Here is a 121,896-nt window from a genome sequence, read left to right as displayed (position 1 = left end):
CTTTATTCTTATAATATGACTATTCTTAAATCTGTTTTTTTTTCTCAATATGGCCCTCACCATCCTTTTTACATCACAAGGTGGTAGTAAAAATTATTGACGTATACTTAAGTGCTTTAACTATATGGAAATAAAGCCATTTTTAATTTTGTTTAATCTTGTTTTGTTTGAGCTCCAATGTCTGATTTTTGTACACTGATTTTGTTAACAAAGACAAATAAAATAAAAGGATGCAAATGTATGTGAGCCTGATATCAGTACTATATCAAATAGTGGCTTTCATGCCCTATTACCTAGATTAATTTATTACAATATTCAATAGGACAAAAAAATCATGGACCTCCCACACAGTTTTTTTCCCAGTTTATTGTGATCCATAGGAACATGGTAATTTAATTAAGGCATAATGAGAGTTGAGCCAGATTACAAAATGCTACTCAGTCCTTAAGTATTATATGAATCAGTAAACATCAATTATACAAAAATAACAGCTGATTATGCAAATTATAAACATGTAACATATTTCACATATTTGGCATAATGAATAAATCATTGTACGATGGCTACATTACAAAAAAATGTACATATTGTTAATGTGTGACTCAAAGTGTATAAAACTCGTACTGGCAGTTTTAAGCTTAAGAAATCCTGTCCTTCATAAAACAGCAGCACTGCTCACACTGAGCATCTATTCTCAAAAAAAATGACATTGACACTTCAGTTTATACATTAGCTTTGCTTCTATTGATTATCTGAGTTTGCAGTCATTTGCTGATGGTGAGGCAGTGCTCATAATTTTCCTAGGAGCTTATTTCTAAGCTTCTGACAGTATAAAAATAGTTCCATTGTATTAACATAATCCTCTGATATAGATTTTTTTGTAAGTGTAAAGATTAAAAAGTCTGCCAAGAAATAACACAATGTGAAATTCAATCCCAAAACAATGTATCCAATGTGAAACATTATTTACAGATGCACCTGTACAACAAGCGGCTGCCCTAAAGAATGACTTGGTACAGCCAAAATAAATCCCTACATTCTCATTTTTCCTTCAGTACAAATACTAAATCAATACAATAGAGGGCTGGCTCCGTGCATGCTCTGTCTTTTACACCATACTGTGTTGTAAAGTGCCTTTGACACAAAGATCAGTCCGAGTCTCAGTGATGCTTGACTGAGCTGGCGTTATCAGAGTCCTCTAGTCATCTAGAGCTCCTCCTTATGTCCTTCATTATCCTAAACTTCAGCCTCTTCACCTTTCTCCCAGAGACAGTTCACACTGTCTTGGATGGATGCTATAAAACTGGTACTTTCGCTGTGAAGACAACAACAAAAACAAAACACTTAACATCTTTATAAAGTGCTTTATAGACTGTTACAGTAACAGTTATAGTAACGCTAATAACACAACTAAATATGGTCATATGCAACATTAATATAATGATGAACTCCCCTGATTCAGTCAGCATATTTTACAGTGGACACTCAAGATTAGTGTCACCAATTCAGTATCTGACTAAATGTGACACTGAATAATGGCCAGGAAAGTGTTTTTGCAGAATATTATGGTGCTACTGTGAAGTTGACCTTTGACCTTTTGGATGTAAAATTTCAATATTTTACCCTATCAGACATTTGTGTAAAAATGTTGTCATAATTAGCATATTAATTCTTGAGTTATGGCCAAAAACATATTTTCTGAGGTCATAGTGACTTTGACCTTTGAACTTTGACGAACAAATTCTTATCAGTTCAACAATTAGTCCAAGTGGATGTTTGGGCCAAATTCAAGGAAACTCCCTCAAGGTACTCTTGAGATATCCTGTAACGAGAACCAAATATATATATGTATATACAGTAAATCCCATTTATACCATCATGGTGCCTCATTCTCACTAGAGCACCAAATTTGCATAAATCTACAACACTAAATAGTTACCAACAAATACACAATTTACTCCTATTTTAGTAAAATTTGCAAAAGAACTACAGTGGATCCAGAAATTATATATGTACAGCTCTTTTTTTTTTTTTTTTAGAGGATTAACATCTTGAGTAGGTGTGAAGAGACTTAGGGTTGAGTCGCACAGGTTGAGTAGGAAAGCTGATAATATTGATATACACCACATTGTTGGTTTTGGTCTTTATATTGGATTTCTTGCAAATTAAGTTATTTATAGACTCGTGCTAGCTGTATACTTAAGAACACCCACCCAAATGTGCACACAAACACACAAATAGGATATTTCAAAATTAAAAAAAATATAGAAGGTACTGACAGTCAGAGGCCTGTTCACAGATGAAACCAATGCGGTCAGTGCAGTAGAAATCATTCCAGTTGGCATTATGGATGAGGCCAGCACAGTCCTCGCCATCTTCATGACCATGGGTCCAGTTATCAGGCTGGCCAGGCTTCCACTTCCTGATAGCAACGACATGAACAGTATATTTTAAAGTTTAAGCATCATACAAGGTGTTTGTTGTTTAAATTTACAGAATCATGTTGTTCTGAACAGAATGAAACAAAGGATTTTCAGAAATCACTTAAACTGCTTAAAGGTCCCATATAATGCTCATTTTCAGCTTTATACTTGTATTTTGGGTTTCTACTGAAACATGTTTACATTCTTTAATGTTCAAAAAAACACTTATTTTCCTCATACTATCGGCCCAAATATATCTCTACTCACTGTCTGTCTGAAACGCTTCATTTTAGCGCCTGTCTCTTTAGTCCCCCCCACACAAAGAGTCTTACACATCTGCACTCTCTGTGTCTCTGCACTGTCGTTACAGCCGGGGAGTGACAGTAATGGTCCTGTAGCGGCACTTTCGACCATTTATAGCATAATTGTGACATCACAACTTCATGGAAGTTCTGACGGCTTGTTTAAAGTTGCACTTTCTGAATATGGACAGTGTGTGTTTCTCTGTGGATTGAGCATTTTGATGCTTTTACAGTGATTATACAACACCTATACCTCCTCTGTAATAAAAAATACATTAAAATCTGACTTTTTCCAAGATGGGACCCTTAATAACAGATAAAAAAAAAAAAAAGTCAGTTTTTCTCACGTGAAAACAGGCAGGGTTCCATCCACCCATTTCCAGACATTTTCCTCCTCCCTGTCAGTTAGGCCCAGCCAGAAATATCCTTTTCCTGCAATTGCAGTTCTCACAAATTGCTATGGATAAAAGAACAAAAAAAATCAGATTTTAAGTCATTTTATAAAATAGTTTAATTCTTTAAAGTCAGTGAATTTATTTAAAGGGACAGCTTGGATTTTTAAAGTGGGGTTGTATGAGGTACTCATCCATAGTAACTGAGAACTGATCTCCTGCTGCCTCAACAAGTTATTTAGTTTGTGTTATTGTGTGACTTAAGTGAATCTGAACTAACCTTTTTAAAACCAAAGTTACACAATAACACAAACTGACTAACTGATCCAGACAGTGGTAGCCCACCAGCTCCTGTGTTCAGTGAGGTAAAATCACTGGTTTTCTCAATGGAGTCTGACTTTGAAGAGAGCGATCTGATGGTTTTATTTGATGGAAATCACTTTCTGAGATTACAGGTAAAGCAGTGAAAATATTTTAAATAAACCGTACACTTAAACTGATATTGTTTTTTGTTTTTCTGGTGGCTAAAATACATTTAGCTGCTGTCCCCTTCACAGCTGAACATTACTTAGCTTCCATGTCTGACATTACTGTACATAATATATTGTCTATGGAAAGGAACTCCGTACAACCTCACTTTAAAAACGCAACTGTCCCTTCAAGTAACTTGGAGGGTCTAATTTAATTTACCTGTTCCTCATTGTTGGTTATAATGAGCATTTGAGATGAAATGTTGGCACAAAACTGGGAGGCCTCGTCAAAGTTGAGCCTCTGAGAACCAGAGGAGAAGTAATAGCAGTTGTTTTCAAATTTTGTGAACTCAGGTGGGCAACCTGAAATGATCATAAACAGAATATTACAGTAAACAATGTAAGTAAAAGCACACTTAACCCTTTAAACCCTTTTTGTATAACACAGGGAAAAAAGCAATGTCCAACTTGGCAAGAAATGGCCAAAAATTTGTAAAAGTGGGTAAAATGTGATAAGAAAATAATTTTTAAAATTGTTTGAAAATGAGGGAGGGATTAATTTCAAAAAATATCAAAAAAAGACAGGAAAAAATGTCCCATGAAGTTTTATTTATTATAATTAATCGTAATGTAAAATTAGGTAATTTTCTTGTAGCCTGTTTTTGTTTTCACATTTTTTTGGCTAATCTTTTGGCCATGTCTTGTTAAGTTGCTTGTTGCCTTTTCCTGTGTTTTTAAAAGAAATCAAACCAATTTTCTCAGTTCTCAAAGAGTTAATGGGCCACAAATCTATTTCCGACTCTCATGTAATCATTTAACTTACCAGGTGCTGCAGTAGTGGCGACAGGGGACTGGATCTGCTGGGACACGGAGCCTTGTGGTTCCTCTGCTGGTTTGGGAGGTTGAGCTGGTTTGGGGGGTTGAGCTGGTTTGGGGGGCTGAGGTGGTTTAGGGGGTTGAGCTGGTTTGGGGGGCTGAGGTGGTTTAGGGGGTTGAGCTGGTTTGGGAGGTTGAGGTGGTCTGGGGGTTGCAGGGACCTTAGCGGGCTGAGGAGTGGGCTTAGGGGGCCTTGAAACTGGAGGTACGGGCGCAGGTATCCCTGGAAGCCCTGGAGGACCTGGAGGGCCGATGGGTCCAACAGGCCCGCGAGTCCCCTCGACCCCTGCAGGTCCTGCTGCTCCTCTGGGCCCCTGTGGCCCTTGTGGTCCTGGCAACCCTGACAGTCCATCTCTACCTGGAATCCCCAGAGCTCCAGGGTCACCTTTTTCACCAGGGGTTCCAGGTCGACCTCCAGACCCTCTTGACCCTTTAGCCCCTGGAAGACCTCGAGCCCCAGGTGCCCCCTTCGGGCCCGGAATACCTGGTATTCCAGGAGCACCTTTGTCCCCTTTAGGTCCCACCAAGCCCGGCATCCCTTTGTCTCCTTTGTCACCCTTTTGTCCTGCCGCACCCACCGGCCCCGTGGGACCCTTCTCACCTCTGGGGCCCCTTGGACCTGGTGGACCTGAGACACAATTAAAAGCAGATAAGAGCATCAAACATCATGTGCTGTTACTCATGAGGCCTTAAGAAAGAAAACATTTTTTTTCTTGTACTAACGGTTTAAAAAAATATATAAATATTATTTAAATACCATTTTGCCGATAATACAGTGTACTAGAGGGCGGACAGAGATATTCTCCTGGCTGTGGTCAAAGGTTACAAATCTCCCTTTTAATCTAAATCCTTTCATTGCTTTGGACCAACCAGATGACCTGAGATACTCTGAATATTACATTTTAAAAACACTTGTAAAACATTGTTATTAATAGAAATGGAAGGCAGAGAGATTATAAATGTCATTTTGGTACAGTTGGACATGTGTTGTGCATATGTTGACATAATTAAAGGTCCAGTATGTAGGATTTAGGGGGATATGTGGACAGAAATTTAATATAATGTAAAAGTATGTTTTCTTTAATGCATAATAACCTGAAAATAAAAATCATTGTGTTTTCCTCATAATGAGCCATTCATAGCTCCGTCTTTTGTGTTTTCACGTCGACCACCATCGTTAGCAGCCCATTTGTGATGACGGGTCAGAAAACCAGATTGTTTTTAACATGAAACAGCTTTTTTTCATTTGTTTTTTACCAATTTGGCTCTGTTTTGGAGAGGAGGAGGAGACCTCTGTGGAAGTTTGACTCCCATAAGAGCGTCTGGATTGCAGGTTACCAGAGCAAAAATGTGAGCACACAGTAGCAAGTGCTGGGCTGTTTGGTCCGTCTACGGCATGTCAAACAGTTTGAAGAAACACTGATTTGCAATGTGAAACTACTTTACTCAGTGTTTTTTACCAGTTTAAATTGTTTGTTTTGGAGAGGAGGACAGCACTGCTGACATTTCAGCTCCTGATAGAAACATCCAGGATCAGAAATAAGGTGAGCACATGTCAAACAGAGTAGGAGAGACTCTGATTTGTGATTTCTGTGGAACTCCTTTATACAGCATTTTTACTAGTTTAAATCCATTTGTCTTGGAAAGGAGGGGACCTCTGCAGATAATTTGACTCATGTTAAAAAAAAAACCCTGAATGTCTGGATTAGAAAAAAAGGTGAGCACACATTAGACGGTCCAACGTTGTCGGAGAAACACAGATTTGTAAAGTGAAACTACTTTATTCAGTGTTTTTACTGGTTTGTTTAACTCGGTCCATTTGTTTAGGAGAGGAAGAGACCTCTGAAGATAATTCGGCTCCCAGTAATAACCTTTTGAACATCTGGATTCTAAGTTATCAGAGAAAAAAAGTGAGCACACATTAGCATGTGCTGGGCTACTGACCCGTCTCCATAATGCCAAATGTCGTCGGAGAAACACTGATTTGCAATGTGAAAGTACTTAATTTAGTGTTTTTGAACTGGTTTTAATCACCTATTTGTTTAGGAACAGAAAAGACCTTTGTGGATCATTCTGTAAAAACCTCCTGAACAATGACACCAATATATGTCAAATAAATTCATCATTATTCTTACCCTGCATGATGGTGAAGTTGGTGATGAGCTGTGAGTGCTTGGAGTCCACCAGCTTCATCTCCTCCATCACCATGGAGAGGTTGTTGACCTCTCTGTCCAATCTGGCCGCCAGCTCGTCCTGCTGCGTGCGCAGCTCTTTGCTATCTGTGCTAGCCTCCGTCACACTGCTATTCAGCCCCACTAACAGGTCTGTGTGTCGCATCACTGTCTCAGCACAAAACCTCAGGCCGTTAAGATCGGAGCTGATGGCGCCTAGGAGCTGTGTGGTGAAGCTCACGTTTCCGTTCACACGGTCCATGTCGTTCTCTTGTTTGTCTAATCGTGCTTCCATCTCATCAAACTTAGATGAGGTGGCGTTATCGTGGTCTCTCTGGTGGTCCATCAGTTCATGCAGGTTCTGGCTGCGCTCCTCACTGAGAGCTGAGGTGTTCTGGATCTGGCTGGCTAGCGTGCTGAGCTGAGCCCCCAAATCATCCAGAGCTTCTCCATTGGAGCGAGCCAGGGCTGAATTATTGGCTGCCAAAACCTGGAGGTTCTGTACTTTTTCTTTTAGCCACTCTGTGTCAGAGCGGGTCTGCCTGGCTGTCTGCTGCAGACCCTGATAGTCATTCTTCAGTTTCTGCACCGCCTGGCCTGCGTCCTCCACCGTCTTCTGCAGCGTGCTGAGCAGATTCCGCTGTTGGGACTGCGTGATGTTTAGTGCGCTGATACTAACCTGAGTCTGGCTCTGCACTTTGACCTGGCCCTGTATCTCTGACTGGAGCCATGCAGTGTCTGTCTGGAGGTTGTCAATCATGCGGCTGTAGGAGGCCAAGGTCTGGTTGACCCCGCGCAGTGAGGCCTCGTTGCTCTGCAAAACACTCTGCAGGGAGACGTGGCCGTTCTGCATGTCATCTCCAGTGATCTGAAGCTCATCCAGCACATCCCTGTTTCTGGTCGCCCTGAGGGCAATATCAGTCAGCTGGTTCTGCAAAGCCTCCAGATCTGACTTGAATGTTTTGATGTCACTTGTGGTATTAACCGATTTCTCTCCTGCCTGATCATCTAAAGTGGTGAAACACAAATTTATCAGTTAATAGAAAATGTTTATGTTCTCAGCTGATGTAGGTAAAAACTGTATATATACTAAACAGCATATTTTTCAAAGGCTTAAGTTAAAGATCTTCGACTTCTTTCATGCACTCATTAGATATATTTCTGTTAGGAATGCATGGTACTGGATTTTCTGGCTGATAACTAATACCAATATTGACATATCTGCTTTTTCCCAACCTAATTTTAATGATCGTCTCTGCTGTGGAATTAACATCATATTATGCATACGCTTACTGTGATGGCCCACCAGCAGATGGAGACATAAAATACAATGCTTTACAATGTATGTGACATTCATTCATTGTGCAAAATAAGAAAAATACTTCAACTTATGACTGATGTTTTGTACATGTTCACTTTATCAATAAAGGAAAGAAATATTGGTTTGTGATATTATTGGCTGATTTCTGCTGAAATTTCATTTTAAAGCCAATATCTGCCAATACTGAGCCAATATTATTATTATTATTACTTTAACCTTGAACAATAGAAGCAAAACCATAAGCGTTGTGTTTAAACAGTTTCTATCTATCTATCTATCTATCTATCTATCTATCTATCTATCTATATCTTATCTTGTGCCAATGAGACTTACCTAGTTTCTTTAAGTCGGTCTCCACAGCATTGATCTTGCCTCCATAATTCTGCATGCCCTCTGTGACATTGTCCATTTTCTGGACCACTGACAATAGATGAAAGAGACAGTGTAAATAGATATGTACAGTAGATACACTTACAGGGAAAAAGCAAAAAAATTAAATAGACAATATTGTGATGCAATATTTTCTCTCACTGTTTGGCGAGAGGAAACTTTCACAGATACTGATGCAGGAATTGCATTCCCTGTGAAATATGACCTTCTATTGGCTATAAAGGATCTATGAGGTAGATAAGTATAAGAATGTTTACTTATGATCACTTACATTTTGCTGATACTACTTACACGCTTTCACTTTAGAAAGTTTTTAAATGCAATACTTTTACTGGAGAACGAGTAATTTTACGTGGCAATGCTTCTTTTGCTTAAGTAAAGAATCTGAATGTCTCTTCCACCACTCATAAATACCTATAAATCCTGTGAAACTTATGTGTAAACAGAGAATTTACTCAGACAAGCTGATAGTGAACAGCAGAGGGTGCTGCTGCATTCATTCCCCTCCACTGAATAACTGCAAACAGCAATTCTGAACACAGGATGTTGAACAGATTTAAGAGTTCCCGATTTTTTTTTGTAACCTGGCAACTCCACATCTGTTGATCGATACAAATCTCGATTTTTCAGAGCACATTCACAAATTCCACTTCAGTATAAACAATGTCAAACACATGATGAATACCACACTAGCACACTCTGGTCCCGCTCTCTCCCTCTCTCCTCCGCACATCTGCAACAAAGAGTCCATCTCCTCTCCTCTGCCGTTTGTTTTTCTGTCGGTACGTGGGCGTCTAAAAACTGCCCTGGAAAACATCCTTAGCTTTCCCCTGTTATCATTCCAGAAGTGACAAAAACACGAAACAATAACAGGCACTTGGGACAAAAACACACAGGACCAGTTTCAAAGAGCGGTTGGTCAACTGCTGAGAGTATGCAGCTTGAGTCTCACCTCGTTCTCTCTCCTCTAAAATGTCTTTATCTTGTTGAGTATTGAGAAAAGCTGTATCTGCCTTGTTTATTTCCAATATTCATTCTATATTGCTATATTACTGCAACACTTAACAGTGACAGCAATGCCTGCCACACTATCTTTCTCCCTGATGTCAGCATACCTTCTTATTCCTCTCTCTTAATCTTTCCATCCCCCGCAGTCCTGTATTGGAAAAGCATTATGAGTTATATAAGGTTGCTACATCGAGTAAGGCTCATTGGCTGCCTATTGTGAAATTATGAGCCATACTTAGTTATCCAACAAGAGGCCACACAGATTAATGCTGATCAATGCTGCAGGAGCACACACTTAGTGACAAAGCAGGTTGCACATACAGTACCTTAACATTTAACAAATTGCGTCATTTGGGGGTCCAAGATTAAGAATTAGTGCAGAAAACTGTTTATGTTGGCTGGTTAACAACAGTATGTGGTGTTTTAATGGTATAGAAAAGAGGAAAACAACACAGATCTTGGCCTTCTCTTGCTTCTTGCAAACTATGTTGGACACTTACACCCATTTGTTAGTCAACCTGCGGTTCATGAGACAACAAATTGCTACCAAGCCATAAAATCTCCTCTGGGCTGTTAAGCCAGGGTAGTCGCTGCGTGGTCATCTGGTAGACATTAAACCCAAACCACCAAAATCACATGGGCTCCATGCAAACCCAAAGCTGGAAACCCAAAACAATCCTGACAGCACTCACTGGTCACGTCTCAGATTTAGATCTTAACTTCTATTTCAAATAAAATAATTGAATAAAATCCATGTTTTAGCAGGTTAGGATGCCTGTGGAGGAGGTAGGACTTCAGTTCTTTTGCTCAGAGATGTTTTGACAGGTTTTCTATGATTGATTGGGGCCACAAATGTGTAAGGCTGAACAATACATAAAAGTGCACTCCATATCGAAGGCGTTTGAGATATCTGGTATTCCCTTCTGTTTCTATTTAACATTATCGCCCTGGTTCAAACAGGGAGAAACAGCTGAAATGGGCTGCAGTAAGGACAATGTTGCACAAACAACTATGTTTCTAATCTCAAACTCTGGCCAGTGTCCGAAAGATATCATTTCAGTGGAGGTTAAACAATGAAATCTGTCAAGGGAGTCTCTTCAAATGGTAAATCTTACTCTTACTGAACTCTGACTTGGTTGGACTTAGCTTTGCATTCGATTGCAATGACACAACATTTTGACTCTCATCAAACCTCAGAGAGAAAGACAAAGCCAGAGGGACTGCACATGGACATGAAGGACATGAAGGGATAATCTTCTAAAATATAAATTTTATTTATAAATTCATTTGGAGACTACAAATAAGAACATCAACAGTTGAACGGATTCTTTTCCCAGTTGACCCTTTGAAGTTGGTTGATTCGATTGATGCTAAACAACTTTTTTTACAATCAAAAAACACAAAATAACAAGCCTAAAAGTCTGCAACCATGCTAGCAACTCTTAAAGCTGAACTTAAGCAAGTTCTGCTTTGAGATCAATGCTAATGTCAGTATGTTAGCATGCTAAACATGCTTACAATGACAATGTTAACAGGATGACTTTAACAGAATATGTCTGCTATGGTCACAATCTCAGTTTAGCATGCTAGCTAACATGCAAACAAATGCTACTTTCTACTGCAAGCTTATGCCCTCCACCCAATTTACTGGACAGATTAAAGATTTTGACTTGATTAAGGCGCTATCAGCCCAGTTACCAAAAGAAAACGTTCACATTCACGTACGTTTCTGCAAACCACAAACATGTTACATTTGCATGTTTCGTGATGTCAAATATAAGTTGATCTTGCCATTGGGAGGTCGGGAGGTTGTGTGTCACTGAGGAGAGACGCCTGCTAAGCTGCAGACCACTGAAGACTAATGTTTAATACCAAATACAAACAAAACCACATTTTAGCGACCCTTTGAAGCATTTCTCAGTGACATTTGCCACCAAACATGGGCGAAACAAAATGTGATCTTTTCCAAACCATAACCAAGTGTCTAACCTCATGTTAACCAAAGCATTGTTGTGAAACATAAGTTTCAATGTATCTGCTACAAAAGAATGTACAATGTATCTGTGGTTTGTAGAAATGTTCATTGCAAATGTTTTTCCTGGCTATTGGGATGTTGCTATAAATATAATTATAAAAGATCAGGAAATCACCAACATCAGTAGGATATCCTCTGGAAACCAAAATAAGGCAATCTGTCCAATATTTGGCTAAAAACAACGGAAGATTTGTCTAAAATAAGATAACTAATAACTGATTGATGGCTTAAACCTAGACAATTTAAGATTTTCTGACTTTTCAGGAACCTTTGGATACTAGCAGTAGGCAGTGGTATAGTGGTACTGGATGAGGTGGTTATATTACTGGGCAGATAGGTTTTAAAGAAAGTGGATCTGTGAAAGTGAATCCAGAGGCTGTGGGCTTAAAAACCCAGTTTTTTTCTTTGCTGAATGTAAGACTAAATGTTCTAGGATTTGTGTCATGTGACCACAGCTTTAAAATCTGTACTATGAAGGTCAAGGACTGCAGCAGAAACATGAAAAACTCAACTACTGTGCAAAAGGCAATTTATTCGAGTGCAGTTTGACTTACCTTTGTACCCAAGGACAGCCACTGCTATAGTGAGCAGGGCACAGAGCACATAGAGCAGTGCGATAGCCGCCCTCAGTGCCCAGTCATTTTTACACTTGGTGCACTCTGTACCCTCCTGAATACCTGCAACACACAACAGACTTTGTGTCATGAATCAGGGCAGAGTATACAGTAAGTCTGCCTCATCTTAGTAACAGAGGTAGTACAAACAAACAGTAGTAACTCAAATATTGTGCAACTGGAGCGAGAAGTTAATAAAAATACACCAAAAGTTTTCATTCAAAATCTAAATCACATGGGGTATTTTTTCCATTTCATAACTAAGTTTAGTACTGCGTGTCTAAAGTGGGACACACTGTGCCTTTCTTCAGCCAAGTATCAATTGAAAACATTTGCTGTCATGCGTAAGACTCAGAACCAAACTTTAAAAACACTGCACATGTGTTCGCCATACGACAGAGAAACAAAACACTACCATTTCACTTTCTGTGTCATTCCTCGCTGCCATCCAACCTAAAGCCGCGGTGCAGTGAAATTTTTGGTCATTCATAGCACAGATGTTCACAAGTCTTAACACTATGTCCTGAAAACCACCAACACCACGTGATACAATGCTAAACATTATAATATAGGCAGGATGTTTACTTGACTTCATTAGAACTGACCATGAAGCCTCTAGCAAGAAGAGAGAGGGCAGCTGGTTTGTACTCACAACAGGCAATAAAGATCTTTCAGTAGATGGAAGTAACTTAAAATCTGATTTTCTGGGAAGAGAGAGCACTGGTAACACTATGAGAGAGGAAGGATATAAAATAAATAGCCTGAGCAAAGGCACAAAGGTTAAAAATATACTTTCATTGTCATGATATTAAACATCTCTTAATATTTAGGGTAATTAAAATGTGATGTATCAGTGCAACATGGTTATTACTTTCTCTCTGTCAATCATGACATTGTATCTTAAAATGGGGCAGCACTGCTAAAAATAGGATGTCAGACAATCGTAAATTTGGGAAATAATTAACAACTAAAGCAAGAACTTCAAATAAAAAGTTGGTCTTTCGCCCTGTTTACACCTGGCATTAGAATATGTTTACACATGCATCTTGAGTGACCGCTTGAGATCGGATGTCACTTTCCTGCTCTAAATTCAAATAAATATATGATTATTTCCATTTGCAAAGACAAAATACAATATTGTTTTTAACCAGCAGGGGGCAGCAACTAAAAAAAATCCTATGTCTAGTCTGCCAAAAATTAAAAGATAAGATAAAAGAAAGAGGGCACTTCCTGTGATGGAGAAGAAAATGTATATGTTTGCAGTTTGCTGAGGTTTCTTCCATTTTTCCCCCTGTACTTGGGTTTTCTTGGGGGAGTTTTTCCTTTGTCGATGTGAGGGTCTAAGGACAGGGATATTGTATTCTGAGGCAAATTGTGATTTGTGCTGATTTACTTTTAATAAATAAAACTGAACTGAATTAAACTGAACACAGGGCATGAACAGTGCTCTCCAGCTGAGTAGGCGGCCCTTCAGTGTGGCCCTTAGTGTACACACTTCTGACAGAATGTGGCCATATGCAACTTAGACAACATCTGAATGTGATCTGAGCGACGGGATCTGAGGATGCATTGAAGATGCATTGGGTGCATTTTTGTCCGTACTTGGAACTGACAACTTATGATCCACAAGACACATTTCAATACCTGGTGTAAACAGGGCGTTATTCTTCTCTTGGCTAATCTGGCAGTTTGATTACGAACTGTCTGATCATCTGACTGCTTGTGTTTCGTTGTGCTGTTTTTAGGGTGGAATTCAAGTTGGACTTCTGATCATTTCCATGATTTTACCATTTTGCATCACTTTCAAATTCAAAACATGTTCCTTGGAGTTCAGGTAGGTCGTTTGTTTCCGCAGGGGAAACTTAAAAAATTCTCCAACTTGTATCTTCATATAACTTCTCCCCCTAAGAGTTTCAGAGGCCTTTCTCTGTCCCTTTAAGTCATGTCACCCGTGATGGGAGCGAATGTGTAGCCACAAGAGACTCCATCCTTCCCAGTCAGGGGTGAGCCAGGACCACCAGAAGGGTACTGGGATTTGGCCTCTCGGCTTTGGACCCACACATCTGTGCAAACATCTCGTCTGACCACCTCAAAGGGGCCCAGCCGTGGACCCAGACATGGATATGCAGGCCACTGTTGTCCTTATGTGTGCTGAGAGCCTCATGTTGGGATCCAGCACAGAGAGCTTCATCAGAGAACCCCCCCCCCACTGGTCCTGACCACATGCTGCTTAAAGGACAACATCACACCATGTAAACAAGCAGCCGACCGTCTGCAGGTCCTGCGTCAAGGGCAAAGCGGGGGTGGTATTTCTGTGTTCATTGGCGTTCGAACATGGTGGCAGTATCATTCGACGCTTTCAGGGTCACTGAATTTCAAATACTTTCTCACAGGTTTAATCAAGATTTTTAAATTCTACATGCTTTAATAATTAACTTTTCTAACACTAATAACATACAAAAGCAAATTCTTCTTGGTACAATGCCCTAACAAGAAGAGCAAAACTATATTAGTTGAGTACTTTCTAAGACAGGGTTTAAAGGTTGCATCACATAAAGGAAGACCTAACAATCAATGTACTTAAAAACTGTTCTTAATGAGGGGGCAGCAATGGAAAGTGCTCGATCATCTTTGGATTCTGACTTCCAACATGGATCTTGAAGCTATTTGCAAATCATGAGGCATGTCTATGACGGTAAAATTAAAGTTCACACCATCACATACTTGGCTGTAGAACCTGGCTGCAAAAATGTACTAAACCAGACTGTCATGTTCTCACAAAAATGATGCTTCCACTGAACTAACATGGAAATTCACTCTGGGCAGAACAGCCAGTAGCTCCTTCCAGGGTCGCAACATTTTCCCACCACATGTCACTGCAGTGTTTTCTGTTCCTCTCTGAGGGCTATTGTATGAGCAACGATTCTGTCAGCAATGTGGCACACAGTAATGATGAAAAGCAAATCAAAGGTAGCTGCAGTATTGTGTTACATAGAATGCAGAAAGAAAATAAAACTTCTGGGTTTCTATGTCCACACTAGACGCGGACCAACTAGTTCTTTGTTGGTTTGCTTTGTCACAAAATGAAGATGTTAAATGTATTCTGCAATTGTGGGTAAACTGTTAGTAAACAATCTTGCTAGCAAAACTGAAAGCCAACACCAGATTACGGGTAACTCTGTTGTTGGGAAACGATCTTTGTCCACTTGGCATTTCATCCTTCTAAATTTGCATTTTTCCGGCACTATGTCCTTGATTTTCATGGGCTAAACTTGGATACAGGTAGCTAATGGTCTTGCACATGGTCTCTATTTTTTATATGAAACCTTCCACCCTCCCACTGCGCTTAAGAAGGGCCCAAACATATCTAAAATAAAAGCTTTGTCAATTTGGTGTTTCTCGTACCAATTTTTGTAGCTTCTTCTCAGATGAGTGCTGCTGCTACTACCTGTATTGTTATTGGCAGGGGGCTATACACCAAGAAATGTCTTGGACACAGCAAAATAAAATAGGAAAATACATGCAGAGGGCAGAGTCTCTGCAGGAAAATACACTTCTAGTGAGTCATAAGTGATGGTTGTGAGGGATTAGTTTTGTATCAACCTATAGGCTGTATTGCTTTTTTTATTTTTAGGAAATCCTGCATAGGATACCTCAGCCCATTCTCATTTCCAGATCTCCAAATACCTATGCTTTGTCACGTCCTTCGACATGTGATATCCACAACAAACTCACTCCTATGTAAACCCATCCACAGAATATTTGACACTGAGAGCAGCTGATGCAGGATGAAGAACAAGAAAGTCCACAAAGGTCGAGTGGGAGGATAGGGAGGTAGACGGGTCAAACAATAGCAGACTTTCCCACAGTTGGTGTCACCTGTGAAAACAAGTGTCAGTATTGCTTTAATGTTATATTACCTGTTCTGACGTCCTGTGTGAAACCAAAAATCACTGTTGTATTAAAATAATGTTACATAATACAAATGTTACATGTTATGTAACAACCCTACTGTATGTAACAATCAACACAACACGTAATTTTGTTGCCTAAACATTAACATGTCCATATCATAAGATTAACCACAGTTACAATGTGTTTTAGCTGTGCATCACAAAGATACACTAAAGGGTGTGTCGGTATCAGACGCCGAGGGGACATGACAAAGCGTCTGTATATGACAACTTGGGAATAAGGATGAATTGTATACCTTTAAGGTTTGTTGAGATAATCATAAAAAAGTATCGCAAACATTTCTGCGACTGAACTTATATTGTGTATTATCCTGATACTGATAATCCGAGCAAGCAACATCTTTTCAAAGCAAAATTCCAAGGATCATGAAAATTTTGATGTAAGAAAATCAAATACAACCTTCAAATCTAAAAGTCATCATCATATTTTCTTTCAGTGTACAGCTTACTGTGTACAGTTTTGTGTTAGAGCCCCCCATCATGTACCTCACCAGTCAGTAAGTGTGTCATATTTCATATCCACAGGCCCACTGAGACTTCTTGCTGTCTACGCATAAACTACCACAGTACATAAACATGCTGACACATACATGTCATGAGCTGACTGAAAACACATTGCTAAACCAAACGGCCCAGTGCACAACACGGAGGGACTGAGCCTGTTGAGAGTTAAGGAGCTGGCTGGCAGCCAGGACGTCCCAATCAACAAGATGGAATCCAGCCAGATTATCCCCAAGAGGTAAATAAATGCCAGAAAAGCCTAGAAAGAGCGAAGGTAACATGAAGTGTACTGTATCTTACATATTACCGCTGTCAAGTGAGAACCATGTATTCCAGTTTTGGCCTGTTTTTTTTGTATTTACATAATCACTTACGGGCTGAGCTTACGGACCAGGACAAAAATAAATATCCATGAGCATTTATCTAGGGATGACATTGTTGTTCTGTTAGTTGGCCCACCACTTTGGTCCAGTCTAACATATATCAGCAATTTGATAGATAATCAAAAAATTGGCATAAGAAATTCATGGTGTCCAGAGGATGATTTCTAATAATTCTGGTAGATACTTTATTAATCCTGTGAAGGAAATTGTTTTGTTGCAGCAGAAACAAGCAGCAACTGAATGAAATATTCGTTAAAAGGGCATAAATTGCAAATATATATATATATATATGTATGTATATATACAAAGGAAGGTACTTAACGTAGAATAAAATAACAATAATAATAATGAAGATATGTATTGTGAGCCCATACCTCTTCCTCTTGCTGGTCAAATGTTGAGTTATCCAATAAAATATCTCAATATAGTAGATGGATTGTCATGACATTTGGCACAAACATTCATATACCCGTGGAGATGAATTCTTACAGCTTTAGTGATCCCTTAGGGTTATCCTCAGGTCAAGAACTGAATTTGTCCAATAGAGTGCTACAGGTGTGATGTTACTTTTAGGCCAACCCAAGCTGACATCTCTCTGCCTGGTTCCCTCAACAAAAGATCTATGGGATTTTTCCATTGGATTTTTTTTAGAAAAGTGGAAAACAGAAGTTTATAATACCTATGTTTTTGCTTCTTGTCAAATTTGTTCTGTGTGCAGCTCTCACACTGGTCAGATACATTACAGTTAATGGTCCCAAGTTGTCTAAGTTGATACTGATACTAAGAAGAAGTTATGGTCAGTTGTGGTTCAGGAGCAGAGAAAAACAGGGATGACAAGAAAAGAGGCACAGAGAGAAAGATGGGGGCAGTCCAGTGTGGTGTCTGTTAAACAGCTGTATTTCATTTGGACTGTGAGTCAGTCAAAGAAAAAAAATCTCAACACTTATTCCCTTATTCCGTGTACCTGCCATTAGACTTGCCTGCATACCCCGTCTCCCTCCTGGCTGGCAGTGGAAACTTCCATGGCAACACAAAGAAAGCCTTTACAGACTAGAGCCTTTTTGTGTGAAGACCCTTTGTGCAGAGTGTTAATACTATTTTATATACAGTAACTGGGTGGCTACCACAGCCGAATGTGGTTGCAAGCCAAAAACCAGCAGTCGCACAGACAGGCCATGCCTCTCCGCTCCACCTGGATGGAGTCTGACAGATTATAATGCTGCCAAATGCTGCATTTTTGTATCACATTTCCAGAGGAAACACATATTTTTCTTCAAAGTGGCTACACTACTATGTGGTATCTGTCTAGAAACTGTCAAAACTACGATTACATCTAATTGTGGCTCAAGTTACAGTTTGTAATTTCCATAATCAGCCTTACTGAAACAATTTGGCTTAAAAATTGACTCAACAAACTAGAATGCAAAGAAGTAGACACATAAATGTATATAAATCAAACCACAGTGGATCGCTATGAAACAATATTTTTTTCCTTCCATAAATTAAGTTGATTTCTCTCATTATGGCAACCCACTTAAAAGACGGCTTTCAGAAAATGTGCAACTTAGTAATTCTAATGTTAACATGCTGGCATTGTTTATTATCATGTTTGTTTTAGTGTGTTAAGGCTCAGAAGTACTTGAATTTCAGCGGAGGGCTGCAGTCACTGGTTCTATTCATAGGGTCCGCATCAGCTCCCAGCAGTAAACTGGAGGGATTTTTAAGTGAGCTTATTCTGTCCTCCTAATGTGGACATCAGGAAAAAGCGAATTTAAGAAACCGCTGTTGGATCCAAAGTGAACGTCTTTCAAATATCCAACTTCAAACTAACTTCGCAGTGGCGAGGTGGCTGCGGCTGGCTTGGTTGCAGTGTTTTGGAAGTTTGGAAAAAGTGACTGCACTGCCAATACACTTGCTATGTATACAGGGACAAAACATGAGTGGTAATAGCTATGGATGGAGCAGCTATGTCACTCGTCCACCATCAGTCCATGATCAGCCCCCTTCGGCCTTTGGTCTGGAAGCAGGAACAGAGAGGAAAATGCTAAGTGAGCGTTTTATGAAGTGTTAGGTCAAAACAGAGGCTGGGATAAGGGTAATGTAAGGGTTGCAGGGTTGTATTACTATTGCACAGACTTCGGCTTTGAATGATGTCACCAGCACAAGATGACAATGGCCATATGTGGGATATTTTAGCTTCATGTAAGCATAGTGGGGGTAAATGGGGGCGTGTCGTCCATCTTTACATACAATCTATGGTCTGGACCAATGCGGTGGACAGGCTTAGCAGACAGACTGTCTTTCACTTACCCCAGAGTTTGGTTTTGCCACTTCCTGTTAGCAGATTTGTCCATGTACTACAGTTGAATCTGGGTAAATAATCTCTTTTGCAATACAATGCATTTAGACTGATGCAATTGTTTTTATTTATCTTGCGCAGCTTGGGCTCTAAAAACTGAGAAGTGGTGCTTCTGACTTCATTCATGAGGCAATGCTGAACCTCTAAGTGAGCTAACAAGGTGTGCTGGGGTCGTGGTGTCCCCCACTGGCCCTTATAGCTACCCCAGTATTAACAGTCGCCAACTGGAATGTTAACAAGTAAACACTCTCCAACAGAGGAAGTTACCACTGAGACAAATTACTAAGACATTAGGGTCCTTGAATTGCTGAGCTGGCCTGGGCCATGTTTTTTTCACCCGCTGCTAACAGGTTTATGACACTTTAAATTGGGCCCCACTCCTCTGGAACATCTGGACCTTGTTACTGTGGAGCCCAATCAAAGGACGCATGCAAACATTTGATACATAATACCTTCATGCCAAGCATCACATGAATAAGCGAACTTTTTTTTAAGCGTTGCCTTCTGAGGGCTATTTTTGGTGTTTTTATAAGAAACCTTCTTAGTGGTGCTCATGATGAGTAAGGAGATCAGGGGTTTGTTGGGTTGTTTAAAGAAAAATAACATATAGATGGCTGCATGTCTGAACAGGATGACATGCCCTCATTACACATACTGTACTCACACATGTACACACAAACTCATTGCCTAAAGCTGACCAAGCTAAACAGCATCCTTTGAAGGCCTTGACCACAGACTATAACAATAACACCATACTGAGATATCCAGTAAGATGTGGACAGGCATCTCTGGAAAACATCCTCTTCAGCAAACTATCATCCCTCAAGTCTTCCACGAGAGAGACCTGTAAAAAATGTTCTTAAGGACTGTAGGAAGTTAGAGAGATCCTTTACTAAAGGAAAGGTAAATTATTTTTTTGGGGATAGCAGAGCAGGATCTCTGATCTGTTTCTCACTCTGCATACATTCTTTCTTTGTAAGATTTATTTTAAATTATGAATCTTTTAAAATCATCTGGTGAAACAACAAAGACGGCGTTTTTATATTGAACACTGATTTTTGAAGGAGCTGTCTGGGAGAAATGTTTTCCAATGCAGTCCGCTACGCGACTTCTATTTATCCTCAACGTTAGTCACATATATGGACACAGGTGGAGCCTTCTGTCCATAATCTGCTTTCATTTTGTCGGTATTTGTGCACATTTTTTGAAAGCTTACAGATATGAACGAAACAGAGCAGCACCACCGGAAATCAGTGTAGTGTAGCTTAGCTTAGTTTAGTTTTATTTGCACATACATATGTCTAGAATAGACAGAAAAAGAAAATCAAAAGTTTCAACATTGTGCTGGAGAGGTTAGAAGCCAAAAATGGCTTATAGTGAGCCATTTTTTAAGATTTTAAGATTGTAAAATTGATCAAAATTCCAAGTCTAGGCTAAATACAAAAATTTATAGAAATGAACAAATGACAAAAGGTTTGTATTTACAAAGTGAAATGCATCACAAAAGAATTAATGAAGTGCTAGTCTTTGCAAATTAGGGTCCTTTTCAGATGTTTTTTGAACAGCAATAATGTAGACGTTGATTGTAGTGATGGGAGTAGGTTGTTCCAAAGAGATGGTCCTCTATTTCAATGAGTACAGAGGATGAAAGTCCTTATGGTGTCTTCAAAAAAACGCCACTTTGAGTGAATCGATAGTATAATGAAAAGAAAGTCATGTCTATATATCGTGTGTGTGTGTGTATATACTGTATATGTGTGTGTGTGTTGTGTATATGTTTTTTTTAATAGTTTACACAAAATCTCTAACCTGTTTATATATCACTCAAACGCCCAGTCTTGTCCATCATCACCTGCCCTCTTTGCTTTCTATACACATTCAAAGATAATGTTTTCCCTGCAAGTCCTTCAAGCACTCTGGTATGCTTCTGGACAATTGGAAGTTCCATGGAAGTTGTGTAACAATAAGAGAGAAAGATTTGGAAAAAAAAGAACAGCGGTAAATCTGTTGACAAAACCGTGCAAAAGGAGAAAAATGGCATCTTTCAGTGGAACAGAGCTCACTGTTAAGGGGAAAACTTAATGGTGCATTTCTTTTTTGCCAAGCAGGCTGCTGTTTTTGTGCTAAAAGTCACAAACAGAATCTAATTGGTAGAGAAAACAGTTAACTGGCCTATTAAAACAGGGATACAGAGCCAATGAAGCAGTGAACATGGAGTTGATTAGATCTGCTTTTGTCATCCCATCTGCGCTTGGTTAGAAGAGGGTAGACTGTGACAAATGGGTCCTATATCACTATCTCAAGAGACAGACTTTTAAGCACGCAAGTGTGCCTCATAAACAAAGCTGGGCCACTGTATTGGGGATACTTTGTGGGCCAGGATTGGATATCAAAAAATCTTGTGTTTGAGTCAGCAGTTTCCATCAAAGACTGAAATCCAGGTTCAGTGTGTGTCTCCTGGTCTCACTGTGGATGGTGAGATTTGGAGAAACAAGTTAGAGTTACTTCTGCGGCCACAAGTTTCAGGGATGTGATGTAGGTCCGGCGTGAGCTGGCGAGCAAAAAAGGTGTTGGCAGGCAGGATTTTTTTTTTTTTTTAATGTAATCGAGAATTAATATTCCCAGGGAAACCGTGAAATGCAACTCAAATGGCACCTGCATCTACACTATTAAAAAGGAATGTTTTAAAGCAGGCACATGCAAGTATGTACACTTATGCAACCACAGGACTTTCTAACTCATGGTAAGCTTTATTTCAACTCCTAAATTATGTGTCTCTCAACAAATGTCAGTCCAAATAATGATTATGCATCTCTATGGCTAAAAAGACTGGTTACTTTGTTATTTTCTATCCCTGTGGTATAAAACTGGACCTAAACCAACAATGACTCGGAAAACCATTTAGTCAGTATTGTGCCGAGAAGAGACCACTAAACATAAATATGTGGTAGTACTAAACACGGTCCAGGATACTCAGTCCAGCCTGACAATCCATTATTACACAAGTATATACAAACCAAGTCCAACGTTTTTTTTTGTTTTTTTTAAATCATCTCTTTCTCTGGACTGAGGCTGAGAATAATACACATAAAATCCCAATTAGCTTTACCTTTATATTTACCTTATGTTTTATTGTACACTATGTACTGAACAAAATTTGTACCCTCCTCTGGCACATTACACCTCCAACTGAAATGCATGACATTTACAGTGAGAAAATGCGCTCCTTTAAAGCACACATTTTAATTACCAACATTCACATCTGTGAATTTATAAAAACATGGAAGTCATAAACTAAATTTATTGGCCTGAGAGGAGAACCTGAGACCCCCTGGCTTCTCCTGCTCATGTTCCAGTTTTGGCGTTTTGGAATGAGGTAATTTCAAGCAAAACAGGACCATGAGAACCTCAGAGAGAGGAGGAAGAGGGGGATGGTCACTGAAGCTCGCTTTCACTATGCCAGTCAAACTATATGAACATCTAGTCTTTGACCTATGACTTTTTAAAATGTGCAATGCACGTACATGTCCTCAGTTGTAAAAATGAAAAAGTGTGATAACAAGCAAACTGGATTCACAAAAGTATAGTCTAACTGCTCAATTAGTTACCAGTGTTATCTTCTCATGCCAGGAAGATACAACAGTATTACCAGTGAAATGACAACCATAAGTCCCTGTAGAAAGCACAACAAACCTACATATAGCATTCATAAGAGTAGAAGTAAAAAGACTTCATACATAAAATCAACAGTTAGCCTAACAGTGAACTGCAATCACTGAGCATATTGTATTAGCATCACATCAGCTGCAGAGAGTTAGTTAATGGCTAGTTAGCTTGGAAAGCAGTAAAATGAACTGCTATAACTACAATAACCACCTCTCAGTTGTAAGTCTCCACCAACCAGTCAACTTATAGTTTACATCTGTTTCTCTCTAAACTTACATCTAGTTATGACAGCAGATAATGATTCAAATGTGGATGTCGATGCAAAGAAGCTACAAATTCTAAAACATGGATGCTTCACACACATAGTCAACCCGACAGCACAGAAAGTCTATGCAGTTAGCACAGTTTAAAGATGGACACCCAAGATTAGTGCCACTAATTCAGTATCTGACCAAATGTCTCCCCTTCTGATCCTGTTGCCAGAAAAGTGTTTTTGCAGAAAATCATGATTTTACAGTGAATCTGACCTTTTGGACACCAAATGTCATCACTTCCTTATTTTACTGTATTAGACATTTGTGCAAAATTTTTTCATATGGTATAATTCATCAGTCACGGCCAAAAACGTGTCTTTGAGGTCACCTGCTGAAACCTGCTGCTGCTCATGGAAGACAAATCCCCTTAGGGGCAATAAATGTTATATTCAGTACATGTGTATTAATATATTTTGTTCTTGGTTTACAAAGTAAGCTTATCAATGTCAAAATGCACCCAAATGACCACTAATTTTGGATCCAGCTTGACATGGAGAGCAGTGGCTGATCCGATTTGGCTCAAGAACCCAGTCTAAATCCTAAGGTGCTTCATATTAGTGATGTAGTCTGCCAACATAAGAAACATGGTTATTATAAAAGAACACATATGGAACAAGTTCCAATGGCAAAACTCATATTAGATATAAAACCGTTTCCATCACTGGTTTCAGTCATTCCCTGGGTTAAGCAAAGTGCACAAGAGGGTCTAATAAAGCCAGAACTTACGGGATGTTGTATTTATAAACTGAAACATCCATGTAGCAATCTGACGTGCCTCTGATCTCATTATTTCTCAAGAACCCATTTTTGTCCAACTTATTTTTCTATTAACAGGAAAAATGTGTCACTCTGGTTGTGAAATGTGGATTATATAAGTGTGATCAATGTAAAAAAAATCTATAATTGTAACCACGTTAGTCTGAAGAAAGATTTTATTTATAATGGCTCCCACAGTGAAGCCCCAGAGAACTATCTGTACCTTGGACGACATTTAAAAATCAAACGCGCTGAGATCAATCAAAGAGCCTGACTCTAATCTCTACCTCACCACAACAACACGAACACAAATAAACTGAGACGTATTTTGTCATGCGGGTTAAGAATATATCATTACACATTCATGTGAACCCAAAACCACGGCTCGGGTGCCAAGTTGAACACTGAAGTTAACTCCACGGACCATCTGTGTAGTTGGGTTTTCGTGTGGTCACGCCTGCTGGGTGGCCCGCCGTGAAAGCACTTAAGATTCTGAATCAGCAACAATCATCACCCAGTCTGACGATCATCGGCCCGCGTTTGTGCTGTTCTCCACCCCATCACTGCACACCACTTTTAAGCTTCATCGCCCAGTAGAGCCAATAAAACCACACACTGTGGACCCAGCCAGCGGTCCAGTCAAATCTGGCTTTACTTTTGGGGTAAGATGCTGACCACAGAAAGGGTGGTCTAACTTCCAGCTCAGGCAAGTGTAGCTGCACTGTGGTCCTCATCAAAACTAGTAGTGATGTAAAGTATTATTAAACAGGTTTTATCAAAAGATGCCATATTCTAAATCTCCAAAGTAGAATTATAACATATTTTCTTACTTATTGCTGGTGTTGATCTAATCATACACTCTTTTAATTGCATCGGCTAGTTTTAGTTTTTGCCACCTAAAACAGTGGCTTTGATAAAAGTGCTCTTAAACCTGGTTCAAGACCTCTTAAACAACTACGCACATCAGAATCTTAAGAATAAGCATGTCATTTTCCTGTATCAGCGGCAGAAAAATGGCCACAAAATGATGACTAGCTTGAGTGCAGCTGTCACAATATACAGGTTGTTGTGAATGACTATACAGAAATCACATCTCTTAAATCAGCAGATCTTGGTCTGCATAACATATGTTAAGCTAACTGCTCATAGCAATTGCTAATCAATGCCGACTGTAAATTACATCGGAAACGGCCAACATGTCAAACTGAATAATGAGGTGGAATTACGCTCTTCCTGTCAGTGCTGGCCTGGTGTAACAGGCACCTTCTTACTGACCTCAACAAGAGGAAAAGGCCAATATACGGGTGGTTGGGATCTTTAATGATTCTCCTGGCCTTTTTCTTGCAACACCTGGTGTAAACATCCTTTATACGGGGTAGAGCAGCACCTATTATGTTCAGGTGAACAAACTACACTTTGTAAAGCCTTGCGGTCCTGTTTGATGCCGTTTCTGTACTATGCTTTTGATAGCAAGAGTAGAAACTCCTCAGTATTGGAAGAAGTAGCCGGATTATACTCAGGCATCAAGAGGTGAAATAGTCTCTTCCTTGACTTTCTCATCATTTAGTCAGTATGCAGTGATCAGGTCAGGCCCTGGGAGATGTGGACACCAAGATACTTAAAGCTACCCACCCTGTTCACCGAGGACCCATCGATATTAATGGGGTCATAGTTACATTGCTGCTTCTTCCCAAAGTCCACTCATCTCCTTAGTTTTGCAGATATTCAGGTGTAGGTTTTTGTCCTGACAATAGCTGGTCAGGTCCGCTACTTCTTTCATGTAGTCTTTTTCATTGTTATCTGCGATCAGGTCCACCACAGCTGTGTCATCAGCAAACTTGGTGAGGGTGTTGGAATCATAGATGGCTACACAGTTGTGTGCGTACAGGGAATACAGTGGGGGACCCCAAATGCAGCCCTGGGGTGCTCCAGTGTTGAGAATGAGGGTGAAAGAGGTGTTTCCTCCAACTTTCACCACCTTGGGGTCTGCCTGTCAGGAAGTGGAGGATCGACAGGCACAATGAGGTGTCTAATCTCAGCAGGTTTTGTAACTAGCCAGGAGGAAACTATGGTGTTAAATACTGAACTGTTGTCAGTGAACCGCAAAATTAAGCCACTTTCCTATTGGTTAAAAAAACACTAACATCAATGACAACTGGCTTTTGCATTTAAAGGGAAAGGTTAAAATCTGCATTCACTCCCAAGACAAATGACTCTGCTGTAGTCACAGGTATAAATCAGTACGAACTCCAATTGATTCATCACCTGGCTGGACGTGCTCATTTTAACTCCTTTGCATGCATGATGCAATGACAAGATGTCACTAAATACTGTCTGTCTTCACCCAAGCAGTGCTCAAACATGGTTCAAAATTTAGTCGGCCCAAGTTTGAGAGACATTGAACACAAGATGTAAAAAAAAAATCAACAACTGCAGCATTTTCCCTTGCCTTCATATAGCTCTCTACAGCATGATTTAACCTTGACAGTGAACACCAGGGAAAAAACAAAAACGGAAAGGCATACTCGTCTGCTGCAGAGCCTTGTGTGTGACTCTTGTCTACATTAAGAAAGCAAAATCTAGCCAAATAACATCAAAACATGGCTATTTCAAGAAGTTAGTGTGAAAATCAGTTTTTGTGTAATGTGGTTGAAAAACACATAACTATTGTACTAATCATAGTGCTATTAATCCTGCAAACATAAAAGCTGCTTAAGTGTTTTCAGAAACACCAACTGGTTCTGATATTTTCCTTTGCAGCAGATGTATAGATGTGAATACACAAACGCATGCCTGACTAGAAACAGTCATCTAAAACACTTGAGAACTGAGTCAACGGAAAAACTCTGCATGGCTGGCTTCTTCGCACAACACACAGACATTTTTGTGTATCTAAAAAAAAACAAGTACAAAAGCATAAACAAGAAGAGCAGTGTGCTGATGTAGGGCCAACATAATCACAGCCAGAGCAGCGAACGCAGGGTCATATAGTGAGCAGCACACTGACTCACAGCAGAACAAAGAAAAATAGACATTTTTCATTCTAGCTTTCTGCTGTTTTTCAAAGAGAGGAAGCAGAGAGGTTGATGTTGGCCCTCTCTGGAGCCAAAAGACCTCCATCAAGTGTAATACTGAAGCTGAACTTTTCAGCCTATCTGAGACTTGTTGACAGAAAATGGAGTCAGACACTTGCAGTTGTGTGTGTGATTCTTGTGACAGAGCCAAAACCTGCTGCGAAAGGAGAGCCTGACAAACCTCCATTATGTGAAAGAAGACACCCTATCAGATGACAGTTGGCTGTAGGCGTGTCGTTGCCATTGGTTAGCGTATGCCTCTGGGACACGTAGCGTGGAGTTGTGTGAAGAAGTTTGATGAGGTGGTTAGGCCGATTTCGGTTAAAAAAAAAAAAATACAGCTTTATGTAAAACCGCCAACTGACAGAAGCTCCATTGCAACTCCAGAACTGTCGTGCTTCATATCTGAAATCTTTTGTCATTGACACATTTAATTAATAGGAGCTGCTCATCTAATGACTCCATAGGAATGTCGGTACTGTATGTGTCTAATATGTTCCTGCTATGAAGATAAGATGGAAGTCAAGGCAGCTGGAGCTCATTTTGGACTCCCAGCTTGATAAAAAAATAGAGCCATGTAGTAGTCCAGGCTGTCCCATATGCCATCCATATATAAATGTTCTGTGTCTAATACCAGACAGACCATGTTAAAAATTTGGCACTGTTACTATCTGCATACGCCAATGCTGAGCACTGTGTCCATGCTGCTTCCCCTTTATCTTCCTAGCCACCTCTTGTATTTAGATTTATGTGAATGTTTTTCTTAAAATGTGTTGATGTTCATTCAGATGTTGCCATGGGGTTTGCCACAGTATGGATAAGATATGGTTACAGTAGATTAAGTGTGGTTGAGGTTTGGTGACTAAAATTATGGTTAGAGTTTAAAACAACCCAACAGCATTTGTTGGTCTGCAACAGAGCACTAACTCTGGTTTCCTGACACTATAGGCCCATCCACCACCCTGATATTCACACGTATACACTCTGTTCATACACACACACTAAAACACTGGAGAGGCAACAGGATACGATTCATTCTGCTACTATTACTACTCAAAAACTCCAACAGCACTCATTTGCAAGAAGTGGGGAGGTCAAGAAAGGTGCAACTTTATCCAAATGACCTCGGACCTGTGGGCCCAACAACTTGATGACAACCACTCACATTTGAATTCCCTTGTGAATCTGAAGAATATATTTGTTTGCTTCACTCAATACATAAAAGAACTTATAGCAAAATGAAAAAAAGCTGATTTTTGAAATCATAATATCCAAATTCTCTATGACATAACTTTAACAACACATAAAAGTTGTGTACCAGTATAGCAGCAATGTAAGAAACTAACTGTCCATTTAGAGCATGTGAAAGTAAATTATGTACATACTCCTGAGAGACAAGAGCACGTGTGAACGCAACATTACTGGTTTTCTCAATGGACTATATAAAAAAAGGTGGACATAGCCCAATGCTTTCTCATACCTAACTCACAGAATATGTCGATTTCCACTGACTTTCAAAACTACTTGTATGATCAGCCCCAAAAGGACATATACTACTGACACATCATATTGTCACTAGCAGGCATGCTACAGATACCACATACTATCAGACTAGGATAGATTGTTATAATAGCAAAACTCAATGTTGACTTTGAGACATTAATACTGGTCTCCTGGGTGAAAGTCCTGTGTTTGTTTGACACAAACATTCGGCGGGCTTTGTCTGTCTTTATGTTATGCCTTGTCACTTCCTCCTCTGTTCATAAAATAATTCCTACGTCCACTAGAGAGTGCCACCTTACAGTAAACAAAAGTATGGGTCATTATAAGCTGCTTGCACAGTAAACCTGAGTGGATGTTTTTTCAGTAAGAGCAGGCTAACGTAGCCACCGTGATGTCTCTCACTGGCTTACTGACTTCTGTTTTGAAGCCTAGAGTTTGGCCTTTTTGCTATCTCCATCTTGTTTTTTGTTATTATAAAACCAGTGGAGTCGGCCCCTGCTGGCCATTAGAAAGAATGCACTTTTAAGAGACTTCCCGCAAGAGCTTCACTGTTCAGACCTGGAAATTAACAATGGCTCTCAGTATATAAAGGACACCTTACCTTCTGCATTGGTACCTTATGTTGGCTGACATAAGTGATATAAGACAGAATTGTTTAGGATAGATGCAATCCACAGAGATGCTGAGAAAAAATTGTTCTGCTCTTTAACAACAAAGGACATAATAAAGGACTGAAAAACATTTTTTCCCTCTGAGATACCTTTTTTCTTGTCATTTTGATGATCTGTGAGTCTCATGTTTGGCTGCATGCACAGTTATATCCCAGTTGAAGACATGCTGACTTGCACTAAGCCTCCACTTTGTGAACACATTCCTCTACAGACTGCCAACATGCTGCAGCAGACTTTGCCTTATCACCATCTCTCTTTGAGTCATTATCAGCTGTATTAGGCTGAGTTTTAAACAAAGGGCCGCTCTTGAGTGCAGTGGTTTGTTCAACTGACCTGCAGCTGACCTACGCCTGTCCCCTCCACTAACGCTCTCAGCAGAAATCCTCACATGCTTTACGCTGGCCCCATGCCGGGATGCAGTGATTTGTGTCGTGTCTGGGATGAATTCCCGCCTGCCTGTCATTGGTCAATCCAGGATTGACCCACCATCCTTTTGACCAGTCACAGACCGCTCCTGCAGATCTGCAGGTCTGGGATAAGATCAACAACAAGACAACCCAGCAGGGCTCTGTGTTGTTTTATCTGTCTTCTTGTTTTGTTACCCTGTTGTTAGTGTCTACGTCTTTGTAATCCTCTAATGTTTTCTGCCTCTCTCCTCCTCCTCCTCCTGCAACTCACTCCGCTCTTTATTGAAAACACGAGCGAGTAATCTTTCATTAGGACAACAGAACACGAACTGCATGCATGCATGCCCTGGAGGAGGTTGTAAGTAACAGGCAGGCATTCCGAAAACATTCTTCTCTGGTAATAAAGTCCCCGTAAATTAAAACCACTTGCTGTTGTGCTCCCAAAAATAAGTCGAGCAAGGAATGCGACTCCTCAGACGAAAATAAAACTGGTGATAAATGTTCCCCCCTTGAATCAGAGAAAAAGCATATTGATAAAAGAACAAACAACCTCTGAGCACTGATGAACACTACAATGAAAAAAGCAGCTGTATAATATAGAAATATATACATTTTTGTGAAATCATCTCCACTTGAGGTTTCTTTTTCCATCCCCCTCTCCCCTCGGCACATTGCTGACACAGCACACAGACCCTGAAGGCCCACGGTGCCGACTCCCCCTCCACCTCTCGCTCTGAGTATATAGGTTTGGACTGAATAAACTTCCAGTATGGATACGGGAAGTGGCTCAGCAACTTCTCAGGTTTGGACACACTCTCAGTGGGATAATAGACCTCTTGTGGAAAGCAGATGTCAAAATGAGTCAAGGACCTCATTCCTCTCCACACTGAGGACATACGAGAAGCATAGAACATATTTCCCTGCCAGCACACAACTATGTGTGGAGGCCACAGACAGATGACATGTGAAAGGAAGAGTTCAACAGTTTGGAAAATACTTCTCATTCAGAGAGACGAGAAGATCAATACCATGCTACACGTTGAATTTGGAGCTGGTGTGAGGAGGTGATGAGCTTAGCTTAGCATTAAGACTGGAAACAGCTAGCCTGAGTCTGTCCAAAGTTCAAGAGTACGTTGCGCAGCACCTTAAAGCTACCTTATTTGCACATTTCATTATGTTTCTTTAATCTGTGCACTAACAGACATTTAAAAACAACAATTTGTAGCTTTGATGGCAAAGCAGTAATAACTTCCAAAGCTGTTTCATCATATGAACTCTAGATAATATCCGGGCCTGATTTCTCTTTCATACGTGTAACATGCACATAAGTGTGCTACATAAACCAACTAATCCATTTGGTTTCGGCAAGCGGTGACACCTGAGTAGAGCGGGCGGTAGGACATGATGCAAATTACACCACGGTCAACGGTGTCTGTCCCTTGACTTTTTCTGATTATTTCAGCAGCCCTTACAGACAGAAGTTCCCAAATTGTCACCTGTCTAGTTGGAAATGTCATCAACATGGCCACTTGCTTGCAGTGAATTCGATGAAAAATTACCTGCTCTATCCGGCATGGGCTCAATCCCACATTAAACGCACTATGTACAAGGGCGTTAACACAGTAAAGTCTGTTTAATGTCCGATCCAACGGATTCAGACATTGTTTTTCTCACTTACAGCTCCTGCAAGTAATGTCAAGGTAATTTCAGGTTTGCAGCACATGTGAAAAGACCTGTAGAGTTTTGCTGTTACTAGGAGGGTTTCCCTTACAGATTGGCGCAAACCTTAAGTGATATTTTTGAAATGTCGATACAACATAATTGCAGATAACTGCATTTCCACTGGATGATGTAATGCAACTTCTCCTCTTGAGGTAACATTCCAAGCAGCACGGATGTTCAAACATTAGCAGGTTTATTTTTATTGCAGCCACCACACTAACTGCCATTATTTCCAAGAGAAGGCGATATAGGAGTGTTATGCAAGCAATAATGGAAAGGCAAGCCCCCTTATACATGGGAGCGGCCACGTATGAGGGATTTCTGGGAGGTGACAGTCCCCAATTTCACAGAGGAATTGTGGATTCAAAACTTCTAAATGAAACACTCAACTTTTTAAGAGTTATGTGATGCAGTAACACCTCTTGTATTGCCAGCTGCATCATACCTAAGGGAGCCAGTTCCTATCGACAAGTGTATAGTCATAGCATGATGTGACATGTAAAAGCCAAAAAAGTGTTTCCATTGCAGTTTTACTAAATATGGCTTTTTCAAATTGCCTGAAATACCACCTCATGTGAGTGTTGAAATGGGATTTTTTTTTTAATTTACATGTTTCCATTAGACATATTTTATATTTGCAATTTCAATTTGTGCAATTTAAGGGTTAACTGAAACCCACCAACAGTGGTGGAGATGGTGCACAGAAGCGGACTGATGAGTAGGCTGTTACTTGTCAAAAACAGTTTCTCTGTGCTTCCAGTCATTATGCTAAGCTAGGCTAACTGCCTCATGAGAGTGTTATCAGTCCTCTCATCTAACTCTGAGTACGAAAGAAGCACGATACTAAATGTCAAACTATTCCTTGAAAAAAGGCTGAAGGGTCAAACATTGTGTTGTTGGGTTATTTGAGAAGTTTTTCTGAATGTTACAAGCCTACAGGCAGTGAGCATTTGATACTCAACAGATGCATTTTGGGTTGAGTGTTTCTTTTAACCCTTGCTCCTGAGCAGCTGCTTAGAAACCAGAGGTCAAGCAGCGAGAGTAAAAAGTACAGATGTTAAGAATAAATAATGTTTTCATAAATCTAGCCTGAATCATATTCTGAAGAAAAATGTTTGGTGTTGAATCCAGAAAACTAAAACTCCTCTTCCAAAAAAAAAAGGTCAAATAAAGACACACACACACACACACACACACACACACACACACACACACACACAAAGTGGTTAGGCAGTTTATCGCGGACACGTGCAAATTGATCATGATGACACACAATGTGGACTCCTACTGCACCTACACTTCCTGACATATGACTTCTGCGTGTATGGATGACACACATACTCTAAAACACCTCTAAAACCAGAGGGACCACTGTGACCAGTTCAACCCAGCGTGATCTCTGTTCTGGCACAGAAGCAGAAGAACAGGAGACACACATACATCCCACTGAAGTTAAGGTTCTTCTCAGCTATGCTAATAATAAAAAAAACTCAATGTGCATCATCATTGATTATTATTATTGGTTGTTTTCAGACAATGACATTTCAGCTTCTCATCTAACATCAGTCACCAGCAGTCCAGTACCACTGAAACTCGAGCGCTTCGACCACTCACACTACACGAGCAAAATGTCAAAAAGTCAAGCGTCCGGGATAGTTTTCAAATTTGTGAAGATGACCTTCAAAAAAGTCAAGTACCAAACAAGCAAAAAAAAAAACTTTCATATATCACAAATCTACATCGATATCTACAACCAGCTTGTCAAATCACCTGATACAGCCTCGCCATTTGCAAAGTATTCTTTTTTTCAGCTATTATAGCTTTAATGTCACTGCAGCCTGCATGCTAACAAAGTGGATAATTTTCACTTTATATTATGTGCATTAAATGAAAACTGACAGTCCAACTTAAGTCCCCATCTCTCAATAGCCTTCCCCCCATGAAGCTTTGATTAATTGCAAGTATTTCTAATGAAAGCTTCATAACCCCAAAACTGATATTCGGGACAGCTCTAATTGGTACCAACATTTAAAACAAAATTAAATAAATACCCTGGCTTATGTACATAGTCCAGAGGCATGCAATTTTTTTGGATAACTATTGATGCTAAAACCAAACAGTCTTTTACAACCATGTTTAATATCTCAGACAAAAACCTAGTTTTCAAAAGTAGGTTTTGCATATTTCGCTAAAATCTCTCTTCGTGGAAACGACTGTGGCTTGTGTCATCAGATCCGACCGAACTCAAGGAATGTGTTAACATAACATTTTTGAACACACAGCTGGTGGAGGTACCAACATCTGGCCAATGGGTTTAATTTTTTTTGCCTGATGAGTGAGTGAGATTATAAACCTGCGTGGAAAATCTGGATCTGAGACTCCGATACATAAGAGGAAAAGGAAATCAGCAGACCTGTTTAGAGACTGACTTTCTTGGTTTTAGACTGAGTTATTATGTGTATTTTTGTGCCGAGCGAAACAAAAGTACACTGAGATGCTGATAAGGTTTGCAAAGTCAGTCGTCTGGTCAGGAACACCCAGGATGTAGCGGTTTCCCTTTCCATGGTACCCTGCTGATGTTTTACTAGAGAAATAAAAATGAAAGCAGTGGCCAAAAACAAGTTCTGGGAAGCGAGGTGTGGCCTCCTTTTAACCTTGTGGATTATTATAGGTGGATTACAGCCAAGCAAAATACTGTATTTTAAGAAAATATCCTTTCTGCAATAATTGGCATCACCAATGTGCTATAGGGGATATGAACAAGTGAAGGTGGTCCTTTAAGTTCACAGCTGGAAGTCAAGAAGTCACTTGATACTCACCAAACCTCTTATAACCAAAGGACTGCACCTCCTCCTCATCAGCAAAGTCGTCTGGAGGGAGAACACAAAGATAATGGAATTAATGTGCTATTTAAAGAGTAAAAACAGACACTGGGGCACTTCTTCCTATTATTGTACATCTAAATAATTAAATTTTTAAACACAAAAAAACTGAGGTCAAGGAATGCTAACAAGCTTTTCTCCAGAGGTCTCACAGTCTTCATCAGCAGATGGTTTCATCAATTTTCTACCAACTTATTGAAGACTGTGAAATGCTGTTGAAAGTTCCAGTTAAAAGCTGTTAAAGGGACTGTTCACCCCTAAATCAAAAATGCACCTTTTCCTCTTACCTGTAGTGCTAATTATCAATCTAGACTGTTTTAGTGTGAGTTGCAGAGTTGGAGATACCAGCCGTAGAGATGTATGCCCCCTTTCCCACTATTAAAACAATAATTTGATAAAATTTACATTTGAAAAACTCAGCATTAATGTTTATTCCAAAAATCATGACCCGGTTACTCAAGATAATCTACAGACCTTGTTGTGAGTAGTTTCATGCAGGAACTATTTTCTTTCTACTGCATCACAGCGCAGAAGGAAGTGTGCATCTGCTCATAGACAAGAGCCTTGTGCTTATGACAGTGCAAAATGTAACCACTGATTCCTTCTCAGCTTAGCTGTGATGTTAGCTAGCTTGGTTGTATTGGGTAAGTTACACGCTTCCTTCTACACAGTGATAGGGTTGGAGGGTGCAGTTCAGTAGCAAGAAAATCCGGTCAACTGTGTCACTGTGTGGAAGGAAGTGTGCATCACTTGCTATCTCACGTAGCACCAATGAGCCAGCTGATGTTAAAACTCAGGCCAGGAGAACGCCATCAAATTTAACATCTAGTGCTGACGCGAGTCTCTAGTCCGTGAGTTGATGCACACTTCCTTTCTCATGTTGATACAGTTGGCTGGAGCAGTTCAGTAGAAAGAAAAAAGTTTCTACATGGAAACTGCTCACAACAAGGTCTGTTTATTTTGAGTAACTGGGTCATGATTTCTGGAAAGGGACATTAAAGTTGAGTTTTTCAAATATAATTTTTTGGCCGTTAAAGCACCACAAGCTGAGTGCCATCTAGTTCCATTATCTCGGAGAGAAGGCAGATATCTCTACGATTGATATCTCTAACACTGTTGCAAAGGTCAGTTTTGAACTTTCACAATCAATTTCAATTATATTAATCTCTTTTGGTCCTTTTATAAATATCATGATACAGAGCTTGCTCCATCCTTGTTTCAGTTCACTTATGTGTTGTGCTTAATATTAAACACAAAATTCACCCTGTCTCGCATAGATGAGCTCAGCTCTTTTTAAGTAAACTCTTTTCTTTCACTTTGTGGGATTACTCCCATCTCCCATGACCTGACAGGCCCAGAGAGTCGCCTCCTTTTCAGGCAGCTCTTGCGCCTGTGGGAAAGTACTCTGCCAACTTCAAAGCTTTTTTTTTCTGTGTCATCATCCACGGCCAGGGAAAATAAAGAAACACCACATGTCCCAAACATCTTCAGAGGAAAAACATCTCTTCATCTAAAATGCCAAATGCAGTGAGGTGTGACGGTATAAGAGCAATGGCTGTCCGTCAGAGAAGTACAGGTGAAAGAAAAAGCTGACTGTTTTGCATGTCTCTTCCTGAGTTTACTATGCAGGAATGTTCAGAAACGGCTGTTCCTGGGGCTTAAACCTGCAATAAATCACAGGGACTTTTTTAACAGACATGTCATGAGAGCAGGGCGAGTGGAGAGGTGACAGGAAAGATCCAAACAGTTGTAAATAATCTGAAACCACATCTTACTTGTGGAATTTGCCTTTCCCAATACCCCCAATAGTCTGTGTCCTGTTTGTGTTTCCAGGCAACATGATTGTGTCCCATTACAACGGTAATGTTACCGTAAGTATGTTTGGCTTTTCAAGAGTGATTCGGGGAAATAGAGTTCATTTCATTTTGCTCAAGGGGTTGAAAAAAAGCAGATTTGAAAAAAAAGAGTCAAATTTAAGGTAATTTGGATTTTGGGATGAAAACTGCAGCATGGGTCCATGATATTTAAGAGGGATTGCGCAACATGACAGAAACTGATCCCACCAAGCACTGATTGGGTGATTTTGCAGATGTCTAGGCATCGTAAATTTGGTTAAAAAGTGAACGATTTTTAAATATTTATGTTACACATAACTCTTGATTAAACAACTATTTACTGACTGCATTTCAAAACATAGTAAACACCAATTTCACACTGAAATATAGTCACTGAAGTGATGTTAAAAGAATTATATCTGGTAACTACAACTACCGCCCGTTCTCATTCCTAAGTCATTAAGTAGATCCGCATTTGCAGTGATTTCGGCATAAGATCCCAGCACCAAAAGCCACCTTTCGCTGACCAGGTGGTGTCATCTGAGAATGCGGCCTGGCAGAACCAGCGGGGTCTTATGATACACCACCGGATGTATCATAAGACCCCCATATATGATGGGTACAACAAACCCCAGACTTTCACCCAGGAGGTCAGTGTTTGCCCCTTGTGTGAATGGAGGTCGACTCTGTTTCGGAGCCAGCCACAAGTGACCATTCGACAATCTGCAGTTTTTCGCACTTTCACGTTAGCTTTATTTTTCAGTCCCACAGGTTATTGCTCATCAAAAATGAACCTTAAAGCTAAAAAAGTTTTGTGTTTTTCTTGTGGTTTATTGCAGGGGGCATGTGCCCCCTCATTATTTGCATGTGCAATCAAAAGATAAAAAGCCGTAAAAAAAAAAAAAGTTAAATAAAACAGAGGACTTTCATCTCGATGAAATTGAAGACATTTACACAATAAATTGATGCCAAAAAGACACACATGAGCGCATAAAAATTCACCAGGATGCAGGAAATGTTCCAGTGTCCCCCATTGTTGACACAAAACCTACACCCCTGCTGGTTCTGCAGTATACCTTTCTACAGTTTAAAGATGTACACAGAGCCGCCCAATCCTTATAACTCAAAACAAAGAACTAGAAGTAGAAAACACACAAAAAATCTAAACTAAACAAAAAAGCTCCCACTACAGTCCTCTAAAAACAAGGACATAATGGTGTTTATGTCTCATTGCCTCTCACAGCAATTACAGTAGCAACAGGAAGTCACATTAGAGATTTACTGTGAGAGAAGAGTTGTTCAAATTCATGCCCACAATGCAGAGCTTTGTATTCAATGATGGACCACAGGGTGGCAGGAGTCATGAAGTGTTTAAACAGCGTAGTAATGGAGCAGAGCTTGCTGACCTAAGTGCCTTTGTAAGGAGGTGAGAGTGACATGCACAGCGTCCAAAACATCAGCTCACCATATGAGAATCTGGGCAAACTTAAAATAATCTTTATTTAAATTCATGACTTGTTACCCGCTGACCACCATGACTCATGCACTTTGGAGTCTGAGCTATATTCCATGTAATGTGTTGAAAGGAAGCAAGCCATTGGATTAATGGACGCGTGTACCACAATAAAGCTGTTCATGCACGGGAGTCCAGCCTGACTCAGTGTTTCCTGCACTGCTTTTTATTCATATTTTGCAAGAGAAGCTTTGGATCTAATGCATACAAGACTTCAAGTGCAACAGAAAAAGTACAAATAAAGTTCTAACAGCAAGTAACTAAACTAAAATCACTTTTTTGGCTCTGTTGTGAATAGCTGTGTTAGTGTAGGTTAGTGTTTGATGTGCAGCAGCAGCCAGATGCAAAACAATCCCAAGCAGAGTCCCTTAATTTAAACCAGATGTCAGACGCGAGTTGTAGCCCACGCATTCCTCACGTCTCACACTGAGAGTAAGAGGCAAGAAAAAAAGCGATGAACAAAGTGCGACGAGAATGGTGCACGAGCAGAAAATAGATCAAATGCGCATAAATGAAACTGCAGCGTGCATTTAAGTTAGTATCTGTTTTGATGAATGAGCTTACCTTTCATTGTGCTTTGCAGGACTCTACCGTAGTGAAACTTGTTTGAAGTCACATCCAGAGCATCGCAATGGTATGTGCCCAAAAGCTCCCTTTGAGCGCACAGCGTTTTGGATATGCGGCTATCCCAGTATCCACAGTTTGTTTCAGCTGTAAGGATTCAAAGCTCCATTCGTGACTCTTTGGGGACGATCTCCAGCAGCGCAGGTAACTTCTGCGTCGCACCTCAGATGCTGCAGCAGAAAGAGGAGGGAAATTTGTTGCAATTCGGAGTTACAAGAGGAAAAAAAGAGTCTTCCTGTTAATCTGGTAGTTTGTAGAGATGCTGAGGTGAGGCTGTATCCTTATCCAGCTCAGCACTCTGCTGGTACCCGCAGCAGTAACCGGAGAAACTCAAAAAGTGAAGGAATCCAAACGTGAGAGGAAGTGGTGCGCCCGTAGGGCTGCACGCAGAAACCACGTGTTCCCACATCTGTGCGCACCGTCTGCACTGATTACTTTGTGTGTGTGTGTGTGTGTGTGTGTGTGTGTGTGTGTGTGTGTGTGTGTGTGTGTGTGTGTGTAAATATTGTGCACAAATATGCTGAATACGCACTATTCCCACTGACAAATCAACAATAAACAGGTGTTGTGTTTTGATGTCTTAATTAAAAGACAATAAAATCTAATTACAATAACATACTGCAGCTTTCACACACTAAAATCAAAGCCAGTGATTTATTAGCTTATGTAGAATTACTTTAAACGTTGCACTGTAAATATTAGTAATACTGAATTAAATTAGAAATACTGAGTTGACTTAACTTAGTCTATATCATCTTGTTATTATTACTTATTTTGAGTTACTTGCACTAAATATTAGGACAATTTTGGACGAGTGCCTGATGCAAAATTTTGTTATCTACTTTGTACATTTAATTCTTATTTTGATAAGATTAGCTGAGTTTGGTGGTTTTGCAAAAAACTGAGATGTTTTTGTATTGGTAACAACTTCTCACAAAGTGGGGCAGTTTAAAATGTCTAATTTAACTTCGAAATCTAAAAAAATTAATATGCAATCCCCCATAACAAAAGTTTGCTATATTTAATTTCAAAAGTGAGGAGTGCATAACAGGTTTGCACTGTTATTTTTTGCCACATGGAGGCAGCAACAAGCTGATATGAGGAATATGATTCCTTTAAAAAAAAAGGGAAGAAGGCAATGAACAACTAAAGAAGAAATGACCCAAAATTAGCTTGAAATTAAAAAGTACAAGAAAATTACCTTACAATTAGTATGAATAACAGTTTTATTTCTTCCCTTGAAATTTTTCCCTTGCTTTTTAGAGAAATTTACAAAATCAACTAATTGCTTTAAAAAGAAATCGAACCAATTTGCTCAAGGTTTAAAGGGTTAAATACTTGTGAAAGGCACTTGAAAGCAGCAAAAAAAAGAAAAAAGAAAAAAAGAAAAAGTGATATTGCCCCAAGTTTCAAAGGGTTAAAGGGATAGTTCACTCAAAACTAAAAATCCAGAGAGAGACTTTTGGAGTTAGCAGCAAGCAACGAGTCCCTTTGTCTGATTGAGAAACTACTGTGTGTGTGTGGGAGGCTTCCAGGTAGCATGTTAACACTGGCACACAGATACCTCGAGCTCCTGTTGGTCTTGTGTGAGTGCACAACGCAGCTCTAACACCAGGAGCTACAGGTTAAAACAAGGACGAGAACATGGCACCAGTGATGTTTTTCCAAACAAAAACGTCGTCGGGGGCTTCAGGACACTTGGATTACTGCAGACGAGCAGTATGGAGACATATTTGTGATTTCATTATGTCTTTTTTAACAATTGAACTATTTGCTTTAATTTTTTTGAGAAACGAGTGTAACACCTTTCCCCAGTGAATTTCCAGCAGTACTAAAAAACTTCACCAGACTTTCCATCGGTATATCAACTGAATTTTCATTTTTGGGTGAACTATCCCTTTAACACAAGAGAAGAAACTAAATAATTACAGAAATAGATTTATTCTAACATCTGCTGTTAGTTTGCTGAAAGGGAAAATTTCCCTCATGCAATAACTGTTTTTAATTTGAGTTTTTGTTTCTCTCACACTTGTTGCACGCTCATTATTGTATCTTAGGCTTCGAAGAAATCTGCTACGAGTTTCCCTTTGAGCTTTTATGCTGATCGAGCTACAGTGAGACATAATTAACACCAATCCTGTTCCTTCAAACAAAACTCAGCCCAGCTCTGTGGTTCCCAGTCGTTAACGGTTTCATCCATTACACCTCAGTTCTCTGTGAAGCAGTTTATCCCCTGCACCTGTTTATCTCTTCAGCTCAGGGCGAGATGCTTTGATCAGCAACACAAAACTTAACACAAGACCACATCGTGAGCTCGTTATATGGACCTGCTGCTTCACCTTCAACTTTATAAACATCTCCAAAAACTCAAACCTGCACTTAGGGAGATGTAAAAACATCAGATTTCCAGAAAAAGTCAACCACTCTTGCATCAGTTCCTAAACTTTTTCGTGATGTATTTTTATTCCTCTGTGATTGAGTAAATGCAGCCTCAGACGTTTTTATTGTCAACTGTTTTACGTTTAGGTCAACCGCGGGAGAAGATGAGAAGAACGTTTCTCCCCGCAGAGTTATAGAAACCAGGTGTTGGAGGTGTCAGCGAGGCAGCAGAGCGAGCTGAAGCACTGGCTGTTTTTGATTATTATCCAGTGAGGACCTCATTTTCTGGGTCACAGCATGCAAAGAGGGCACATTTTTGGGGTAGATGGTGCACCGGTGAGGAGACGGGGACAGAGGAACCCTCTCACCCCGAGTCCCTCGCATTCCAGGAAAGGAGATGCTAAACAGCTTCCTGCTGAGAGGAATGTTTCCTTTGACTAAAAATACATCGGATCCACATGTGGGTATAGGTCTAAGAATAACTGGTGGTAATTTATACACGACAGGCTGATGTTCAACCAATTCAAAACAACGGCTAAGGCTGCACGATATCTGATAATGTTGTTAAATATCACGATAATATTACTTGCAATAAATAAACAGATACTAAAGTATACTTGGTTCTAAATGAAGAAATGAAGTAGATGTAAAAATAGTTGTGATGCTGTCACAGATTTGGAGCTTGTTATGATGAGCATTCAGTGATTGGTCGGGGGGTTGGAGGCAGACCTGCTGTTGCTGCCGTTTGACACAGCGCTTAAAGACCATCTCCGTGAGCTGCTCTCCTCTGGCTCTCTCTCTCTACCTTGTCTACACATAGATGTACTAAGAATCTGGATACAGCCCTGGAGGCGGGGCCTTGTTGCACATCCCACACATAGTCATTAACCCCGACATAAAACAGCTCAGCTCTGTTGTTAAACTTGTCAATAACCATTGGGTAACGTTGGTCCAATATGGACAATGAAAAGGTAAGAATTTTGGAGCAGCAACACCCACAATTGTATGATCAAAACTGGAAATCCTACCGAGATGTTACATGAAAACTGGAGATTTGACAGACGATCAGCACTGAGCTGGTTGGAATACCAAGTGAGTAACAAGGGAAGCGTGTTATGCTGTATTAGCTGACTAATGTTCCTTTTTTTGACACATCACCATAGCAACATATCATTATGTGTATTGTATTTGCCATCCTACCATTCCATTGGACATTTTTTTTCCTATTTTTTGCCATGCTGAGGGTGTCGCCATCTGCCGGACTCCATGTAAACATAACAGTTAGCCCTTTCACTGTGTGTTGCAGGCACAGAGCTGTGATGTCATGGGAAACAGGGAGAGAGAGGGGCTGCACGAGTCAATACGCTGCACGTAGCTCTACAATGAAATGAGATTTTATCTGTTTTAAATAGACCTAGTAAAATTTGCTGTAAAGTTGCACTGATGGGACAAATTACATGGTCTTACAGAATTCACAGGGATTGGCTAAATTTGCATTTATTGTTGCGACTGCAACATTGGGAAACTGCCAAGGGACTGGGTAGTTAAATTTTAAAGTGTAGTTTTCTACTGACACTCTCTTTCAACTAAAAAATCCCTGACAGTAATAAAAAACATATTGTGGAGCCCTAATAAGGGCTTATGTGTATTTCTACCTGTGTGTGAATGTGGGTCAGATGTATATTTACAGCAGCTTATGTGTTAAATGGATGCAGCTCTGCTCTCATGAGATCAGCATGTGGCTCAGGTCCAGTAAAAACAATCTTTGATCATGTGATCTTTTCATATTAAAGAATTACTACAAATGATTACAATAATGTTTCCACACTGACAAAGTCCCTCGTCAATCACTCATATCACACACTCTATGAATTACTGCACAGTTTACTGTGATGACATCACTTGTGTGCATGTGGGGATTAAGCCTTGTGTGTGTGTGTGTGTGTGTGTGTGTGTGTGTGTGTGTGTGTGTGTGTGTGTGTTGCATTAAGGATCTCCCACTGAGGGATAAATTAAGAGCTGATGCACCCCAAAGGGCCCAACCCACCACAGTTTATAGACATATTTTTTTAACAAGTGTCAATATTTGAGTGTATTATGAACATTTCCAGAACATTTTGCACAAAGAAAACATCTGTTTCTTAACATTGTCTTAAAATTGTTATCCTACCATCAGGGGTACTCGCAAACCCCAGATGTATACTTTTACTCATATTTAATGGGTGCATTATTCTATCAATTGTTTATGATTTTGTCAATCAGTTTGTTCCTGATGACTTTGAATCACTGTTTCCATACCTGTTCATTGTGTTTTGTTTTGTTTTGTTTTGTTTTGTTTTATTTTTGGGTCTAAAGCACCCAATTCTGATATGCAGTTTTAAAAAAGACCTATTTAATAAGTTCATGTTTGCCACTGGTTCTAATTTATTTAAAGGAGACAGATTTTCTCATGTGCCGATCCTAAATATCAGAATTTAAATCTGCTTTTAATGTTTGATTTATGCACAATTCATGCTTGTTTGTCCTGTTTTTATTTACTTTGTTTTATTTATTCTCTAAGTGTTACTAACTTTATTTGATTTTGCTTTGTTAAGCTTCTGAGTATTGTGAAAAGTGCTCTTTAAATAAAATGTATCATTATTATTATTACTATTATTAAATACTAAGTTAAGACTACTACTACTAAGTTAAGATTATGTTTAAAAGCAGCTAACTATAACTTAACTGTAACTTTCCTAAAATAATAATGTTTTTTTGTTGTTTTTTTTCAGATGACACTTCTTACACAACTTGTAAAGAAATCAGTACACATTTTCTAACAGTAGTTTGTTCTCGGGGCACTAAAACTATGAAATATGCTGGAAAATCTCACCAAATAAGGGCAATATGAAAACAGAGAGCCTTCACTTTCTGATAAACATCCTTATCCTGCATTAGCAAAGTAAACAAAGAGCTAACAGAACACTGGACAAGCATCACGAAGAAGACAACACTGAATTCTCACATAAAAACAAAAACAAAAAAACAATACAGAATTGCAGAAGTTTTAGAGATATCTTGTAGACTAATTTCTGTGGCAATATTCACAGGGAATAATCTGCTCAAAATTCATCCAAATGCTTGTTTTGCACAAACTTCCTGCGTTAACGCGTTCACTCTTTAGGTTGATTGTACAATTTGTGTGTTTTTTCTGTATTCTCATTGTTATGCATTGAATATAAAATATTTGAATAATATTCCACTTATTCGGGTTTCATGAGTTCAGACAAGGACAGAAAATGGGATTCCTTTAGAAAATAGGTTGGGAATGACCGTGAAACAGAACGTCTGACATGACTAAGCAACCTCTTATGCAAAACAAAGCTCTGTGACAGCATGTTGGATGCTGGATTAACGAGCACTGACATCAAGCAAAGACTGTAATAGGATGAAGCTCAAGTGGAAAGAGCACAAATAGACCCGGTCAGGTCAACATAAACTTCACGGCTACTGTCCACACCGAGCACTTTGTTTATTCCTGCCAGCCGAGAAGCACCTGCAGTCATCTACAGGTAAGTTTCTCCGCTGTGATCGTCACTTTGGACATTTTTGTTTATTTTTTTTTTGGGGGGGGGGTCTTCTTTTGATGAGTCATTAATGTGCATTTTAAATATATGTGAGTTTAATTAAATATTTTATTGGTATCATAATGTATTTTTTTAAATGGGATGTTATTAAAGTTAACTTTAGTTCATTTAATTATCACATTTTCATTATTTTAACTGCTCATTTTGTTTGTTTCTACTTTAAAGTGATATTTTTGAAGTAAAATTATTATGATTACTGCAGCATTTTTTTGCACACTTTTTTTAACATTTATGTTAAATCCATAATTATGCATTTATGTATAGATTAAGTAGCTCCTGCACTGATCTTAAAAACAGCGGCTACATGTTGTGAGGAGGATATAATAGAGCTGATTGTACCAGCAGCTTAAACCTATAATGAAATAAGTCAAGTCAGTACATCCCCATTTACTTTAAATCCCTGCTGGATGCAAACTTGTGTAACTCCTCGTGTGGCCGAACTGGGCCAGCTGAGTTTAGCTCATTACAAAACTAACATGTAAACACAAAATTATGTCAGTTTTTTTTACCTTCTGACACAGCAGATGGTCCGAACATAAACACGGCTCGCCAAGTTTTTAAGCTGACATGGGCCTGATGATGTATCCAAATAAGCGTCTCACCTCCTTCTGTTAACCTCTCACATTTAACCCTCGTGCAACTATTGGTACATTTTTTGCTTTTTTTTTTTTAACTTTCATTTTTGGATCATTTTGGCTGCGTTAATGCGTATTGCATACATTTTTGGCAAAGGTGTTGCAACAAGGTGTTGGTTGCAACATCATATCTAAATCTATCGTATCTTAATACAATGGAATCCGCTACTTTTTACAAAAATTGACATGTATCTTGTTTTCAGTTTATTTAAACTATATTTTACAAGGTAAGTCCCGTTGAGACAACAATCTCTTTTTCAGGGGAGACCTGGTAACAGACACCTAAACTTCAGGATCTGCTGATATGATATGATATGATATGATATGATATGACATAATTTCTGCATCACTGCAAATAGACTATTTAAAGTTCTTTAGAGACTCATTTCTGTTGTCTAACTTCTAAAATAAACTGCTCCAGTTACAATCTGAAGTGCAAGTATTAGGGACGTTTGACTGTAGTTTAAATCCAGACAGATGTGTAGCACCACCAAGTGGCAGACCTCCTTATGACCGTGTGCAGTATTATTTATGTTTCATTATGCTCAAGCTCAAAGCTGATTGGCCCTCTGGATCAGACTCACGAGCACCTGTTGTGTTTGTTTCCCTGTTTAAACACATTTTGTGTGTGTGATCATAAGATAAATGTGATATTCTGTAGCGTCATTTGTCGTGTCCTTTCAGTTTAAGAATGAAGCTCCTGCTCGGTTTGGCTGTGCTGGTGGTGACGCTGGGGGCCCTTTATTCGGCCCCAGAGGACCAATCCACGAGCATCTCAGAGGACACCTTAAAACGTGAGTCAGCACAGAAGAATCTACATTTCTTTCCATTTTAATTTATATTTAAGGAAATGTGTGGGATGTTTTGTACCAGAGTTAAAAGTAGCGATGTGTTGATCAAATACTAAGTTTTAGTATCATTGTGATAATGGCAAAAATCACTGAATCAAATATCACAAAACAGAGAAAAAGCATCAAACAACATAATCTATTAGCAAATCTATTAGTCATTGAAATCGCTAATTTTACATCAACTTCCTGCAGTTAATGTGTTTACAATTTGGGTGAATTGTACAGTTGTTATGTTGTTCTGATCTGTTATTGTTATGATTGAATATGACATGAAATATCCATAAAACATGCCAGGGGTCATTGATTCAAGGACAGAAAAGGGACCCTTAAGGAAAAACTGTTGGGAGCCACTGTATTAGCCTAAACGATCCCATAAATGCTTAACTAAACTTTGCACAGCATGCCAAAAAGTGACATGTCACACGAGTGGCACAGATGAGCAGCATGTGTCACAGAAAAATGACGTTAGAGCTTGCACTGTCATATCTTTTGATATTTTTATTCAGTGCAGCTAACTTGGTATCAGGCGCAATATTAGCCTGAAGTTCCAGTTGTGAGTGCCTTAAGAGTACATGTGCTTTATAATGTGCTCCACTGTGCATTTTACACTGCACATGCTATTATTTCAGTGTTAAGGTACATTAATATAATCGTCAGTATTGCAACTTGTTTCTTGCTGAGTGTTCGAATGGTGCTAACCGATCAAAATTGTTGCCTAAAGTTCTCTTTGTGTGGAAAAACAGTCGTACAGCAAGTGTCTCTACAATGCGATCAATATTTCACTATTTCTCTGTTGGAGCTGTGTCTTCTGATATATAATGTAAATAAAGTGTGCATACAATTATTTTAAGAAACTTTCTACGGCTCTTTTTATCATTTCAGGTTACTATTTTTATCCCTTTAAAAGCTGCTTCGTCATCATTTTTCTTGCTTTCAGACACCTTTCACAAGTAATAAAACCTTTGAAATCTGACCAGATTGGTTTGATTTCTCTCAAAAACATGGGGGAAAGGCAATGAGCAACTTGGCAGAAATTCCCCGCGAATTGTAAGAAAGTAGTAGATTTATTTTTAAAAAATGTAAAAGCTAGGGAAAATTGCTCAGGGAACTATATTTATAATTTTCAAAATTAAATGTTTAAAAATATTTCACAATTTTATTATTTTAATTTGAAGTAGTTTTTTAAGGTCCTTTTTTTAAAACTTTCCAATTTAATTTAATTTAATTTAATTTTATTTGTTTGTTTTGTTTTTTGGGGGGGGGGGTTTGACAATTTTTAAAAAAAAATTTCTTTCTTTTTTTTCTACTAATTTCTTGCTAATTTCTGTGTCATGTCTTCTCATTGTGCTCATTGTCTTCTTCGTATGTTTTGAAAGGAATCAGGTCAATTTGCCCGGGTTTTAGAGTCCTCAGATGTTTTGATTAAGTTCAGGGACATATAAATCACATTGCAGTCATTGTTTTGTGTGTGAAAACATGATATTAAGTATTTATAAAAACATCTCACCCACATTTGTGTCTCCTTCTCTCAGAGTTGTCCCTGAATGGCGAGAAGCTGGTGGATGAGGAGGTGAGGAGAGCTCTGTACGGGGTGAAGCAGATGAGGGAGGTGATGTGGAGGAACGAGCAGAAGCACGAACACCTCATGAAGTCCCTCCGACACAGCAGCGACAAGAAGAAGGTGAGACTGCCGATAATCTGAAGGAAAGATGGACAGAGAGAGAAGCAGGCAGATGAAATATGTTTTGCTTTGGGCCACCAGGGGGCAGATCAGCTGGCTAAGGAGGTGACTGAGAAGCTGGAGGAGGCGGAGGAGCAGTGTAAAGACTCCCTGCAGACGGAGTGGGAGGAGTGCAGACCTTGTCTGGAGGATGCTTGTAAGAACTTCTACACCTCCACCTGCCGCCGGGGATTTGGCATTTTCCATGCCAAGGTATGAAAACTACACCTCTGACTGTCTTACTTTAACCTCCAAACTCTTGCAGAAACAATGACAAAAATAACAAAAGTGTATAATAATAAAAAAATAAAAATAATTCTATTATATAGCACCTTTAACTATTGGGTCCCCCTTTAAACAAATTACAGTACTCCCCCTCAAATGCAGTTTTCTGTCTGTAACTCAACCGCTATGAAAATATGATGGATTAATATTTTTTGTTAAATATTTTAAACTACTTCAGTCCTGATCATAACTATCAAACGTTCATTCATTTCCAGAATGTTAACCCTTTAAAGGCCAGTATTTGTTATGATACCACTGATGTTTTTTGTTGAAAAAACAAGCAAACAACAACACAAAGATGGATTTTTTAAAAGACATTTAAGTCTACCAATATTTTCATTTTTATTTGTATTTTTGCAAATCAATATATGTCATGGATTAGCAGCATGACTGAATTTGATGATTAAAAGCAGAGTTTACTTAGACTTTAACTTTAACAACTTTATTTACCCCAACAGGGAAATCCATATTCACAATCTGACAGTTAAACAAGCAGCACTCAGCTGTAGTAATAGTGTATCAGAGTGTGTGGGTGTGTTTACAGAGTGCTTTGACAAAAAAATAAATTCAAAAAATGGATGGATGGATGGATGGATGGATTAAATAGAAGGCAATACAACAATGGAAATATATACCGTAAATGTGCAATGCATCCCAGGAGATACAATTTGTGATTTGTTGACTAAAGTTCACTTTTTCAAAGAAAAAAAAATCATAAAACTCTGTTATTTTAGCCTCGACACATTAGGAAACAAAGCAATTAACTATTTTTCCAAAATATTTATGCGCTTACCTATTTAAGTGGTTAAACCCCGGTAATCATGCTGTGACCCTGCTGTTGGTTATCAGGTCTCAGGTGACACTAAATCTCACTCACCTCGCTGACTTTTCCTCCTGCAGGTGGAAAACTTCTTCCGCAGAGTTTCCAGGCGCTTCGGCCCTCGTGAGCCTCCCATGGACGCAGGGGACATCCTGGTGAACCAGGGTCCTGACACCGACGCGCAGGTCGACCGCATCGAGGACTCCTTCAACCGCCTGGCCAGCAAGGTGGGCCTGCTGGTGAACCGCAGCGTCTCGCTGGTCTCCAGGATGAGCGACAGGCTGGACAAAGTCCTGCAGAGAGCCTTCCTCAACGACACCGACCTGCTGACGGAGGACGCCGACCCCGACCCCTACAACCCGAGCCGGGACTCGGGCTTCCTGCAGGGCGTGGGACTGGAGGAGGTGCTGGACTCCTTCTTCGACTTCGGCAAGAGTGTGGTGGAGGAGTTTGGGGCGGTGGTGACTCAGGTGTTTGATGACATCCAGGAGGCGGTGGAGGAGGAGAAGAAGAAAGGTAGCGCGAGCAGCGGTTAGTTTTGGAGTAAATACCGTAAAACTTCAATAATAGCGCAGATTGATATTTGTTAAAATCGTTGACTTTAACAGGCTTAAGGACAGGCGCCTGTAAGAGACGTGATTTTATTTCCTTTCTTACAAAACTGTTGCTCAGAAAAGATGGGATCAAATTATTTATTTAATCTCTTGAAAACGGGGCAATTTTTTTATTTTTTTATTTTCAAAAACGTGGGGAGACGGTAATGAGCCACAACAGAAAAAATGACCCATAAATTGGCAAGAAATCTATGAAAAGTACAAAAAATTACCTGAAAAATTGCCAAATAAAAAAGCCAGAAGTGACCTAAAATCCTTTAAATAGTCAATGATTCTGTAAAAAAAGTTTTTAAATATATAATTATGAATATAGTTCCCTGAACATTTTTTTGCTAAAAAAACAAAACAAACTTCTGCATCTATTAATCTCTTTTTTTGTGTGTGTCTTCATTGGTGCTCATGGTTTCAGTAAAGCTAAATAAATGACTAAATTGTCGAGAATGCCTCAACGCTAACATTGAGATTAACATATTCAAATAGACAAAACTTATAAATACATATTATATTCATTGTCTAAGCAGATAACTAATGTTTAACTCCAGCAGGTAGCTGACAACCCAGTTTTACACATCCAAAGAACTGCTATAAAAATGAACTGCATGGCAACTAGACAGGAAGAAAGAAAACTCAACAGCAATGTCTCTTTCCAGAAATCATGACCCACTTACTCAAGACAATCCACAGGCCTTGTTGTGAGCAGTTTCATGTAGAAACTTTCTTTCTAAACTACAACCCTTAAAATGTATCACTGGGCAGTAAATGCAGGCCTAGTTTGGTAGAAAGAAAATAGTTCCTTTGTGAAACTGCTGAAAACAACACCTGTGGATTATCTCGAGTAGACGGGTCATGATTTCTGGAAAGAGAAACTGCCTGTTGAGTTTTTTTTAATGCATTTTTTGGCACTTTGAGCACCACAAGCTGAGTGCCATCTAGTTCCATTGTAGTGGAGAGAAGGCAAACATCTCTACAGCCAATATCTTTTACTCTCACATCATAACAGTGGAGACTGATAAATAGCACTACAGGTAAGAGGGAAAATATGTATTTTTGATTTTGGGATAAACTGTCCCTTTAAGCCAATGCCAATCAACAAAAAAGATCTAATTTTCAACATTTTTTTTTTTTTTTGTTTACAGCAAGGGTAAGTTTCCCCCGTTTCCTGCAGAACAGGAGGTTGTGCCGGGACCTTCGCAAACAGACCTCAGAGTGCTGGCAGCTGCAGAACCAGTGTGAGTCCTGTCAGGGAGCCCTGCTTACAGGTGAAGCACCAGTGCCACCAGCAGCACCAGCACCACCAGTAGCACCTACAGCACCTGCAGCTCCCTCACAGCTTGTGTTTCAGCTGACATCTCCTGCATACCTCTGACCGCTCCTCTTCCTGTCTCCAGAGTGCCCCAGTGTTCGGGAGCTGCACGTGGAGCTGGATGAGGTCTCCCAGCTGGTGGATGTGTCCAAAGAGCAGTATGATGAGATCTTGTCTATTGTCCAGCGCCACACTGATGAGACGGTGAACTGGCTCAGCAACATGGCAGCAGAGTTCAGCTGGGTGGCTCAGGCTGTGGGCAACAGCAGCACTCCTGAAAACATCTTCCACATCACCAAGGTGAGGAAAAGAGATCAATGTAAAGGCAGTGATATAAAACAACACTCATTACGGGAATACTTCACCCACAAAATGATAATTTGAATACAATATCTCACAATGTGATACATTGAATTTGTCAGGAAAACTATTTTGTTTTTTTTTGGTTTTTTTTTACATGAAACAGAGAAAAAAAGATTCCAAAAAACGAGAAAAATCTTGGCATAAAAGGGGGCCGCATCTAAGACCAGCGAAACTTCATCAAATTATTCATATTCATTCCAAGTCTCATTTATCCAGTCACATGCTTGGTACTTTCCAAACACATGCATTTTCACCAAAAATTTAAAATTCAAAATACTTGTGGCTCAAGTATTCCTTTAAACCCTTTGATACCCGAGCAAACTGGCTTGATTTCTTTCAACGAGCAACTTAAGAAGAAATGGCCCGAAAAATAGCAAGATATTGGTCACAAGTTACAAGGAAATTGTCTTAAAATAAGCACATAAAAAGAAAAGTTAAAACAAACAAAAGTTAAAGCAAATGCTAAATTAAAAAAAAAAAAAATATATATATATATATATATATTCTTTTTCCGGTACCATAATTTTATGTATATAATTAAGAGAATTATAAGTATAGTTTTCTGGACATTTTTCAATCATTTTTAATAATGTCCCATAATCCCCCCAAGATAATTATCAGATATTTCAGATCATTTTCTTGTCACCTTTTACCTTTTTTTTTTTTGCAGTTTTTGGGACATTCTTGTTAAGTTGCTCAATGTTTTTTCCCCACTTTTAAAAAATTAATTCTCTCTGGTTTAAATGCTAGTAAAAGACGTCTAAATGAAGCACAAGAAAAGTGATGTCGGTCCAGATGTTAAATGAATGTACAGCGACGGGACAGTGTAAGAAATGTCTTTTTCTGCCCTCCAGGTGGTGCCAAAGACCAACGATGAACAGAACAAATCTGTGACTGAGACCACGGTGCAGGTGAACATCCTGAACTCTCCCCCACTTCTCCTCTCTGTTCCCGGGGAGCTGGAGCTGCAGGACCCGGCCTTCATCCAGTACGTGGCCCAGGAGGCTCTGAACAAGTACAAGGAGATGGTCAGGTGAGAACGTTTACCGACATCACAGGGTTGAGCGACAGCTGACGTAAATATGCTCTTTCCAAGCTGTCCTGCTATAAATGTTTTTTAAATAATAAAAGGCACATATTGACATTAGACCCTAAACTTAAGGAAAAAACATGTTTCTGAATTTCTATTTCAACCTTTTCTTCCAATATTTAATGTTAATTTAATGTTTAATGTTAAACAACTGACATAAATGCATTCTCTCATTCTTCTCAGGTACGAGGACGAGTAAAGCTACCGTCTCCTTTTCTAAACTTTCACCAGCACTTTCTCTAAGAACAGAACTAGATTGTGTTCCTGTATAGTCCGCATAATCTTGTTAAAATGTAAATACACTATAACTGAACCATGTCAATCGTTGCTATTTATTGAATGTAAAACGAAGAAAATGTACTTACCTGTTGTCAAATGGTGTACATAAATAAAAAATAAATAAAACACAGACATAACTTTATTAAAAATGTTGAAAAAAATACTGTTTGAGAAATGTACCCTCAAACCGTGCCATCTCGGGTCTGAATCTGAACGCTGTTTGTGGAGAACAAGAGAGCTAAAGAAAACATTTCAGTAAAACTTTTATTTTTTTCTGTACAAAATCATTAGTTCTCAGTAATTTCATCTTCCCACTAGTTCAAGTCCTCTCTTTAGGGAACGATCACATATTAGGTTCTCGTGAGTGACGCACACAAAAAGAAATACAAGAAAATGTTCACATCTTTGTCCAATCCTTTAGCTTCCTTACTGAATGAGATCAAGAAGATGCTTTTACGTCTCAGATTTCCCATCACACACCGCTGGACAGACAGTGGAAGTACCTCTAAGAACTTGTTATTGGACTTTTGTATTCTTAATATCTATGAAAGTACTAAAGCTCCGACCTGACCGCAGTGTGTGTGAGGTGTTTGTTTTGTCTGCTTCCACTTAATTCACTCCAGAGGTGATGCATCAACTTTATAACTGGGAGAGGAGGTAAGAAAACCATTAAAAAGGAGCTCGACACAGGCAAATTTGAAGGTTTTTGTTCCATAAAACATTGCTGGCTGACTTTGCATAGTTGCTTTTCCAATGTGAAGGATTTGTTTCGTGTTGTTGACTTTGGATTAAACTTCCCCTCCAGCAGACACAGAAATAAGGACGACACATGCGTGTTAAATTGGCAGTTCACCTCAAAATCAAATTGACATTTTTTTCCTTCTTACCTGTAGTGCTATTTATCAGTCTAGATTGATTTGCTGTGAGTTGTCGAGTGTCGGAGATTATCGGCCGCAGAGATGTCGACCTTCTCCCCGATAATGGAACAAGATGACAAGATGGAAAATATGGTTTCACAGAATCAGTGTTACAGAATTACTGATTTCAGTTACAATTATCCCTAAATTAATGATCTTTTTTTTGATGAACAAAAGTTTTATTACTATAATTGAAATCTGAAAATCTTTAAAAAAGTCTCCCTTTGTAGCTAAAATAAAGGTGAGATACTCCACCCTTTAGCGTTTTTTTTTTCAGTACCATAGATAAGTAAATGTAAATGGTATGATAACATTCAATTTTTATATTAAAGTACACCTTGAATCCGGCATACCACTGCAATCCACGTGGTGATACCGTTCAAAGGAAAGAAAATAGTTCCTCCATGAAACTGCTCATAAGAAAGGTTTGTGGATTATCTTGAGTAACCAGATCATGATTTCTAAAACGAAACATCACTGTTGAGTTTTTCAAATGTATTTTTGGCGCTTTGAGCACCACAAGGTGAGTGCCACTATCTCTCTATGCATCTCCAACACTCTGCAACTCGCACCAAAACAATCGAGACTGATGGATCACACGACAGCTGAAATGAAAAATATGTATTTTTGATTTGTTGGAGAACTCTTCCTTTAAGTTTCAGTTTGGTGAGATTTTACTGAGAAAAACAAACAGCTGCATAAATGATTTACACGATGACGTCAATTTAATAGATCTGACAGTTTCCTGGAACATCTATCTTGGGATAACTCACCTACCGCGATGTTAAACTGTAGATGTGTGCAACATAAGGAGAAATACGTTATACAGCAATCAGAAATGTGCACCGAACAAAAGACAAGATGCTAATTTCAGACAGACAATGAACTCAAACTTACTTAAATTTCACAGCTGAATTGTCCGTTTCAAAAAACGTTTATAAAATGTTAAACAGGAAAAATGTTTTTCGCACTTGTATATTATCAAAATACCTCTTTATGATTTCAAGTCCCCGTTTAAATAAAAAAAAAATATGAAAAAAGCATAATAAAATCGACGTGATTTGCCGCTCAAGTGACCGTACTAAATATAATTTGTAGGATTTTTAACACGGTCTTCTCTTGTTCTCATTCACCCACCTGATCACACCTGCGAAAAATACATCTTTTTTGCACATACTGTATGTACATCTGCTTTGATCTCTCGGTACATTCGTTCATCCGTAAAGTAAAACACTTTTCATTTGCTTCACATCACACCTTCGCCTCCGAAGCTTTACAGACGCGGCACGCACTTGACAACCACAGCTGTTGGTCACTTCAAAAACATCACCTATCGACCTACATATTCAAACCAAACTCATATACATACAAAAGATCTCCAATATCAAAGTGTTGTAAAAGAAAATAAAAAGGGGGAGAAATTGGAGAAGAGGGGAAATGTGTCATTTAAAAAAAGTAAAAAAAAACCGGTGCATCTGCAAGTAGCTGTTGATTTGAAATAAGAAGACAATCGCTCTTTTTGATCACAGTGTTGTGGCCAGTCCGTACGGATTATTCTGTTTAGCAGGGTTCCCAGAGCTTAACGTACCAACACCAATCTGCACAGTTGGACACTTCCCAAATATTTGGTCCCCGCGTACACAAGGGACAAACCTCTACGTCACAAAACATTTTCCTCTTGCAGATAAACCAGTGTGGTTGTGGACTAGTTTGTATTAAAACCTCTTTCCCTGCAGCCTTATCAAGGCTTTTCCCCGTGTTGAAGTTCTCAGTTGTCCCAAAATTTGCTCTAAACTGATGTACCTCTGTAAGAAGCCAGAGTTCGACCCCCAAATCCCCCAGACTAGAGGTTGTCCCCTGGTTGGTACTGTGGCTCTGTGGCTGTGAAGTAGTCTTCCAAAAACGACTGGATGTATTCGAAGGTCGGCCTTTCGTCTGGATCCTTCTTCCAGCACTGCCTCATCATCTCGTGGAGGGACTCGGGGCATCCCTGCGGGCAGGGCATGCGGTAGCCTCGTTCTACCTGCTCAAGTACCTCTCGGTTCACCATACCTGGAAAAACACACACAAAAAATGGTGTAAGTGGGCTGCGTTTGTATAACTTTACTATCCATAAAGACTCACGATTTGCCTCTTTCATCTACTGACACACAAGCGAGTTACAAGGCACATCAGCAGCAGCTGCTCCAGTGTGTGATTTTAGAAAGCATACCGGCATCGAGGAAGCAAAAGAAGTGTGGAGTTTGACATAGCAGCGTGGCCTCTAGATAGACATATAACATATGCGTCGGCAACTTTATTTACACAATAACAAAGAATCATTTACCTTCCCAGTTTTATGGCGGTTGATGTCGTTGATTTTTTAAAGTTAGCTGCTAACTGCTGTTAGCTGTAAACCTCCTGCGGTGGGTCGCATGCATAAAACATCGTCAAAATGTCACACTCGTCCTGCCATTTGTCCCATCCTGCAGGCTGTCCCTTTCACACAGACCTCGTTTTAGCACTGTTACTACCTGAGATACCGGCTTAAGAGGCGAGACAGTTTTGACCCTCCGTTTCGTCATTGTACCTTTTAAACAGAACGGCAAAGCAGCATAACAGTGTGATATACCTGCCTTGAACTAGCAGTGGGAAAGGGGCTGTTGTGTCTTTATTTTGTCAGAAGTATGGGTGCATTTATTGCTTCATTTGACTACAGTTACCATCAACAGTGATTGGACACTCACATAAAAGGTGGAAATGTTTCCCTGAAATGCAAAACTAGCCCTAAAATGATCAACATACAAATGTTGAATTTCTTTTTTTTAAGTTAAGATAATCACGTCAATGTCATTTGTGTGTTAGCAAAAGTTACCTGAGAGAATTTATAACTATTATATTTTTCAAAAGTTTTCTGTTAAAGAAAAACTGCCAGGTTTGATTGGGAAACAGTTTGCAGCCTGAAGCAGTGGAAATGTTGGCATCATGCAGCTGACAGCAGGAGAAATGCCCACGCAAACCACTGTGTTAAAGAAAAAAAGGAAGAAGAAAAAACAACCTGGGTCATTATTTCCTGTAAGACTTGTAGTCAATTTGAAGGTTAAAACACAGAAGGCAAAAACATTGTTTGGAACTGGTAGAAATAAATGTAATTATAAATGTTAACCTGTCCCAGTGATCTTTGGCTAAAATTATTCAAGAGATCACATGAGAAGAAGCCCCACAAGAGCACCGCAGTCTTTCCCAAGACAGGAAAGACAGTGATCCTGAACCCTGTGACACGGCGCTCAAACTGCTCCGCGGGGAGCTCAACTGCAGCTAAAAGAGGTTATGACACAGAGTCAGTGGTATGGTCACAACCACATCCTCCCCCCGCCTCCCCTCCATCTCCCCCGTACATCTCTCTGTGGGAGAGTGGGGATCAGATTATCTCACACACTCTGGGAGAGGAAAGGCCCGGAGCAACTGCTGAGACCATGATATGGTGGCTTTGGTGGTGTGTCGGATGCTGAGGCGTTAGCATGATTTATGTCTTGGATCAGAAATCCTCAGCTCTAATAACATGTCTGTCATACATCTGAGCGAGTGTATATATCTATATATACACACACAGATGAAAATAGAAAAAAAGATGATGCGTTCCCATGCTTCTCTGCGTGGTTTACCTGCCTCACGCTGCTTCGACGTTATCAAACAAGAGAATAGAAATAGAGCTCAGCAGCACAGTAGGACAGGAGCCACAAACGTCCGGTGAGTCATACTACAGTTTCAACGAGGGAAAAGAGGGGGCTCAGCCTCCAAATTCTGCTGCTCTGCGGTGAATAATTAGACCCGACGGTTTGCACTAAACCAAGAGGGCCACGGGAGCCAGATGGCCCTTTACAAGAGAGGGTGGTTAAGTCTGCCATATGGCACGCTCTGTAATCAGTGCCAGTCAGTTAGCAGCGCTGCAGTGCTGCGCTCAGCCAGCAGGGGTCAGAGCTGAGGTGTCAGTCGACAGGAGGAGGGGAATCGTGTGATAGGGTAAGTGGTATTTTCCCATGCACCGATAAGTCATTAGACATCTGCGTTGACTCATATCAGCTATATGTATCCTGTGTGTGTATTCTGATCTACATGTGTGAGAAAACACTATTTAAACCCTCAGCTGACGCTGAGTAGCATGCTGGAATTATCCAGAGGCAGAAATACTCCAGTTTGTCCATGAAGGAAACTTAAAAATACGAGCAACACATTCAAGATAACGAGGAACTTTAACCCTTTGAAACCTGGAATGACATTGGTTTTCTTGCGCTGCTTTCAAACACCTTTCATATGCGTTTAAATCTTTGAAACCTCGGCACATTGGATTGACTTCTTTTGAGATAGTCTAACGTGGTTAAAAGAGCAATGAGCAACTTAACAAAAGATTCCTGCACACATCCTCCCCGGAAATTAGTTTTTAAAAAGAGAGAGAAATTATTAGAAGTTAATAATAATAAAACATGGAAATGGGGTAAAATTACCAGAAAAATATTATTAATTTTATTATCTATATATTAATAAATACATCTTGTGTTTTATTTATTTATTTATTTAACCTTTTTTCTTATCTTTTTTTCAACTAACTGCTTGTTACTTGTACCTTGTTAGTTCTTCCCATGTTTTTGAAGGAAATCAAGCCAATGGGTTAAAACCAGAAATTCAGAAAACACCAGGAAAAGGCACAAAAGAAGATATAAAAAGGTGTTTCTGACATGCACAAATCTGTGTAGCCTGTTTCGTTACCTGGATATGGCACTCTGCCCTTGGTCACCAGTTCAGTCAGTAGTATACCAAACGACCAGACGTCGGATTTGATCGTGAAGCGGCCGTACAGAGCAGCTTCAGGGGCCGTCCACTTGATGGGGAATTTAGCGCCTGGAAAAAATAAAATTAAAATAAAGAGTTTTATTAATAAAGAGTCATTATGAGTAGGGCTAACCATTAGTTTTATAATTTTTTGATCCTCTGACTATTTTCCACTTGGGTCCCACCGCAGAGCTCCAGGCTGGGGCCCACCTCCATCATCGGGATTCATGGTGGAAAATTACACTAGTTTATCACGCTTCCTCGTCAATAAATAAGGTTAACACACCACTGTAATAAACTGCGCAGTTTGTTGTTTTATCAAGCTTCAGAATTCCCACATATTTTCATGGACAAAATTTGAAAACCTTTCCATGACTTTGCAAGGACGCATGATGTTTCTTTCATTTGGGATAATGGAGGTATTTAAGAACTTTGCTGAATGAGAGTCAATTAAAAAAATATTTGAAAGTAATGAGAATTTCTGGTGCTTTCAATCTAGACAGTGAGAGCATCAATGCAAGCACAGAAATCAAGGTTACGTGTTTCTGCTTGAAAACAGTTCAGCTGCAACACGAGTGTCGTAGTCATGGTAAGAGATAATTTAAAGGTCCTGAGTAGGTGTTAAGGACTAAGATTACAATCAAAGTCTATTTATAGTCAATGCAAGGCTTCACAAACGCAGACACACAAACCCACGTGTGTCCAGTTCTTAACACACCTTGTCTGGCGGTGTACTCGTTGTCCTCGATGAGCCGAGCCAGGCCAAAGTCGGCAATCTTACACACCAAGTTATCAGCCACCAGGATGTTGGCAGCTCTCAGGTCCCTGTGGATGTAGTTCATCCTCTCAATGAAGGCCATGCCGTCTGCGATCTGAGACAGAATTGGACAGGCGAGACAGACAGGGAGGGGGGAGGGGTCAACAAAGAAAACAATTTAATCAGGATTCAACCAAAGCAAACAACGCGTCCGTTTGAAAACTTTACAAATGACAAAAATCAAATATGACTTTAGAATAATACTTATGAAGAGGGAGTACAGTGAGTTGTTATATTAGGACACATCATTGATCTGGTATTTAATGCAGATATTAACGCAGGCAGAAATAAACTAGAATTACCACCTTGCAGTTGTATGTCTCTGCACACCAGTCCCACTGCACTTACAGTTCCCCCTCATATAACATGTTTTTGTGGCCAAAAACATGTTATATGAGGTAACACTCGCCTTGACTTTTGACCACAAAACCACCAGTTTATTCTTAGTCCAAGAGGAAGTTTGTGCCAAATTAAAGACAATTCCCTCATGGCCTTCTGGAGACATTAACGAAATGAGATGGTCACAAGGTCCAAGTGACCTTTGACCACTAAATTCTCATCAGTTCATCCTTGAGTCTAAGTGGACGTTTGTGCCAAATTTGAAGAAATTCTCCAAAGGTGTTCTTGAGATACCTTATTCATGAGAATGCAACAGACAAGGTCACAGTGTCCTTGACCTTTGACCAATGACCATCAAATCTAATCAGTTTATTGTCGAGTCCAAATGGACGTTTGTGCCAAACCTGAAGAAATTCCTTCTAGGCGTTCTTGAAAAATCATGTTCACGAGAATGGGACGGACAACTTGAAAACATTATGCCTCAGGCCATGGCCATCGCCTGCGAGGAGGCATAAAAAAGAGATTGTATGCAGCCGTGACAACAACAACTGGAGAAATCTTTAACACAGCTATCTCCTCATGCCGGCTGTCAGCTCCCTCAGAGGTGTCTCGGGGTTTCAACCCGCTGCCGTCTAATTCTCAAACACTTTTCTACTCTGCTGAGTGAGGAGAAGAGAGGGAGCCTGGGAGCTTGGAGAGGCGAATTAAGAGCAGATCACAGTATGTGACTGAACCAGGGAGCTTAAGTGGCCTCTGATGTGCAGTGGTTAAGTGCCACAGTGGCAGTTAAGTGGTGGAGAATGAGGGGAGGCACATACAGTGGAGGAGGAGGAAGAGGAGAGGGAGGGGAGTGCAGGGTAGAGATGTCAGGTAGGATATTGAATAAATATGACAGCCAGATGGAGAACAAACCGAGGCCGTTATTCACAGAGATTAAATATTTGACTCATACACACCTACACACACGTCTGGGAGCTTGCCCACATGCAGCTCTCTTTGTTTTACTGCCAATGCATGAAAATCCCTCTCAGAGTTAAAACAGCAGCTGGGCAGGTAAGAGGCAAAGGGAGTTTCTGTGTTTAGATGTGTTTTGATCCTACCTGTGCAGCCATGTCCACCAGCTGGGGCAGCTTCAGATATTTACCATCTCCCTCCTTCAGGAAGTCCAGTAAGCTACCTGTCAGGGTTTAGAACAGTTGGGCAAAATCAATACATCCGTCTGGGTGTCGAACAAACACAACACAAAAATAAATTATCAGTTTAGACAAGAGTTCAGCATCACAAAAGGCTCAAATACCTACAATCACTCACATGCAACAACAAAGATCACGTTTAAATACCATTTCATTTTATGTTTATTGGTCAAACAGACAATTAAGTTTTATTCTACTAATAATAACAATCATTATTAGAGTTCAAATCCAGTTCAACGGTCATACTATTTTATATTACAAAAGGTTACAATACTAGTTACATTAATGTCCCTAACTAAAGACGTTTCCTTGTTATTAAGAACTTATTTTACTGCAGATGTTTTAAGACTAAAATTTAAGCATTTTGGTTGTATGCCTCCCAAAACCAGACGAGTCGTTTTGTGGTCATGGTGACCTCCACTACTTAAAGATTTCTTTTTATTGGCATATTCCCTTTATTCATAGGACAGTTACAGAGAGACAGGAAAGGTGGGAGAGAGGGGAGAGTGACACAGCAAGCTGGAGTCAAACCTGGGCGTCAGGCATACGGGGCGCGCACTCTAACTGATGAGCTAGAGGTCGCCCCGACCTTGACTTTTAAACAGCAAAATCTTATCAGTGGATTTTAGAGTCTAACTGGACATTTGTGCCAAATTTGAAGAAATGTCCTCATGGTGTTCTTGAGATATTACGTTCACGAGAATGCAACAGACGTTTGGTCAGAGTGAACTTGACCCATGACCACGAAAATCGAATCATTTCATGCTTGACTCAAATTGGACGTTTGTGCCAAATTTAAAGAAACCTGTTGAAGGCATCTGTTTAGATATCGCGTTCATGAGAACGGGACAGACAAAGTCACAGTGACCTTGACCTTTGACCACAAAAATTTAAATTTCATCCTGGATGTTTGTGCAAATTTTTTTTAAATTCCATCAAGGTTTTCTATAGATATCAATTGATAAGAATTGGACGGACTGACAGAGGAATAGAAAAGGCTGATTATGTTTGTGTTTGGTCACTCTCAACACAGCGCAGAGTGGAGGGGGTGTTTGGACCCGCCAGTCGCAGTGAAGTGTGACTGAGTGCAGTTACACGTACAGAGAATGCAAATTTCACTCTACAGAAAGTGTAGTTGTTTGAAGTCACATTTATGAGTCCATACTGCGTAGCACTAATATGATTCAATTGTTTAACAACTTTCAGATTTTCAAGTACACATGCATCTTTTCAGCTGTGTATATGAGAGTAGGTATTGAGAGTTTGACCCGTCTTTACCTTTCGAAAAATATAACGCCTGCACTCTTACTCCATGTCACTCAAGTTTATTTAAGACAACTGTTTGGATTTTCATCCTGTCAAAAACTGGACCTAATGAAGATCCAAGCAGGATCAAAACGTCTGAAATAAGCCTGTGTGACATGGAGTTAGTGTGCAGGCGTTACCTTTTTCCTCATGTACCTCGATAGCCTTGCACCTGCATGATGTAACTACCCTCATTCAAGCATCCGTACCTTTTCCCATAAATTCAGTTACAATGTAGATGGGCTCCTCAGACACCACGGCGTACAGAGGCACCAGTTTGTCGTGTCTGAGTTTCTTCATGATCTGAGCCTCCTGCAGGAAAGCCTCTGGGGACATGGTGCCCGGCTTCAGGGTCTTGATAGCCACTTTAGTTGTGCCATTCCATGTGCCTGAAAAAACAAACAAACATGAAAACAAAATCAGTCATGTTTGAAGCAAACCATAACCCAATTTTGCATTTGTGCAGCTTGAAAGGTATTACTGAGGAAATCATTCACAGGAGGCATTTCCAATTTATTAAGTGACGCGCTGGAAAACACAGGAGGTACATTAAAGACTTTTGACCCCTTTTAAGTGATTGAAAAGTCAATCCTAAAATCAGCCGTAGTGCCAGTGATCTCTGGCAGTGTTCCCATGTGTGTAGAGCAGCTCCGGAGAGAAAGAACACGACAGCTAAAATAATCAGCCACTTCCTGGTCGAGAGCCACTTACTCACGCCCTGCTTACATACAATGAGCTGAGGCAGGAGATCTACTGCTTCCGTCATAAGGCTGACCTTCATGAATGAATCATGCTGAATAAACTACACACACACACACACACACACACAAACAAACACACACACACACACACACACACAAGCTGAAGGACAAAGTAGGGCAGTGATAATATCTAACAACAATAATACGAGATGGCCAGAACCTAACATTTAAAAATGTTAAACAAACACACGAGCAAGGAGGAGATTTTCAGCGAGAGGTTTGAGCCGAGCAGAAAAACCATCAAGAGCAAACACAGAGACACAGAGGGATTCCTGGGATTGCACAGCAGAGGCTGGCAGGTCGAGGCTTGCTGCGGGGTAGTCTTAATGAAAGACCGCGTGATGAAAGAAGAGAGTCGTGTTCACTGAAAGGCCCCCGTCTCACATGCAGGCCGGAGAGCTGAAGCGTAGGAGGTGACCTGTGATTACTGAGCTGCGTGTGTGTGTTTGAGAGTAAACCACCAGCAATCAGCATTTACATCAGTATGTGGGCCACTGAGGCAGCAAGACGAGCTCTTCACTGAGGTCACTCAACTTTAAAATGAATCATTCTATAAACTAACTCAGTTTATAAGCATTTACTGCGTCTGAGTTGTTGTACATTAAATTTACATCAGTTATAAATAATGCAGAGCGGATGTTTAGTTTCTGTATGTAAGCCCTAATGGCTGTTTGAGAATATGTCCATGTAGCTGTTTATGTTCTTTACTAATTCATGATCGGTGTCAGCGTCAAACATCAGTTCCACAGTATGTTCGTGCATTTGAGTGTTGCTGACATAGGGAGGCCATCAGCTGATCTCCGCATATTCAGTCAGGAGCTACGAGTCAGGATAACTACACACGTAACACCGTAACACCAAGTTTTTCATGCAGGCGTTTACTCTGCGTAAGGAGTGAATTCTACTTTAATTTTCTGTTTCTGTTTCTGTGGAATTAACTAATTAACTGGGACAGAGACCTTTAAAGGGATAGTTCTGATTTTGTAGTGGGGTTTTTTGGGGAACTTATCCATTGTCGGTGTTCTACATCCAGAAGATATCAGTCGGCACGCTCCCTGTTTGGAGAAGCAGGCAAGTGTCCGACACAGAGGCTAAGCAGTGTACTGTTGTGGAGGGGTCAGCAACGGGCTTTATTTTCAAGGCCGTTGACGTGGCAACAGTTCTTGCATGAAACGTTAAACTTTTTTTGCGGTTTGGCCTTTCATTAGCAATGGTGTTGGTTGAGTGTAATACGCGCACTTTTTCATGAATTAATTTTTATCAGTGATCATTAGATAAAATGCTGATACAGATAATCAGTAAGATGTCAAATATCGACCCTGATAATCAGCCAGGCCGACAATCTGTCAACTCCTAGTGTGAACATATGAAATACTAAAATGACATCGTTTTTAGTGTGAATAATATGTGTCTGCACGATTTGAAAACAGTCACACTGAGAGCTGGAGTAAAGACGTGATGGTCTCTTACCCATCCAGACTTCTCCGAAGCAGCCCTGGCCCAGTTTGACCTCCAGTCGGAGGGACTCCCGTGGGATTTCCCAAGCATCCTTAGCTAGTCCCTGAGTCTGAGGCTTCACTGTGGGGCACACAGTCGTCAGCCTGTAGCACAGACCATCCGCATGTTCTGGACAGGAACAGACATGTAACAGGAGGGAAAAAAAACAGAAAAAGAATGAGCTTTTAGTTGGAGCTTGTAAGCGATCAGTGTGATAATTCACACCAGCGTACAAGCAGTGAGCAGAGCCGTGCTACGGTAAATGGACTGTAAACGTGATGAATAAAATATCACATTGCTACATGACATTGAACTGCAATCAAACCACAGCGAAGCAAATGCACAGAGCGGCTGACCCGTCATTTCAAACAATCATTTCTCACAGAACAATCAGTTATTTTTTTTCAGTGCTTCATTCCAGAAATAATCAAATCTTATGGTAATTTCAGCATGATGACATGAACTCAATTTAGTTTCAATTTCAGCGACAAAGCAAAAGGATCAGGAGGTTGTTTTGAAGCCTTTTTAGACACAGTGAGAGCCTAACGCAGCTGACAGCAGCAGCACTGACCATCTAGTGAAATGTACCATTGGCATTCTGCACATGCATGCACGCACGCACGCACGCACGCACGCACGCACGCACGCACGCACGCACGCACGCACGCACGCACGCACGCACGCACGCACGCACGCACGCAGACAAACCAGCCCGTTACGTTCAAGCTATTGAACAGATAAGATGTCATAAACTTTCTCTGCATGACTTGCCCATTATTGTTGACTTCTGGAGTTTAAAAGGCTGCACTTAGAGGAATACAAAGGAGTCAACTATCAAGAGCGCAGCAGTCAGTGAATTACATGAATTATGTGGAAGCGATCACGGCAAGGTCAACAACACAAGACCAGAAATCAAATGTTAAAGCGTCACATAACAAACATCCTCTTGTTTATGGGAGTTTGTCTGTATTCTGTTAGAGTTTTCAATAAACAGTTTGTCCCTTGTGTGTGTGTGTGTGTGTGTGTGTGTGTGTGTGTGTGTGTGTGTGCTGGGGGGGGGGGAGTAGGAACAGCTGCCTGTCCATCAATATTTTGGAGATTACAGCAGGCTTAATACTGTTTTTTTATGGGATATTTTAGATTTCTGTATCCATGCTTCTTTTGGCTTAAGTCTCACATGGTTTTGCTTTGTCGTGACAGCTGAGCCGCGACCGTGTCAGTGAGCGCACCCTCTGTAAAACATATTCAGTACATATCTGAGCAGCAGATCTGCAGCTGAATAATACATTTTCTACCGCAGGCACTGAATTCATTGGCTAAATCACTGGTATTGCAAAACCACAAAATGTTTAAATGATTATAATAAACATTGGTATGTCTGTCCAGAGAAAAAAAAAACAACTTGCTTCCCAGCTGTAAACAACAATTTGTCTAAATGCTTCCTGCATGACAATAAGATGTTGGGTCATGCGGACGGGCTGCATACCTGTGTAGTGTTTCACCAGCTTCTGTAGTGTCTCAAACTGGGCCCGTGTGGTGATGTAATAACCACCGTTGTCCAGCTTTCGGATCTTGTAGTGTTTGACATTGTCCCCCTTCACCTCATCCCAGTCCCGGATAGACAATGAGTAGGCACCTTTGAAAGCCAAAGACAGTAAGTCAGATTGTGTTTCATAGCAACAGTAACTCTCTAAAAACTGCAGTGCATCTCAGGCTTTTATTTCACATAACATATAAAATATAAAAACTATACAAAAACATTTAACCTCTTTTCTACATTAAAAACATGTTTTTTCCAATATAAATTCACATATGATAGGGCTGGGTGATACATGGCCTAGAAATAATACTGCAAAATTTTAAGGCTAAATTGCAAAACACAATATATATCTTGAAATTTAAAATTTATGTAGGCTACTAAAATACAAAATTATTAAATGGACTACACTTACCATAAAGTTAAATAAAGTAGCTACTTTCATATAATAACATTAAATGAAATACTGTTATAATAAAGTTAAATTAAGTACTATTACAATGAAAAAAATCAAAGCGGAACTACTGGTGCTTTTATTTTGAAGGACCCCACTTGTCTTAAGCAGAAAGTGTTAATGTTTTTCCTGAAGTTTCTGGTCAAAAGTTAGATGTTATAAGTTAGCAGAAAATTAAACCAATACCACAGCGTCTTTGAGTGTAAAGATTTTTTTACAGTGAGCTAGAAACAAAAAACAGCTCTCTAGTTCATATATTAATAGTATTCACAAGTCACACTAGTGCTCCATGGATGCAAAATGCAACTAAATATTTGCTATCGGGGCTCTGCAGATACAAAAACACGTCCCTCACCTGCTCACACCATCGTCAAACTTATTAAGTTAAACTGCATTGCAGCAAAATTCTATCATTTAATGTTATTCACTGAAAGCTAAAAAACAAACAGCTTTTAAGTTGATATATTTATAATATCTGCATGTTGCACTGGTGCTCCATGGCTGCAAAATGTAACTTAATAGTAGAAAACACACACCTCACCTGCTCAAACATTAAAGCTCAGGAATAACTGGTCTGATAGGTGGAGGAGTGTGTGAGACGTGTCAAGTTTGTGGGTCATTTTGTGCATGTGTGTCTGTGAAGGGAGCGAGCTAACCAAAGCTCAAAAAAAAAGTGATAATTTACACTTGCGATATAGTAAGTAATTTTATATGTCCCGCTTGAAACAAGCTGCAATACACACAGTAAATCAAATATATCGACCCCCCCAACATATGGCTGCACTAAAATCAAGTCCACAGCTCCCACAACAACAAAGGGAAAAGCTTTAATCATATGCTTTTGTATCAAAGCTACAGCCTTATCATTAGAGCCTTTCTCTCAAGAAATAAATCCTCTTACCTTTGGTCGTCTCACTCTCTCGTGCCAAGAAAGTGCCCCGCTGGTTCCCTGGAAGCAATAGGAGACGCTCAGCGTCTTTGCGGCCCATTTTACCGAAATACCATCTGCACGAAAAGAGAGACATTCATATAGTGATCCACAGGAGGAGCTCTGAGTGACAAGTAAGATTTTTCGTATTCAAGTAATGAGGGTTTGGCACTGGTTATATTTAGATGTTGGGAGTTATGGAAACTCTCTGGCTATATATAAATCTTTGTATGTAAAATCATCAAGTTTAACATCAAAAACAGACGAACAGGAAAAAAAAATATATATTTAATGTTAACATTAAACATGAGGACTTTTAATGTGGTTCATATGTGGTTTCCTTCAAAGCCAGACGGAGGCTACTTAGTGGCTTAAAATCTCATTAAAGTCAAAATAATTTCAACCATACCCCTATAATTATAGCTTATTAGTAACCTTGCTCCAAGAAATATGTCTTAAGCTTGTTCCATTACATATAAGGCTCTTTCTTTTATAAATTAACAAGTAAAAATAAGCTCAAGGCTGTAAACAATCTTAAAATACAACTCTTCTACTTTTTATTTTAAAAGAGTAATTAGAGCCTTTTTCAAGACATCATTACAAGTTCAGTCTTGTTGAATTGTTTCAGCTCAGCTGAGAAGGAACCAAAAATCCTAAAAAGCATTGATCACCAACTCCAAAGTTAACTGGCTGGTTTTCACAGGGTTTCTTTTTTTGAGTAGCTTAACCATCTTCTATGAGCATAATGGCCAACAGCCAATGAGAAATGGGGCCAAAACTGTCTAAAAGCAGCAGCGCAGTCCCTTAACGTTTCTGTCACACCGGATGAGCAGCAACGGGAATGCCACCAGCTCTCAGCGACAATACAGGACTCCATTGTTAAGACTCTCTGCTGTGTTTGTACACAATGAGTTAGTCACTATGCGTGACCGCCCAGCCACATCATGTCTTCTTAATCAGAGGAGAACTAACTGAGCAGGGTGAGAAACAGGAAAGGAATGTGAGGGAGTAAATAAAAGTGAAAGAAAAAGAAAAAAAAAACTCTGTCTCTTCATATCTACGTCATCCTCCAGAGTTTTAGAAAAAGGTAAAGAGCTCTCACTCTTCAGCCTGTATGGAGTCGGCTGGAGCCACGTAGTTACTGGGGATGTAACCTTTCTGCCCGGTGTTGATGGAGCGAGCCTCCCACCAGTCGCCTTCCCTGAAAAGAGAAGTAAATTAGAGATCAGAAACTCACAAAAGCATGACTAAAAAATACACCTACGCTAAAACGAAGACTCCAAGTGTTGAAGTGTACAAAGGCAGGAAAGAAATGAGGTCGTCTTGCACGTCATACAACTGCGTCAAGAGGCTAACGCCTCCTGCAGACTGTGAGATTTTTGCAATCTTATAAGTTAAGTGCAAGCAACACACTCTTAATAAACTTTGGTATAACATCGGGTTTGATGTGTGCATCACCTCCTCAACATCAACACGCATGAACAAAACGTCGTCAGCGCGCGTTATCCATCTACGCTGCTGCAGCGGTCAGAGCAAAATGTAAACAAACAAATCAAACCCTCGTTATCTGAAGAGGAGGAGAATGTGGACGCGGTCGTGGCTGCGGAAAAGAGGCGAATTCAGCGTGCCAATTTTGCAACGAGAGCTCAAAGTAAGTGTCAGCATCTACTGGCATATAGCATTTACCATTTGTCGCACTGATCGGTGAGTCAATTCATGCTGCATTTCTATTGGTTGGTTTGTAGACGTATAAGCAGTCACACAGTACGATGGCCATCTCAAAATTTCTGACATTGTCAGAATTTTATTCCAGGCTGCTTTGAACACACGACCATGACGACGGACATCCTCGAACCTCTCTCACTGAGCGATGTAAGGACCACCGTTTAGAGCCACGGCTAAGATATCGCCACGTCTCTGTCACGATCTTTCGTCTGAGACATCCCGTAATCGCACAGTGTTCACCGGGCTTAAGTCATCGCATTATCAAACAGCGGTGGAGGAAGTATTCTGATCCCATACTCAAGTAACAGCAGCAGGATTGAATGATATCAGCGCATTAAATGGCTGTTATCAGGTTAGTATTGACCGATTAAATTAACACAATGTTATGTGTTTAATGTAAAATCTTAATCTAAATTTTGTTGTGTAACTTGAGCTGTCAAAAAAGTGGAAATGAAAAAGTTCAAAGTTTCGTTCTGAAATGTAGCGGTGTATACGTGGCAGAAAAAAAGAAATACTCAACTTTGTACTGAAGTACAGTACTTGAGTAAATTTACTTGATTACCATCACTGATAAAGAGCAACTGTGAAGTAACTGAAAAAAATGTTGGTAAATGTTTTTAGATACCTGACTTTGTAAGAATATTTTTTTTTAAATGCAATATGTGCTCTTTTTGCATAGTTTCCAACTTTGAGAAACACTAGGCCAATAGAAAATATAATAACCATTCAGAAAACAATATAAAATAAAATATTGAATGTATTGGACCCACGTATGTGACAACAGTAAGTGGTATGTTTAACAGCAGAACAGCTTAAATTCAAAAGGAGGAAGTGAGGTGCAGGGAAAATGTGTCTGCTGGCATTTTTGTAAAACTGAGCTAATCTGTCCTCCTCCCACCTCGCCTCAGAAAGCAGATGGCATTTTCATCATTGGAAACGCAACGTGTTCATGGACAGCGGCTGAAGACAAGTGTGATGAATGAGAACTGAATTTGTGGAGCACTTGGAGCTCTGCCTGTTTTCACACCTGTGCACGCCGAGGAAAAAGATGATGCTGTGGCAGCAGGTCGGACGGACTGAGTGGAGACGCGTTTCCTTTTCTGTCATAATTTATTGTTATTTTCTTTACTTCTGTTCTACAAATAAAACACAAATTATATTTATAATATTGTATATTGTAGATAAGGTTCATAGTAAAAAAGTTTTTAAAAAAAGTAAAGTTAATAATGATCTTAAAAGTTTGACCTTCAGGCATATTTTTAGTGCAATATTGGTGATGTTGAATGCAAATTCAGTCAATGTTGGTACACTCACAACCTCTTTTATTATGAGCATTGTTTGTATTCTACTGAATAAGGGTAGAGTGCTGTGTTTCACACTGTAACCTACATAAAAAAAAAACCTAAAACTAGAGGAATGATCTGTGGCGGGAGGAAAGCGATGGGGACTAAACAGATGGCCCATTAGAGGAGCCCATTAACCCAGACAGATTTCTGCCTTAATATCAGACCTGAGTACAATGGGGGATTAAACACACACACACATACACACACACACACACGTACACACATGTCCACACAGCAGGAGTTTGTCAATGTAAAAAGCAAATGTACTCACGTGTTGTTGATGATCTGGAAGCGATCTCCTTTTTTGAATGACAAATCATCCGACGTTCTCGCCTCATAGTCGTACAACGCTACGAAAAATGTTACACCACCTGAAAGCAAAAGAAAATAAGCGTTAGAAGTGTGCATAATATACACAAATGCTAGTTAAAAATACAAGAGCTTCAGACAACAGTAGGGTTCCTTTGATCAAGTTATTATCTAATCTTGAAATATTGTACAACCAAAAAAAAACAGCACCAATATTTGACCTTAAAACAAAGACAACCAGATGCTCAGTGGCTTTAAAACTTAGTGTGTGTTATTGTGGGACTTTGTCGTTAAACAGAATTAGTTTTCACCAAAATCATTCTATAACACAAACTAATGAACTTATCGAAGCTGGGGCAGACCAACAAAGCAAATGAAGCAAATGGTGACGATTCACACGTTAAAAAAAAAAAAACAAAACATAATAATAAACCCACAAAATGTCTTTATACTACTTGTCCAAAGTAATCAGAGTGTCCTGAAGCCCAGACATGCCAAGTTGTTTTGAAAAACATCACTAGCAACATGTTTTTAGCCCACACACAGTAGTTTTAAATCCAACAACGGGACTTGCTGCTTGCTGCTAACTCCACAGGTCTCTCTGTGTGTGGGGAGGCTTTCGTTAGCATGTTAACGCTGGCATGCAGATACCACTCTCATTGGTGTCACGCAAGCATGCATACGTGATCGCAGCTCCCACACTAGGAGCTAAAGGCTACAGGCTACATCAAGGCTAAAAACATGGTACCGGTGACGTTTTTCAAAACAGCTTGGCACGTCGGGGCTTCAGGACATTTGGATTATCTCAGACGAGCAGTATGGAGACGTTTTGTGGTTTTATTATGTATTTTCTAACATTTGAATCCTGATCACCATTTGCTTTACTTGTTTGGGAGATTAGTGCAAAACCTCCAGCTGTGTTTTGTGGACTTTAAAACTTCACCCGACTTTCCATCAGCATGAGCGTGAGTACATAATGACTGAATTTTCATTTTTGGGTCAACTATCCCTTTAAATGACTGTCCCTCTCAGTGGAGTGGCTTAAAGGAAATGGGACATTGTTTTTACAGTTCTCTAACTCTGTGTTATCACTTCAAGTCAGTGTATCAAATTGATGTCACTTAATCTCTTGTATATGATGAAAAGAGTTGATTTGTTTGTGCTCTGAAGCTACAGAGTGCAGAGAGACAACAGGACTCTGATACATTTATCTCAAGGAGGAAATTGAACAGGCAGGATTAGATCTTCAGTGGCCCCTCAGGCCAGATTATCCCCCTGAAGAGCAAAGATGGAAGCGTGTCTGCATGAATCTACATGCGCATGTGTTTTTGTGAGCTTTGAGAGAAGACATCGTTCTTTACTGTCTACATTTTATTGCATAATTTACTCATTCAATCTGGGATGTAATAACCACCTGGAATTGCATGAGATAACTGTTCTCATGTCACTGAGAGTCATTTTATTACCAATGAAACCTCAATCATGAAGTCCTTTTGAAAAACTATTGTTGAAAATAAAAACTTATGCATGTGCATGACTAAATCCATTACAGTCAGCGCATGTAATTGTTTTCTTTGGCTCCAGAGACGCCACGCTGCCTGCTGTATTGCTTCCCATATTACAGATCTATTTTGGGTTTGTCTTTGGCCTTGATGTTTCGGCTGACTCACTTCAAATGTCTAATTTGCATAACATCTGCTGTGCATAACAAATGTTCAGCAGACTTTACTCTAAAGCTGTACGCTGATTTAAATGTAATGACAACAGAATGAAAAGTTATGAAATAGCAGAGAAAAGTATTGAGTTGTATTTAGGATGCAAATTAGTTGAGTTAATTTATAGCCTTCATTTTGGGGTCTACTAAAACAGCTTTTAAATTTCCGTTTCTTTGAAGGGGCTTGGGGACCCAAAGTTAGATGAATTATATGAATAATAAAGGGCATTTCCATTGTGTTCAAACTATCAACTATTTTTTCTGAAATATGCAGAATCCCTGGTTGCTAGTCCCATGCGTCTCCCTTTGAATGCTTGGCTGCAGTCTTTTCCTCAACATGTCTCCTCGACCTCAATGGAAAACGTCATGAGGTCATGGAAAGATTTGGAAGAGAATTTATCAGGATTTAGGAAATGACAACCACAGTGGAAGGAGAATCTGACTGCACATACACTACGCTACATAAATATACAACCAGGGAGTTACTAGTGCTTTTTACGCAGAGATCGCACTATAGGGCCACTACAAAGTCCCTTCTTTTTGCCTCCTTTGAATTTTTAGTTAATTAAACAACGGTGGCATCATGCCGCTCCAGTGTGTGATTTTAGACAGCATGCCGGCATCGCAGAAGCAAAAGGGCCACCCCCTGAAAGTCAGGGACTCAAATCATAAGTCGGAGACCTTCAGTTGACTGAGACTGCATCAAGTCGAGCAGTCATTTTTTATTATAAGTGTCCTGGTGACGCTTTGATCCCCAGATTTTGCTGCAGAGTGAGTGTGCTTGAATTTCACGCTACTCTTAGCATCTGCAGACAAGCAGGCAGCGGTATAAAGGGAGATAGAAACTGCACAGTGAGTTTAAGAAGTGGAGATTTTACAGCTCAGAGGTAATTTAATACATTATAGTCTATGGCTTTTTTTGATATCTAGTGTCTGCAAAAAATAATGTTGCACATTTGCAATCAGTCGTTAGTGCAGTTAGTTGTTTACTATATGGCGTGGATGCTGCTGTCACACTGAAAGTCGGAGCTCGTTCAGACTTAAAAACTTTATATGAAAGTCGGAGGGCAGGAGCTTTCAGACCTCATTGTTTACCCAATGTGCAAACATTTTCGGTGGCAGTTCTTCTTAAAGTTAGCTGCTAACAGTTGCTAGCTGTTACTATCTCTGTTTCCAGCTCAAAGGCTGGACTACTCTGTCCCCCCATTCAACGATCGTACCTTTAATACAGAACGGTGAGGCGGCATAAGGATGTGACATTCCCGTCTTGCACAGGCAGTGTAAAAGGGCTATTAACATGGGTCGTTTCAAATGTTGCTGCAGCAAGGACTAGTGGGGCGACATCATTCCCTTTCCTTTCATAAAGGAAGGTGCTGAAGGAGATAATGAAGGAAGCACTGAAGCTTCTTTCCTGAGCATTTAGAGAATTTGACCAGCTCTTATCATGGCTGCCACTTCTCTACTCTGAGGTCATTTCACCCAGTTAGGAACCTTCCCATCAAAAAAGACTACCCAGTATCAGCCCATTAATCTTTTCCACACACTGACCTGTGATGACACCAGGGAAGGGACTGCTCACAGCCACTGAGGTGAAGGAGGTGGAGGCCCCGCCGAACGGCGTCATGACTGAGGACGCCCCGCCAAACGGTGTGAGGGCGGACGCATGACTGTTGTAGCTGTTGTTGTGTGTCTTCATAGCTGGTGAATGACCCATCAGGGTGGGGTCGGGCCCGTAGTGGCCCAGGTGGGCGTTGACCGGCGTGGCATTTGAGTTGTCGGGTCGGTACTTCAGCGCCGGACCCTTGTCCTCTTTACTCCTGACGCAACCCATCGTCAAGCCTGAAGGGAACGAAAAGAAAGGTGTGATTAACAGCAGTTTGGTGTTCAATTAACAGTATAAGGGTGGCTGCCTCTATTTTGATCAAGCCAACTTTAGTGTCTTCTGTCACACATCTTGGATTCTTGCTGCTGTCAGTGATTCAAACGTGACATGAACAAAAGCGCAGAATTATGGATTATGGTAAGTGATTACAAAATGGTATAAAAGCAACTGAAAGCCACTTCTGCACTGCATGGCACGGCTCCACTGACTCACTTGGCACCAATCTTTTGTGATTATCCATTTACAAAAGTTGTGGATAGAACTTGGTACCTTTATTGGCACCGCCTTAGTCGAGGTCTGAATGAGGTAAACCAGTAACAGAGGGTGGACTTAAAACACTGCAGACCAATGAATGATCGCAGAGAATCATGATGGGAAACAAAATGTTGTTGCACATCAATGCACATTAGAGGTCAAGCTAAAGAAAAAAAAAGTACTTTATGTTACATACATGCAAGGTTTTCAATGTCAAATTACTGTAACAATTTCATTACACATCACACAAAATTACATAATTAGTTTTCCAAAACTGTCAATGATTTTTACTAATTTGATGACTTTTCCAGGTCTGGAAAATTCCATTACTTTTCCAGGATTTCTATGACTATAGAGACCCTGTTAACATGTTTAAATGTCATAAAAATGATTAAAAATCAACCAATCAACACCACACATGTAATATATAATCTGACACCTGCGGACACCGACCGGCCCAGACTGGAAAAGACCCAATCCACCTTCATGATGACTGTGCCAAAAATCATCAACTTTAAAAAAGAGCAGTCATCCAAAACTCGAGGCAGTGTTTTGGTGTATACATTAGCAACAGGACATAAAAGTCCTGCTTTGTTAATGGCGCTGAGGTAGGGTCACAAATGGAAAAAAAGTTATGATATTCTTCATACTTGCCTGGAGCTTTTTGTGGTGGTCTACAATAACTCCAGCATCCAGAAAACAAAGACTGCATGCCAACAAATGACCTCACTTGACTTCACAAGTCCCAACAAAAGCCTGTCAAGCTATCTGAGCTAGAAACTAGATCCTGTTGCAGCCTGTGGACATTTCACCCCCCCTGTGATCGTTCTATCACTGACACAGATTTGTGAGGGTCAAAAAGCCCTCAGGTCTTAAAAGTCAGTGCTCTATCCTCCTGAGCTCACTGATATATGAGACCGTGTGTGGGTGTGTTTGCTGTACATCAAAGACTAAAAAAAAACAAAAAAAATCCACATAAACAGAAAAATGACAAATTAGCTGACGTTTTACTAAGTTAGAGTGGAAAGATTGCGTTCATAAGATTACTAATTGATTATGAGACAGAATAAGTCATTGGGATGTATTTGCAGGAATAGTATCTGGTGGCAGATAAATGCACATCAGTTTTTGGGTGTTTTAGTGCCTGTTGTCATGAGTTGACAGCACAATCTACGCAGCTTGCTCTGTTTATTCATTTTTCGGTCACCTCTGGCCTCTTAGTCAAGTGTCTCTGTGTGTCTTTCGAACTGTACACGATAAAAGAAGCTGGCACTGCAAAACAGATGGACACTGCAGTCCACAACCGATCCACTGACAGTGACTCATATCCTGGCATTTGTGAAATGTTACGACATAGTTTCAAACGGCAGCCGGCAGGTCACTCTGCTATCTGTAACAGAGGTGTGTGCTGCTGTCATTCACAGATGGAAGGTCAAGAGAGCCAAGACAGAAAACAAAAGGCAAGACAAGCAAAATACAGAGGACAGCTTTAACACCTCAGTGACTCACAGTGTCTGTGCTTAAAAAGGCTTTATCTACTAATACAGATAAATGTGTGCAGAGTTTCCCACACATTCATTTATTTGCGCCAACACACTACGATTACAAACATCTGCCGCCACATATCGATTTGATATTTTTAGGAGCTGGACTGTTCATTAGGAGCGCTACTGGAAAATTTCTATGTTATGCATTGCACCACACTGTCAGAGCGCAGAGCGTACTCTGGGCACAAACCTCGCAGCAGAGCGTCAGGTGCAGTGACAGTGAAACTTAACCTTTCATTGCACTGGGTCCAAATGGAGGAGCTGCTGCCTCTCATCCATCGATCTGATCTGATCAGCTCTGACTAAACTGACAAATCAATTATCTCACTTCTATGACTCAAACTTCACAAACTGCTGCTGAGGAAAAAAAAGCACTCACAGATAGCTTCGCCTGTGCTGTGTTTACGGACTCGCAAAAAGAGGGTACACAGAATAATAAAAAAGAAAGACACACACAAGATTCAAAACTGAAAGATTGCTAATAGCTCATTTCAATTTAATCTCTTGAGTGAGGCACATATGTAAATTTTGTTTGTTATGTTATGTTTGTTTGGTGCATGATTTTGCCACAAGAGCATGCAGCATCTGAAATTCCAAACTGCCACGCTATTGTGGACACCAACAAAGAAAACACAACTCCTATTGTTATTGTGCAGGGCATTGTTAAGGTTTCTATTGTCAGGGCTTTATTTCTCTTTTCTAATGTTCTATGAAAGTCCTGTTACTTTGCTGTAATCGAAATCTGTCTTTACGATAAATCGATTGCGGTGAAGATTATTCAATTCATGACCTTTGTACAAGAGGAATACGGTTACGCATCTTCAAGAAAAAAGGCAAAAGGGTTGAGATGTCCAGTACAGATCATTCCCTCCTCTACGTATTGTAATGGTTGTTTCAATTTGTCAGTTCTTTGGTCTATCAAACTGGAACTAAACTAAAGAAAACAATTCATCCAGTCTCTACTGAAATAATTGCCTCTTGGCTTGTGAAGCGCAACAACTGAACCAAATGAGGATAAACAATCAATGTATTGATGTTCTTATTTAAGATGGATAGTGTATTGATTTCCTCCTATGAACAAATGGTACTGACTGAAAGCCAGCGCTGAGGCAGCAGAAATACACATTCGAACAAATGATGGAGTGAGAAGGATGGATGGATCAATTATCGAGAAGGACACTGGGAAATTTAACAAGCACGAAGGACAGACAGATTGAGAGATCATCTCATTGTTTAAAAAGCGAATGAAAAATTGCCTCAGTTCAATAGCTGACATGTTTTTATTCTTTGTGTAGTTTGAATAGTGAATCACTGTTTGTATTTTTAAATTAACTCTACAGACATCAACAACACTGCAACACACTGTCAACATGCCAGATACAAAATGCAGAGAAGTGGAGGATGATTAGCCTTTTATTTTGAAGAAATATGAGTACGATCAGTCACTCAGTCAGTCCACCTCATATGCACTGGCCAGATAATGAGTCCACTTAGACAAATTACAGCCTTTTCGGAAAGCAGACATCCTCCCGGGCTGTTACCAGAGACAGAATAACCAACAACAGCTGGTGAAGACAGCATGCGAGCTTTGTCAACAGGGAAAGCACTACTTTTCCTGACAATTTGTCAATGTTGGTTAACATGCAGTGAAACAAGTCTACATTTTTGTAGGACAGAGAAACACTCTGCTTCAAAGGGCAAAAGGTCTGATGAAGTTTCTCAGTTTTCTGGATTCTCTATAGCTTCACCACCAAACTTCTGAGCAGCGCTCCCACACATTTTCTTTGACAAAAGTACAAAACTTTTCCATGACTTTTCAAGGACCCACAATAACAAAGGTTTGCCTGGCGCTTTTCAAACATATCAGATTAAAACTGTATTCAAACAAAATTTCAGCTAGCTGGAAAACATGAAGGGCAAAGACTGGAGAAACGTACGTGATGGTTGACAGCTCAACACAAACAGCTACAGATAATAAATTGGCTGTTATGTTATCTTACCTGGAAAGTTATCCACTGAAGATTAGAATTTCATTCAACAAGAAAATTCCCTAATTTTTCCCCGTGACTACAGGAACCCTGTATGAGGTACTGGTGAGATTTGGTAGTTGTTCATTCTTAATTTAGTACAAGTACAAAAAAAGAAAAAGACAAAAAAACATGGGAAGACCACTTTTAACTGTTGGTCTGACAAAACGAGCAATCTGAAGAAGTAACTTACAGTTTAAGGAAACTGTAATGTAATTTTCCACTGTTTCATAGATTTACTGTTTCAATGATTTATCGAGAAAATATCGATAAATCTGTAATGCCCATTATTGTTACTAACAGCTGAGATCAAATGCTTTTCACCTCCTGACGAAAAGTATTGTGTGCCGTATCTGTAAGTAGGCTAAACTAAATCAGCGCTGTAGTAGACATGAGAGCAGAAGCCAACATAAACATGACTGCCACCTCTGACCTTAGCCCGTCGCATGTCAACCACGACATGTTTCCAAATGTCCAAAACACTTAGTACCTGATCCTCTAGTTAATGCTACAGCAAACGAATGGCTGACCTAAAAGTAAACAAGCTGGAAGAGTGTCGGTGTAGTTAAAAGAGGACATGAATGCTTCAAATCCTCTGCTGTGTCCTGAAACTAATACTCCAGACCGGAGCTAATCTTGATGACACCAGACTACTGGTGACCATGATGACTGTAAGTACTACGTGTAAAACTTGTAAAATACAATGTGGAATATCTGCTGTAAAATGAAGCCGACTATTCAGATTAAAAACTACAATCATGACAATCAAAGCATTTGGACTTGATTCATATCTGTTTCTGGACAACTTTAAAACTCTCCTATGTGGGTGAGCAAAAGCTTTTAAAACCTTCAGTAGTTTCACTTTCTGTTTCAGAGACTCTTGATTCATGTGCTCAAATGCTGTCAAGTAATTATAGGCTGAATAACACATTAAAACCTCTCTCTTCCTGAATAATTGGCAACTTTTCCCATTAACCGATTATGCACCCAGAGGATACGCTCCTAAAATGGCCATGAATAGATTGCAAGCCTGAGCGAGTCCACAGGGTTTGCGCATGATCTGGCATGTCAAACTAGTTCAACGCCCACAAGTTTTACTTTGGATCACTTCACCTCTACAAGACATGGCCTACAGCGAAATCCAAAATGAATCTAGTGATATAATATATCAAAACGATGTCTTATAAAGAACTCAAAAAGGATGGCATAAGCAATAAGAAGATATAACTAAACTTCTCTTGCTGATACAGAGAGAGATCATTCTTTAAGGACAATTAGAAAGCATAAATAAGAAGACTGAAAAACTTTTTGATGCTGTCCCAATTCTAAAATTGGGTCCATAAATGATTTAAAAATTAGCAAAGTCATCCTTTAAAATAATCTCTGTCGTCTTGGTTCTAGTTAAGTTCTTTCTTAAGAAAATTTTAAATTGATTTAACAAATATACTTCCCGGCTTTTCAACCACCCATGGAGAATTGTGCTCTGAGAAGAAGCGAAAAGGCCACCTCTCCAGAGAAAGGCTTTCAATGTATTCTTTTGTGAGTCTCATCTACCTTTTGTTATGGACAAAGAGAAAGTACCTTATGGTGCTCCCCCACACAGCACAGCACACAATCCCCTCAACTATCCCATACTCATGCAAACACGAGCAGCACAAATGCTAATCAGGGCCCAGGCGCACTGTCCTAACAGTGGTGGAGCCGAAAAAGTCCAACAATCAATCAAAGTTTTTCAGTTAAATATTTAGAACATCCAGAAACCACAATGACAGGAACAGATTTACAACCACAGCTCTTACGAATGGACAGTTTTACTGTTGCAGCAAACTTAATGAATCAGCAGTAGAATCTGTGGATCACTTTATCCAAACCATTTAACTGAATGTCGAGGACATACGTTTGTGGCGTGGGATTCCTCAGTGGGTATCCACCACCAGTCCTGCTCTAACCATTATCCACACTAATGCATTTTCACTTCAATGTGGTGTTTTAAAACCAGACTGATCTCCGTACACATATTTAAAAATTAACGATTAAAAACACATAAATGACCATTCACATACACTGGGCCTGCATGTGCTGATGTTAAAGGAAAGCAGATTGTCTACTCAGTGGCTGGTTGAGATTTTGAAGGTGTACATTCTTCACTTAGTGCAAGAAATCTTTAAAATAGATAAAGAGAATTGTTTGACTAGTAAGGTTTAGGAAGGAGGACTGGGATTGGTTAGGGTTAGGGTTGATTGAGGCAGGCCATTACTTTGCTGTCCCAGGATTAAAATATGTGCTTCCTGTAAAGGTTATTTACCAACTTATCTAAAATTTGGACATGCTGGTCTTTGTCAGAAGATTCTTTAAATACACTATCAAATTGAACTGAGATGATAAGTTCACACTGATTAATCAATCAGCAGAAAATTAATCGGCAAGAAATGCGACATATTCCTAAAGCCTCATTCCCACTGCACAAAAAAACCCTGCTTACACTCACTAACATGGCTTTTTAATGCAAAAGGAATGCGTAAAATCGGTATTCACACCCGGGTCACATGACTCTGCCGTAGTCTCAGGTATTTATCACCTATGCCTCTAACTGGCATTGATGGAACACCCAGGTGAATGTGCTAATTGAACTCCTTACCCTGCGAGATGCAATCACACGCTGTCATTAATTACCCTCCGTCTCCTCCTAAGCAGCATTAAAACATTGATCCAAATTGGTCTGCACCGAGTTTGAAAGGGAGACTAAATAAGTAAGAGATGCATAGACAGATGTAACCACCGAAAGCGTTTACAGACCTGTATCCATGATGCTCTCTACTCTTAACCTGTTCTCCGGCCTGTCGGTGACATCCATGGACACACCAAAACAAGCCCCACACACATACTCGCCTGCTGCAGCACCGTGTACACAGCTATGCTTCTGGCCAGTGGGAAACCAGTCTACAGACTATTTTTAATGGGTTCACCCAGGTTTTAAGAACCCACTTGCATGCAATAATTTGGGTGTGAAAGTTGTATTTATTCCAGCTGCAAAATTTTGGGTGTAACACAAAATACTACAGAGACGCCAAAATGTAAGACCAAAATTTAATTTGCTCAGACCAATGACAAGGGTGAAAGTGTTCATTAAAGTAACATATGAGTATAAGGCAGTCGAGGTAGCAGGGAACAGAGACATATTAGGACCACCAGGAGCACTATCTATCACCAGAGGAAGCTATGACAGTGGAACATACCCACACAAGAAGGATAAAATCACGAAAGGTACGTAGACCTTTCTATAACATTTTAGCTTGATATGTTGTGACCCAATGGGGAAGCAAATGTGGGTTTCTGCTTCACTGTTTTCAAACAGCTCTGTTTCCACCTGTCAAGACTTGAACACAACGCCTGAGTTTTCAAAAGAGGGTCAGCAACATTTTCATTTGTCTGAATTGTAGTCGGTCCAAAATGCTGGAGTCATCTGGACGCTTGAATAAATGTTGCAAAAATGATGCGTTTTAAAACCAAAACTTATTAGTGTGGAGATTAAACTGTCCTCAAATGCCATGTTTGAGTCCTAGGAAGGAAAAAAAAACGTCCCATGAAAAACATTAAAATGGGAAATGAGAGTGAGAGTATTTGTGGTAAAGACAATAATCATCATTGTGTGACAAATCAACCAAAACTAATGATGGATCAAATTGACTTCACAGCAAATGAAATTACAGGCAGATTATTGTATCCTCTCTCAGATGGTTTTCTGAATGAGGCTGTTATGTACACAATGAGATTAGCTAGAAGAAATGTGTCATTCTTATGGCGGCTCCGAGGGAACACAGTAAATACCGCCTGAGCGCATACAGAGATGTGGGTCATGGATTTAATTAACAAATGTTAATTGCTTTTTAGCATTTATTAAAACTTAAAGACATAGTAAAAACTACACTGTATGAGTTTGGATGTATCGGATTAGTGTAAGTGTTCGCATTTACTTAACCACACAGGAGACACACTATAGTTGGAAATATTCAACCAGCTGCATTAAAAATGACACAAAATGGAAAGAAATTAATGTGCATACTCCCACACATATTTGTAAGTTAATTTTACTCGTGGGCATACTGTACAAGAGCACACAAAAGGCAGTGGTATGCATCCAAACGAACGCTGAAGCCAGACCTCTTCCAAGGACATGAGACATGTGAGGCTGTGTGCCAGACTGCCAGTGATGCCGTGTCAGATTAAGGAGACACAGGCTGCTGCTTCCCACAGGGACCAATACAACAATGCTGGAGAGCTGCAGGAGGGAAGCTTTTGCTGTAGCTGGCATGCAGCAAACATTTAGGCAAAAAAATCCCAGCACTACACATAACCAGGCAAAGTTTTAGCCTTTAAGGGGCCCTGTTTGCACGCTCAGAACTGAATGTCAGAGAGTCAGATATATCTTAAACTAATTTCCCATCACACCTTTCCAACATCAGATTGTGGGGGTCTATTTTCGACAATTTTCGAAACTTTCCGAACCTATGATCCAGCTTTCACACCTATTTCATCCTGTCATTAGTTAGCAGAGCAGAGGTGACAAAGGAGACCTTCACTCCCAAACCCCTTTTTTTTTTTTTTTTTTTTTACATAACCGCTGTCCTCTTTAACGTGAACAACAAAGTTCAACATTATGAATGTCTTCCAGGAAAGATTGTTAAAAAATGTACAGTGTTTGCTAAATTATATCACAAACCGCTTTTCTCCCATTGCGTGACCCTCAGGGCCCTGACACACCAAGCTGATGGTCGGCCGTCCATCAATGTCATTCAATCAATGAGTGTCTGTCGTCCTAGTTCTTGCAGTGTGTCCCACACCACTGGCACTTGTCTGCCCTTGTTTTTCGGTTGATTCAACATGTCAAATCAGTGACAGAGCCAGCAGACCCCATCGGTGAGTGAAATCACTTTGACTGACTGTACAGCTCAGTGAAGAGGAGAAATTAAAGTGAGAGAAGAAAACAAGTGACTTAAGTCTAGAGGGTGTGAGATTTAGAAGAAATGGTTCCTAACTGTTTGTAGGTATTTTTTTTAGCACACGTTACATATCCTTTGTTTTTTAAACATCGGGTTGTGGTGTTAACATGCTAACTGACTAACTATGGTCTCGAATACGTCCTGTCGGCCCTCTAATTTCCCTTCTGCATGAGGAATACAGACTACTGCCGTCTGCTGGTATAGAGAGTTATTTCCTCTGACAGAGACACAGAGCGCACGGACCAGCTGGTTAAGCCGAAGTCTTTGCGATGTTTTCAAAAGCAACTTTCTGGCCAAAACAGAGGCACCATGAGACGACAACATTCAGCCTTCGTCACCAATAGTTTGATTTCGGTTTGCTGTGTCTTGGGCTTTACACTGAGGTAAGTTAATACAATATGTGAAACCAAAAGCCAACACACATTGTGTTTATTTGAATAACCCAGTTATACATGGAGCTTTACAGTCCTGCATTGTCCAAAGAAATGTCACCATACTCAGAAGAATAATGCAGCAAAAAACTGATTAAATCCTGGTACTCCAAGTGGAAAATGGGTGCAAAAAAGAAAAAAATGACAGTGAAAAGTTCAGAAAATGTTATAGATAAGCATAGCGGTAGAGTAAAATATGTATGAATGAAAAGAAAACTCCACATTAAACACTATCTGATGAGCCATTAGTCATAAACTACATCAGAATCCATTTATATTGAGCTTTATTGCACAAATTCCAGGATATCGTCACTGATATTTTTCCTGATAATGAAGTATGACTGTCATATGACTGGAACATCTTTTAACTTCCATGAAGTTTGTGTAACGCATTCATCAAGAAGCTCAAGCATGACGCAGCTCTGAACTCCCATTAACCTTCCTGACCAACAGGATAAGACTCAACGCCGGAGTGTTCTGGGAGAGGCCGTTCGACCTTTGAGCCGCTGTCTTGTGTAACCCTTGCAGTCACTTGGCACCACATTGACGCACTTCTTCAGGTTGTGTGCTCAGTAACTACAGCACATAATTTATGTCTTTTTTTCTTTCCAGTTAGACAATAAACAACAGTTTTTGGTACTGACTTGAACATGGCACTGAGGGTTTTCATGACTTAGTCTTAAAATCAGACAGTTCTTGTTTAACAAATCTTGGTAATTATATTTCAGCAAACCTCGTCTCTGGTTGTACAGCTGTACTGGCCTCTTAGGGCTGGAAGGTGAAACGGGCATTCAAAACAAAGTAGGAGCATGCTGGTACCAACGAGACATGAAATAAGAACCAGAAAGTCCAGTTGAGTGATAGACAAATATTTTTAAAGGCTTGTCATAGTTGAAAACACACACAACATATAATCCTCACAGACAGGATTTCACAACTCTGCCAGGTTAAACTTTGTTGGATAACTCAGCATGATGGGAGGATCAATGCAAGAAAGCTCCAGTCAAACAATGCAGAGTTTTGCAGAAAAAAAGTCAAACTTTTGCTGAAGCACAATAAGACGCTAAATCAATCAGACACATCCAAGAACACCACCCGTTCAGCTCATTATCTTGCTGATGGAGGATAAAATAGGTGCCTTAATGACATCTTTCCCAGTTTCCTGTCACACTGTGAACTGTATTGATTGTCTCATCTGCACCTGAAGCATCATGACCCCATCAACCCAGCCTCTTGATTTTTTTTTTTTTTAATGCAGGGCTATTTTCAGTCTAAACATCCGCCAAGTCTGTGAACCTCTGACCACATTTAACATAACAGCTGGGTTTGGTCAGGTGTGGTCTGCTATACTGTGACCACACCCAGCTGTGATGTAGCATGGTGCTATAGTGCCACGCTACATCTCTGCTGCACGGGGTGAGGGAAAGGCATGCAGTCACAGCTAGTTGGCAGTTTGTTATCTGTATTGTAATTCAATTTAAGTATTACCAGCAGCATCGAGGCTTTTCAGATCATGTGCAGCCTTATTTGGAAAACACATAAAAACAAAGAAAAGCAGTGCTGACATTAATTTTATTCAAAACATTTTACCAATGAATCCTTTTAGGCTGTAACATGTGAGAAACTGGTGAAAAATGAATCACATTTCCCAGAGCAAAGGTAGCATCGAATTCTTGTTTTGTCTGATAAACAAAACCAAAGCCCAAAAGATTTCAAATTATAATGATCTGGGGTGACTGAAGCGAGGTCGTCCACTAATCAGAGGGTCGGCGATTTGATCCCTGGCTTCTCCAGTCCGTATGTCAAAGTATCCTTGGTTAAGATACAGAATGCCAAATTGCGAGATAGTGTATGCATGTTTAAAAACTAACAGGTGGCACCTTGTACGGCCACCAGTGTATGACTGTATAGTCCCTTTCACACAGCCTGTTCAAGACAAGAATATCACCATTATGCCGCCTCACCTTACTGTAAATAAGGTTCAATCCCGAAATGGGGGGACAGAGTTGTGTCGCATTTTAACCACCATGGAGGTAGTAATAGCACCAAAACAGTTCCTGTATAAACTGCACAGCCGGCAGGACAGGAACATAGGCAGGACAAGTGTGGCATTTTGAAGTTGTGTTATGCATGTGACCAACTGCAGGAGATTTAAAAAGTAGCTGATAGCAGTTTGCGGTTAACGCAAGAAAAATAACAGTGGCTGAAAAATGTCTGCTTATTGAGAAACCAATGAAAATCAGGAGCTCCTTACCCTCTGACGAGATGAGCCACCATATAATAAGGATGGTAAATGGTCGTCATTATCATATTAAGCAATTATTATGGTTTAGAAAGTGCTGCTGTACTTATGTTATATGTCACATGAGAAACCCACGGTGTTGTGTTATAAACGTCATGCCTGTTTTGGTTCCGCTATGCCAGCATGCTGTCTAAAAATCCAACACAACAGCATGATGATACCGTTGTTTGGTTCTGTGTAAAAATCCAAAAGCAGCATGAAGAAAAGACTTTGTAGTGGCCCTATAGCGTGATCTCTGTGTAAAAAGCACAAATGTGTGAATGACTGAATGTGACAACTAGTGTGTTAAATTACGAGAAACAACACAACACAAGTGCAAGTCAGCAAGTCTGTTGCGTAACTACTAAGCATCTGACTTTAAGTTTTTTTACACGTCTTGGCCAAACGGCAGCATGTGAAGAGTCCACAAGCCGAACTTGCTCATCCTATGACAGATAAATCCAGTGCGTGAGCTAAGTCGACAGACTTGCTCCGTAAACACAGGCCACGATCACAGAGAGATGAGGAGGTACCACGGGCTGCAAACCGCTACTGAAGCGTAACTCAGTAATTGCCCTGGCACACTCTCTGAGGCGCAGCTCGGCCTTATCTTCAGGGCAGCCTGCCATCTCTGCCAATCACAGAGAGTGGAGGGGGGGCGGCGTGGAGGGAGGGGAGAGAGGAACTTCCTTCCGAATCCATTCATGCCACTGAGGCCACCTGCTGTGCCTGTCAATGGCTGGAGTGAAGCTGGGAGAGAGAAAGGGCCATCTTCAAGCTATAAAATAGAGGAGCTCTTCTTGTTCTCTGTTCGCTGACTGAGGATATCTGAAATCGAAGGATTCTCATTTTTGGCGTCAGAAATACAAACACTTGTTTCACTTTGCTAACATGTGTAGAGTCATGACTCTGACCTTTAACGCTGCAGCACAAAACACTGAAAGCCTCTAATCTGCAAACTGTAATGATACTGTAGAGTCTCATTCGAGCCATGAGGACACTCCAGGAGTATGCAAGGGTCCTTCATGCCTCCAACCCAAGTCCCTGAACCCCGGCCAGCACCACCTGTTAGCGCTCCTCACTCCTCTGCCAACAGCCCTCTCCTTTCCAGCTGTGTGTGTGTGTGTCTCTCTGTGTGTATATGTGTGTGGGAGACATGACTGTCCAGCCAACTGGGTCTGTACTAACAGAGGGATTACCATGGAGGAGGATTACTGTGGCACCAGAGTATATAAGCACCCACAACATGCACAATCAGGGACAGGGTATATATGAAAACACACCACAACATTACAACAGCATTCCTGCACTTTAAATCTTCTTTTCCACGAACATTTTGTGGTGTGTGCAAATCTGGGAAGTGCAGTTGCACCACCACAATAAAAGCATGCAAGAACGGACTTAGGATTGCTACAAAATTAGATGTTCTGTAATTTTGGGAGCTCTGTTGTAATAATGTGTCTTGTAATAAAGGCCTTTAACAGCTGAGGCCTGCAGCAGCTGATTGTGTGAGAAGAGAGAGATTGGGTGAGCCAGACAGAAAAAAGTAGGTGGATAAATTTGGGAAAAAACTCAATAAACACATTTTAGTGAAGTTATACGGGATGCAGTATTGTTATATTTTTAATTGTATGGTTAAAATGGTGCAAATGCAGCAATTTAGTATTGTTTCGGGGCGATTTTGGGAGTCTTTTACTCATTATTTACTCCTCCCATCGCGAAATTCCAGCGATTATTCCGATAACTGAAGTCCTGGTTCCAGATAAACCACGAAACACACTTTTGTAACAATGTAACACACCGTGGAAACTCTCTTGCTCTCTTTTCCCAACTTTCTTCAAGTGTCACAGCACTGCGAGGCCCTGCTCACTCACTTCCAACACAAAACGGGACTTTTTAACCGAGCGCTTCTTACCTTAAAAGCAAATTTTGCAGTGTTGTACCTCGGCTACATGCGTCCTGTGATCTCGGGTTTTTTTGTTGTTGTTTCCACCACGTTTTTATTTCACGTCGACAATCCAAAAGAAACAGCAGGCAGTCTCTAACGTGGAACCTCAGTCTTCCGTCTGTCCCATACCGATTAACTACTTCAACCAGCCCAAAGTCCTCCGCTGGGATCCTTTATATTCCTTTAAAACGAGGACACACCGCCGCCTCACAAAGGCTGCTTAATATGGCGGAGTGAGAGCCAAGCAAAACAGTTAATATATCCAGAAATCACCGCCTGCTGATGGGTCAGGGTCGCCCTGAAAGACACACAACAATAGCCGCACTAGTACCGAGGAGCCGACGAGGCCAAAGCAGGAATAATGCTGCGTTCAAGGGCTCAGATGAGACTCGGATAGCGGAGATTCCCAGCTTCAGCTCCAGGGATGACGTTTTTCTGTAGGCCGAAATTAGGCCGAAATTAGCCCTGGTTCCTTCGTCCAAAATTAGATTTTTCCATTGGATTTTGGATAACTGCATAAAATAAACCATGGCAAGGCAACATAGTCTAGGCCTATAGAGTACATTTCATGCACAGAGGTAAGTTCAAGGTGCTGTACACGGAAGTTAAAAACGATGTATTCAATTCATAATTAAAAAAACAGAGGTAGAACAGTGAAAGAATTTATTTATATATATGTATATATATATATATATATATATATATATATATATATATATATATATATATATATATATATATATATATATATATATATATATATATATATATATATTAATATAAGGGGAATCTTTGTTAGTCAAATATTTACAGTTATTTAATTACAGAATAAATGCAATCAGTAATCAGTTACAGTTACTGAGGGAAAATATATTATTAAATTACAGTTACCAGTCAAAATATTGGTGACTGCAAAGAGGTTGCATATGAAAAAAAGTCTTTTCAGGACAAAAATGTATATGTTGAATAAAACATTCATTCTGTTGTTTTACTTTGTTTTTCTTTGCCATGCAGAAATGCCTTCTTTTGTCATATTTCGGACTATGCAAAAAAGACAAACAAAAGAGAGAAAAAGCAGCAAATTATCATTCTGAAAATGATTTTAGTATATATTGTGCTATATTTTGGTTCAAAATAGTTTCTGATTGCGGTACATGGTTAAAAAACCAACAACAACATCAGCTCTACATGTTGTAATTAACGTTCTGAAAAAAAATTGCATAAAATGATTCAATAACACTCATATTTTTTTCTTGCTGTTGTATCGCCAGTATGTCTTTTTTATTTCCGACAGCACTTGAACGTCACATCATCTCCTATTGAATGGTTTTCCCTTGTGCCCAATATGGCCGACATCAGTGGCTCAGATTGAGGACAAAATCCACCATCTGACTCATTACCCCATAAATACAACTGCAACTGTGGATAAAACAAAAATGTCTCGGTCATATCGTGCAAAATTATTTTTAAATTGTATAATTTTAGACATCTATAGCGACGCTGTAGTGTAGCGTTTAACCTTTGAACCTCACTCGCAACGTGCAGACATCTGGCGCCCTCTAGGTGCTCTCACAGGATAAATGGGACTAAATATTTACTTGCACATTTAATACAGGCCTGCAGTTAAGGCATGATGTATGAAAGCCTGTTGAACTTAGTAAAAGAGTGGACCTGAATCTGTGTTATTGCTAAGGGCATTTAAAGAAAAACGAAAAGCTATTGAGATTACATCTTAAACATCTTGTATGAGCAAAAACAATTACTAAAACACTACAACATTGCAGGTTCAGCATGTATGAGATCTATGCAGATTTTTTTAAGTGATTCTAAAGTGATTTGCTGACCCCTACTGATTTTGACTGCACTGTGCACAGGCCGCTCTGCAAGTCTCCCTGGGGGGGGGGGCGACTCTGAAAAACTCTAAAAAGCAGCCACTGTGGGAAACAACGTGGACTAAACACACACACACACACACACACACACATGCACAGTGAGAAAAACAACAGAAAAGCAAAAAAAGCCAAAGCAACAAATGAGAAATGCAGACATCAAGCTAAAAACATTAAAGACACCAAAAACTCAACAAAAACCAGTCTGTACAAATTGGTCTTGAGCTGCTTTTTAAGTGTCCACTGTGTCCACAGATCTTAAGTCCAATGGGAGAAAGTTTAGGAGCTACAGCCTCAAAAGAGCAGTCACCCTTTGTGTTGAGCTTAGAGAGAGGAACAACCAACAGAGGACCTAAGATTACGGAGAGACGGGGCTGCAGAAGCTAAACTGGATTCTGTATTTGATGGGAATCGAGGAGAAAGAATTTGAGTTATGAGAAAACCTTTTGGAGTTACAGCTTCGCTAGCCTTCAAATTCCACTTGCCATTACATACTGCTGTTTTGCCTTTCCATATCTTTTGAAAATCACAGGCCAAAAAAATATTTTAAAAGGAAGGAAATCCAGGCACTCCAAAAGTGTGAAAAACAAGGACAAATTATTTTTGAAATCTGAGCAAATTGGTAATGTGAGAGGCAAGGAGCAAATTGAGAAGGAATGACCAAAAAATTAAGCATAAGCTGGGGAAAAATGTCCAGAAAATTATATCTATGATTATCACAATTATATATGAAAATTAAGTTAATTATTTTTATTTCTAAGCATTTTCCCCCAAATTTATTTCCTTCTTTCTTTCTCCTTTTTCTGTTGCTGTTTTTTGGGTAATATTCTTGTACTCTTAACTATTTTTTTTCCTGAATTCTTTTGTACATTTCTTTTCAAGTTGCTTGTTTTCTGTCTTTCTTCAAAATCAATTTGCTCAGCGGTGTGAAAGGCATCTGAGTGCAGCACAAAAAAAAAGTGGTGGGGATCCAGGTTTCAAAGGGTTAAAAGGCCTTTATTATAGTGGCCAACATGTTTCAAACACTACCAGTCTTCATTGGACTGGTAATGGTCGAAACATGTTGGCTTCTTTAATGATTTAGCTGCTATAGTAAATGCTTTTCAATGTAATTCCTCTTTGTTTTTCGCATTTTCAGAGTGCCTGGAATTCCTCACTTTTTTTCCTGTTGGTTCCTGTTTTCGATGAGCACCCGAAACAAGTTTTCAACCTGCCTTTGATTGTAGTCTAAAGAGCAACCAGTCGTCTTTTTCCAAAAACCTGTTTGATAAAAATATTCTTCACTCAACGATCACCTACGAATCATTTTCTCCCCAGTCTTCTTTGGTGAATGAAACGTGCTTTGCAACATCCTATAGCTTCATTTAATGGGTCACAACCAAAGACTGTAAAAATAATGTATGTAGCCACTGTGACGTCACCCATTGGTTTGTGGACTCCTGTTTTGAAGCCTCAAATTTGGCATTACAGCTGTCGCCATCTTGGTTTTTTTTGGAGCCAGAAGTGACCATATTTGGGCAAGAGGGTGGAGCTCTGGAGGAGCCAGAGGTGACTGAGAAGCCGAGGACGCTATCAGCAGACAGCCTGTCACTCACACTTAATAATGCGTAAATCACCCGAGGGTAAAGAGGAAGGGTCATTTATACGAAGACAGCGACAGAAATGTCCAACTGGAGAGACGACGAGATTCGAGAACTGTAAGGGCCAAAGTCTAAATGATCAAATTCAAGAAATACAAGAGACGTTGTTGTTTATGACCAAATTACAAACTGGCAATGAGACCGTGGAGGAATCGGCGTCATGTGCGCCTCCTGCACGCTCTACCCAGGCGCCACCCCTCACCTAAACAAACAACGAATTTCCAGAAGGTGAGAAAACTTCTGACAGGGACAAACTCCTGTTGTGTATTACATTACCATTTTTCCATTACCTTTTTTGGCCATCTCTGGAGAACAACCGCCTCCATGCTGGTGGCAGATCCATCTCACCAACCACAGCCGACCCGCAATGACCCTCTCTCAGCTCTCAGGTCTTCAGAAGCTTCTGGCTGAATCTCTGTGGTTTGGAGATTAATTTCTCTCCTGTGTCCTCTTTTTAGGAAATTTGCTTTTATTTTACTGTCTCATGTTCGCTGTTCTGTATGAAAGAGAAACTCCTGACAATGTCTGCAGCTGAAACAGTTTATATGAGAAAACGGCCCTTGTTTAAATCACTGGGGTTTTTTTTCTGCAGTGGTTGTGTGCAAAAAAAGAGGGTGTTTCCATTATGAAACAGGCTACATTTTATAAAGCAACAATGAATACAATGTTTATTTATGGTTGCCAACCCCCCACCCTGTCTTCCAACTCCACTGATACCTTTAAAATCCATCTAAAGACCATTTTTTTTTCTCCAGATTTTTAATTATCATCACAAGGACATGCCTACTACTACTTGTTTTTTATTTATTGCTTTTATTTTATTTTATCATTTAATTTTATTTTATTATTAATACCTTCATTAACACCTTTAAAGTTTTTAATTATCATCATGAGGACATGTCTGACTACACTCTAGTTTTTTAAATAATTTATTTTATAATCAATCATCAATTTGATACGTTTTTATTTATTACTTTTATTTTATTTATTTTTTAATTTTATTTCATTATTAGTTAATTTTTTTGGAGTCCTCTTTCCCCACCTAAAAGGCAGCCCTGACTTCCTGCTCCAGTGATACATTCAAAACCCATCTACTGAAGACATGCCTGACCCCATCTGGTTTAATAATCAATTCAATAACTTAAACTTTAAATTTTAAAAAAAAAAAAATCCATTTAAATTTTTATTATTTTTGTTCTTTGTCCAATGCTCCGATAAAACCATAACTTAATGCTGTGTTATGATTGTATCATTATCTTTAATTACTCAGGTATTCTTACTCATGTCTGTGCATTTATTTGATCATTCCTGTTTTATTTGATATCTTTGTAAAGCACGTAGATCTGCTTTTCCCTTTGAATGAGCTCTATAAATAAACTTGACTTTCTCCTTTTTGTGATGATGATGATGATGATGATGATGATAAATGTGCCTCGCGCGTTTCTCCTCTTGTCCTCATGATGGCGCCGTTTGCTCACACCACTGAGCCGCAGCTACACCTGCTGTAACAGGCCTAATGTGAGCTGGTCTGCTCCGGGTAAAACATATGGGGGTTTAAGTTGAGCTCTTCGCAGGAATCACGCCCCGCCGTGAAGAAGCAGTAGTGGATAGGCCTCCTCCGCCAGTGACCGGCTCTGTTCGTCATATCGCGTCACAGTAAACAAAAACCGCTGACGTGAATCTCTCTCCACTTTGGCAAACTCTTCAATTGGTCGGTGAGCTATAGGTGTGATTCAGTGTTGTGTAGAGCTGAATCAGAAAGGTGCGCTGACCTCCAGTTGGTGATTATAACAAGGCTCCATCACTACATCTTTACACTGGCCCTACAAATTAAAAGTCTCATAAGTTGCATCCTACACACTCCGCCGCTGTAAGCTGATACGCCATGAATATTAATGCCAACTTCATACTTAACTGCGATTTTATTTGACTGTATTATTACCAAATAATATGTAGCATATTAAATACACGCCGCCAGCCTAAAGAGGTTGGAGTTATTGCTCAGAATGAGTTTTCATAAGGGTGGAAAGAATTAGGCCTGAGAGCTTTTTGGTTAATTGGCATCATATAACAGCATAGAAAGCATTTTTTTTCGTTTTAGTGTCTAAATGGGCGCACTATAATGATGCAGACACTTCCAGAACAATGTTGGGAGAATGAGTGAATCGTTTTGAAAGCCACGTAGGCTGATAGCTTCTCTGAACCTCTCTGAGCATCCTGCGTCACCAGCTTCAAATCAGATTACGTGGCTCGTTTATTTCAACAATCTGACGGATAGTCCGAGGCCTCGGTGCTGTCACTGTAACGGCCATTAAAGCCCCCCCCCCCACACACACACGCAGCGGACAATTATTGGGAACGATTAGGAAAAAAGTGATTGTAAATACAGACGATTGGAGGAGGGATCGGTTTCAGGACCGGACAGCTCCTGGCTCCCCAGAGGCCTTGAACTTGGTCAGCGGAAGTCTGATCCGCTTCCATCAAAACCATCACACAAACCATACAGCGATCACTTCTCAGCTCTGTCATAATAATAAAAGCCTAATTGGCGCGTGGGGAAATAACCGATCACCATGAGAAACGTATTGATTTGCATTTTCATCTTGTGCAAAGTTCATGTATATAGTTTTTTCTTTAAAAAAGGAGAAAGTTTTGAAGTAAACTTCCATCTTAGGAGGGAGGTGGAGGGGGGGTTGAGGGTGACGGATGCATCGATGAGGAAGGAACTGTACTTTTATATTCCGGGAGGCAAACTTGATGACGTCTATAGCATCCTTAATGTGACATATTGGAGAGAGGAGGAGGAGGGGGGGAAGGCTTACGATGCGCGGATAAAAATCCAAGGCAATCACAGCACAGGACAAAAGTTTAGAGCAACGATATGTAGGCTGAACACACAGCGGCACTTTGACCACCGAGTTTTTCTTCCGCGACTCCTTTTAACTGTGTCGAAAAAAGTGAGATAGGCTGCACTGAGGGGAACATAAGGAGACGACGGAGGCGCTTCAGCCAGGGAAGAAGTGCCGTGAGAAAGAAACCGTCTCTCTCTCTCTCTCTCACACACACACACACTCAGGCACACAACATCCACAGCCGCGCCCGGATCACATCCTACAGCACAGCGCTCTGCTCTCCTGCTATAGGTATGTGCTTTATCTGCGGATTGTCTTAAAACTCGGAGAAATTCATTGATGGAGATAAAGTAACGGATTTTTGTCTTTTCTGCACTGCATGGAGATCTGATGTTTTTTTGTCTTTAATTACTTTGGCGCTGCATGCAAAAGGATACCTCAGTTAAACTTTTACGAAATGGGATGAGTAAAACAGCCAGAAATCATTTTTTGTTGTACTTTTGCGCAAATGGAGGTTTACTATGTCCAGTTAATAAAACAAGCTTATGTTCGATCCAGTTTTGTTGTTTTGTAAAAAAGAGAAGTAGCACAGCATGTGAATTTGACAGAACAAAGAGAGCATGTTGTTCATATAGGAGTGACTAACCTGTTTAATGTTGCGTCTGTTTTTTCATTTTTCTAACAGCATGGCCAGTTCGAGTAAAGCGACTTTAATCTTGCTCGTCTACGGAATCTTAATGCACTACAGCGTCTTCTGCACACCTATCGGACTAAGTTACCCTAAGATTAGGTAGGTGTATGAGCTCTTTATAGCCTCATTTTAGTATTTCTTTAACGAATCCATGTTAAAAGCTGTTTTTTTCGTTCAATTATGTTATTGCATTGTGACTGATTTTGATTTTATTTGAGGATTTGGGCACTTTTATTTGAAATAAGTGTGCGTAATTGCGCACAAACTCTGCGCGCGATTTTAAAAATCACAGAACTAAGAGTGAGAACGAAAAATGAAATTTCAACAACTGCAATTCTTGTGTGGAAAATGACAATGGAAATTGCGTAGATGTATCTGTCCGGTGGGACGGTTCACAGAACTCCCCTTATTAAAAATGAGAGTGCAGTCAATGCAACTGATAGCCCTTGGGATGACGGTGGACTGGCGTCACCAAGGAGAGGCGAGGCAAAACGAATAGGAGAGCTCTATCCATTTAAGATTTATTCTTTTTTTTTCTTTCTCTCTCTCACTCTGTGAAAAGCATATCCATACTCTGGGCGTGGTTCTTATTGATTTTAATATTTCTCTGCTAATTGCGGCATTTCTTTTAATAAATTTCTGGCTCCACGCCTACACTAAATGTGATCATTCTCACACCCATTGTTTCGATTCTTCAATTATTAATGAGGCTGTACAGCTGCTGAGAGCAGCAGCATCAAGTTAAAAAAACAGATTATCCCGATCATAAAATATCATATTTCTAAAAAAAGAGAGAAAAGAAACACACATTTATCATTTTAAGCAATTTTAAGTCAAACTTTAAATAATTCGTTTTCGGATTTTAGTCCAAAACCCCTTCACATATTACATTTTCTTTTCTTCCCTCATCGCGAATGCATCCAACCTCCCTGTGATTTTAGATGCAGACATTTTGGCATTCTTTCACTGCTGCGTCCCACTTGTGCACAGATCAAATTTGTGATGAATCCCCCCCCTCTTTTTTGCAGACTTGAAAACGACGCCTTCGATGAGGATGGGAATTCATTATCCGACATGGGTTTTGATGGCGATCAGATTGCTATACGAAGCCCACCATCCTTAAACGACGACGCGTACACTCTCTACTACCCACCAGAGAAGAGGTAAATGTGCTTTCACCTCGCAGCTATATAAAGCCTCGAGCTGGATTCCATTGTAATGACTTCCTTTTTTGCGATAATGTTTGCTTGCTTTGTTTATTTCCAAGAGTTTCTCATGGTATTTGTTCAGTGTTATTTTCATACTGAGTAGCCTAAAATGTTGGTTCCGAATACTGTTAAATAATGAACGTAAATAAAAAAAAAAGGTCGGCAGAAATGTGCAAAATAAAAACTATTTGCACCTGATGTTATTTTGCAGGTGGGGACATTTTAGGCTACTTTTGATCATTTTGTCTGCGCTTTTTTTTAGTCACTGATGATCTATGTGTTTTGGCGTTTTATCATCTCAGACCAGAAAGGCATGCTGAGGAAGAATTAGATAGAGCCTTGAGGGAGATCCTGGGTCAGTTAACAGCGAGACATTATCTGCATTCTCTGATGACAATTCGTGCAGGGTAAGGGCATTTCTTATAACCTGCAGTCATCATTTTTTTATGTTTCTCCGCTGCACAAGTCCAGGCTGCTGCATCACTGTCTATCATTTTCTGTTTTTAATTTCTATCTTTATATTTAAAAAAATTACATTTTCATCTTTTTTTGTCGTGGCGTGGCAGTGCGTTTTTAATTATTAAGAATAAGAAGGTCTGAGACTAAAATACACTTCGATTTATGTGATTAATCCATAAATTGATTTTGTTCTCCCAGTTGAAAAACATGCGTCAGAATCTGCAATGTGCAAATGAATAATTTATGACTGTTCTTTTAAAAAAAAAAACAACGAAAAAAACCCCCCGTTTCTTTTACACTTGTCTTGCTTGTTGCCGCCTTTTTTTAAACGAAAAAAAATAGAAGGCCCCAACAATTCATTTTTAGCGATTGTAGGCAATTTGCATCACGGAAAGGTGGAGAAATCACAATATGTCAAATTAAAAACAAGCTGAATATTTGGAGAAGGCTGCAGCTTTGACTAATGTTATTATTATTATTATTTTGCTTGTTTTTTCAGTGACGACAACAGCATGGAGGAAGAGTCAGAGCCCTTATCCAAAAGACATTCAGATGGGATCTTCACCGACAGCTACAGTCGCTATAGAAAGCAGATGGCCGTGCAGAAATACCTGGCAGCGGTTCTGGGAAGAAGGTACAGACAGAGAGTTAGGAACAAAGGACGCCGACTTGCCTATTTGTAGCGTTGTTAAAGCGCCCAAACTGCCCTCCTGTGTATATACATCCAGTCGTTAAATCATTCAGATATATCTGACCAACCAGTGGATTGCGCCTGTGTTCTTTCAACATGTATTTATGTATGAAGTAAAGCCATTAAAATGAATATTTTAATAATAATATCGTTTTTTTTTTCTTTTTGTACAAAAGCACTTGATACCGCACAGTAATACTTTGTGGACCAATATTTTATTTTCATGTTGTTGAAAACAAAACAAAATGACTTAAAAAAAAAAGAAGAAGAAGAAATTAGAAAAAAAAATGTGCACCTTCAACATTATGCGCTTGAAATCTCTAAAGGTCATCTACATATGCAGAAAATAAATAGATTTTAAAAAGACAATCAAAGTATTGAATGTTATACTTATTTTTGTAACCAACGTTCTATTTTTTTAGTGTTGTTTGTTTTCCGAAACAGGCCCAAAGAAGCAGTGAGCATGCTATGTGAGGCATATCCGGCTTATCCTAAATGATAGATGTTGCCCTTGTCCACCCCCCTCCTCCTCCTCCTCCTCCTCCTCCTGCTGCTCCTCCTCTTTGCTCCCTTAATGGGAGCTGTGTGGATTTGTAAAGCTTGCTGCCCCCCTCCAGGGGAATTAACTTTTGTCCAACAGCCTGTCATTTGATGGCAAAACTGATTGACTTACACGGCCATTCATGCAACTGCTGGTAAAAAAACGACCCCTCTTTTCAAACAGACTTGTAATTGCAGGCGTTTTTGCAAGGCCATTATCGCCTAAAGATCAAGGAAGCCCTCAAGTTGCTGTTGCGGCAAACACTGCTTGCTCACTTGCCTCAAAGTCATTTAGGGAGATAAATCATGCTCGATAGGACTGTGTAAAGAATGTTCCATGTGTGTGTATTATGTACAGTACAGAAACTACACATTCATCTCAACGTTGTCTGTGTTCAGTCAACAGGATTATTTGGAAGAATGTGCTTCAGCTGTTGATTGTATTTGGGCAGCACTGCAGATATTCAGAATGGACCCAGAACGTGTAAAGATGCAGGAAACAAAGCAGGCGGAGAGGAAAGGTAGCATCAGATAGGAATATTTAACTCTTTATTTCTTATTTAATGGTGCATGTGGACACCTTTGCTAATTTTTGCTTAGAAACTGCATGCCGTTGTGCTTTTTTGGATTGTGCTATTTGGGAGGTGGGCTGTGCTAAAGCCTATTTCAGCACCACCTTCCCCTCCGTCAGATGTGTTGGGAATGTGAACAAGGAGGGCTAGAGGTGGTGGAAACTGGTACTGCACTGACTTGTTGAATTTTTACCCCCCTGCTGCTGTCATTGTGGATATCATAAGACACTGGACCCCCTTTTGCTGATTGTCTGGGTTTTTAAATGGTTCTTTTTTGCTTCTAGATCGCCGTGCTACGTAGTTGATTTGACAGTGCTGTGAATCATTGTTGAGACGATCTGTGTTAGATGTCTGCTGAGGTCTGTGCAGTGAGGATGTGATAAAGAGATGAGGAGTGTTAGAGAGAGAGAGAGAGAGAGAGAGAGAGAGAGAGAGAGAGAGAGAGAGAGAGAGGTGTGCATGGAGAGGAGAGCAGGAGACAAAGAGATTATGTGTGTGTGAGAGAGAAAGTTACATAAGAGACGTGCTGCGGCACCCACAAGCCTGAGAGAGGTTGTCGCACCTGGAAACAGGAACAAACGAAGAGGCGAGCTGCTTCTGCTCACCTGAAAAGTGACATCAGGGTGAATGAGTCTGATGAAAATATCAGATGTTGAATTCCCCTCACTTTCAGCAGTGTGAGTGGAGTTTCCCTCGCACACCAGAATGAATGAATTTCATCCCTCAAAGTCAAGGGATCTTCCCACCGACTTTCATTAGAGAGACACATTCAATATTATGCAAACGCAGCTTTATGCACCCCTGCAATCCAATCAGTGGCCCGTGGTCGCCCCCCAAAAAAACACTCCTTCAATTTGGCTTTATCCTACAGGCTTAGTGTGAATGTGTGTGTGAATGCTTGCATATGGTGTTCACGTGTGTCTGTGTGTGTGCATTCAGTGTTTGTTTGAATGACTGACTGACTGACTGACTGACTGAACACGCATGTGGAGGTGGAAACAGCTTTTGGCTTTGGTGCCTTGCTTTGACGTGAGAAAAAAACATGAAATAAAAAAATTCGCCACAAGTGACAGATGGCAATTTTAGTGGCCCTACAATGCTGCAGTCCATTAGCTTACATTGAAACTTCCTTTTACTATGTTTAATCGCTCAGCTTAGTCTGCCCCAAGAGTAGTAGAATAAGGCTTTCTTTTAAAGCATGGCCAATGATTTATTGAGTATATATTTAAAAAAAGAAAAGAATGTATATGTTGATGGAGCAGGTAATGTGTGTGTGTGTGTGTGTTTGTGTGTGTGTGTGTTTGTGTGTGCATGAGTTTGGGGTGTTCAGTGTTTGTGAGAGTTGTGAACAATGACCAGTGTTTGTTACTGTTGATTATGAGGTGTTGTTGATTATTTTGGTATTGGTCAGTAATTTATCAAAAATAGCCCCGACTTATTCTTTACAACTATGTGCATCACTAGTAGAATTAAAAGGGTTTCAGTACATGACAAGAGATGTTGTTCAGATCCTAGAAAATGCCTGTTGTTGATATTTCTGAAAGCGCCAAACGCCTTACTTCAATGTTTAATCTCTTATCTATCTGAAAACAATGTGTTTTAAAAGTGAACCTTAGTACAAGTGACATCGTTATACACACAGGAGTCCTTATATGGGGTTTTACGTTTCTCAATGTTATGGAAGTGTTGTAAGATTTGTATGAATAAATTTTTGTAAACAACATTTTCTAATCAATGTCTAATCTTTGAAATACGTCATTTTTTTAAAAAGATGTGTTGGGAAGCAAAGAAAGTGCAGCGAGGACAGAAGGCCCTTTGTTAGACATTTTGACTACAGCCTTTGCAACTTACATGAGAAAAAAAAAACTTGAATCTACCTTTTAAAAGTTGAGTTTACACAAGCACCGAGAGGGCCACATACGTGTGTGAGCAGAGATCGTCTCCCGAAACAAACACAAGTCACATCACAGGGAAATAAAGTGAAACATCCTGCAGCAACCACAGCAACAACTATGCTGCTCTCTAGAGGGTTACATCGTCCTGAAGTCCTATCAAGTTAAATTTATCCCTCCGAAGCCACATCAACAGAAACGCAAGAGAAAATGAGATGCTTAAAGCACTGCAGAATTGGTCTCAGCAAGAAGAAAAAAAAACACAAAGTGAGGCTGTTTTTACTGATCAAACCTCGCCACATCATGATATCTGCGGGTGTTTTTTTGAATTTGAAGTCACAGTTTATAAAATGCAGAACACATCCAAGTAAATGCAACTGAGATTCAAACCCGAAGAACCGTCCAAACATCTCCGAGGAGCTCGTCTACGACCCTGCACCGAGCAGCACCGCGTCCTTCCCCTCACTCACTCCACACTGGCCTTGGGAGTGCAGCTGTGTCCCATGGGAGAGGAGGATGGGGTGTGGCAAAGGAGTGTGTGTATGTGTGTGTGTGTGTGTGTGTGTGTGTGTGATCTGATCCTCATCAGCCGGCAGGAGTGTGTGTGTGTGTGTGTGTGTGTGTGTGTGTGTGTGTGTGTGTGTGTGTGTGTGTGTGTGTGTGTGTTTGTGTGTGCGTGTGCACATGCACCAGAGCTCAACTAACCCAATCAGAGGAATGTTGCATGGCAACGGTCCACAAAGGGACACGGTTATGTATACGCATGTGTCAAGTGTGTTTGGATGTGTGGAAAGGGAGTGAGGTAGTATGTGTGTGTGTGTGTGTCTCTATGAGTGTGTTTTGCTACAACACAAGCAGACCTTGAGCAGGAGCTGAATTGGGATGGGGTTCTAGTCTACACCTTTTGTGTACACACACACACACACACACACACACACACACACACACACACACACACACACACACACACACACAGAGGCTGCAGAACAGAGGGAACAAAGATACACTGTACGTCTCTCTCAGATACTGTAATAACAGAAAGTCAGTGGCTCAGTCAGGCACAGGTGGTAAATATGATTAATGAAATCCAACAAAATGAATTAGCCACACACACACACACACACACACACACACACACACACACACACACACACACACACACACACACACACACACACACACACACACACACACACACACACACACACACACACACACACACACACACACTGTGATACATCGTTGTTTCTTCCCCGAGGATGCTGATTCGCAGGAGTTGCCCCTGTTGCTATGAAAAGCCTGACAGATTGTCGATTGTCAGGGTTTGAGCTACCTGTGTGATATATAGGACGTCTCCATTCTTTATTTATCCATCCTTCCCTTCCCCCCCTTTCCTTCCTTTTCAGCCGTCAGGAAGAAAAGCAGGCTTAGTCCTCTTGACAGGCAGAGATTCTTAGATTCCTCCTCCCTGTGACATTTTTTTCTTATTTCACAAAAGATGCATGAAGTGAGCGAAATGCATGAAATGCACAGAAGATATTTGCGCCCTGATACGCCCACACGTGAATATTGAGACAAATGCTCCAAATTGTTTGCGCAGCAGTGGGCTTCACGTGAGGGACCGCCCCTGAGCCAATTTGTACATAATGTACATTAATGCCCAAATCAATAAAAAGATGGCTCCTCCTCCCTCGTATCATAGCTCCTTTATGGCGCGCATCACTCTACTTCTTATCTCTCCATTAGCGTCTTCAAGCTGTTTTACAACTGATCTCATTTTTCAACAGAGGCTTGATTTGTTGGCAGCTTCTTAGAAGGAAAAATGGGAACATTGCCTAAAAGCAGAGCTGCAAAAAACAGCCTGGTCACACTTTGGAGTTTGGAAACACACACAGCTTTTAACCCTTTGAAACCTGGCATGATTTCTTTAAAAACATGAGGAGGCTGCAATGAGCAATGACATGAGAAAATTATCAAGATTTTTTTTTTTTTAAAGTACAAGAAAATACTATTAAAAAAAAGAGTAAAAAGGAAGTTAAAACATTAATAATTAAAAACAGGGTTGCAAATTGTCAGCACTTCCCTCAATCAATTTCTGGTAAAATTATTTTAATTATTCATATTTATTTAATCGTTATTTGAAAAAAATGACTTGAAAACTTTACTTATTTAAAACAATAACAAATGCATTATTTTCCTCAATCAAAGCTCACAGCAACATATTGCATATACTCTGACAGCACTGCATAGTCTATCAATTAATTGATTAAATTTCCCATTTTGGATTAAATTCTTCCAATTAATTGATTGTTGATTAATTGTTATCATCCCTAATTAAAAATATATAAAAAAATCTGCAACATAATTATGATAATAATAAATATTGTTTATCCCAAGTTGTTGTCTTTTCATCCCTAGACATTTTTTCCCTTCAATTATTTTTTTTCAGATCCTTTTCTAAATCTCCAAATTTCTTGCAAATTCCTGAAACATTTCTTACCAAGCTGCTCATTGCCTTTCCCCCCCATGATTTCAAAAGAAATCAATAAAATTTTCTTTAGGGTTTAAAGGTTTGCATACTTGTGAAAGGCGTCTGAAAGCTACACAAGAAAAGTGATGTCACTGTAGGTTTCAAAGGGTTAATAACCGTCCCTCTGCCCTGCGATGCCTCCAGACATGTCTTAATCATGTATAAAGTATTAGAGGGGGTTGTGTTCAGGGCTTTTCCAGTGGGGATACCCACGCTGCCCCCACCAGCACCACAGCCACACCCAGCTTTCTTTGTGTCCGTGTGACTCCGGGAGTGTGCGTGCATGTGTAATACTGATTTATTGCTCGTATGATTAACACTGTTTGTGTGTTTATTCATGTACAACACAAACACTGCCCCCTCCTTCTCCCCCGACGTCTCTCTTGCGTGTCAGGGTTAAGAATACAGCACTCACAGGAGAGGCCCAGACACAGCGATGATGCAATCACACACACCTCACCCCTCGCTCTCCCCTCCGCCTCCCCTTTGCACTTTACCTCATGAATCATTCAGCGGTCAGGTTTGAGGGGACGGTCTGGTCATGGCTGCAGAGAAGGCCGCGACCATGGCAGCCCCCCTCTCAGTTAAATCTCATCTTGTGGTGGGCTCTGTCACATCAACCATTAAGCAGGAGGCACTCTGTGGTGAACAGCAGCCCCCCTGGGAGCAGCGAGAGGGACAGGGAGGAGGAAAACAGGGGATGTGGGCGAGGGTTTGCAGACATGGACCACTGATCAAGAGTTGCCTTTGGCTTAGAGGGAGACACTTTACCTGTGCTGCTTGAGTAATCATGGAGAACCACAACCATCCATCATTTATCATAAGACTATATGGCCAGGAAAGAAAGTGACCATCTCAAATGTCATTTTCTCAGCTACTTTATATCTGTCTCCAGGCCAAGTTTGAATATGATGTGCACCCTCAAATAACCAACATCCTGAGACTTTCAACAGTTGTCAAAGCCGAGTGATTATTTTAGAAATACTGCAGAGCAAAGACAAGACTTTGTTCATCCCGAGGACATTTTTGTGCCAAAGGTGGTCAGTGCACATAATGTAAATATATACATACATAGTAAAATCAAATGTGCATTCAAACTGAGCAGCAAACTGCAGTTCTTCAAACAGCTATTTGAGGCTGGCTCCAAAAGCAAGTCAATCCCCATAGACCCCCATTTTAAAATGCCCAAATTTACAGAAAGAATAAACATGTTTGGTACCAAAACATGGTTTTGATCTCTGATGGCAATTTTAACACCCTTTACAACTGTTCGGTGGGCAATGATAGGCGGATTGACCCTCAGCATGCGAGTCAGGCTGCTCAGGTCCAACTTCCACCTTCTCTCTTCCCCTCTCTCTTCGTCTCTCACTCCAACCCGTTCTCATTCCGATCTCATCAAAAAGCGCCGCTCTGTCAGTGCTTCCGGCATACGAGTATGATGCCAAAAGCCACCTTACCCGTCCACATGCAACGCGTCAGATGAGAATGCGGTTGGCGTTGTTATCATATGCTGGAGGACAGCCAGACGGCCAGACTGCATCACACACATCAACATACGATGCACCACACGAGCGACTTCACTTGACAACGCGGCCCAACAAAACTGGTCGTGTGCGCCTGAAACGCTGAAGGACAGCGACAGCACCATATGACTAGCCATGCACTCGGTTCTCTGTTATTCCACTAACAGGGAGTGAAATTTAAATTGCTCACTGGTTTACATTTAAAAGTCATAAATACTCATAATTAAGGACAAGGCCTCTTTCACAGCCAAATCAATATCGCTGTAAAAAGTGTGAGCTCGCAGGACGGGACGGATGTGACGTAAACCACAGACAGAAGATTTAATGGCAGCTAGCAGCAGTTAGTTGCTAACTTAAAGGAGAAGAACAGCAACTGAAAATATCTGAAATTGGGGAGACCATGAGGTCCAGGAGCATCATACCCTTTGAGCAGATGATGAGATCAACAGCCATATAACTGAGATGGTAAATTATTGTTATTGTCATGTTATGCCAGTTTTACTGTTAAGAAAGAGCCGCCCAGCATGTATGTTTTATGTCACACTAGAGGCAGACGCTGTTGTCTTACACTTAATGCCTTTTTTGCTTCTGTAACACCAACATGCTATCTAAAAATAAACACAGGATGGCATTATGTTTTTGCCTTCTGTGTAAAAAAGCAAAGCTGGCATACTGAAGGTCTTCCTCGCAGCTATATTGCAAAATTGCTGTGTAAATGGGTGGAACAAAAAGTAGAACTATAACGGAGAAAGTTAATAAGCTAATGCATTGACTGCATAGAAAGCTGCATTTTGTTTCAAATATTACAAACCACAAGCAAAGAAACAGAAAGTATGACTGCTTGTATCAGGATGAATGTAAAATATGTTTCGGCACTCTTTGGCTTCCGAGGGAACAGAATTGTAAAATTGTCAAAGTGAATTATGATCCAAGTAAAATTTAAACCTAAATTGATTTTAGCCACTTGGGCGCTGTGCAACAAGCTGTCAACACTGACATTTTATACAATTATATAGATGATTTAGAGAGTGTGTTAGCGGCCTGTTTACACATCCAGCAGACATTAGAGTCAGCCAGTCTAAAGAAAGTCCTAAACTCTGTCTCAATGCACTTTGTTTTGGTTTCAGCCGACTCCTGAGGGAAGTATTTGGCTGTTAAGCTGCTGAACGCTCCACTATGTTCACCAGCTAGTCTCTAACTGTGTCTGTCTTGCTGTTTGATGCTGAGCAGGTAGTGTACAATGGGATTATCTGAGACTTCTGGATGACAACAGTTGCCTGCAGCTGCTGCTCGAAACAAAGCTGATGAGACTGAACAACGCTGTCTCCTAGAAGAACCTTTGTATGTTACTAAACTGCTTTCTTCATTACATTGTTGTGGAAATGCCTAATTATACTTACAGACAAGGTTTCTTTGAGGTTACAAAGCACTATATTCATGTACCACATAGGCGTTCGAAGGAGGCTGTTGAAGGATGGTAAACGTGAAAAGTGCAGGATCTTGACATTGCAACTTTGGGTTCGTGTCAAGACTCCTGTCTTAGGTTCAGACGACAAAAGCACTTTGGTTAAGTTTGGGCAATGTTCGCCATTTCGGTAAAATGCTAATAAAAAAAATGTAATAAGGTGAGGCTGTAGTCACTAAGTCTGGATACTAGACTGGAATCCAGTGCCTGTTTTGGTGGAAAACAACTGAAATGTTTGCAGTGAACATTTTTGCTGATGCATTCAGTATCAACACTTTTGCCACTTGACAGTCCCCACATTAAGATTCAGATTCAACTTTACATATCCCAGAAGAGTAATTCAGTTTTACAGTCTAACCAGACCACACACAAACTCACAGGCAGAAACTAGCAGCAATCAGAAGTAGTAGTGTGTCAGAGAGATCAATACATGGGCAAAGAGACACACTAGCACCTCCTGTGGTCCCGAGCATACTGACTCACATGAGGAACGGGCAGAATAAAGGGTCTATATAACATAAGAAAATAATCTGAAGTCTTCACTGACAGCTCTGACGCCATTTAAATTATCCTGTGGGGTCAAATCCTCCATCTAAGTGCACTGACACGAGCATTAAGAATAGTTTGCAAACAAGACCCTCAGTTGAATAGTGTTTGCAGGATTTCCCTCCCTTGTAAGTCCATTATGACTAAGTGCAAACCCTAATTTGTCAGCACACATTTTTAACAGGCTTATCGTCAGTGCTCCAATTCCCAGTAGTCAGTGGTACTTAACTGGAAAATTCTCCAGAGCTTGTGGCTCTGTGTTGTATAACATCAAACAAATGTCTTTAAAGCTCTCTACTCCCAGTGTGGTTCTCCAAAAAGAGACACGAACACAGAGTTGTTGTGTCCCATGTGCATCTCAAAATTCCTGCAGAGAACAATAGCAGTGGGGGTGTGCCACAGCAGGTGGGCCTACTGGCTTTTGAACTTAGTCCAGACAGTGTGGTGACTTGACTTGAATAGTAAGTTATGTTATGTTTTATGTTTGAATCTCAATAGTCGGCTCAATTTGATTCTTTTTTGAATTCGGGTCATGCACTATAGCATCCGCTGCTGACCTTCAGAGTTCAGTGTGAGGTGAACAAGCGGACACTTTGCAGCTTCAACATCTCTTTGTCTTTCATTTCGCCTGCAGCTCATACATTCACATAGCCCTGGATTGGGCGAGGCTGTGCAAACACTGAATAATGTATCATTGTTGGAGCAGTTAGGTGTGAAAACTCAGTGTGAGATTAGTGAGAAGAAACATGTTCATGCTCTTTTTATTCTCCTCCCTGTCGCTCTCACTTGGCTCCAAAGGAAGGAGAAAGATGCCCTATTACTCTTTCCCCCTGCAGATATTCACTGTTACACCCCTTTCCACATCGCTCACCCTCACGTCTCTAAAGTTGTGACAGATTTTTTGAATGAGAGGAGCGTTAATGAATGGAGAGCATTCGAGAGTAGAGAGAGACGCTTGTCAGGTTCATGCGTCATGGGTTGCGGCTCATGAGAGTCAAATTTCACACGCTGACACACAGCTTGTGGTTATGTTATCTTACTTCTTTCCTTTTAATGAACACGATATGAGCGGATGTGATGTGTGTCTGTGTGGGTGTGAGTGTGTGTATGTGTGGTGGGGAATGATTTAATGTCGACAAAATATTGTAGAAAAATATGAAATACAGGGGATGCAACAGTCTCTAAAGGCACAACTCCAGACATAAGTTCTTCGGACAATGCGACAAAAGTGTTTGAAGGCAAAAAAGTTGCTGAGGAAAAGAAAAGCTCAGAAAGTCGATTTTGTATCTTTTACAAAGTCTAAAGGAAACATTGATGTTAACTCAACATCTTATGTTTATAATGAGAAGAGCTTCTGGTTTTAACATTGTCGTGTCACTTTGGTAAAATGCATCCTCTCTGCTCTAACAAACTTCTCACACTCAAGCTTTCACATCCAGAGAACGCAGAGGTTGCTTTATCCCGAACCTCACATACACACCAGATGTGTAAGCATTCGCTTTGAGATTCAGAGGAACAGAGCAGGCATAGGCTTTTCCCATCTTTTCACACATATTCAAAATAAAAGGTACTTCCTGTCACTGAGCAACAAATAACTTTTTCTGAATTATCTGCGGCAGCTCTAAAAGAAGTGAGGCTTTTTGATGAGGAGAGAGGTGTGAGTGGGAAACAGGGAGGCGAGGAAACCAGCCAGGCTCTTCATTCACACCTGTGAGAAACTTCCTGCGCCCCCTGGGTTACAGCATCCGCATCACAACGTGGGGAAACAAGCTCTGCCTGTGTCTCCTGCAATTTCCCTTTTTCCCTCTCCTCCCTCTTGTTAAAGGGGCTCCCCTCCTGCACGACTCTACCCATCAGGGATCTTTTGTTACATTGATTGACATGTTGCAGAAACACAGCAACAGAAAGGATGTGAACGTTCCAACTTACCCAAAGCCAGGATTTTTTTTAATTTAATTTGCTGATTGATCAATCCATAACTGGAATAACATTGTGATTGCAGACAAAACAGATTATTTAAGAAAAATCTGAAACATACAATACTGTTGAGGTGCAATTTCCTTTTTTGATGGCATTAAGGAGATAGAGCAGAGATTCTGCAGCAGAGAATTAGAAAAAAATACTCTTTTTTTCAGATGTAAAATTGGCTAATCAAAATTAACCTAGATTTGGTTGAAAAGGTACGTTTTAAGCAAGCAGCAAACTTCAGGGCTGAAAATTGAAGGCAGTGTGAAGTGCCGAAAACTGCAGTTCCTTGAATGGCCACTTGAGGCTGGTTCTGAAACAGTCATTCCCCATAGACGCCCATGTTAAAAGTCCAACTTTACAGCAGAAATAAACATGTTAACAGGTTACTGGTACAAAAAAAATGGTTTTACTCCTGGTGGTTGGTTACATAACTCATCCGTATACATTTATTAGGTCTTAAAGTTATGCATAATTAAGGGTGCGGACGCTTTGAATGACAGGCTGTCTGCTAAGCTTCACCACAGTCTATGAATCAGATCCATCCGTTGCTCCTCCACAGCTACAACCTTGTCCAAATATAGACACCCTGGGTCACTTTTGGCTCCAAAAATCTAAGTTGGCGATGGCCAAGTTTCCAGACTTGAGGCTTAGAGAACGGATGACGTCACAGTGGCTGAGTCCAGTATTTTTGGACAGTCTATTGTTTTAAGACATCTAGCTAACCTGTAACACTTGTTTCAAGTCCTCCACATTAAACAGGGTTGTTTGTCAATGTCCTCTAGAACACATCTGATCTGTTTCCACTTTCGACAGGACACCATGGGTCCGCGCAACCTGTTCTCATTCCGAACTCGGCGTACGAGTGTGATGCCAAAAGCCACGTCCCACCTCCAAATGCAACAGATGTGTCAGATGATAACATGGTCGGACAAACCAGTGGTGCTGTTATTACATGCTGGCAGCGGTGTGCACGGGTGGTGTCACTTGACAACGTGGCTGGAGGAAACCAGTCACGTGCGCCTAAAACGCTGAGGAACAGGGTCAGGCGATAATGCTGCCGATAACGAGGTAATACAAGGAGCGCAATATAGGGTAATATAACGTAAGCATGTCATTTTGGGGTCACTTAGTACTCTATTTTACGTGAATCGGCAATGCCATCAATCCCAAAATCCCTGCAGACATCAGCTGTACCATCATAACGCTCAAGCAATAGTGTGGCAGTCCTCCGCTGTTGGGCTGAGGTGGATATGTGACATCGCTGTTGCACCGAAACATCCAGAGCAATCACTGGGAAAGCTCTTTCTTTGGAAGAGCAACAGATGTGTTTGTTTTTTTCCTCATAGACTGATACCCATTAGTCACAGCGTGAGTGCATTAACTGCGTTCGATCAGCAAATACAATGTATTACATCGTATTAGATCTAATGAAAAACAGTCATGCAGGCAGAGTTCTATAATGCTGAAGCAGTCCGTCAATCATCATCAGTGGGGCCATTTGCCTGATATGGACTCTAAGAAGACAAGCAAATGACGTATCTAAGTTCATATCACATCATATCATAGAAGACTCTTGTGCAGGTATTCTTGTCTCCTCAGACACGGACCTTGTGTTCATTACTGCTGTTTGTTATTTGTAGTCTCAGTAGAGCGGCTCATGCCTGTTTGTTTGGCGGTTTGGCTGCCGCTGTCAGTCCAGTGATATCACAGTATACTGGCACAGTGATTACTGAGAAATGCAGTGAAAACAACACGGCAATGACTGCTTCGCACCAAAGATGCCTCCAAATAAATGTCTCCAAATAAAAACAAACACACTGCAGATAATCAGTTTGAGCTAATTTCATTGCTGCTGGGCTCAGTGGAGACACACATGCTGAGGATGAAGCACTAGTTTAGTACACTGTGCTCAAAGCGGCTACCTGTTTTGAAATGAAAAATGGAGGAAGTTTGGGTTAGGATGGCATTAATCTACCCATACGACAAGGTCAACAACAAAGTTAAACCTTAGCATACGCAGTGGGTGGATCGACCGCATATTTGATCACAGATAAATAAGATATATATCAAACTATCCACACTAAAATCAGAGTTTAAACAGATCCCATCATTACCACATTTCGTGTATTCTATGTGTTGCTGTTGTATATCTCTAATTAATGTTTGTTGTATGCTGTATCCCTTACTGAAAATACAAAAAATAAAGACAATATTGGCACAGAAGCGAAGCGATGTGCTGCGTCAGACGGAGGCAGAAGAATTTTTTTTAGCCACATTAAAAAAATCTGATTTTGAGCGTACACAATATCAACAGTATTTTCACAACTTTACTTACTTTACTGCCGTCAGACAGCCCTTTCTGAACAAAAAACATAATTTTGCTAGTTTAAAACTTCCTGATTGGTTAGTTTGTTTGTGTTCTTGTGTGACTTCGAAGAATCTGAATTAACCCTGAAAAAAAAAAAAAAACAGTCACACAATAACACAAACAAACCAATCGATCATGGCGGCAGTAGATGTTGGAGCAAGCAAGCGAGAGCACATTTCACCTGTACATCCCTCCACTGGCTCCCTAAACATCGGAGAACACAGTTTAAGATCGTACTGTTTGCTTGAAAAGCTCTGAATGTGCTGGCTCCTTCATACCTCTCTGACCTTTTTATAGCCACATTCACTCCTTGTCATCCCAAAAACAAGACTGAAACATAAGGGAGACAGAGCCTTTGTTGTCATGGACGCCAAACTCTGAAACAAACTGCCCCAGATTAGACTAGCCCCCATCTTGCCTGTTTTTAAAGTCTCGTTTAAAAACTCATTTGTTCTCCTTGGCGTTCTCAGACCTGAAGTTGACAGTTTTGTGGTTTTACTTTGTGGTTTTATTGCCTTTTTGTAAACAGTTTTCTTTTTGTTTTGTTTTTTTTATGTCCAGTTTTATGATATTTATGCTATTTTTAAAAAATCTATTTATTGATGTAAAGCACTTTGGTCAACTCTGTTGTTTTGAAATGTGCTTTATGAATAAATCTGGTATGAATTGAAGTGGAGGGTACAGCAATGAAAATATCCTCAAAGTGTACTCTTAAATATAATCTTTTTTAGACGGCTAAAATGCATTTTGCTGCTGCCCCCTCCACAACAATCCAAACCAAATGAGCCAAAAATAGGTTCTTTGCACAGAATGTGGTCCTTGGTGAAAATCCTGCTGTGTCAGTTCAGCAGGTTCAGATGCTTTTTATCTCTTTATGCTGTTTGTACTTCATGCAGGTGAGATACATGCACCCATCTTTAGCTATAAATAAGCCTCATCTCTCAGAGTTTGACAGCCAACATGTGTATAACACGATCTAGTAAAATATCTTGACAGAGGTCCAGCTGTAGTTGGAAATCAAACCAAGCACATTACTTTTGTAGCTATGACTACAATCTGTGATTAGACTGCTTTGAAAGACTTCATACAGTATGCATCTATTTTGAGAAACACTTATGAAGTCAGTGTTTCATTGAGCTGCAGAACAACAGCAGAACTTAATGAGTCTATTTTCAGTGATTGTGCTTTGAATATTAATTCATCTACTTTATAAAATGAAACAATACCTTTCATATCCATATACCTAACCATTTAAAACCTGGATCAACATAAATTTTCTTTTACTGCATTCAGCCTTTCACAAGTATACTAACCTTTGAACCCTGAGCAAATCATTTCTCTTAAAAACATGGGAAAAAGGGAATGAACAACTTGGCAAGAAATGTCCTACAAATTGCAAGAAGTTAGTAAATTTAGAAAATTATTCTTCAAAAAGACAGGTAAAATTTCCAAAGAACCATATTTAAAATTATCATGATTATATATCTAAAATTCTTTTTATAGAATTATTATAATTGTTCTCTTTTTGCCTTTTTATTCTTTTTTAAAATTTTTTTTTTTTTATATTTATTATCCAGCGTTCTCAAAACAACCAAATTCTTGTTGATTCTGACCACGTCTAGACCAGCTCATGATATACACCTAAGGGTGCATGTTGATGACATCACATCTGTGATTAAGCTGTTCCTACCAAACCTCCTGCCAATCTGCCCTCCAGGTAATTTCCCCTGATCTGCGGCTGATTGCACAGTAACTGGACACGTACTGAGAAACAGCTGTCACTCAGTCGAGTCTCAGAGGTGTCCATCACAATGGCTCGTGGATCCAGAATATTCACCATCTGCTGCTGTTTTGCTGGACGTGTAGCGTAGGCCCATATCACTTCCACTGTTTGGTGTAGGAGGTATCCAGTCACTGGCTGACAGCATCTTGTGAGCATGTTCAGAGCCATATGGGGAAAGACTGGATGCCGCATGTTGGAGTGCAGAAAAATCATCAGTATTTAAAGTCTAAGAGTGTAAAACTCTGCACTGTGCCAGACAGATGCTTTTGATATGCTCATTAAGGAGCTTTATTTAAAGTTCAAAACAGCCACTGAAGAGGCAAATCACCCAAAAATCAGCCTTTGTCCAGTGTTAAGATTATTTTGTTCAGTGTACGGATGTATTACAAGAACCCACTTCCAATATGGCGCTCGTACAAAGTCTGGTGGTTAGCTCATTAATTTTCCTGTTTTTCTGGCAACCAATTTTGGATTTTATCACTGGATTAAGTGGGCGTTACTAGTGTTTAGCAAAATCAAAGATACAAAGGATCCTGTATTATAAATGCTGTGATAAATGCCCGGTGACATTCGGAGCTGTGGCACAAGGTTTCACTTTGACTTTCAGTTAAGAAAACATGGATAGGTTTAGAAAAAACATTATGGTTTGGCTTAAAATAAGTATGTTAGGTGGCATATGGTCCATACATAATAAACATTGCATTTGCATGGGGGAGAGACCAGCGTCTGCGACATGACGGAGATCAAATTTTAGTGGAAGTGGGAATAAGTGGTGCATGTTGTGTTCATTTACTAGACAGTTCATGTTTTTTTTTGGGTGACCAGATAAGAAAAGGCAGAGTTAACCTCTCAAGAAAACTACAACCGCACCAATATGGCAACATTTTGGATGTGAGGCCGATGAAACAGGTGTGCTTACTGGCTGCAAGCAAAGTTTGAGCTGAACTAACGTTGGACGCAGTGTTTCTGTTTTTGAATTAAAATTGAAATGATCTACATGACACTGCTTTATGTCACTACAAAAACCTGAATACAGTGTTAGAGATCAGATCACACTGGACCAGACTGGTATACTGAATTTTAGCACTTGAAAATTGAAAAGCTCTGTAAAATAAAATGACCAGTAATAATAACAAACTAACATTAGGCTACTAACTAAAAACTAACTAATCTTAGCTATATTGTATGTCATTTCCAGTAAATATTGAAATATAAAACATATTTTTTATGTATTTTCTTCTGATTAGACACTAACGTTAAAAACACAGAAAGATAGCAAGTAGGCTACTCACCCATTTTATACCTCTTTCCCACCGAAATTAGCACATACTTGCAGATTTTTTAAACATGGGTAAGCAAGCTTAAAATAGGCTATAGACCTCTATGGCTCTATAAATGGAGTGGACGAATATGTGTGTGAGTGGTGTGTCCGTTTGATGTCACAGACAGGCCGGAGAACGGGTAAACAGTAGATAGCAGCATGGACAGAGGTCTGTGAAAATGTAACGGTAAGTAATTCTGTTTATATGTCTCTTTATTCAGTCTCCCTTTAAAACTGGGAGCAGCATTGGTGCAGACTAATTTGGATCGATGTTTTAGTGCCGCTTGGAAAGAGATGGACTGTAATTAGTGGCTGCGCATCATTGCATGTCGCTGGTAAAGGAGCTGAAATTAATGCCTTTACTCAGGTGTTCTGATCCCATCAATGCCGATCAGAGTCAGAGGCGTTAAAATCCTGTGACTATTGCAGTCACTTGACGCGGGTGTCAATGCCGATTATACACATTGCATTAAAAAGCCAGATGTTAGCAGGTGTTAACAGGTTTTTTGTGCAGTGGGAATGAGGCTTTATGAGCGGTTAGGTCTCCAGTCTGATCTCATGTTTACATGTAAACAAACAACAGTAACAGAAGTGCACTGCGCACTAATTTAGCATGGATAGAGAGCTCTGGTGTTACGCGCTGCCATACAACAGTCAGACACACGTTTTCTGTTGGGACACGGTGTCACTATGTTCACTAGCAGTCTGGTCCAGTGTTGGGCTTAATATCAAACAGATTTGAAAGTTTTCACACCAAGCCAACCCTATCAGCCAAAACATGCAACTGAAAGACAACATGGTTGAACAGAAATTGGGTTATCTTCTAACTTTTGTTTGACATTTTATAGACAGCAATGATGAAAACAGTGACGAAAACTTGCACGCCTGATTGTTAATGTTAACAAAAAAAGAGTGTTTCTCAGGCAAAGTTCTGACTGACTGCAGCTTCAGTCTGCTTAACTCCCAAGTAAGCTGACTCTGAGGGCACTACAGTCTTTCAGGAGTAAACTTTGTTAGAGTCAAAACTATCGTCTCTTTAGTCAAGGCACGGCCAGACATGAACAGGGGAAACAAAATGCAGCACTCAGAAAAATGCTTTAGGCATAAGGCAGGGGGCGAGTGAGTGTATCGATCTTTGGTTGCAACAGCTTCCTCTGTCAGCAAAATTCTATTTCTGGATCTACCGTATCTCAGGAAGCCAGCGAGACCTGATTTGCGGTGAATGACATTACATTACCTTGTCTCTCCTCCAGTCCCAGTGATCTATTTCCATCCAAGCACTCTAAACCATATTGTCATTTAAGTTAAATTTAGGTTAGACGGAGACACTGAGAGAAACAAACCCTCCTTGTCGTATTGTTGTGGAGGCTGCTGTGTATGCCTATTAATTGCTGCGCCCCTTGGGTGAATCCCCACTCCAATGCAGTCTCATCAACCCGTGTGACACATTACCTACCTAGCGTGAATGAAACCTGAAGGTAATGAGCAAGACTTTCCCTCATGTCAGCAGACATTCATGAGCAGAATCCGGAACTGCACATTGAGACAATTTGGACTGCTTTCACAACAAAACTACTGCAACGAAGTGTCAAAACCTTCCTGCCGGAGCTGGTGGTGCAGTGGTTTCTTCTATCGAGCAGGATCGGAGACTCATGGGGGGCTCGTGTGCGGTGGCGGTGACAGGTAAGTCTCATGAGAGGAAGGGTCTCATGTTCATACACTCAGAACTGTGTGTGTGTGTGTGTGTGTGTGTGTGTTTGCGCGCGCAAGATAATTTTAACAGTGAACCAAAAAACTCCTGCTATAACAAAGATGGTCCATTAAAAAAGTATTTCACCAATATAAAGAAAATCCTCACATAAAACTAGACTCTCTGAAGTAGAAAGATGCAAGAACTTTTAAAATTGGTGCTACATGACCAGAGAAAACAAAGAAAAGGACTTTTTGCTCAAGAGGTGGAAAACCTACGACTACCATAAAGCATCAGACCAATCAGCCCTCCGACTGGTGCATGTTGTAATGCGATCTTGTGCATTTGACACAATGGCGGCCAACCAGATCTTGTATTACAGTTAAATGGTAAGCTACAACATGTTTCTATTATTATTATATATATATTATTATATGGCACCCACTTCCTGTTCACAAACTCTCACCATTATGGCAAAATTAAAAAAAAAAAAACTTTTCTGAAAAGATTTTAGGTGAGAAATGGGAAGTTCAGTGACGTGATCTTGATTTGTGTTGGATCAGCACTGTCTAGTTCTACTGTTTGATTTCAGCCTGAGTTTGAGAGACAGAACGAGGGGCGGGTCTGTCTCTTGATCAGCTGAATACTTTTCGTGTCTGTAGTGGCGGCAGCACGGGTGGCCAACGCAGCATCACTCTGAAGTCATCACATAGTGACGGTCGGTCGGTGACCTTCCACATTGTTTTAGGTATTCTTGCCGTGTCAACCTATGACATTCCAAGTTCGGAGTAAGAACGTGTTGGGTAACCACGTAATATAAGAAGTGCGAATGCACTTATAGGGCAGACAGGTGGGGAGGTGGATGGGTCACACAAACAACCAACTTTCATGCAGGAATCTGAGGTTTGCATCCCGTGTGGATATGTGTGTGTGTGTGTGTGTGTGTGTGTGTTTCTACACCTTACCATGTGCCTCTCTTGCCTAAACCTAACCATCCGTGACTATGGTACCTAATCCCAACCATTCTGACAGTCTGCGCTTTTGTGTGAACATAGGGAACGTGCTGCGTCATCCCATCACACGTGCATTTGTCGACATCACAGTAACAGGTCGCATCATCCCACCATGATGTCATCCCACCATGATGTCATCCCACCACATGCATTTGTTGACATCACCGTAGCGGCATGCCAGAATGTCATAGGTTGATGCGGCAAGGATAACAATATGTCATAGGTTGATGGGGGATGTCATTGACCGACTGTTGCTGTGTGGTGACTTCATAGTGAGAACATGTTGGGGTGGCGGGCAATACGATAATACAGAAGCACAGCCTGTAGTTTAAGCAACAGCCCTAAGAACTAGTGAAACCCTGTCAAATGACATTAAATATGTCACTGACGTAAAATGATAAAATACATAATTTGGCAGAGCTTCACTGTGGGGGGAGCAGGGAAAGCTAGGCAGTGGTTACATGGAGGGAAGTTTACCAAACTTTATCTGCACATATGCCCACACTGTTTCGATACAAAGCTGGTTGAAAATTGAGAAGTCTCCCTTTAACTCTACCTACAACAAACACTTTGGGGAAAGTTTTTAATTAACAAAAATCCCTCTCTGGAGTAAAGCTCTGGACAATCAATGACTTCTGATTAAATTGACAACAGCATCGTCGAGGGCTGCTGCAAATGAGACGCTGGAGGTCTGCCAGGTGATGCGGCTTGATTCACGACAATCTTGAGAGTCATTCATCCCACATCGGGCAGTCATCGCTGCCAAACCTCTGGGTCAGCCCCATAATAAATATAGATGTTGACACACAGATTCTACCAGTCACAGGAGCAGACAATTCATGTTGTGGGTGGACTGAATCTGGCCCCATGTCCGCACCTGACACCCTCCAATTATATGTGACAGATGCTTGGCGCGTGCACACGCACATTAATACTCTGCAGCCGGGAATGAAATCTCCATATCTGACACTGGGCACCCCTCCCTCTGCAACTCCCCTTTGTTCTCTGGGTGTATGTGACCAGATGTGGCCCTACTACAAATTTAATAAAGATACGGATATGTGTGTGTTTGCCCGTGTGTGTGTGTGTGTGTGAGAAAGACTTTGAGATTCGAGTGTGTGACAAACACTGCTAATGTAGTGTGCATATATGAAACGACATGAGTGTTTGTGCAAGTGTGCGTGCATGTTTGGTGTGTGTTACATGCGCATGTACTGATCTCATGGATTGGGTTCTCCAAACGGCCTTATTAGCAGGCTCCATGTGTCAGTGGTTAATCCCCCGGTCTCTCAAGGGACGCACCCCCTCTCCTCACCTCCCCCTCCCCCTGTCCTCCTGTCACCCCCTCATCACCACCTCCACAGATGGGTCCTTTTATTTCCCCACAGAATACTAATAATGGCCATTGAAGGATTCCAAAGGGGCAGCTTTACCCTCTTTACACCAGTGCCAGGACTGAATAGTGTAATGATGCAAGCAGTGGACGAGGGAGGAAAAAGGGAGGATCCTTACGAGCAAAAAGACAACAGCTAATGCAAACAAAGATTTTCTCCGTGGATGTTTAAGTGGTTCCTTTTGAATTCATGAAGTGTTTGTTGTATGTTGACTTAGGGCTAAGCAATAAAATGGTAATTATCTTGATATAATTTTCCTCGATTGTGATATAGTGTTATAATAAATGTTTAATAAATCCTCCAAATGATTAAAACATACATATGCCTGAAGACGGGGGCGGGATTGCACCTTAAACGCAAGTTTCCACCCGCCGCTAACCAGAGGAAGGAAAAGGAGAAGTAGTAGTAGTAGAAGAAGAGGCTGAGACTGGCCACCTTTTGCCGGCAACTAATGCGCAATAACGTTATAGGGGTATTTCTAGCATGACTGTTTTGACCATGGATAATGTCATTGCACCGTGGTTTAGCCCTTGAATAACCTGAGCAAATTAGTTTGATTTCTTTCAAAAACAAGGGTAGTAAGCAATTAGCAACTTAACAAGGCATGGGCCAAAAAATTAGCAGGAAATCAGAGCATCAAAAAAAAAAAGAAAAAGAAAAAGAATTACAGGAAAAAAAAAACATTTAAAAAATGAAATAAACTGACTCACCTTTTTTTATTTTTTAAAAACATGCTCATAATTATCATACATATAATTTTCTGGACATATTCCATGGAATTTTTCCACTGCTTAAAAAAAAATTAAAATTTCAAGTTATTTTCTTGTCACCTTTTACTTATTTCTTGCAATCTGTGGGACATTTCTTGCCATAACCTTCGCAACAGTAGCTGAATAGTCAACTCAAGTTAGTTAACATGACAGACAAACTGGCTGTTTCATTAGAATGATATAACATAATGTGACTAAACGTTATAACGTAAATAAAACTGTCATATGTTTCTTTGTCCATAAACATGCTTTATGCCTCATTCATGTCAGATAGACTTTCATCGCTACTTTACAACATCATCAAAGTCCAACTTCTGCCATTGTTTTGATTGAGAAATGGCAGGAATTACTTGTACTGTAGTTGTAAAACTTGTACTTAAAGAACTGACTACAGTTTTGTTTCATCTATTCTGTTTCCATTGTCTGATAAATCACTTACAGACTGTTTCAAACCATCTGCACAAACAGTCTGACTTGCTGCTGACCGGAATTAAGATTTCTTTATCTATTTATTATTTTATTTATTTACATTATAATGATTTGAATGGTTTTGTATCTACCTCAGATGTTCTGTCCTTTAGCAAATGCTGTGCCATGTTCTGACAAATAATAGTTTAAACCACAATTAATCTTGTGACTTCTTTAACTTTAACTCCGGAGCAAAAATCAGCCTTTAACTGAAGCAGCATCTGCGTGCCTGTGCTGCTTTCAGATGCCTTTCACAAGTATTTAAACCTTTGAACCCTAAGCAAATTATTAGTACAATTTCTTTCAAAAACAAGGGGTTTTTTTAGAGTTATTTCTATGTATTCTTAAATTTCCTTTTCATTATTATTTTTTTTAATTATTAATCTTCAAGTTTTTTTTTTACTTCAACTACTTTCTTGCTAATTTTTCAGTCATTTCTTTTTTTTGTTGCTTATTGCCTTCTTGCTATGTTTTTGAAAGAAATCAAGCCAATTTGCTCAGGTTTCAAAGGGTTAAACTAATAAGAAATAAGGATTGGACTTATTAGCAGTTTTAGCCATATTGCCCTGCCTATAAGTTGATTGTCAACAAAACTCTAACAAAGTTATCAAGTTTGAACACTGTTCTCACAGAATCATGAGGGAACTCAATGTACTGCAATAAAGCCATGGTTATTTTAGAGTTTACTTACAGGTGATGTCAGGTGACCATATGGTGGGAAAATATAGCTCGTATCATCAAGCCAGGGACACCAGCCAAGAGCAACCAGAAAGTAATAAAGAGGGGAAATGAGTGTGCTACTACAGCTTCTAATTATAGCAAAACATTATTGAATGTCTGTGTGATGCTGCAGCGTATAGCCAAACACAGCCTGGAGTCAAGTCACTTTGTCTGAGAGGCAGAGAGACGGGAGGAGGAGGGAGAGCTTTTAAACAGCTTAGGTGTCCCACTGCCAAATCGACTGTTTCTAACTCTCAGTTGGACAAAGCTATTTTCATGATTCCTGTAACAACTCACAACACAATCCAAAATTAAAGACATGCAAACTGTCTCAGAAGAAGGTAGGAGAAACAAAGGAGAGCTGCACAGAGTAACTTTGCACGCAGGTTGCTCCTGCAGGCAGCAATGAAGTTCAATACCAAGATGCTCCCAACAGCGGCTGAAATTTTATCTAAATGACAACAAACTGTGTTGTAGACGCTGACATTCCTCCACTACAAATTTAACAATAAACGGTCTAGACAGGTACGTGAAGAAAATGACAACAAAACCTATTATCTGTATAAACACCGAACTTTCCTTTTACAATATATATTGGATCTGTTTAAATATGGACTTAAAGAGATTGAATAACACACAAATTAAACAGTAATTTGTGTCTTTATACAACAAAGGGCTGTATTGTGCTTGTATAGAACTGGTTTCTAAGTGTTGTCCGAAAAATCAAAGTCCAAAATCAAAACTGTTTATTGTCCATAGTTATGTAGTTTGTTTTATGTGACTGTGAAGGCATTTATGGGCACAGCATCTGAGTCAAAGACATATTTCCATACGGGGACTATAAAGTATATTGTGTTGTATCGTATCGTATCGTATCGTATCGTATCATATCATATTATATTGTATTTTATCATATTGTATCGTTTTGTATCAAATTGTATCATATCGTGTCATATCGGAGTGTAGTTGTTCTACATGGTCATACTCAAGTGCAACATAAAGAACACAACCGTCAAAGAGCAGAGAGACATGATATTTAAATACAGGAATAACTGCACACTGTAATTGTGATGTGATTTACATTCGGTTGAGATTATTAAGCAAGAAACTTTTTTTTTTCAAAGTTCAGCGATAAACTGCATCAAAATGCATGATCATCAATTATCATCATCACTATTAGCTCTGCTGCATTTGTTGCATATTCTTTCGTTGCCAGTTCTTTTACAATGATTTTTCAAAATTTTACTCATTACATACAAGCCTTTGCCAGTGCATCAGTGAACGTCTTACTCTCTACTGTCTCAAAAGGCTTCTTAGATCTGTTGGGTAAGACCTTTTGTTCAGCCAGCTGTTAAGAGTCTAAGTGGAAGTCAAGGGGTGATGGAGCCTTTGCCATACTGGTGCCTCAAATTTGGGAAAGTCTCCCAATTAAGTATTCAGTCTGCTAGCTCTGCTTATAATTCGTGTCTTAATGGGGAACTCCACTGATTTTACAAATAAGATTCAGTTTAATCATCAGCCTGTGAAAACTGTTGTATCATGCCTTCTGGAGGAGCTTTGTCAAGAAAAGAACTCTGATTATCTCAAAGTGATCCCATTAGAGTTATCTTTGTTTGGGCTTGGAGATTACCAATTTATGTGTTTGCATAATACAGATCTGTCATGTAACCATACACTATATGTTTCTTTCTGTTCTTGTTGTTGTTTATAGGAAGATTTATCGTTTTATGTTGTCAATGGTCTTTGGTGTATACTTTTTTCTTTTGCTGTTTCTTTTACAATGCACTGTATTTCGTGCTTTGTTCTTTACAAGTGCTGTACAAATAAAATTAATTATTTAATCATATAACAAGATTCAGTACAAAGGGTTTCCCACACATTTCTTTATTTGTGGCAGCATGCCCAGATAACATCTGCTGCCACCAATTGATTTTTCTAATTTTGGAGCTGATTAGGAGTGCTGTTGTAATATGTAAACAATTTGGTTATTCATTGCACTACCCTTTCAGTGTGCAGAACTGCAGAACTGCTGTACTCTGGGCACAGACGGAGCAGCAGAACACCACGCACAGTAAAAGTGAAACGTGACTCTTCATTGCACTGGGTTAGAAGTTTGCTTTCACTCGCCTCTGCAGCAGCTGCTCCTCTCATCCAGCTGTGATCAGATCGACTGATCAATTATCTACCTGCACAACTACAAAAACTGCAGCTGAGGAAGAAAACAACTCATGAAAAGATTCAGTTTACAACGACGCAACAACCTCCAAATTTAGAGAGGGGACACAGAATAACATAAAGACACACACAAACACACACACACACACACACACACACACACACACACACACACAAAAGAAAAATGAAAAGTTTGCTAATATCCCTATCCCCCCAAACCCATTTAAAATGCATCATATAAGCATACTAAATTTCCCAAGAGAACAATCGTTAGCGTCTTTGCAAAAGCAATTGGCTTGAAGGTCAACCTCTTAAGGGTAATAAAAACAGCAATGCAATCTAAACAACAGAGAAAATTGCCACAATAACCTCAACATTACATGCCATGTGTGGTTATCTCCTTTAGCTGTTCTCTCCAGGTGCAATCTCTCTTTTAATCATGCATTTGCACGAACATCAACCCCAAAACTGTCTTATCACAGACATCCATTTATACCGACTGAGAAAAAAAGGTTCCCATACGTCTATGATTTGTACATTACACAGAAGTAATGA

General features: G+C 40.1%; 4 protein-coding genes across 9 annotated transcripts; 2 read left to right on the top strand and 2 right to left on the bottom strand.

Annotated features, from left to right (window-relative positions):
- Positions 1 to 348: 348 nt before the first annotated feature.
- colec12 (collectin sub-family member 12) lies at positions 349 to 47,325 on the bottom strand. Of its 4 annotated transcripts, none has more exons than XM_088085705.1 (10): positions 38,127 to 38,580; positions 34,152 to 34,202; positions 11,943 to 12,065; positions 8,289 to 8,375; positions 6,599 to 7,642; positions 4,411 to 5,091; positions 3,808 to 3,950; positions 3,073 to 3,182; positions 2,280 to 2,422; positions 349 to 1,315 (listed from the first exon to the last, which is right to left on the bottom strand). In XM_088085705.1, exons 1-10 carry the CDS (start codon positions 38,131 to 38,133, stop codon positions 1,296 to 1,298), a joined length of 2,409 nt encoding a protein of 802 aa, XP_087941831.1. In that variant the 5' UTR covers positions 38,134 to 38,580; the 3' UTR covers positions 349 to 1,295. The 4 variants fall into 4 exon arrangements, with proteins under 4 accessions (XP_087941831.1, XP_087941829.1, XP_087941830.1 ...); XM_088085703.1 differs by lacking the exon at positions 349 to 1,315 and adding an exon at positions 47,185 to 47,325 and having other exon boundaries at positions 1,342 to 2,422; positions 38,127 to 38,356; XM_088085704.1 differs by lacking the exon at positions 349 to 1,315 and adding an exon at positions 47,189 to 47,322 and having other exon boundaries at positions 1,342 to 2,422; positions 38,127 to 38,356.
- Positions 43,959 to 52,288, top strand: clul1 (clusterin-like 1 (retinal)). Of its 2 annotated transcripts, none has more exons than XM_042498276.2 (9): positions 43,959 to 44,116; positions 45,511 to 45,620; positions 47,210 to 47,358; positions 47,440 to 47,610; positions 48,583 to 49,018; positions 50,253 to 50,375; positions 50,505 to 50,719; positions 51,637 to 51,815; positions 52,056 to 52,288. In XM_042498276.2, exons 2-9 carry the CDS (start codon positions 45,518 to 45,520, stop codon positions 52,069 to 52,071), a joined length of 1,392 nt encoding a protein of 463 aa, XP_042354210.1. In that variant the 5' UTR covers positions 43,959 to 44,116; positions 45,511 to 45,517; the 3' UTR covers positions 52,072 to 52,288. The 2 variants fall into 2 exon arrangements, with proteins under 2 accessions (XP_042354210.1, XP_087941835.1); XM_088085709.1 differs by having other exon boundaries at positions 48,583 to 49,033.
- A 1,483-nt stretch (positions 52,289 to 53,771) lies between these two features.
- On the bottom strand, positions 53,772 to 87,539 carry yes1 (YES proto-oncogene 1, Src family tyrosine kinase). The gene is made up of 12 exons (XM_042497212.2): positions 87,141 to 87,539; positions 73,351 to 73,641; positions 70,051 to 70,150; positions 67,811 to 67,909; positions 66,682 to 66,785; positions 65,276 to 65,425; positions 63,763 to 63,918; positions 61,741 to 61,920; positions 60,134 to 60,210; positions 58,596 to 58,749; positions 57,815 to 57,946; positions 53,772 to 55,120 (listed from the first exon to the last, which is right to left on the bottom strand). The coding sequence occupies exons 2-12, from the start codon at positions 73,631 to 73,633 to the stop codon at positions 54,912 to 54,914; spliced, it is 1,644 nt and encodes a 547-aa protein (XP_042353146.1). The 5' UTR covers positions 73,634 to 73,641; positions 87,141 to 87,539; the 3' UTR covers positions 53,772 to 54,911.
- A 5,997-nt stretch (positions 87,540 to 93,536) lies between these two features.
- On the top strand, positions 93,537 to 99,438 carry adcyap1b (adenylate cyclase activating polypeptide 1b). Of its 2 annotated transcripts, XM_042497999.2 has the most exons (5): positions 93,537 to 93,845; positions 94,240 to 94,344; positions 95,274 to 95,408; positions 95,756 to 95,860; positions 96,412 to 99,438. In XM_042497999.2, exons 2-5 carry the CDS (start codon positions 94,241 to 94,243, stop codon positions 96,593 to 96,595), a joined length of 528 nt encoding a protein of 175 aa, XP_042353933.1. In that variant the 5' UTR covers positions 93,537 to 93,845; position 94,240; the 3' UTR covers positions 96,596 to 99,438. The 2 variants fall into 2 exon arrangements, with proteins under 2 accessions (XP_042353933.1, XP_042353934.1); XM_042498000.2 differs by lacking the exon at positions 95,756 to 95,860 and having other exon boundaries at positions 93,542 to 93,845.
- Positions 99,439 to 121,896: the final 22,458 nt, after the last annotated feature.

This window comes from Plectropomus leopardus, chromosome 12 (genome assembly GCF_026936395.1).
Source record: "Plectropomus leopardus strain MGB_pleo_1.0 chromosome 12, ASM2693639v1, whole genome shotgun sequence".
Lineage (NCBI taxonomy): Eukaryota > Metazoa > Chordata > Actinopteri > Perciformes > Serranidae > Plectropomus > Plectropomus leopardus.
This window is presented reverse-complemented; position numbering and strand designations above follow the sequence as displayed.

Coding starts and splice junctions, on each gene's coding strand:
- colec12 (XM_088085703.1), bottom strand. Junction 3,183..3,807: donor TAACCAACAATGAGGAACAG/GTAAATTAAATT, acceptor TTTTATCCATAG/CAATTTGTGAGAACTGCAAT. Junction 2,423..3,072: donor GGAACCCTGCCTGTTTTCAC/GTGAGAAAAACT, acceptor CGTTGCTATCAG/GAAGTGGAAGCCTGGCCAGC.
- clul1 (XM_088085709.1), top strand. CDS start 45,518: ATGAAGCTCCTGCTCGGTTTGGCTGTGCTGGTGGTGACGCTGGGGGCC. Junction 47,611..48,582: donor TTGGCATTTTCCATGCCAAG/GTATGAAAACTA, acceptor TTCCTCCTGCAG/GTGGAAAACTTCTTCCGCAG. Junction 50,720..51,636: donor ACATCTTCCACATCACCAAG/GTGAGGAAAAGA, acceptor TCTGCCCTCCAG/GTGGTGCCAAAGACCAACGA.
- yes1 (XM_042497212.2), bottom strand. CDS start 73,633: ATGGGTTGCGTCAGGAGTAAAGAGGACAAGGGTCCGGCGCTGAAGTAC. Junction 70,151..73,350: donor CTTCCCTGGTGTCATCACAG/GTCAGTGTGTGG, acceptor TTTTGCTTTCAG/GTGGTGTAACATTTTTCGTA. Junction 66,786..67,810: donor GACTCCATACAGGCTGAAGA/GTGAGAGCTCTT, acceptor CTTTTCGTGCAG/ATGGTATTTCGGTAAAATGG.
- adcyap1b (XM_042497999.2), top strand. CDS start 94,241: ATGGCCAGTTCGAGTAAAGCGACTTTAATCTTGCTCGTCTACGGAATC. Junction 95,409..95,755: donor TACTACCCACCAGAGAAGAG/GTAAATGTGCTT, acceptor TTATCATCTCAG/ACCAGAAAGGCATGCTGAGG. Junction 95,861..96,411: donor CTGATGACAATTCGTGCAGG/GTAAGGGCATTT, acceptor TTGTTTTTTCAG/TGACGACAACAGCATGGAGG.